General features: G+C 43.4%; 1 protein-coding gene across 1 annotated transcript; it reads left to right on the plus strand.

Annotated features, from left to right (window-relative positions):
• Window positions 1-40,233: 40,233 nt before the first annotated feature.
• Window positions 40,234-113,640, plus strand: LOC124545135 (protein yellow-like). The gene is made up of 6 exons (XM_047123960.1): window positions 40,234-40,291; window positions 60,025-60,315; window positions 85,349-85,542; window positions 92,534-92,709; window positions 107,044-107,389; window positions 111,569-113,640. Exons 1-6 carry the CDS (start codon window positions 40,276-40,278, stop codon window positions 111,824-111,826), a joined length of 1,281 nt encoding a protein of 426 aa, XP_046979916.1. The 5' UTR covers window positions 40,234-40,275; the 3' UTR covers window positions 111,827-113,640.
• The last annotated feature ends 30,539 nt before the right edge of the window (window positions 113,641-144,179 follow it).

The raw sequence follows: 144,179 nt of genomic DNA on the forward strand, positions 1-144,179 counted from the left end.
AGAGGGAAAAATGACTTACATATGTGTTTGTCTTTGTTATGTTTACATTAGACGCTATGTTAGCTAAATGATCTAGTTAGTTAATGAGTTAAAATAATTGGTTCAAATGGCTCTGAGCCCTACGCGACTTAACTTCTGAGGTCATCAGTCGCCTAGAACTTAGAACTAATTAAACTTAGAAACTTAGAACTCACACACATCCATGCCCGAGACAGGATTCGAACCTGCGACCGTAGCGGTCGCTCGGCTCCGGACTGTAGCGCCTAGAACCGCACGGCCACGCAGGCTGGCTAAAATAATTAATACACTGCGAGAATCATTCCGTCTAGAGGTTAACACAAATCTTCCGACAGAATCCGTCAATCTCTTCGACGATTATCCACAATCCCTAACATTGCAATGTTGAACTATTACATACAGGCACAGCTATCAAACAACATAGGCGAAAGCAAAGTTTTCAAGTTAAAACAACTGTTTAGTGTACACTCCAAAATTAAATGGAATCCCTCGACGGTTGGAGCACCGGTCAGAGTGCTCAAACTCTTGCTGCCATTATGCAGTAACAAATGTTGGAGTCTGAAATTCACGTGTGGCCAACCCGTCTGTGACCCACTTCTGCTCGTACAATGCCCACATTCAGCCCGCGGCTACCTGTGCAATCCCTTCCTCTCTCCACGGAAACGTCACACATTCCAATTACGAACTATATTCCACACATTTACCAGAGAACTACATTCCACACATTCACCTTAAGCCCTGTTTCCTCGGGCAACAAAACTTGCTCGTGAAAATGACACCGTCTTCCATGATCTGGCACTCGACCCGACGTTGGGAAAGCTGCAAGACAACGAAGCAATTGTGGGAGTTGTGGAACATGTCGACGATATGATGACCATCGAGAAGGGAAGTACCGAAAGTAAATTGGAAGAAGGCTGTAACGTAGTCTTTCAAAAGTTTCATCAGTGGTGTCCCTTACAGGGGAAAGAGAAAATTTATCTTGCCCTTGCCCTAAGGATCACGTAGATGTTGTTAAAAAGGAACCATTTAAGAGACTCAGTCATGAATTTAAGTAACAGGTCCATAAAGAGAAACTCTGTCACCAGGTACCTAGCTGTCTTCCTGGGCGAGAGAAATTGTAGTGCATATATTGGAGAAATGAGTGTGCAAGGCAGGAACATAGTGAATAAAATTATTAGTATAATCACGAATACTGAGCGAGGTGTCGCAGTGGTTACCACACTGGGCTCGCATTCGGGAGGACGACTATTCGAACCCACTTCCGGCCATCCAGATTCAGGTTTTCCGTGATTTCCCTAAAACGCCCAAGGCAAATGCCGGGATGGTTCCTTTGAAAGAGCAATGCCGATACACCGAGCTTGTGCTCCATATATATAATGACCTCGATATCGACGGGATATTAGACCCAATCTTTCTTCCTTGCTTCCCAGTCACGAATATAAACTACCAACGTAAACAACAAGAAACGTATCATAACGATATTCTACCTGTAATCATGGGATACTGTGCGAGTTCTTGGCCGTACAGAATTCTGCTCTCAACAGTAGCACTGGTAGTTAACAGGGTGCAACACGAAATACTTCTTCGGTTGATGGGAGCTGTTGACAATGTGTCGGTTGAGATGTTGCAGGTAATACCTAGAATGTGTCTTCTTTATTTCCAGTTACGAAAAAACAGCGATGTACTGGTTGAAAAAACAACATCATGAAATGCTAAATTTAGTAGCAATACGGGCCACCAGCAAGCAGAAAAGTCACAAACGGATCAAATGGCTCTGATCACTATGGGACTTAACATCTGAGGTTATTAGTCCCCTAGAACTCAGAACTACTTAAACCTAACTAATCTAAGGACAACACACACATCCATGTCCGAGGCAGGATTCGAACCTGCGACCGTAGCGGTCGCACGGTTCCAGACTGAAGCGCCTAGAACCGCTCGGCCACACCGGTTGGCCACAAACGGATCCTCCACCTGTGGAAGAAACGATGGGATGAGGCTTAAACAGCGAGGCGCACCTACAGTTTTCCCACAGATATTAAATAGAGACTGTCAATGAGGCACCTAAATCCCTCAAGAGGCCTGTTACACTTCCTGACTGGTCACAGGTCTTACGCACAGCTACTGGCATCGAACTGGTCGAAGACAAACCTCCGAATGTGCCTGTGGTGAAGAAGGCTTGCCGGAACGTGGTATCTGGGAACATACACTGTAGGCCTATGGCGATTTTGCTGCTACTGACCGGCAGCAAAGGAATCGGCGTAGAATACCCGAAGTCACGGAGATACTGCGTTGCGAGACTGAATGACAGATCCTCGACAGTACTGCTATTTCTGGGCAGAGCGTTAGCTTGCCAATACATCCCCGCCTACTGCACTACGTGAGTTTGCAACAGAAGATCGAGAAGCAACGCAGAGAGGACAGCTGACGTCGACAGTTGCGCATGCGCAGCAATCCTAATGACGCCAGAGTGGAAGCGCAGCCGTCACCAAAGGAACTGTGTCCGCCCCGATAGCTGAATGGTCAGCGTGACGGACTGCCGTCCTCAAGGGCCCGGGTTCGATTCCCGGCTGGGCCGGGGATTTTCTCCGCTCAGGGAGTGGGTGTTGTCTTCATCATCATTTCATCCCCATCCGGCGCCGACGCCAGCGTGGCGTCGAATGTAATAAGACCTTCACCAAGGCGGCCATAACCGCCCCGTAAGGGGCCTCTCGGTCAATGACGCCAAACGCTCATTTCCATAGGAACTGGAACAGGGGCTGCTGCGAGCCGGCATGTGGCTACTGGCTACAAATCTCACTGGCAGCAACGATGCACCCTCGGAACAAGGGAGTCGTCCCCTACGATCTGGGAGCCAGCAGACGGCGGAAGAGGCAGACACCACCACAACGCTCCCCGCAGAACTCAAGGAACCGGCAGGCTGTGGTTATGGATTTGGCAGAGTGTCGTGTGGAATGTGACAGCCAATAACTGGTATTGTTACTGTTTGTAATCTGTTTTAATTATGGTGTATACTAGTGACGGGAAGGAGGGAAACAAGTTAAAGGTGAAATACTGTAAAAAAAATGGCTCTGAACAGTATGGGACTTAACTGCAGTGGTCATCAGTCCCCTAGAACTCAGAACTACTTAAACCTAACTAACCTAAGGACATCACACACACCCATGCCCGAGGCAGGTTTCGAACCTGCGACCGTAGCGGTCGCGCGGTTCCAGACTGTAGCGCCTAGAACCGCTCGGCCACCCCGGCCGGCGAAATACGAGTGTAGGTTTATATTTGGAAGTACTAGTAGCTTTCTTTAATAATATAAAGTAATTAAAATTGGTGTCAGGCTGGGTTACAAGAAACAAAATCTTGAAATAGATTGTCTCGCTTTTGCACATGATCTTGCAGTTTTTTTCTGATTCCATGGAAACAGCTGAGAGACAGGTTAATGAGCTTAACGTACAAGCACAGAAGACTGGTCTCCAAATTTCATTTGAGAAATTCGAGTTTGTAACGAATGTAAATTCACCACCAAGGAAGCTTGTAGTGGGTCAAGGCAAAATTAAGCGAGTTGAAAAGTTTAAATATCTCAGAGAATGGATAACAGCTACCTTATCAGAGAAATAAGCCTTCATATCACGCATGAACAAAATGGAAATGGTATTCCATTTAACCAAAAATATCTACAACAGAAGATCAGTATCGTTCAATGCAAAGTTAAGGCGTTACTGCAGTGTTATCCATCCGGAGGTCTTGTAGGCTTCTGAATGAATAGTAATGAACAAAAAAGGCTTAATCGAAAAACTGGAGGCCAAGGAAAGGAAGATTATGAGAAACATCTTAGGTTCCATCAAAGAGAATGGGGAATTAGAAGACGTCATAATGATGAACTGTATTCCCACATAGAGAAGATACCGATACCTTTCGGAAAAGAAGGATTGTGTTTTATGGACATATGACCCGAATGAGCCCTGTAAGACTCACCAATCGTATGATCACCTACTTCCAGGGGAAAAAAACAAAATGGGCCTGGTTCACAGAAGTCGAGAAAGATTTTAAAGAAGTGGGGATCGCCCCCGATGACATCTTGGAGCGTGTCTCACTCAAAGAGGAACTTATGGCGAGGCAGGGTTTCCAAGAAGAGGCAAAACTGAAAAACGGAAAGGTTTGGACCCAGGAAAGGAGCAACACCGAGAACGAATACGGGGCACTGGGCAAACATCAGAACTCGTAAAGCAAGACAGTTGAAATAACGTGGTCCAAAGATGGCCTATACGAAATGAATGAATGAATGAATAAAGAGTTATGGTAATGGAAAGTAGTATTGTGATGGGTGTAATAACGCAAACTGTATCACTACTTGTCAATGCATATGAAAAAATAACTATTGACAGTAGTAATTTGTGTAAGGATGAATACAGCCTGTGTTTAAATGAGAGGTAATAGGTTACAGTGTAATAAATAAATAAACATGTATCCTCCATCTACGTTCCAACTAAGCAAGACGCCTGGAGAAGCATCCTACTAGCTTATTGCCTTGCCATTTGGCATAAGAAACAGAAAAGATAAAACTCGTTTAACTTACTGGTGTCATGCACCTCTCTCCCACCATCGTCTACGAGCTGCAGGTGTCACCAAGATGAAGAGCAGGTGACATTTTGCAATCCTGCAATCGATGGCACACGTCTCCAATCGTTTATTTGTATAGGTGAGCAGACAGTCTGATACAAAATGGTGGACATCGCCTTCTACTGAGTAAATAAATACTTTGTAAAGTGGAAAACTATTCTTAAACCTTGAGATAGGAATCTCATTTTAGCTTTCATCCTTACAATCACTTATATCTAATAAAGTATTACAGCAATCTAGGCGCTTCAGTCCGGAACCGCACTGCTGCTACGGTCGCAGGTTCGAACCTGCCTCGGGCATGGATATGTGTGATGTCCTTAGGTAAGTTAGGTTTCAGTAGTTCTAGGTCTAGGGGACTGATGACCTCAGATGTTAAGTCCTGTAGTGGTTAGAGTCATTTGAACCATCACATGAAATAACCAAAGCAATCCAAATATATTGTAATGAGGTTATGGACTTGCTGATGTTCATATTACTACAGAACGCTCAGTATTGTAAAGTTATTTTCGTGTCAGTGTAATGTTAATAAGTTTTTACTTTAGTTATCGAAGGTAAATATTAGAATTAAATGGAAATAGAAAATATATTTGTTCCGACAGAGACTAAAAAGCTACTTTTGGCCTAGTTAAAATCCCATGTAAATATAATAGTGTTTTTAAAGGCGCAATCACCGCACAATACAAAGTTGGATTATACACTTAGTAAAGAAACAGTTATTTTACAGTATCTGTGAGCAATTGAAATACTAAACAATTCTAAAAATAAGAACTAAACCAGAACGGCTTAGGTAAAAGCCTCTCTTTCTAACACACGTTTGGGGCATTATAAATAACGGCCAGAATTTCACACTCATATTTAAAGATTGCGCATTTAGCATTGCAGTAAGGGTACTACAACTATAATAAGGTGCCCACGTGTCAGGTACCCCAGAGTTCTACATCCACATACATACTCCGCCAGCCACCGTAAGGTGCGTGGTGGAGGGTACCCTGTATCACTACTAGTCATTTGCTTTCCTGTTCCACTCGCAAATAGAGCGAGGGAAAAGCTATTGTCTATATGCCTCCCTATGAGCCTTACTTTCTCGTATCTTATCTTAGTATCTTATCTTAGTGGTCCTTACGCGAAATTTGTGTTGGAGGCAGTAGAACCATTTTTCAACTATCTTAAAATTCCAGTTCTTTAAATTTTCTCAATAGAGTTTGTTGGGAAGGGGGTGAGACAGGGTTGTAGCCTCTCCCAGATGTTATTCAATCTGTATATTGAGCAAGCAGTAATGGAAACAAAAGAAAAATTCGGAATAGGTATTAAAACCCATGGAGAAGAAGCAAAAACTTTGAGGTTCGCCGATGACATCGTTAATTCTGTCAGAGACAGCAAAGGACTTGGAAGAGCAGTTGAACGGAATGGACAGTGTCTTGAAAGGAGGATATAGGATGGACATCAACAAAAACAAAACGGGGATAATGGAACGTAGTCGAATTAAGTCGGGTGATGCTGAGGGAGTTAGATTAGGAAATGAGACACTTAACGTAGTAAAGGAGTTTTGCTATTTGGGGAGCAAAATAACTGATGATGATCGAAGTAGAGAGGATATAAAATGTAGACTGGCAATGGCAAGGAAACCGTTTCTGAAGAAGAGAAATTTGTTAACATCGAGTATAGACTTAAGTGTCAGGAAGTCGTTTCTGAAAGTATTTGTATGGAGTATAGCCATGTATGGAAGTGAAACGTGGACGATAAATAGTTTAGAGAAGAAGAGAACAGAAGCTTTCGAAATGTGGTGCTACAGAAGAATGCTGAAGATTAGATGGGTAGATCACATAACTAATGAGGAGGTGGTGAATAGAATTGGGGAGAAGAGGAGCTTGTGGCACAAGTTGACTAGAAGAAGAGACCGGTTGGTAGGACATGTTCTGAGGCATCAAGGATCACCAATTTAGTAATGGAGGGCAGTGTAGAGGGTAAAAATCGTAAATGAATTCACAAAGGAAATTCAGAAGGATGTAGGTTGCAGTAGGTATTGGGAGATGAAGAAGTTTGCACAGGATAGAGTAGCATGGAGAGCTGCATCAAACCAGTCTCAGGACTGAAGACCACAACAACAACAACAACAACAGAGTTCCTCAATAAGGAGGTCGCAGCGGCTGGTGTATAAAGTGTGTCACGGAAACACGGAATCGGAGCAATTTATCTGACGTCCAAAAAGGGCATGATTATTGCTTTCGTGCAAAGGGTGGAAGCGTGTCTGAAATGGCTAAGTTTGTAATCTGTTGCCGTGCCGCTGTGGCTAAAGTATACTGTGATGGCAAGATGGCGCTATCCATAACTGGCGCTGAGGTAACTGTGGTGCACCGACGACCATAGATGACAGGGGTGAATGACGCCTGCAGAGAAGTGTACAGATGAATAGCAACCGACGGCCCAGGTGAACCTAGGGGCTACCAACACTGTCTCCTCAATGACCTTTGAGTAACTGTTGCTGCGTATGGGCCTACATCTACATCTACATACATACTCGGCAACCCACTGTACGATACGTGGCGGTGAGTAAGCTCTACCACTGCTAGTTTCCTCTTCCACTCGCAAATAGAGCGAGGGAAAAACGACTATCTATATACCTCCGCATGAGCCCTAATTGCTCGTATCTTACCTTCGTGGTCCTTACGCGCAATGTATGATGCCGGCAGTACAATCGTTTGGTAGTTACCTTCAAATGCCGTTTTCCTAAATTTTTTCAATAGTGTTTCCCGAAGAGAACGTTGGCTTCCCTCCAGGGATTCCCATTTGAGTTCCCGAAGCGTCTCGCTACTTGTTTACGTAGATATCGTCTTGCCTAACAGTAAGAAATCAGCTTGTACTATTGAAAATAGTTACCGATCTCGGAGGGATATATGTGCAAGTTTTGGCTGCTTATGCAAACGCGGCTTTAAGGCAAGGCTTAGAGGGTGAAGTGTTTCGATGGGTCGACTTGCCACTTCTGTAAACCGAGTGACGGCGGGGTCACAAGTAACAACAGATTGAACAGTCTATGTTATAAGTTTTCATTTCGTCTAACAGTTCTTGTCATGCTAAACTGTCATAATGATAAGTCTCTTAAAACTACCCGACTTAGTTCTGTGCTCCTGGCTGTCAACTGTAAATTATATAATCCTCTTATACGTATTTTGAAATATTCTATTATCATTAATTAAGCTGGAAGAAGGTATTGATAAGTAGACATAAACATGTCAGTTACTTGCTACAGAAAAGACTGCTCAAACATGCCACACTAACCACTAAATTACTTGTAGTAAGCTTTAACGCTGAGAGAAACGCATTCTTGATCTTCGCATTTGTTATTAATTAAATAGCGTACTCCAGACTACTGACAGTAAGAAAGTGGCTCAGCGTTGTACTCAGTACTGTTCTCAATACACTCTCTCCACGGTGTACACATGCACCCTACAACGTTGTAACTTGGTTAGTTGGGTGGTTGAGTTGAGGAATGGAACCAAACAGCGGGGTCTCCGGTTCCATTGGATTAAAGAATGATGGGGAAGGAAGTCGACTGTGCCCTTTCAAAGGAAGTTTCCCGAGTTTGCCCTGAAGCGATTTAGGGAAATCACGGGAAACCTAAATCAGAATAGCCGGACGCGGGTTTGAACCGTCGTCCTCCCGAACTCGAGTCCAGTGTGCTAACCACTGCGCCACCTCGCTCTGTTTGATAACTTTCCAAATAAAAATTCATTAGAGGGCAGTGTAGATCATTTATCTTTCTAATATAGTACTTTTTAATATTCATATTCCTTTCAAGCTGCAATGGATTTCTGACAAAAAATTTCATCGTTGAATAAATGCACTGTGAAAGTGTAGTTAATACTCCTAACTGATTAAATAGATGCCTGCAAAATGTACATAAGTGAACCCTCTATTATGATTTAATTATTAATACTTTATTTTGCGCAATGAATGCTTTCTGCCTGGGTGAAAAGTTGCCCCAGAATATTATTCAATAGGACATTATTGAATGAAAATGTACGTTACAGCTGAAAAGACTCCATCTGATCTCACAGGTAGAGAATACTCGATTGAATATCGTGTACTCGTACCTCATGGTACACGAGTTGTGTTGGGTCATTGAAGGTGTTAGTAGGTCCCACAAGCCACAAGTCTTCTCCATTGTACTGGTTTGGTGTACGCAGTACGTATTTAGTCAATAGGTCACTGTATGATAATTTTCGTAAGGATATCCTTTACCATTATGCAAAATTATGTGTCGAATCGAAATACTATAAAATGGGCAATGAAAGGCGTTACACTCTTTGGCAGGCAAAAAGTGCCTCTGTGGCATTACGCGATAAAAATACCAGCACAGAGTTGAAACGAGCTGTAACACGTACGAAGACATTACGAAAGCGATGATGTAGCGGCGAGCAGTTCGGATTTTTATTAGGAAATTCTGTATGAAATTTAAACTGTCAACAAAGTCTCATGCTTAGGTAGCACATCCTTGTCACATAGAAACTTAATGGACAGTGAAAGTTAGTGCAATCAGCACGCCTTCCGCCGCGTCGGAGAAGACAGTCTCCATTGTAAAATCACGAATAATAAATATGTTTCCAGACAACGCTGTGTAACTGAGGCCTTCGGACGTGTGATAACTGCTCTCACCTGCTATCAAACTTGGCCTCTCCTGCGCCTGTAACGCCATCGCCGTACCTTCTCAGCCGCCACGTCCACTAAAATTCCTGACCCAAGAGGTGACCGCTACAATGATCGCAAAGTGTCTGGGCTTCGATCTGTTTATTTATTTAGCGTAAGAACAAAACTTCTTAGCATTTTCTTTCTAGTCGGTGAATAGAATTTTACTTTCGAGTTTATTGAAAGTTCCGTGCATGGTTCTTCTACCGATGATTTTGAATTCCTTTAGTTTTTGTTCTCTATGTTTTGGCTAAGCTTAAATCTGAAGTGAAGCTCTATTTCCTGTCGTAGCAGCTTGTTACGACACCTGTTGAACCACGATGAGTCTTTTCTATCCCTTATAACTTTGTCCAGGACAGATCCGTGTAAGGCATGTTGTACAATACTCTTAACTTCATTTGTTGATGTTCAGCATTTTCGGTCCTGGAGACGAAAATTTTCATATCAGCATAATATTAGTTGCCAGTTTCAAGCGTTGTTTAACTCCTTTATAAAGTTCCCCGTGTATATGTACACCAAACTGTATTTTATTCGTCCACTCTTCCAAACATCAATGTATGTGACACCATTCACATGAAAAACTGTCGCGATAATTTTTCGACGCGATTGCAGTTGAACTAAATATTTTATGGTGATGCGGTATGACCCACGTTTTGCTTTGGATTCATAATAATGGCAGCCGGCCGGTGTGGCCGAGCAAATCTAGGCGCTTCAGTCTGGAACCACGCGACCGCTACGACCGCAGTTTCGAATCCTGCCTCGGGCATGGATGTGTGTGATGTCCTTAGGTTAGTTAGGTTTAAGTAGTTCTAAGTTCAGCTGTTAAGTCCCATAGTACTCAGAGCCATTTGAACCATAATAATGGCTCATATTTCAGAGGCAGTGACAGTTTTGCGATAAAATGCACTCCTTTCCATTATGTAATGAAACTATACTATGTAATCGAATGTAGTGGCGGAAAACCTCTCGACAGCCACAGAATGTGAAAATGATCGCTGTTCTGAAAATCCCAATCGGCAACTACTTTGTAGTTGAGTGGTGTGGCGTGTTGTCTCACAATACTACCGTATGTATGTTAAACTGTATCAGTACGCTGATTGCTGTAAACAGCTTCCATTTACCTGGAGATGTCCGGTGTAGCAACATTTGATGACGAAAACTCAATGACTGCATATTACTTGAGTCACAATGAGGAACTTCCATTATGTGGTTACTTTCTGCAGCATTAACCAAAGAACCGACCACTGTGATAGCTTTCTGTGAAAAGAGACCTGTCTTTTTTTATTTCATTTTTGTAACTGTTGGTGTGTCTTATTGAAGCAATTTACTTTTTTTTTCTCTTTTCTTGATTTGTAATGTATTACGAAAACACAGTAAGAACAGTAGGTCGCTACAGATCAGCAGAGTTTGAACAGTAGTTTGCGAGTTACTCTTAAACGTAAGTAATTTCGCATACTGACATTTCGAAATATACAGAAGATCGTAGACACGACGTTTGTTTCCTCGTCTCTATGGAAGAAAAGAAAAGTCTGTTAGAAAAATGTCTAGTGAACAAGGTATAAGGTTTGATTTTGAAAGTAATAGAGCAGAACTACTGTACTTACTGCGATATCGTCCGCTATCCGTTCGGCCCCATTTTCAATTTTTGTCCCAGTTGACATAGCCAGACATGCGTTCGTCTACAAATTTCTGCGGAAAATCATCAAACTTTTATGGCTTGCAAATATACTACATTATCAGATACCCATGGACGTGGAGCCTACAACATCATAGTTGCATCAAAAGTTCAAAAGTGGTTCAAATGGCTCTGAGCACTATGGGACTTAACTTCTATGGTCATCAGTCCCCTAGAACTTAGAACTACTTAAACCTAACTAACATAAGGACATCACACAACACCCAGCCATCACGAGGCAGAGAAAATCCCTGACCTCGCCGGGAATCGAACCCGGGAACCCGGGCGTGGGAAGCGAGAACGCTACCGCACGACCACGAGATGCGGACTGCATCAAAAGTAAGGAACAAAAACGCATTTTTAACTTTATAGATTTTAACGCGTTACAAGGGTCGAGTATGCAGCACTCTGCACCCAACAGCGATACCGTGTGGATAATCAGATCTGGAGCCTTCACGAACAAACCTACAGTGACTCACCAGCAACTCATGCGGCCCAGCTCAGCGGTTTTGAAGACGGTCGTGCTCTTAGGCATGTACCAGTGGTATATAACAAATGACAGATATCGTGAAGGTGGAAAACCAGGACCTAAATCAGCAACACAGCTTACAGCGAAGGAGGCAGTAATATACAATCCCGGAGGCAGTACTCAGGTGCCTCATCCAGCAGGTCAATGATGGTAGTTTGCAGCCAATTGGTACAGCCCGTTATCAGGGGAAGGTCAAACAGCAATGGTAGCTTGCAATGTGGAAGTCCCACTACAGCCGGCTGGCTCCAGTCTCAGAGGTGAAGTCTCCACTCAGGCAGCAGGCAGAACTTCACGATTCGCCAATCAAGTTATCTTGTAACTAGCGAAACTATTATTCCCTCCGCATCAGAGATGGAGATGGAATGACAAGACAGAGAGAGTGAGGCTTCTGAAACGAGGTTATTTAATTTGGACATAACGTCATCAGAGCCGGCTGTGCGGTCTGTCGTATCGGCCGCCGCACAGCAGCCGTCAACTCGGCGCGGCGTGCTATAACACGCGCGGCACACAGCGTGTACCGCTGGCGCCACACACGATGTCAACAACTGGCGCAAGTGAACGCGTCGTCGCGGGATTAGCGGCAGCGTACACACCACTATCGATACGGATTACCCTGGCGGAGCTGCCCTTGCCAGCAGAGTGAGCAACCGTATAAGGGCGCCATCTACCAACACTCTGATTGGCCGGACCTGCGGATTTAAGCGAGCTCCCTGAGCCCGTTTAACCAGTTCCATCTTCGCCGATGACTGTGTTATTACCCGCCTGCTGGATTCCCGACGACCGAACCGTACTGTGGCCTTCCTGGCTGGAAACTTGCGACGCGTCGGTATCGACTGGTTGGCAGTGGTTTGGACTTGTATTCTCTACTAGTAACTCTGATTTCTCCTTGGCGCTACAGCCAGCGAAGTGTTGTGTAGTCGAACTTAAGTTTTGTTTTGAGTGACAGAAGGTCGAATAAATTTGGTTATCACGGAATATTTGTTGTGCTATAGTGCGGACATAACACAACACGGTCCTTTGCCCTCATTATCTGAATGTGTCAGTTGACTTGTCCACACCATACTGTCTCAATTATTCACATTTCCCCTTGCCCACACACTTTCCACTAGTGCCAGGATCCAGTGGAGCGACATAGCTCGCATGTTATATGTTATTATGTTGTATTGCATGGTTCACAGAATGACGTATTGGGTGCTATTATACCGTACAGTTACCACTCCTTGGTTAGTGATCGGCTCGGTGTGGCAATGTCTTACGAATAGTTATACGTTCTGCAACAGTGGCATTCTTTGCATGCTCCAGATACTGACTGTGAGTATGGCATGAACTAGACCTGATTCACTGCCATCCGCACCTAGTAATAATTTTTAAAGTTTATATGCGCACCAGGGAATTGGATCTACTGTGCAACACCTCGGTGGAATTGAAAAGGATGACAAAAGGCCTAAGTGCTAAATCCATTTTCCAATATTAATTTTAAATTAACAACAGCCTCAGTTCCTTTTATTCTGAAGAAGGTTGGGTTATACCACCTGAAACGTAGGTAAATCTAGGTAAACATTGCAACTGAGGCTGTTGTTAATTTAAAATTAATATTTATACAGTTGCTGACAGGGCCGCGAAATGTTGAAAATATTAATTTTCCAATATTATTTCGCTGAGGAATACCCATCTGTGGTTTCTCCTTTTAATCGTCTCATGAATAACGAAATGCTAGATATCAAAATTAGTGACCATGGGATAGGAAAACAATTTCAATTGGTCAAGAGAGGAATGGCCACCGAACCTGATGAGATACCAACACGATTCTACGCAGAGTATGCAAAAGAACTTGCTCGTCTTTCGGCAGTAGTTTACCGTAGGTCTCTGCAAGAGCGAAGCGTTCCTCGTGATTGGTAAAAAACGCAAGTCATTCCCGTTTACAGGAAGCGTCGCCCAACAGATGAACAAAATTATAGACCAATATCTATGACATCTGGTGTAGAATTTTGGAAAGTTTTATGCTTGCATATTGTGACATTTCTTGAGAGCGAAAATCTTATGTGCGATTGCAGGCTTTCTCGGAGTATTTCAGCTATGAAATCTTCATGGGTTATCAGCCGAGTGGCGTCGTCTTCTAGTCGCAACGTTTCAATGGATTGCGTATCCATCATCTTGAGGCGAAGATGATGGATACGCAATCCATTGAAACGTTGCAACTAGAAGACGACGCCACTCGGCTGATAACCCGTGAAGATTTCATAGCGAAAATCTTCTCTATAGGAATCAACATAGAATCTGAAAACAGCGTTCATGTCGTTCGTCCACGAGGTTTACAAACGAACAGATACCGCTATCCGCGTTTGTGTCATGTTCTTTGACTTTCGGAAGACATTTGGTGGATTTCCACGCTGCCGCCTCGTGAACAAGATAAGCACATACGAAATACCAAACCAGCTGTGTGATTGGCTTGAAGTGTTCCTAGCAAACAAAACACAGCTTGTTATTCTCAAGGAATGGAAATGTTCAAACGTTAAACTGACTTCTGGAGTACCCCAAAAGAGTGTTATAGGAACGTTAATTTTCAAAATATATATAAATTAGGTAGTGGATAATGTTGGAAGTATCATTAGGCGTTTCACGGCTAATACTGTTAGCTAGGGAGAAGTCACAACGCGACAAAATTGTAGCGAAATACGGGAAGACCTGTTGATGATTGACGATTGGTGCAGGGATTGGCAACTGACCCTCAACATAAGCAAATATGTACTGTCCATTAATAGAAAGACACATCATCCATAAAGTATCTAGGAGTATGTATACGGAGTGATTTAAAATGGAATGACCACATAAAACTAATCGCAGGTCAGGCACATGACAGACTAAGACACACTGGAAGAATCCTCAGGAAGTGTAGTCTACCCACAAAGGATGTAGCTTAGAAATCGTCCTTCGACCAAAACTTGAAAGTTGCTCGTATGTCTGGGATCCAGACAGATCTGATGGAGGACATAGAGAAAGTCCAAACAAGAGCAGCACGTTCCATTTAGCAAGGTGCTGCAAGAGAGGCCTTCTGCATCGAGTTGTGGGTTATCTTTAAAGCTCCGAGAGCGTATTTTCCCTAGAAGCGGTTCTGGTCGTTAGAAGTCAGCGTCTCGTAGCGCAAATCAAGATAGCACTCTGCCAAAAACTGTGCAAATGAGCACAGCCAAGTAAATATGTGCGAACAACCGCAGAGATGGGACTTTATCAGTGTCTTTCGAGCACAGTTAGGTAGGCTACGAAAATCAGTGCCCTCAGCGCAGTTGGCCTCTATCCGAAACCCACGGAAAGAGCTCATCCTCACCGGGAGCCCCCCCCCCCCCCCCCCCGCACCTCACCGCTTTATTCTGCATACAGCTACAGTCTCCGCATGGTCTTAGCTTCTCGAGACTTACGAGCACCAGAAGGGCAAGTAATATATTGCCGGTTAGTCGGAGAAACAGTTAATGATCTTCCGGAATTACGATGGAAACTTGCAGTTGCGACTAACGAAACTCCCATCCTGGTGTCGAGGTAATCTGCCATCATCAGTATCCACCTCGCTCTCCCTCAGTATCTTCGTAGCGTTTTTATTTTGCATGTTGGTATTGTGATTACTACGGGTTTATTTATCGATTGTCACTTTTTATTTATTGTTCACTGTTGCTATTTGAATTTACATTTTGCCTTTTTGTTGTTTGGAGATAGTCAGTGGAGCTGTGGACGCTGGAAAATATGGTGCCAGGTGGAGAAATCGGAATATTTGCGACATATTTTTCTGTTTGAATTCAATAGATGGGTCACAGCAGCGGAGGCAGACAGAGACATTTGCGCTGTGTATGAGGATATCGCCATTGGACAGAACACAGCAAGAAAATGGCTTAATGTTTTAAGGAGGATCGTTTCGACATTTAGTGACTCTCCACGTTCAGTAAGAGCTGGATTTGATGAACAGTGCTGAAACGCATTAATCCACAATGATCCACGTCAGTGAACTCGAGAATTGCCAGATGTGATGAAGTGTGGTCATTTCACCATCGTGCGACATTTGCATGAAATGAGAAAGGTTCAAACATCGGGTGAGTGATCACCACATGCTCTAAGTCAAGATCAAAAAACTCAGCGGGTGGCCATATGTGCATCTTGTCTTGCTCGTCATTAATTGGCTCGTGAATGATACCGACCATTTCTATCCTGTATCACTACTGGTGACGAGACATGGAGACAAAAGGAAAAGAAAGTAATGGTTGAGCCTAAACAAAGCGGCAACTTTCCGTACAAAGACCTGAGCGCATCCACAAAAGATAATGCTGTGCATCTTGTGGAACAGTGACGGTGTGGTGCACTATGAATTGCTTCCTCGAGGTGTAACCATCACTGCTGACATTTACCGTCAACGACTGAGAAGTCTTGCAGACACAATCCAAGGAAAATGACCAGGAAGACTGCGTGAAATGATGCTACTCCATAGTAACGCCTGCTCGCATCCTGCTAGTCTGACAAAAAACGCTATACAGTAGCTGGGTTGGGAAACCATTCCGCAACCCAAATTATTCGCTTGATCTTGCGCCCTCAGATTTTCACCTTTTCCGATCTCTATCGAAAAACCTTCAAGGAACTTCCTTTCCGGGAGATAATGTGCTCCAAACATGACTCGACGAAATCTTCGCCTCAAAGCTGCGTGATTTTTACAGTTGCTAAATTTAAAAGTTACCGCAACTCTGGCGGACTGTCGTAAATAGTGAAGCAGAATACATTATTAGTGACTAAACTGTCTGTTATGCGTTCCGTTTATTAAACTTATCGTAAAAGGCTACGAACTTACACACCAACTTGATATATTTGTGGGTCTTTATGGAAATATACATTTATAATTGTGCCTATGTCGACTGTTATTTAAGTAGAATTGTGAAATCCTCTTCTGTCCTTAATCTATCCACTGTGATTGTGAAGAAAAAGTGGAATCACACCTGTAATAGGGGAAGAATCCGACGCTTAGGCACGGTCGGCGCTGGGAGTAAGGTAGTGGGTGTTCAAACCACACAGCAGGGAATGCCATTGCCACTTTTTATCAAGTCAGTGCGGTACCCTACCCTACACACTATAAGATGATTTGTGGAGTATAGCTGCATATGTATACGTGTTAGTGCAGAAGAACACCGTAATTCATATATTGTAAATATATAAATTGACTGGAATGTGAAATTATTATTCCACAGCTGCAACTGTTTTCTATATTTTAGTAATTTCCGTTTGATTTGTCCTCATTGACAAACATTGCCTGTACAGTGCGAATCTGTAAGAAATATGTAACTGGTACTTAGTTTACATCGTTTTACTAGTTGGATTAGCTTCTTTACATGACATTTACGGGGAACTATGTATCCTGTACGTTGTAAGGTACATCTTATTTGTAGATAAGAGCACATTTTGCTTTACTTCCAGTTTCGGTATTTCACACACGTGAAGTGAATGTGTGAGCCGTGCTATACGTATAGAGGAAGGAGCGAGCGGCAGGTTCCGACGCCAGATGGCAGAGGCGGTTGGCCGTCTGGCGCTTTCAGAGCTAGTGGAATGTGGTGCCATTGCAGAAATCGCTAGTGACAATAGCAAAGAGATATGTAGGGAAAATACTTTTATTATGGCGCGAATCAAGTGACTGTTTTTAATAAATGTTTGCTGATGAAATTTGCCTTTTGCCACTCAGACATTAGGAGAAGTCTATGGGTCATTATACTGTCAGTAATTTTATAATGCAAGGAGACGTTGATATTAATAAATAAATGAATAATTTTGGCATAACCTAAGATGTACGAACTTAATCGAACAATACCGACTGTACGGTCAAGTTATAGAAAGTGCACCGTAATTGGCAGTCGATAGGATGTCTTTCGATCTAATCATGCGATAGACTATGCTCTCGTACAGTTAGATTATAATCGGTGAGAACAAGTTCATTTTACGGTGTTTCTAAGATAAACGCACCATAATGGCGTCCCATGTAAAAATTACTTGCAAAAAAACTGCTTCCCTTACGTAACTCATAGACGGTGGTATTCCACTTTCAGAATCCGATGGCGCTGCTACAGCTCTGCAAGGGGACGTAAAACGACGAGAGCATCTCCACATAACAGATAGGAAGAATTCTTACGTGGCGGCTTACTCAGTTCAAGGACGGAGTGGCTTATTCGTCGCAAAACTCAGGTGGGAAAGCGAGGCCCCTTATGCTACCATCTAGGGACTCAACGGCTAAATTGAGACTTTTTTGGAGGGTTAGTTCGAGAGGGGGTTTCTTGCAACGTGTTTCCACAGATTTTCCGGCAGGTGTGGCTGAGCGGTTCTAGGCCCTTCAGTCTGGAACCGCGCTACTGCTACGGTCGCAGGTTCGAATCTTACCTCGGACATGGTTGTGTGTGTTGTCCTTAGGTTAGTTAGGTTTAAGTAGTTCTAAGTTTTAGGGGACTGATGACCTCAGATGTTAAGTCCCATAGTACTCAGAGCCATTTGAACCATTTCCACAGATTTGGCTAAACAAACAGACATCATCGTAAATGAATACAGGAAGCCGAGAAACAAATGATACATTAAGAATTTCGATCAAAATGTACCATATACCTGGAACATAACCACACACTCAAAATACTAAAAACCATAAAATGTCATATAATGCTCACATGCAGTTTTTATGCAAATATTGCCATTGATGTGTCATTCAGTACTAAGACTTGTTTGATGCAACTTTCCATGCTAGTCTACTGTATTCTGTGCAAGCCTCTTTATCTCTGCATTATTAGTGGAGGCTACATGCTTTCGATCCTGCTTGCTGTGCCGAAGCCCTGGTCTCCTCTACAGTAGACACTACTCTCACTTCCTGCCACTACCAAACTGACGAGTCCTTGATTCCTGAGGATGTGACCCGTCAACCGATCCTTCTTTTAGTCAAGCTGTGCCACAAATTCTATTTTTTATCGGTTTTGATTAAGTAATTCTTTATTAGTTATTCGATTCACCCATCTGATCATCAACGTTTTTATGTAGCACCACATTTCAAAAACTTCAGTTCTCTTTCATGTCTGAACTATTTACTTACTATTGCCAGTCTGTATTTTATATTCTCTCTACTTCGGCCAACGTCAGTTATTTTGCTGCTCAAATAACAAAATTAATCGACTACTTGTAGTATCGCATTTCGTAATCTAATTCTAATTTTTCGACTAAATTCCATTACTTTTGTTTTATTTATTTATTTATTTTGATATTCACCTTTGTTTTACTTTTGCTGACATTCAGCTTATAACCTCTTTTCAAGACATTGTCCATTATGTCCAATTGATCTTCCATGTCCTTTGCCGGCTCTGACAGAATTACAATGTCACCAACAAACCTCAAAATTTTTATTTCATCTACTTCAACTTTAAATCCACTTTCCCAATGCGTCATTGGTTTCTTTTACTGATAGTGTAAATTAGAGATTAAGTAACATGGAGGAGAGGCTACAACAATCTCACTGCCTTCCGATCGATTCTTATAACTGTCGTCTGGTTTTTGTCCAACTTGTAGACGACATTTCGATATTTTATCATTGCTATAGTATTTGAAAGAGTGTGGTCCACTCAACATTGTCAAAAGCTCTCTTTAAATCTACAAATATTATAAATGAGGGTTTTACCTTCCTTGAAGCTAAGACAAATCGTAGCCTCAGTATTGTCTCATGTGTTCTTACATTTCTTCGGAAGTCACACTGATCTTCCCCGAGGTCGGCTTCTGTCAGTTGTACCTTTCTTCTGTATATAATTCGAATCAGTGTTTTACAGTCATGACCTGTTAAACTGATGATTCAGTAACATTAGCACGTGTCAAATCCTGCCATCTTTGGAACAGGATCAGCTAGGTTCTCTTTTCTTTTTCATAAATCGTGAATACCAGATGGAATAGTTTCGCCATGGCTGGCTCGCCCAAGGATCTCATAATTATGAGCGAATGTTGTCTACGCCTTGTTTCGACTTTGGTCTTTCAATGCTGTGTCAAATTCTTCTCGCTGTATCATATAAAACTTTTTTCCATTTCGTAATGAAGTATGAAGAAACAAGCAGTCTTGGTCGCAGTTTTAAAATTAATTATTTCCCTAGGACGCGTTTCATCTTTATTTAGGCATCTTCGGATTGGGAAACGGAAGAAATACAAAATTTCATAGCAGTAGCGTGACCCCATTTAGTGAGATTGGATTACCAAGCTTATCTTAAACAACTTATTGATATTTGCTAGCGATGGGTACATAGGATACGACGCATAAAATATCCCAGCAGGTAAACGCCCCTTGTCATATCTTTAAAAACCCTGCGCTGTGACCTATGACCGAGAGATATTTTTTAGAAAAGTAAGTAAATGCGTCATTGGGAAATAATTAAAAAAATTAGCACTACAACCAAGACTGATTGTTTCTTCGCGCCGTAACATGCCTCCCATCTCATTTTCATCTGCTTCGTCCTCTCTTTCTATAGTGTCTTCTTCAAGTTTGATTCCCTTGTATGCAAATAAATAAAATTAAAAACTGTTCGTTGTACTAGCGGAATAAATCGATCCTCATCAAATGGTTAAAATGGCTCTAAGCGCTATGGGACTTATCATCTGAGGTCATCAGTCCCCTAGACTTAGAGCTACTTAAACCTAACTAACCTAAGATCACACACATCCATGTCCGAGGCAGGATTCGAACCTGAGACCGTAGCAGCTGCGTGGCTCCGGACTGAATGCTGACCGTTCTTCGCGGCACATCCTGTACCATCCAACTGAACGGGCAGTATTTGCAATATTTGTGATTTCTGTTGTATGGGCAGTAGGCCCCGTTGTTCAAGGCATAATGCTCTGCCTGAAGGTTTTGACTTCCGGTATGAAAGACATCGTCAGAGGCTATAACGTCTCAAAAAGCAGGTACAATCTGAGACAAGCTTTCTGAGTCGTTACAGCGTCTGATGGTGTCTTTGGTACTGGAAGACGAAACTAAGCACAGATTTATGCCTTGGATCACGGCCTAATGTTCAGAAAACAAAAATCACGAATATTGCGTTCCTGAATTTGTACTATATTTTAGGACTTATGTAATAAATCCAGATTTCGAATACTGAAACCAGTTTAATTCATCACCTCATAATTTGCTGCCATGAACTGAGGATCGATTACAACTAAATACCATGATAGGATAATAGGTGGCGAGAAGGATCTGCTCATTTGGCTAATTCCAAAATTATGTGACGTATTATCAAAGAAATCTAAAAATTACATTTGAGATGCCAGTCAGGGTTGTGGAAATAATAGTGACTTGAATATAGTTGCTACCACATACATTCAACTAATATAAAATGGAAACGAAAAATTCTTATAAGCAAATACTAATAAAAAATATATCATTAGTCTTCAAACAGCTTGATTTTAATGATCTCACGTTCCTTAAACTGGTGGAGAGGGATGTCTATAAATATATTTTAAAGAGACTCGATATAGCAGAGTGAATTGATGTTGTAGCAGGTCGCGTAGACCTGCAATACTTTCAATTCCTGTGAATACCATCCAGATGTGAAAACGCTTCCGACGTTTGTTGTTAACTATTCTCTCGTGAGTTATTTACGAACCAGATAGTGTGCTACAAAGAAATGTTTTGACTTATCAGTATATACATGGCAAACAGAGAAACATGATAGCACAAGTGAACTGTGGGATCAGAAACCTATGATTTTGCTACAGCCATTGAACTTCATCGCATGACATTGGTGAAATCCACAAGCTGGATTTGTGATACGAGTTAATGGGGACACAGCAATTATTTTTATCGATCCAAAGTGTAACAAATGTCACACGAAGTGAAGCAGAAGGCCAAACGTTGAACCCTCCGGGCCCATCAGAGTTCAACTTCAATCTGTCAGAGGCATCGCATTACAGTTCTTCCGCTAAATGATGCTTAGGTACTATTCCATCACGCAGTGTATACCAACTATGTCTTTTCACTTCCACAGCATCGGCTTCCACCGCGCATGATACTGTCTGCTGTGTACAAGACGTCGCAAGTGAATAGTACGACACTGGTTTACTAGTGGTAATTTATTTCAACCCTACTGTGGTGCCGATATATGTTATTTCGTATCAATAGCTGTATGTTTTATTGGGCGGTGCGAGTAGGGAAGAAGATTAGAGTTTAACGTCTTCGTAGTCACACATTTAGAGACACCAGGGGAAATCTCGATGGCAGGGTCAGGATTTGAACCCCGCTTCTGCCGAATATGTGCTCCAGCGCAGTAACTTCTGAACTTTGGAACGTTCCACCATGAAAAAAGAGGAAGGAACAAAACGTGGATCATTCTCACCCTACAGCGCAGCGAATAAACTAACGAATTTTACAGTGAAATTATTTTCGTTGCTTGTATTGTATCCAGCGGGAATACGGTTGTATATGTTTGTTGCTCAGCTGAAGCACGAGGAAACAATTTATGTGACACAAAAAAAGACAAGGCCACAAAATCAGTGTTTCAATCAAATACTGTTTTCAGTACATTGATCCAGCTTTTATAAGACGATTAATGCTTACTACGTAAATGAAACCAGAATAATGTACTTTGGTAATAAGTCCAGTAAATTACGCTGCCTCAATGCGACCAAATTTTATATCTGTGTACACAGTTGTTTCATAGATCAGAGGCGTAATTTTCGTTGGCATGTTTTGTGTTGCACCTAAGGGCTGAGGATGACACGGAGGCCGGTCGGTAACGTCGGGTCTTTAAGGTTGTTTGTTTTGATTTGGATAGTCCGCGCACCCGGGATCTGGGGCTAGCGACTTTGATTAATCTTTGGTCCCGGGTTCAAATCCCACCGCTGCTTAAATTTTGATTAATAAACAACATTGGCGGCCGAAGACTTCCGGCGTAAGAAATCCATCATTCTCCAAACGGCCTTCTCAAAGAGGGCGGAGGAGCGAACAGAGGTTCAGCGCACTCTCTTGTCCTAGGGGTGGGAAACTGCCCCTAAAGGCGGAAGAATAAGCACTGATCAACAGCACGAGAAACCACTGTATTAAATATACGTAACGAGTATCCACAGGACATATGGCCTGTAATAGGAGTGTCATCAGGATCTCTCTGTTGGCAAAAGATTTCGGAGTAGTCCCCCATTCGGATCTCCAGGAGGGGACTGCCAAGGAGGAGGTTACCATGAGAGAAAGACGGAATAATCAATGAAAGGATAAAGTTCTACAAGTCGGAGAGTGGAATGTCAGAAGCTTGAACGTTGTAGAGAAACTAAAAAATCTGGAAAGGGAAATGCAGAGGCTCAATCTAGATATAGTAGGGATCAGTGAAGTGAAGTGGAAAGAAGACAAGTATTTCTGGTCAGATGAGTATAGGGTAGTATCAACAGCGACAGAAAATGGTACAACGGGGATAGGAAGGTAGGGCAGAGAGTGTGAACAGTTCAGTGATACGTTTGCTCTTATCAGAATCGACAGCAAACCAACACCGACAACGATAGTTGAGGTATACATGGCGACTTCGCAAGCTGAGGATGAAGAAACAGAGAAAGTGTATGAGGATATTGAAATGGCAATACAGTATGTAAGGGGGGATGAAAATCTGTCGGCCGCTGTGAGCGAGCGGTTCTAGGAGCTTCAGTCTGGAACCGCGCGACCGCTACGGTCGCAGGTTCGAATCCTACCTCGGGCATGGATGTGTATGATGTCCTTAGGTCAGTGAGGTTTAAGTAGTTCTAAGTTCTAGGGGACTGATGATCCCAGACTCAGATGTTAAGTCACATAGTGCTCAGAGCCATTTGAACCATTTGATGAAAAACTATTGGTCATGGGGGACTGGGATGCAGTTGTGGGGGAAGGAGTAGAAGAAAAGGTTACAGGACAATATGCGCTTTGGACAAAAAATGTGAGAGGAGAAAGACTAATTGAGTTCTGTAACAAATTTCATCTAGTAATAGCAAATACTCTGTTCAAGAATCACAAGGGGAGGAGGTATACTTGGAAAAGGCCGAGTGATACAGGAAGATTTCAGTTAGATTACTTCATGGTCAGAGAGAGATTCCGAAATCAGATACTGAATTATAAGGCGTACCCAGGAGCAGATATAGACTCAGATCACAATACAGTAGTAATGAAGAGTAGGCTGAAGTTTAAGACATCAGTCAGGAAGAATCAATACGCAAAAAAGTGGGAGAAGCAAGTACAAAGGAATGACGGTTAAAGTTCTCTAATGCTATACATATAGCAATAAGGAACAGGTCAGTAGGCAGTACAGTTGAAGAGGAATGGACATCTCTAAAAAGGGCCGTTACAGAAGTTGGGAAGGAAAACATAGGTACAAAGAAGGTAGCTGCGAAGAAACCATGGGTAACAGAAGAAATACTTCATCTGATCGATGAAAGGAGGAAGTACAAAATTTTTTCGGGAAACTCAGGAATACAGAAATACAAATCGCTGAGGAATGAAATAAATTGGAAGTGCAAGGAAGCTATGACGAAATGGCTGCAGGAAAAATGTGAAGACATCAAAAAAGATATGATTATCGGAAGGACAGACTCAGCATACAGGAAAGTTAAAACAATCTTCGGTGACATTAAAGCAAGGGTGATAACACTAGGAGTGCAACGGGAATTCCACTGTGAATCCATAGGAGAGAGCAGGTACGTGGAAAGAATACATGGAAGGACTCTATGAGGCGAAGATTTGTCTGATGTAACAGAAGAAGAAACAGGCCGATTTAGAAGAGATAGAGGATCCCGTATTAGAATCAGAATTTAAAAGATCTTTGGAGGACGTAAGTTCTAAATTCATTTCTAAAATCAATGGGGAAAGTGGCAATAAAACGACTATTCACGTTGGTGTGTAGAATGCATGAGTCTGGCAACATAACATCTGACTTTTGGAAAAGCATCATCCACACAATTCCGAACACGGCAAGAGCTGACAAGTGCGAAAATTGTGGAACAATCAGTTTAACAGCTCATGCATCAAAGTTTGTTACAAGAATAATATACAGAAGAATGGAAAATAAAATTGAGGATGCGAGAGATGACGATCAGTTTGGCTTTAGGAAAGGTAAAGGCACGAGAGAGGCAATTCTGATGTTGGGATTAATAATGCAAGCAAAACTAAAGAAAAACCAAGACACGTTCATAAGATTTGTTGACCTGGGTAAAGTGTTCGATGATGTAAAATGGTGCAAGATATTCGAAATTCTGAAAAAAAGTAGGTGTAAGCTATAGACTGAGAAGGGTCATATGCAATATGTACAACAGTCAAGAGGGAATAATAAGAGTGGATGACCAAGAACGAAGTGCTCGTATTAAAAAGATAATAAGACAAGGATGTAGCCTTTCGCCCCTGCTGATCAGTCTGTACATCGAGGAAGCAATGAGGGAAATAAAAGAAAAGTTCAGGAGTGGACTTAAAATTCAAGGTGAAAGGATATCAATTATACGATTCGCTGATGACATTGCTGTCTTGAGTGAAAGTGAAGAAGAATTACATGATCTGCTGAACGGAATGAACAGTCTAATGAGTACAAAGTATGGATTGAGAGTAAATCGAAGAAGGACGAAGGTAATGAGAATAACGAGAAACTTCATCAGGATTAATGGTCACGAAATAGATGAAGTTAAGGAATTCTGCTACCTAGGCAGCAAAATAACCAATGAGAGACAAAGCAAGGAGGACATCAAAAGCAGACTAGCATGTCAAAAAGGGCATTCCTGTCCAAGAGAAGTCTACTAATATCAAACATCGGCCTTAATTTGAGGAAGAAATTTCTGAGAACGTACGTCTGGAGTACGGCATTGTAAGGTAGAGAAACATGGACTGTGGGAAAACCGGTACAGAAGAGAATCGAAGCATTTGAGATGTGGTGCTACAGAAGAATGTTGAAAATTAGGTGGACTGTTAAGGTAAGGAATGAGTAGGTTCTGCGCAGAATCGGTGAGGAAAGTAACATATGGAAAACAGTGATAAGGAGAAGGATGATAGGACATCTGTTATGACATGAGGGAATGACTTCCTTGGTACTAGAGGGAGCTGTAGAGGGCAAAAACTGTAGAGGAAGACAGAGTTTGGAATAAATCCAGCAAATAATTGAGGACGTAGGTTGCAAGTGCTACTCTGAGATGAAGAGGTTAGCACAGGAGAGAAATTCGTGGCGGGCCGCATCAAACCAGTAAGAAAAGGGGGGAAAAAAAGTGACGAACGTCACGGTCACACTTGATTATTGCTTACCTCTAGGGTATTTAAATTAAAGATTTCGGGCTGCTCACTAGCGTACTGATTAATCCTCAGTATACGAGTCGTTGGATTTTCAGAATGCTCCGCAAATAATTATCAATGTTTCCAGAATGAGATTTTCACTCTGCAGCGGAGTGTGCGCTGATATGAAACTTCTGGCAGATTAAAACTGTGTGCCGGACCGAGACTCGAACTCGGGACCTTTGCCTTTCGCGGGCAAGTGTTCTGCAAACAATTATCAATGTCTCTTAAAGGACGTTACAACCTTGCTTGTATGTTTTCCCAAGCCACTGTTGTTTTGTGATTCGTCCCTAATTTGTGGAAAAAATACCGTTTATTATTGCGATATGGTTACTAAATTACGTATAAGTAACTCTTAGTAGCAATAGTTTATTATTAAAGAAGAAATAATAAGGAATCATTCCTCGTTTCATTTATGTAGCATCTCCCACATGGACGTATAATTATGATGCCGACAGAGGCAATGCGTATAATCAGTCGTGGTACACTACACGAAAATTAAAGAAAAGTGAATATTACTAAAGAGCTGACGTAAAAACTCCATATTTGGACAGGCTCTGGTAAGGCAATAAAGGTAACAAAACAGCGAGCTGTGAACGTAGTAACCCACATGTACATTTTGCATGAAAACACTGTGTCCAAAACAACTGTATTTAACATTACAAATAGTGGTGTCTTATTTAGAGCAAAGTAATGGACTATAAAATATTGACGACGTGTCAGGAAGGCTTCTACGAGTCCAATTCATGCAGGCGATTAAAGTGTAGTCAAAGACTTTGTGTGGTTCAGTTTGCATGTTGATTTCCAAGAACAGACACAGATTTTTACTAAAACGGTCAAAGTTCGTACAAGATCTGCAGTGCATTCATCCCATGACGTGCTTGTGCTTCACCTCCAGACGTTGGCTTAACAGAATTATTTTAATTTTTTTTTTCGTTTATTGTTAATGTCAGTATCCCACGAGCGAGCCTGCAGGCAGTGGGGTGGAGATCGTTCTTCATCGTGTTACATGTTACAGTGGAGAGGGTGTGTTTTGTGGGGGGATGGTAGACTAGAGATAAGAGGAGAGTATACGGAGTGCTGAGACTGGGTTTACCGGTGTACAAACTGAATTGAAAATTGTTCTAACAGACAAAAACATATGAGAACCGCTTGGGTTGGTGTAAGAACAGAAAGTATGGCAGAATGTTCCCCTCTCGAGGATTTTAAGGGATCTGTAAAATTTTGAAGGGATAGAGATCCGGAAAATGTGGCCTATTAGTAGTTTTGGTCAGTTCACTACTTTCTGTTGGATGGTGATGGGGTGTATATTAGTTTCCTGTCAATGATTTGTCTTAAGCATATTACTGTGTTAATAAGAGGTTGGTTGAAGATGGTTAAATGGTCATGGAGAGAACGAAATAAGTGAGTGATGTGGCTAATTGCAGTGGCTGTCTTTTCTACGGGTTTATATAGAGTTATCATTTGTTTGCATTGTTTGCAGAAAATTCAGTTGACGTAGGCATGTCCGAGTTAGAGGGGATGCTAGGTAGCGAGGTAGGTAGTGTCGTCGGTATGGTGAAGCTGATAGGTAGAAGCTAACGACATTGTATTGCTGGAAAATTTTGAAGACGAACTACAAATCACTTCATTCCTTAAAGCCAATTGAAAATGATATTATTTTACGATAGAAGTAAATAAAATGAAGACAATGGCATTTCATGCCAAATAAGCTGTACTAAACAAAATTGTGTGTGAACATCTGATTTCCGGACAACTTCAGTACTTCAGTTGCCTAGGGAATCGCATTAATTTTGGTGTGTGGACGTCTAGAAGAAAAAGCATGTGCCTGGAAACAGAAAGATACCGGTGTCAATCCCGGTATCAGTAGCACAGATTTTGCAGTCTGAGTTTTAACCTCGCCCCCACTTCTCAACCACGTGAGGAGTCGCCAAAAACGACACATTGTTTGGATACCACGTTAAACTGTAGGTCCTCTTTTCGCGGTTGGTTAACTGTGGTAGGTTAGGGAGACGCAAGTTACCGAAGTGGCGACCAATAGAAAGACTTTCATCACGCCACTGAGCCACACTAAACGATTATAACGAAGATAGGAACGTAGATACGAAAGTACAGAGACACCTGAGTATATGTTGCTCTATAACAGGACATCAAAGACTACACGAAGAGGCACAAAAATGAAATTCTATAAAATGATTGCTCTGCCTGTTCTGCTATATGGCACTGAATCCTGGATCATGATGGGGAAGAATTCTAGCCATGCTCAGGAGGCTGAAATCAGATTTTTATGAACAGTCAAAGGTTGCATGCCTACTGGAAAAATAAGACAACAACTGAATATTTTTCCAGTAAATCACTAGTTAAAGAACATAAACAAAACCGGAAGGAACATCTGGAATGAATGGAAGAAGCAAGGATTCCAAAGATGGGCGTACAATAAAAACCCAAAGGAAAATAGGAAATAGAAGGGTCAGTTAAAAGACGGATATAAGGCCAGAACAGATCGATATGCCTAATCTGTGAAAGGTAGATGAAGAAGTAGAAGAAGAAGAAGAAGAAGAAGAGGTAGGGATTGCATAGTATACAAAGAACAGGAGAAGGAACGTCAGCTGATGCAGGGGCAGGTATGACTGACTGCAAGGTGCAGGACGATGTTGGAGGAATGATGCTACTCGACAGACAGAATGAACTGGGCGCATGTTCATCTGTCGTTTTAAGACTAGACCAGTGCGTCAACACCGTCAAACATTTTTTGGTGTCAGTGGAAACAAAAATGACAGATTTTCATTTATTAAATATGTTGGGTTGTGGGTTGGGTAAGGTGAAGGCGTTGGTCTCTGCATTTAGGACACAACTCACGTTTGGTTCGGTCGGTAGACCATGTTAATTACTAAAAATGTGTACCTTTATAATCTGTGAAGAAAGTCTCATTATTTTAGACCGCTGCATATTCATTTACAATTCACCACTGGGTTATTACTTACAGCTATTGAGTTGTACCTATTGAAGAACTGTCAAGGACAGTTCAGACAGACGGATACAGGGGTGGACAAAAATATGGAAACTCCAAAAATGCAACACATTACCATGCTTAATACGGAGCAGAAAAACAGCTAGCAATCAAAGCAATTTGCACTCGTCTCGGAATGGCCTGTACCATATTTGGCCCTGTTTGATTTTCAAGGGAATATAGTATAATTTTTAAATGAACACACCGCCATTTTACTCTGTTGTCGTTTATTTAATTATGACCCAGGTTTCGAATTTTATGTCATTTTCAAGCGATTGAGTTTATGTCATTAACATATATTGCAGGAAATCAAGCTCAGGATTTTAATTTTTAGCTTGATGTCCTGCAACATCGTATGTTAATGACGTTAACTCAATCACTTGAAAATGGCCTAAAAGGCCGAAACCTAGATCGTAATTAAATAATCAACAATACAGTCAAATGGCGGTGTGTTTGTTTAAAAATTATTGTATGACTCTTGGTCAGCAACGTCAAACACTGTTTTCTGATGCGCTGAAGAGCCAAAGAAACTGATACACCTGACCAGTAACGTGTAGGGCCCCCACGAGCATGCAGAACTGCCACAACACGACGTGGCATGGACTCAACTAATGTCTGAAGTAGTGTTGGAAGGAACTGACACCATGAATCCCGCAAGGCTGTTCATAAATCCGTAAGAGTACAAGGGGGTGGAGAACTCTTCTGAACAGCACCTTGCAAGGCATCCCACATATGCTCAATAATGTTCATGTTCGGGGAGTTTGGTGGCCAGCGGAAGTATTTATACCCGGAAGAGTGTTCCTGTAGCAATTCTGGAAGTGAGGTATGCCGCATTGTCATGCTAGAATTGTCCAAGTATGTCTGAATGCACAATGGACATGAATGGATGCAGGTGATCAGAAAGGATGTTTACGCAAGTGTCACCTGTCAGAGTCGTATGTAGACGTAACATGGGTCCCATATGACTTTAACTGCACACGCCCCCCCCCCCCCCCCCCCCCACTACCACCATTACAGAGCCTCCACCGGCTTCAAAAGCCATGGATTGATGAGGTTGTGCACGTACACCCGCTCGATATAATTTGAAACGAAAGTCATCTGACCGGGCAACATGTTTCCAGCCAATGTCAGTGTTGACTGGACCAGGCGACGTGTAAAGCTTTGTGCCGTGCAGTCATCAAGGGTACACGAGTGGGCCTTCGGCTCTGAAAGCTCATATCGATGATGTTTTGTTGAGTGGTTCGCATGCTCACACTTGTTGATGCCCAGAATTTAAATCTGTAGCAATTTGGGGAAGGGTTGTACTTCTATCACGTTGAACGATTCTCTTTATTAGTCGCTGGTTCCATTCTTGCAGGATCTTTTTCCGGCCGCTGCGATGTCGGAGATTTGATGTTTTAGCGGATTCCTGATACTCACGGTCCTCTCGCGAAATGGTCGTTCGGGAAAATCTCCACTTCATCGATACCCCGGAGATGCTGTGTGCCATCGCTCGTGCGCGGACTAAAACACGACGTTCAAACTCACTTAAATCTTGATAACCCGCCATTCTAGTAGCAGTAACCGATATAATAACTGCACCAGACATTTTTTGTCTTATATAGACGTCACCGAGCACAGCGCCGTATTCGGTCTGTTTTCATATCTCGTTATTTGAATATTCATGCCTGTACCAGTTTTTTTGGCGCTTCAGAGTGTCATTCTTCATCCAAACTGGTTGCAAGTACAAGTAACGATGGTGGCGGTGGTTAGCGATCGCGCACCCTTCTGTAATATAGACCATAAAAGGCTGAATGATACTGAGAGCTGGTGACTGTAACGACAACGGAACATGCTTACAAAACCAGCCCTGGATGGTGCGAGCTTTGTGAACAAAGGCTCTGTCGTCTTTAAACACAGCGTAACCATTGGGGAACAAACACTGTACCGCTGGATGGACCTGACCAGTTAAAATGATCGCATAATCCTTTGCAGTAATCCGACCTTGCAGAGTACCCATGGAGCCCATGAAATTTCACGATATGACTGCCCAAATTTCCCCCAAATTTCCGCCATGTTTCGCTCTTGGGATGTAAACTCGGCCAAAAGTTGGAAACAGTACGAAACAAGACTCATCCGACCAAATGATATTCTTCGATGCTCCATAGTCCAGGTTCTATGGCTTCGGCACCACGTTTTCCTGTTAAGGATATTCGCATCATTGATGACTGGTTTTGGAATTCCAATTAGCCCTGCAGTATCCTCCTTATGGAGATCCCTTCGTGTTTTGTTAGTGCTGACAGGGTTAGCGGCTATGACATTCAATTCTGCAGCGACTTTTGTAGCTGTCGTCCTCACATTTTTCGTCACAGTCCTCTTGAATGACCGTCGGTCACGACCGCTCAATACACACTTTTGTCCGTCTATTACCTCTTTTCCTGTATGCGGTGTAAATTTTAGATTAGTTATCTCTTGAGATTCAAACATCTTGGTTACGGAAGCACCCGATGTACAAGCTCCAATAATTCGTCCACTGAAACCTGGCAGTCAAGGGAAGGCAAGATTCGGTTACGATTGTGGACGGGGCAGTAATCAGTTGCTATTGGTTGCCTTTTACAGTTACACACAATTTATTTTAAACCAGTAATTCCTGCTCTACAATAAATAAAAATACCACATGTTATTAATGAAGGAATAGACAACTGTATAAATAATAGTGTTTTCAGTGAGTTACAATTTAGCAAATCACCATTAAATACAGATACAGGAGATGACGTTTTAAAAGCAAGCCACTGTGATCTGGGCAGAGTGCCTTACACACCAGGAATGGCAATAAACTTAGAATGGTTTAAAACTCGATGTAACTTACAAATTATGTATTGAAATATTAAAGGCAACCAGAATCACGGCTGAGGGCCACACACGCCAAGAATGGTAATAAACTAAGAGTTGTTTAAAACTCGTTGCAAATTACAAATTAGGTATTGAAATATTAAAGGCATGTCGCCACAAACGCAGCAGAAGGCATCAGACTCCAGGAATGGCAGCAAATAAGGTTTTAAGGCTTACTGCTAAATTACAAATACCAAATTAGAATTTTAAGGCAAGTGACCACAAACACGAATGATGGACTTACACGCCACGAACGGCAATAGTATAAAAATTTAAAAACCTGTTGTAAAACAGCAAATACGGTAGCAAAGGTTAATTAAAAAACATGAAATTGATCACCAAACGAGTGAAATAAGATAATGGTAAACTTTGTAACAGAACCCTTAACATCCACTGGACACTACACTGCTAGATTTATTCCAGAAGGCGACCAAAACTAGACTTATATAACCGTTAATGTAGGCATTAAAAGATATTGTAATAAATAATACAATAATAAAAAAACAAGGACCAGTACAGAAGTTCCTTAAAGGGATACTGGGGCTGATTATACCCGCAGAAGGCGTGGACTGAAGGAGCGTTACACTGAACTACTGCCCATCAGGCCTCCTTTTAGAACACTCATGTCTTACAAGAACCAAGGGCCACAGACGGTGTTCCAGGAATCGACCTCTGAGAAGGTCTGGCAACAAACACTTTCGCGAGCAATGAGACACGCAGCCAAGAGTTGCGTTCACTTCACAAGATGGTAACTCAGACTAGTGGCAGTCTAACTAACGAATGACTAATGATAATCTTGTTGAAGCTACCTGACGTCCGATAAACCAAATGCAACGATGGAACAATACGCCAAAGCCGGAACCGGCGGTCTGCACTACGTCCCCAGAATATTGTGGTTAGAGTGCCCGGAACGAGAAAGGAATCACTACCACCAGAGTAGAAGAATCACGAACCAGCCTACAATCAAGAAAGCTGTCAAAACTATACGCCATACCGGATAGCAGTGGCAAGGCGAGGAAACATACACTGCCGTTACATACACTTACAGAGAAACTCTGGGAAACTCTCCAACAAACCCCCTAGTTAAGAGGCCTGCTGGGAAGAAAGATGGGCGAGATCAAGTTCACTAACCTTAGCATCAACAGCCAGAATTCCCGAACCTCGATGCACCTTACGTTAAGTACTCTCACAGAACCCAAATTTCTGACCAGAAGCATCAACAGCCGGCATTCCCGAACCTCGATGCACCTTTCGTTTAGTACTCTCACAGAACCCAAATTTCTGACCAGAAGCGAAAGATGTACTCAGAATAATCCAAGACAAGACAAGTTTTACCGATAAAATCACATCCCAATATCAAATCGACCGGCAGCTCCTTAACCAAGGCCAAAGACAAGAACCACGAGAAATCCCCAACCAAGATACTCCCTCGAACCCAACCATGCAGGGGCAATACCTGCCCGTTAGCAATCCGACATCTCTGCACAATAGAAGGCACCGGCCTAAGTCTCGCAAGATGACAAAATTCAAGAAGCCATTCCAAGCTCAGCAATGAAAAGGAGCTACCAGAATCCAAAAGGGTACAAATAGGTTCACCACCTACTCGAGAACAAATATAAGGCAGTGAGGTTGATGATCGAGCAGCGACACGGGCACACCAGGGTTTAAAGGCTCGATCCCGGGGTCGCTGCCCAGCTGGGCATCCTTTACTGACTGTGGATGTCGGGGGCTGAATGCAATTACGAACTAAATGCCCTGTTCGACCGCACGTGAAACAACGCTGCGATTCCCCTTTAGCAGACTCAGCTGATGTTGGTAATCCGGAGCTCCCTTTGGTGATGCGTCAACGGCAACGCGGATATCGCTACAAGTTCTTCCCAAATGGAGGGACGACCACGAAAAACAAGATGTGACTACTTGCATTCCCCTCAGGACAATTGAAACTAACTCTCGTTGTGGCAACTCGACTAACAGGGCCAAACAGGCCATTTAATTCTTTCCACGTATTGATGAAACTCCTTCGTATCTTGCTGCATCTGCAAAATATAGCGACAATCGAGCTGTTTACGAATTCCCGTGGTCAATCTTTAGCTGATCACAAGCTCCCTCAACTGCTGCAATGAAAACACTTCTACCATGGCCCTGGATATCAGAGTCCACAATTCGCCTCTAGTTAAAGAATACAATAGAGACAAAATAACCTAATGCGAAACACCAAACGCATCAGGGTGTTGCTCAGAGCGAACCAACAACCATAACAACCTTTCAATTTGCTCGAGTCGGTCTACAGATAATCCTGTGATGTCTCGATACAGATGCACCAGGGGATTAGGGAATTTAGCAAACGGCCCGGCTAACCTCTCGGAGGACATACGGGCGTCATTCCCGGGCTCGCTAGCTCACCGCCCGGAAGATAACAAATCCTGCTCCCCCGTTCTCTTTCCATCAAGCTTTAAACATTGCAATTTATTAACCAAGGACCCCAATTCAGCGGTTGAGTCCTTATCACGATCCTCTAACTTTAATGCACTTAAATCAGATATCCGGTAGGTTAAATGTATCAACTGTGCCCGCACCCTGTCAAATTGACTGCCTCTAGGTTGAGTGCCCTCTAAAAAGCCGATGTTGTCCTCAAGACTCCTAATAGCTTTAAACAAAAACTCAATGGCTGCCTTTGTCTCAGCCACAACATCCGGCGTGACGTCAACTGCTAAAGAATGGTAGCACGCAAGCGGGCTGCTAAGTCCGGAACACTACCCTCAATAGGTTGGAGTCTTATCGCCACCTCATAAGTGACGTGGTCCTTCCTCAATAGGACGATGCTCGGGCACTGCCTGACCGCCATTACAGAGTTGATCACCTGAAATAGAACACAATATCAAATGCAGAAATCGTTCGAGGTGCATTCAAGTTCTAAGGCCTCCGATTTTTTTTCTAATTAACTACTCACCCGAAATCGATGAAACTGGCGTTACTTCTCGACGTAATCGCCCTGCAGACGTACACATTTTTCACAACGCTGACGCCATGATTCCATGGCAGCAGCGAAGGCTTCTTTAGGAGTCTGTTTTGACCACTGGAAGATCGCTGAGGCAACAGCAGCACGGCTGGTGAATGTGCGGGCACGGAGAGTGTCTTTCATTGTTGGAAAAAGCCAAAAGTCACTAGGAGCCAGGTCAGGTGAGTAGGGAGCATGAGGAATCAATTCAAAGTTGTTATCACGAAGAAACTGTAGCGTAACGTTAGCTCGATGTGCGGGTGCGTTGTCTTGGTGAAACAGCACACGCGCAGCCCTTCCCGGACGTTTTTGTTGCAGTGCAGGAAGGAATTTGTTCTTCAAAACATTTTCGTAGGATGCACCTGTTACCGTAGTGCCCTTTGGAACGTAATGGGTAAGGATTACGCCCTCGCTGTCCCAGAACATGGACACCATAATTTTTTCAGTACTGGCGGTTACCCGAAATTTTTTTGGTGGCGGTGAATCTGTGTGCTTCAATTGACCTGACTGGCGCTTTGTTTCTGGATTGAATAATGGCATCCATGTCTCATCCATTGTCACAACCGACGAAAAGAAAGTCCCATTCATGCTGTCGTTGCGCATCAACATTGCTTGGCAACATGCCACACGGGCAGCCGTGTGGTCGTCCGTCAGCATTCGTGGCAGCCACCTGGATGACACTTTTCGCATTTTCAGGTCATCATGCAGGATTGTGTGCACAGAACCCACAGAAATGCCAACTCTGGAGGCGATCCTCCAAAACAATTCTCTCCACTTTCTCGATCATGTCGTCAGACAGGCTTGTGCGAGCCCGAGGTTGTTTCGGTTTGTTGTCACACGATGTTTTGCCTTCATTAAACTGTCGCACCCACGAACGCACTTTCGACACATCCATAACTCCATCACCACATGTCTCCTTCAACTGCCGATGAATTTCAATTGGTTTCACACCACGCAAATTCAGAAAACGAATGATTGCACGCTGTTCAAGTAAGGAAAACGTCGCCATTTTAAGTATTTAAAATAGTTCTCATTCTCGCCTCTGGCGGTAAAATTCCATCTGCCGTACGGTGCTGCCATCTCTGGGACGCATTGACAATGAACGCAGCCTCATTTTAAAACAATGCACATGTTTCTATCTCTTTCCAGTCCGGAGAAAAAAAAATCGGAGGCCTTAGAACTTGAATGCACCTCGTACAACACTAACAGACTCCAACAAATCAAATCAACAGTAACTGAAATGGCGATATTACAACCGTAACCACGCTCTGGAAGCGTGCTGGGCCCATAATCCAGAGGTCTCTGAATCGAAACCACGCTCTGTACCAGATGAAGCCTGGTAGTCTAGGAAAGGCAGGATTCGGTTACGATTGTGGACGGGGCCGTAATCAGTTACTATTGGTTGCCTTTAACAGTTACACATAATTTATTTTGAACCAGTAATTCCTGACTCAACAATAAATAAAAATACCACACGTTATTGATGAAGGAATAAACAACTGTGTAAATAATAGTGTTTTCAGTGAGTTTTAGCAAATCATCATTAAATACAGATACAGCAGATAATGTCTTAAAAACAAGCCACTGTAATCTGGCCAGAAGGCCTTACACGCCAGGAATGGCAATAAATTAAGAATTGTTTAAAACTCGCTGCAACTTACAAACTAGGTACTGAAATATTAAAGGCAAGTCGCCACAAACGCAGCAGAAGCCATCAGACTCCAGGAATGGCAGCAAATGAGGTTTTAAGGCTTACTGCTAACTTACAAATACCAAATTAGAATTTTAAGGCAAATGACCACAATCACAGCTGAAGGCCTTACACGCTAGGAACGGCAATAACATAAAAAATTAGAAACCTACCGTAAATCAGCAAATACTGTAGCAAAGGTTAATAAAAAAAAACATTATTGAGCTCCAAACGGATGAAATAAGACGATGGTAAACTTTGTAACACAACTCTTAACACCCACTGAACACTACACTGCTTGATTTATTCCAGAAGACGATCAGAACTATTAACTAGACATATATAACCCCTAATGTAGGCATTACAAGGTACTGTAATAACTAAACTTCGTGTTCTGCCTTACGGCAGGTCTGGTCATGGGGAAGCCTCGTCAGAGTGGTCCACTGCATGAGCGTCTAGGGAAGTGATTCCAGGGGTGGTTTCCCGTTGCCTTCCACTAATGATGATGAAGTGATAATGAAGACAACACAACACCCTGTTCCTGAACCGAGAAAATCTCCGCCCAGGCCGGGAATCGAACCCGGGCCACTTGGCGTGACAGACCGCCGCTCAGCTATCTGGGCGGACTTGTAATAAATAATACAATAGTAAAACTCAAGGACCAGTTCAAAAGTTCCTTAAAGGGGTAATGAGGCAGATTATACTCGCAGAAAGCGTAGACTGAAGGAGCGTTACACTGAACTATTGCCCATCAGGCCTCCTTTTAGAACACACATGTCTTACAAGAATCAAGGGCCACAGACGGTGCTCCAGGAATCGACCTCTGAGAAGGTCTGGCAACAAACACTTTCGCGAGCAATGAGACACGCAGCCAAGAGTTGCGTTCACTTCACAAGATGGTAACTCAGACTAGTGGCAGTCTAACGAATGACTAATGATAATCGTGTTGAAGCTACCTGACGTCCGATAAACCAAATGCAACGATGGAACAATACGCCAAAGCCGGAACCGGCGGTCTGCATTACGTCCCCAGAATACTGTGGTTAGAGTGCCCGGAACGAGAAAGGAATCACTACCACCAGAGTAGAAGTATCACGAACCGGCCAACAATCAAGAAAGCTGTCAAAACTACACGCCTTACCGGACAGCAGTGGCAAGGCGAAGAAACGTACACTGCCGTTACATACACCTACTCCCAGGGCAGGTAACTGGGGCATTAGCGGCCACCAGACAAGAAACATTACCGCTCTTTGAACTTAACAAATTGTAACAAGTTGAACGCAGTAAATAGTAATAAGCAGTCGAGGAAAGCTTATCAGATCCGCCTTCCCCAACCACTCCACTCGCTGCTCTTCGCCTCAGCAACACGAACCCAAGTCACTGGAGAATCGCGGGATACCACAATGGTGGAGGTTTCTCTACTTGGATTGAAATGCACTCATGTTAAAGCTTGCTGGATCCGGTTTACGAGGAGGTCGTGCACCCTCGTGACTACAGTCCTTCCATCCGGCAGTCCGTGCGTGCCGCCAGCGGTCCCGGCGTGTTCTGGCACTGCGCGGACCTGGCTCCTCCCCAGTCCCCAACCGAACTCGCACACTCACACGATCCGGGAAAACAACGACGTCGCCGCAAAGATAGGCCAACAATTACCACATACCGATAACCGCCGCTGCTGCCACTAGCGCATAGGGAACAGTCGTGAAACCGAGTGCCGCCAGTCAACACACGAGAAGAAAACAAACAACCGCAGTCATGCCAACTAATCGTTACTGTCTGGCCTCCAAGAGAGGGCGGAAACCTACAAACAGCACCAACGGGAACCGCAGCACGTCTCAACCTCGTCGGAAGTACCTTAGATCCGACACAATATACTCACAAACTACACAGAACACTGTTCTGACCACGAACATACTTGTAACGTTGGTTGGTTGGTTGATTTGGTGGAGGGGACCAAACAGTGAGGTCATCGGTCCCATCGGATGAGGGAAGGATGGGGAAGGAAATCGGCCCTGCCCATTCAATGGAACCATCCCAGCATTTGCGTGAAGCGATTTAGGGAAATTACAGCAAACCTAAATCATTATGGCCGTATGCGGGTTTAAACCGTCGTCCTCCCGAATGCGAGTCCAGTGTGCTAACCAATGCACCATCACGTTCTGTCACTTGGAACGTATTGAGGATATTGCACAGGTGGCGTTGGTGATCAAATACAACGACGCAACGTGCAGGCTTGGCTACTATCTGCATCTACACTATTGGCCATTAAAATTGCTACACCACGAAGATGACGTGCTACAGACGCGAAATTTAACCGACAGGAAGAAGATGCTGTGATATGCAAATGATTAGCTTTTCAGAGCATTCTCACAAAGTTGGCGCCGGTGGCGACACCTACAACCTGCTGACATGAGGAATGTTTCCAACCGATTTCTCATACACAAACAGTAGTTGACCGGCGTTGCCTGGTGAAACGTTGTTGTGATGTATCGTGTAAGGAGGAGAAATGCGTACCATCACGTTTCCGACTTTGATAAAGGTCGGATTCTAACCTATAGCGATTGCGGGTTATCGTATCGCGAGATTGCTGCTAGCGTTGGTCGAGATCCAATGCCTCTCAGCAGACTATGGAATCGGTGGGTTCAGGAGGGTAATACGGAACACCGTGCTGGATCCCAACGGCCTCGTATCACTAGCAGTCGAGATGACAGGCACCTTATCCGCATGGCTGTAACGGATCGTGCAGCCACGTCTCGATCCATGAGTCAACAGATGGGGACGTTTGCAAGACAACAACCATCTGCACGAACAGTTCGACGACGTTTGCAGCAGCATGGACTATCAGCTCGGAGACCATGGCTGCGGTTACCCTTGACGCTGCATCACAGACAGGAGCGCCTGTGATGGTATACTCAACGACGAACCTGGGTGCACGAATGGCAAAACGTTATTTTTTCGGATGAATCCAGGTTCTGTTTACAGCATCATGATGGTCGCATCCGTGTTTGGCGACATCGCGGTGAACGCACGTTGGAAGCGTGTATTCGTCATCGCCATACTGGCGTATCATCCGGCTTGATGATATGGGGTGCCATTGGTTACACATCTCGGTCACCTCTTGTTCGCATTGACGGCACTTTGAACAATTGACGTTACGTTTCAGATGTGTTACGACCCGTGGCTCTACCCTTCATTCGATCCCTGCGAAACCCATTTCAGCAGGATAATGCACGACCGCATGTTGCAGGTCCTGTACTGGCCTCTCTGGATACAGAAAATGTTCGGCTGCTGCCCTGGCCAGCACATTCTCCAGATCTCTCACCAACTGAAAACGCCTGGTCAATGGTGGCCGAGCAACTGGCTCGTCATAATACGTCAGTCACTACTCTCGATGAATTGTGGTATCGTGTCGAAGCTGCATGGGCAGCTGTGCCTGTACACGCCATCCAAGTTCTGACTGACTCAATGCCCAGGCGTATGAAGGCCGTTATTACCACAGAGGTGGTTGTTCTGGGTACTGATTTCTTAGGATCTATGCACCCAAATTGCGTGAAAGTGTAATCACGTGTCGGTTCTAGTATAATAAATTTGTCCAAGGAATACCCGTTTATCATCTGCATTTCTTCTTGGTGTAGCAATTTTAATGGCCAGTAGTGTATGTTCAAGTATGCATTTTTTGCGGTATCTCCACACTTTTGTCGCCCCCCCGTACACCTGTGCCAACACGGAGGTGAAGGTAGTGTCCCGGAAAGCCGCGAGCAGAATTCGCAGCGGTGCGAGCTGCGGGACTGTGCTGGCCAATCAGCGGTGTGCGGCGCGGTGCTGCGGACGCTGGAGGGGCAGACGGCCGCAGAGCTACAAAAGCCGGCCGCCGCCGCCAGGCGCACTCACGCCGCGGTCCTCGCCATGGCGCCTTCTCCAGGTGAGTTCCAGCGCGTCTCAGCACGTCCTCTGCACTCCGGAGACTGGCCTCACACAGCTCTGTCCTGTCCGAGGCTCTTCATCTTACTTTCATTAAGCTCTGGTTTCCCTCTACAATTTTTAACCGTGTCACCCCTTACCTCTCCACCAATAAACTTCCCTTCCTTATCAGACTAACGATTCTTTTAAAGAGTAAACCGCCATTTGACTGTTATATTTATCTTTTGTACTATCCAGATTTCGGATTTTATGCCATTACAAAGTAGAATGCAAAAGGATTTAGACCATTATTAAGTGGGCCCGCCGTTGTGGCCGAGCGGTTCTTGGCGCTTCAGTCTGGAACCGCGCGACCGCTACGGTCGCAGGTTCGAATCCTGCCTCGCGCATGAGTGTCTGATGTCCTTAGGTTAGTTAGATTTCAATAGTTCTAAGTTCTACGGGAGTGATGTCCTCAGATGTTAAGTACCATAGTGCTCAGAGCTATTTGAACCATTATTAAGTCATGTCTGTTAAGACGATCCAAAGCAGGTAAAAAACGCTGGCACGAGTTACATCTTATAGACATATGCTGGCCTTGTTACCTGCTTCAGACTGCCTTAATAGATATTGTAATTTTTGCTCCTATCTATGAAATTATGTAGTTATGTAGTTCTCAATTCGTTCGAGCAATCAATCATTCATAATAGGAAACACAGTCATAACTCAGTCACTCAAGATGATTCAGAAATTTTACTTGTTAGAATGAAATCAGGCGATAATTCTTCTTCTCTGCAGGCTCGTGCTTTGCGGCAGTCTGCTAATCTGTACAAAAAAAATGCCTCCTATTTTTGGGAGCGTTGTATAATCAGTCGGGAGACCTCAGATCAAGCGGATATTTGGCTTTGATGAAGTTTAACCTTCCGAAGAAGTAATGGAGCTCTTGGATTATTGAATGCAGGTTCGTATCCAGTCTTTCGGAAGTTCCCTTCTGATTAACAACTACGCAATACATCGATGAATATCATTAATTCTCAAATGTCAAATAATGTAAATTGTTACACACCTTTTGTATGAAGGATCAATATATATATATATATATATATATATATATATATATATATATATATATATATATCCTTTTTAATCGTACAATTTCGTATCATCTTTTGTCATAAATCTCAATATTCAGATTACAATTCTTCAAACAATGCTCAGGCTAATCGGCACGAAGACAATCTCGGAAGCTTTTTTCTAACAACCACCAGAGAGAGTACTACAAAGAATAATTATGCGCTCATGGCATAGCTATTGTATGAAAGTACTTTGCGCATGGCTTCTGCGAGTATGAAGATAGAAAATTAGTAAACGTCATTCAATGGTAGATCAGAATAATTCATCGAATATAAAGAGATATTACAATATAATTTAATAATGCCCTAACAACTTGTAAGATTGTACTTGATAATGGCATAAAAGCCGAAATCTGGATAATACAAAAGATAAATATAATAGCCGGCCGAAGTGGCCGTGCGGTTAAAGGCGCTGCAGTCTGGAACCGCAAGACCGCTACGGTCGCAGGTTCGAATCCTGCCTCGGGCATGGATGTTTGTGAAGTCCTTAGGTTAGTTAGGTTTAACTAGTTCTAAGTTCTAGGGGACTAATGACCTCAGCAGTTGAGTCCCATAGTGCTCAGAGCCATTTGAACCATAAATATAATAATACGCAGTCAAATGGCGGTTTACTCCTTTAGAAAGTATTGTATGATTGTGGCTTAACGCCATCGAAAACTTTTCCACGATTTTTTGATGCCTCATGATATCTCCTATCAGCTGAACGCTTCTTACAGTCAAGTTGTGCCATAAGTTACTTTTCTCCTCAGTTTGACCCAGTGCTTCCTCGTTACTTGCCGGCCGCTGTGGCCGAGCGGTTCTAGGCGCTTCAGTCTGGAACCGCGCTATCGCTACGGTCGCAGGTTCGAATCCTGCCTCGGGCATGGATGTGTGTGATGTCCTTAGGTTAGTTAGGTTTAAGTAGTTCTAAGTTATAGGGGACGGATGACCTCAGATGTTAAGTCCCATAGTGCTCGGAACCATTTGAGCCATTTTGAACCTCATTACTTATCCGATCTAACCATCTAATCTTTAGGACAAAACTTTCTCTTATTGTCCGAACTGTTTATCGTCCACCTTTAATTTCCATACAAGCCTACACTCCAAACGGATAACTTCAGAACGAAAAACCCTAACATTTACGCATACATCCGATGTTAACAAGTGTCTCTTAAAAAACGATTTGGTTGCTATTCCCAGTTTGCATTTTAAATCTGCTCTACCTCGGCGATCGTCACTTTCATTTTGGAGCCCAAAGAGCAAAACTTATCTGCTACCTTGAGCGTCTCATTTCTCTATCAAAATCGCTCGTTTCCCCTGATTTAGAATAACTGCACTCCATTACGCTGGTATTACTTTTTTGCATTAGTTTTATAATCTCTTTTCAAGGCACTGTACAGTGCGTTCAGCTGCTTTTCCAAGTACTTTGAAGTCTTTGTGAGAAGTGCAATGTCACTGCCAAACCGCAAAGTTTTTATTTATTTTCCGTGATCTTTAATTCCCTTTCTCAATTTGTCCTCGGTCTCCCACACAATGTCCATATCGAATAACATCAGGGATAACCCTTAACTGTGTCTCACTCCCTACTCAACTACTGCTACATGATCTTCGGCTGTTATAACTTCGATTACGTTCCTGTATATGTTGCAGATAATCTTCCGTTCCCTGTATTTTATACCTGTGAAGTCCGCTCTACTTTGTGCATTTGTATCCCCTTCTTAATGTAACCAATATGCTCAAAGTAATAGTGTCAATAAGAATTTGAATACAGTGTCTTACTATGTATTATCCTATTGGTAGTGATGTGCCCTTGCCTTTTTCTGACCGTTGATAGGCTTACCCAGTTATTCATGGCGGAACCGATATTTTTTCTCGAATAACTAAATTTTCCACATTCTCACAGCATTATTAGAGGTGAAAGTCACGATGACTGAACAGAAAATCTGCTTACCAAGCAGGAATCGAACCCTACTTGTTTAGACTAGTCTGACAGTCAAAACGCCACCAAGTAATATTTTGCGTTAATCCATTCATCTCCTCATCCTTCGTTCATCTCTACATCCTTAGTAACCTTTTTCAGATGTTTTAATCTTCACCTCCTCTACAATGTTCCCCACCTACTTCTACTTTCAGTCCTCTAATGTTCTTTTCACCGAAAAGTACTTTCATAGTCCTCGTTTCGCGACTCTTTATTTACTACCTCTCGCACATTGTGTAGGCGTTAGCACACTTTTGATATATTAATGACATATTAGTTCTCATTCTGCTTGGAATAATCGTTCACGAAGCAGCTTTTAACCTGCCTGCACACTAATCACTATGTGATAAAGACAAATATTTGAAAAACTATCAACTTACACTTGGCAAGCGCAATTGAGTATTTTCTTTATAACATTGGATGCCGCACAATCATCTATTGACAGACAGAAAGAGTACGCAGAGGGGTATTATTATGTGCCTTCTTCTTTGACAGATATGAATCATGTTTTTCTATGAGATGTTGTAGTCCAAACAAATGTAAGCTGGACGCAATGCTTGTGAAGGTAAAGGAGGATGATTAACGTCTTAACATTGCTTTGACAACGAGATCATGAAAACAAGCTCCTACTGCATGAGGAGGGAGCGCAGAAAATAGGTAGTAGCTTTTCTAAGGAAACATTCCAGTATTCTTAAGTGATTTAGGGAAACCTCGTGGAAGTTAAACCCCATTCTTCCCATCTGCGGAACAAGTTCCTGAACCATTGCTCTATCTATCTCAGTAAAGTGCTTAGTGTCTGCTGCTACCTTTATGTATCTGGTTCAAAAAATGGTTCAAAAGGCTCTGAGCACTATGGGACTTAACATCTATGGTCATCAGTCCCCTATAACTTAGAACTACTTAAACCTAACTAACCTAAGGATATCACACAACACCCAGTCATCACGAGGCAGGGAAAATCCCTGACCCCGCCGGGAATCGAACCCGGGAACACGGGCGTGGGAAGCGAGAACGCTACCGCACGACCACGAGCTGCGGACGTATGTATCTGGTTTTCATTAACACGTAGCCCAGTACCACGACTGGTTGGTCATGTAAGCACTCCGATTACGATTCTGGAAAGTCGACTGTAGTTGTCCGAGCTCTTCTTACACAGTCGATAATCGCTCCTCATACAAACATTCTACCGTAATTGAAACTTGCTTGAGGGGTGGCCGAGCGGTTCTAGGCGCTACAGTCTGGAACCGCGCGACCGCTACGGTCGCAGGTTCGAATCCTGCCTCGGGCATGGATGTGTGTGATGTCCTTAGGTTAGTTAGGTTTAAGTAGTTCTAATTTCTAGGGGACTGATGACGTCAGCAGTTAAGTCCCATAGTGCTCAGAGTCATTTTTTTGAAACTTGCTTGGGTATCCAGCGTTCTACTTCCTTTTAAAATCGTTAATTACCGTGGACGAAGCGATTTTACTTGGAGTGAAGGTGTTAAGTGAGAAGAAAATTATACATTTCTTTTTATTTGTCATTTGTTCACTATGATATATTTTCTGCATTAATTGAACTGATTGGCAATAATCGTGAACTGAACACCTGGCTAATTTGTAACTCATATATCCACTATCTCTGTTAATGACATTTACTCTCGTACAGTGAACCATTCGCTAATTTTGGGCGCAGGAATATGGGTGCGCTTTTACTGATTCAGGAGTTTTCTAGCCATTCTAAATCCCCAAAACCTGGGGTACAACAATCTTCGATCATTGATCAATCCATCCTTTTTTCCTGCAACGCACGTAATTTAGTCAGGTTAATAAAACAGTTTCGAACGCATTAATTGCTGTATTACGATTTTTAAACATGTCTTCTTGCACAGTGTGTTCCTTCGCTTTCTCCTCCTTACGCGTTCACTGACTTCATAAAGACACCATACTCTCTGCTTAATTAAAATATTGCGCTGACGAAACGGGCAGTTGATTTACATGCATCACTAACATAGAACAACAGGCGTTCCGGAAACCGGCGTTTCATCGAGCTAGCGAAATCGATTCCGGCCTCACATTTAAACCTGACAGCTAAAATCGGTTCACGAAATTCGGATTCTGTCTTCCGCTTGTGTCATATTGAAAGAAGGCCTGTGTAACATGATGCGTGTGCTAGGGAATGAACGCAGTGGAATGGTAGTTAAAGCCACCTTGTGTGATATTACACACAGCGGTCATAATGTTGTATCACTTTGAAAAAAAATAAAGCCTTGACCTTGAAACTTGGTGATCGTGTTAGAAATATTCCATGTGTGCAATGTTCCTTCAGTGCGACAAACTTTTCCCATCGATGGATAACTTGGCGGAGATCTAGGTTGTAGAAATCTGCATTTTGGGTGTGCAGGAAACGCTCCTCCACGAAACTGATCTCGTCGGCATTTCGAAAAGGCCTTTGAAGGAAGCTTTTTTCGTCTGTGGAAAAAGGAAGAATACATAGGACGCAATAGCAGGAGAAAGTGGGTATTGTACCAAAATTTGATAACCATTGCATAATGTATTGGGGGTGTGCGCACTGGCGGACCCCAATGAGAGGCAATCTTTCTCACGTGAAGTAGGCTGAAAACTAATTCGTTACTGATTTTAATATTTGGTCACGTCGACTGTGATACCTGGGCCTCAGTCTCTCTTTTTATTCATGGCTCTTCACCGACAAAGGGTCTGACACTTCGTTCTTCGTCATTCAGACATGTATTACCACGCGGGATGCTCCTGCGTCACCTAAACCACAGTGATATTTGTTGGTGCATTGTTGCATATTTTCACCAACACAAAATGTATTTCAAAATGCATAGGTTTCTGCGGTCAGTGTCATTCTCACTAAAATCCTCTTGAGTGTACTATTCCGTCCTCTTATAAAACACGTAAAATGCTGAAAATGCTAAAATAACTGACGTTTCGGCTTCGTTGGAGCGTCATAGTCCAGACCCTGATGAAGGCAACATGACCGAAACGTCAGTTATTTTTATAGTATTTTTAGCAATTTAAGTATTTTTAAAATGACGCTGCAGTACGTCCAGAAAAAATTTTAATAAGTTCAGCATAGATTGTTGCGGCATTTAATTTTGGCTGCTCTAGCGGCGATATGTCACTGAGGCGCGAAGATTTCAATGTATAGCGAGACTGCAGATATTTACTTGCAAAACAATTTAAAAAAACCAACAAAAAACAAAAAAAATACGTAACTTATTTTTTTCAGATGATAATTAAAAGTTTATGGCTTACTTGCGGTTCCTAGATACACTACCTGATAAAAAGTATCAGTATTTCGCTGTGTATTGCAGAACTGATCACCAGATGTCACGAGAAGCGGACCCGCCGGTGTGAAAGGAGACGGGAAGTACTCCGTCGTCAGTAGAGAAGCTGTGACAGCGGAATGGGTCGCTCAGGAGAGCTCAATGATTTCCAATGTGGACTAGTCATTAGATGTCACCTCAGTAACAGATACACCGTTGACATTTAAACGCTTCAAAAGCTGCCCAAGTCCACTATTGGTGATGTGACTGTGAAGCGGAAACGCAAAGGAACAACCAAAGATAAACCACGACAAGACATACATATTGTGAGGGACAGGGACCATCGAACATTGCGAAGGGCGGTAGTAAAAAATTGCATAAAATCAGAGGGAGGAATCACTCGTGATTCACAAAGTGGTATCAGCAGTCCGACTAGTACAGTGACTGTGCGTAGGGATTTAAAAACACTGGTGTGAAACGGTCGAGCAGCTTCTCGTAAGTCACGCATTTCTGTAGTCAATGCTAAACAACACTTGATGTGGCGCAAAGAGCGCTGGAAACGAGTGATTTGGAGTGAAGCACCGCTCTACACTCTGTGGAAATGACGGGAGTGTTTGGCTTTTGAGAACGCCCAGAGAGCGTTACCTGTCACCATGTGTAGTACCAACGGTGAAGTGTTTTTCGAGGTAAGAATGTGGACCCTTCATTGCTCTTGAGAGAACGCTAAATTTGTAAAGCTGTGAACATAGTTGACAGCATTGTGTAATGCCTACAGTTTGGAGGAGACGACTGTTTGCATCTGCTTAACAACGCACCCTGTCATAAAGCAGCATCTGTGAAGCATTAGTTTGTGGGGCATAACAATAATTAAAAGGACTGGCATGCCCAGAGTTCCGTTTTGAGTCCAGTGGAACAGCTTTAGGATGAGTTTGAACGCCGACTTCACTCCAGACTCCAGCCTCCGACACCAATGCCATCTCTGATTTCGGGTCATGAGGAAGAACTGTCTGCCATCCCCCCCCCCCCTTCCCCCCATAGACATTCAGACACCTAATAGAAAGTGTAACCAGGAGCGTTCGAATCGTCATAGAGAAGAAATGCGGTAGAATTACTAATAGATGTAAGGATACTTTTGATTACATAGTGTGGTAGAATTGATCCACTTCGTCCGTTTTGATGTTAAACAAGTCTTTATTCTGCTTTTACAACTCTTCATTCCTCTCATGACTTTGCCTTTGTTTTGTTTACCCTTAAGTCATATTCTGTGCTATGTATCTTGCCCAGTCCTTAAAACATATATTTTAAGTCATTCTTAAACTGATCAGGAAGACAATGTCTGCGTACCTCAGGTTTAGTATCTGCTCCTTTTCAGTTTTATTCATCTTTCAAAACTATTTTTAAGTTCCTGTATTGTTTCGTCAATGTACAAGAAACGGGATAACGACGGAGAACCTACATCTAGATGGGCGGACGGAGATCTGGACTCCTCTCTCGAATGTGTGTCGTGCCCTAACAATTACAGCCTGTGAACACACTGCTCAGGGTAGGTGAGTATCTTGGCTGATCAAAAGTATCCGGACATACATATGTGGGCATTGTTTGGGGTGTGTGAACCCTTCGTCTTTATGATGGCTTGAACTCTGCTGGGGAGACAGCCAATGAGGTGTTTGTAGAATGTTTGTAGAGGAACGGTAGCCCAGGGGTCGAAACCAGAGCAAGTAGTGATGTTGGACGCTGGGGTCTAGAGCTCTGACAACGTTCTAAATCATCTCAAAGGTTCTCTGTTGGGTTCAGGTCGTGACTCTGGCAGCTCAGTCCCTTACAGACCAAACCTTTGCCTCACAGACGTTGCTTAGAGTGCGCTGTCACGCTGATACAAACGGTAATCGTCTCCAAACTGTTCACATCCGTCCGCATTTAGCGTTTTGTTCAGCACAATAACAGAAATCACACCTCAAACACGTAAAACACCTCCCATAACGTAACACCACTTCCTCCGTACTTCACTGTTGGCAATACACGTGACGACAGGTAACGTTCTCCAGGTATTCACCAAACTCAAGCCCTTCCACCGGATTGCTGCAGGCTATAGTATGATTCATCATTCCAAAGCAGTCGTTTTCAATTGTCCAGTGGCGTTTTTTAACACTGACAACAGAAATATGTAGCTTATGAGGAGCTGTTCGACCATTCTACGCCAAGTCTTTTAACTCCCTATGCACAGTCATTGTGGTACCTGAACTGCTGGTACCGCTTTGCAACTCAGGAGTGATTTCTTGTGCTTATCTCATGCGATTTTTTACAACTACCATCCGCAATGCTCGACGATCCCAATATGTAAGCATATGAGGTCTGCCTGGTCTCCGCTTATATGTGGGTGTTCCTTCGTGTTCCACCAACACTCACGATGGGCAGCTTTAGAATAATTGAAATGTCAGTGATGGATCTGTTTCTCAGGTGACATCGAATGGCTAGTCCACGTTCGAAATCACTGACTTCTTCTGACCGACCTATTATACTGTTACTATTTCTCTGCTTATAACACAAAACTGCCCGTCTTTTATATCGGCCTGTCTGCACCTAGTGATATCTGGCTGTCAATGCCACAACACAGAGGGGTGTCCAGATACCTTCTACGAGGTAGTGCAGACCTGCAGCAGACCAGTATGATACATTATTTTAATGAATGGTCAACACAGGAACCATTTTACGAGAACTGAGCCGGCCTCTGTGGCCGAGCGGTTCTAGGCGTTTAGGTCTGGAACCGCACTGCTGCTGCAGTCGCAGGTTAGAATCCTGCCTCGGGCATGGATGTGTGCGATGTCCTTAGGTTAGTTAGGTTTAAGTAGTTCTAAGTCCAGGGGACTGATGACCTCAGATGTTAAGTCCCATAGTACTTAGAGCCATTTGAACCATTTGAACGAGAACTGAAAGGCTCTACTCCACTGCAGAAATTAATAAACGAACAACAAAATAATGGACTTACAGATCCGTGTCTTACTCACGGCAGTGTTTTGGCTTCCATAAATCCATTTAAGTTATTGTCGCAGGCGCTACGCTGTTAAACGAAATACTTTAGACTATAAAATTTTAGCATCTGTTAATTACGGACTTCAACATATGAGACCCGTACAAGTTTCATCATGCACTTACGAGGAGCGACAGTGCGCGGGAAAAAGGTATGATTATGCAACGACAGTTGCAGTGAAAGCGTAGAGTACCGTTTTGGGAATACTACGAGAAATTACAGCTCATCTGCGAAAGAAACCGCTAATAAAACTTCACGTGCTACTTTTTCTAAACATTGCTAGGTGGCGTAGGATTGTTACGGACGGTAATTAACATGCACAGTTGGGGGTTCTCCCGTCACAGATCGTGAGAGTAACTAAATTGTAAATTTCTTATGGTGACCGATTTTTGCAGCAGCTATGTATTAACTGTAATCATCAGTTTTCCGCTAAATGAGCAGGTACTTTGTGTCTGCATTTCCTGCCATCCTTTGCTTCCTTCTTAATGCCACTCTATGCGCTGCCGTCCGTCACATCATCCGGGATATAAAATCTCTTCCTCCCTCACCTCCCCTTCCATATATCTCTCTGTCTTTATAAGGCCCTCCTTTCTTTTATTTGCCTCATCCACATTCTTTCCCTCATTTTCATCAAATCCAGTAATTTGTTTGCTCTCCCACTCTTCTGAGTGCCTCTTCGTTTTTCACTCTTTCTATCGAACTTATTCCTACTATCGTCCGCCGTGTCCACATTTCAAAAGTCTGCAGCGATCCTTGTCTTTCTTCCTCAGTGCCCACATTTCAGCACCATACTGTAGGACACTCCATACAAGATATTTAATTAGTCGTTTTGTCAAAGCATTGTCCATATTGGTAGAGATAAAAAACTGTAATAATTAGCAAGAAAACATCTTTTCACACGTTGCACATGAATTTTCTATTTGCACACTGAGACCTGTTTTACGTTTCGAACAAGGCATCCAGAACATACTGACGTCAAAGGAGACTTTTGACATTCTGAATGCTTACAGCGCCATATTTTTTTGACTTCATGACATGAAGTGGACCGAGCGGTCTAGGGCGCTGCAGTCATGGACTGTGCGGCTGGTCCCGGCGGATGTTCGAGTCCTCCCTCGGACATGTGTGTGTGTGTGTGTGTGTGTGTGTGTGTGTGTGTGTGTGTGTGTTTGTCCTTAGGATAATTTAGCTTAAGTAGTGTGTAAGCTTAGGGACTGATGACCTTAGCAGTTAAGTCCCATAAGATTTCACACACACATAAAGTGGAGCTATTATTTTTTCCGGCATACTCCGCAATAACACCGATTAATGAATATTCATAATTTTGCAATGTATACAGCCCGCACTACAGTAATCGAAACACCGTCAGTTCAATTATGTCAACCTGCTACATCTCTTTTCAGCAAAGCTTTACTTGCTGTTGCCTATTTACATTTTATATCCTGTTCCCTACGGCACTAGTCAGTTATTTTAATATTCTGCAAGAAAAACTTGCAAACAAATTAATTGCCTTACTTCCTAACCTAATTCCCTCAACATCGTCTCAGTTGATTTGACTTCACTATCATTTTCTTTATTTTTATTGATGTTTATTTTATCTTTTTTGAAGACACTATCCACTCCATTGATGTGATTGCCCAAATCATTTGTCATCTCTGACGGAACTATAATGCATTCATTAAACGAATTTTTATTTCTTCTCCCTAAACTTTAGTGTTTATACAGTTAAGTTGATTATTTTAGACTCTCGCTGTTGCTTCTCAACAGCTCAATGTTTGAGTAAAGAAATGGCGAATAACGACGCTGCTTCTCGTAACAACGCTGAAGAGGAGCACCACAAATACTGAAGCAGATGTTTACAGTGGCTGTAGGAACTCAACCATGTTACTAAAGTAGCGTAACGTTATTGGGAAAGCGTAGCAGTTGTTTTTGACTTAGAATGCTGTTAAACCTGACCGTGGGGTGACATTCTTTCCTGTGCGTGGCTATAATTACGACCTTGAATGTACATTTAGATTCGCCGGGCGCTTATTTCATGTCGATCAAGCTAAAGCGAAAGGGAGAGCGGACGGCGAATTCTCAAGGACGCTCCCGCCACACCTTGGTCACGTTCAGAGGCGCACGCCAGGCGCTCGCAGATGGCTGCGCCCGATAGCTCTTTACGGCAAACACCGGCAACTAATGAATGTCCTACTACAACACTCATTAATTACTCTAAGGGACAGACTTGTGGGAGCCTCGTTTAGATACAGCAAACCACTATGGTCGGAGTGGCATTGTCAGTGAAGTGAATTTACTGAAAGTTATTAGAAGCAATGCCAATCGTTAAAAACTTTGTCTCCTGAAAGCAGTCATCTCGAACTTACAAGCACCGGTACATTATTTGAAACCGACTACTGGAGGATACACGGCATGTCTTGTTACTAAAGGTCGTTCACGAACACTTCCAAGGCAGACGAATCCACTTATGGAGACTATGAAGAATGCTGATGAATATTTTTTATCGCTTTTGGAAAGGGAAATGGAAATAAATCACACGGTGAAAGATCTGCACTTTCCGTGGTTGCTGTAATTCGGAAACAACGTGGTGGTGTCGCGTTGCGTTCAAGATTGCAGTTTACTACCATTCAAGCTATCCCGACCGCGCCGATTAAGATTATGTCACAATTATGTTTGATAGCCGGTGTCTTCTGCGTGTTGGCGATACTTGTGGCACCGCTTCCATCACTGGTAAGAAATTGTTTTCCACTTTCTCTGCTATTGAGACTGACACACTCATCCGTCTATGAAGTCGTTGCCTTTATTTTTCTTTCTTTTACTCCTTCCTCTTACGCATTTACAATTGGGCTTTGGACCATAACGGCATTTTGGGAAAGATAACCAATGGCGGGCGAGGGGCCAGGCAAGAAAGAAAATATTAGACGTCTATGGAGATAACTATGTCAAAATTTTCCAGAAATAAAGAGAATAGCACGAAATAGAGAAAAGTGTTTTCAGCGACCAGGCATGTCCTTTAAAATATGATGAATGATAGTCATAGATGTACGCTACAAGAGTTGAAGCGGTACTTGGGCTACAAAACAAGTACCTGTATTTTGGATGTATTTTGTCTGAAGCAGTAAGATCCCTTGCAGTACGTCTTTCATGCTATTACTTTAGGTTTTAGAAAAGAACAAGAGGGCGTACACCAGTCTACCAGTTTTCTCTCAACATCCAAGTGAAAGTGTAACCATAACGATGTGATCACTGCAACATACAATGCACAGCATTCATTTGTCCATATGCAATGTCCTCATCACAACTCAATTGGCTATCGCTTCGTTTCAGATGAAACTGCTCTACTCAAGCTTCTTAGATGTTGACGTGCGAAAATAACATCTATCAAGTGTCTGTGATGTCCACCCCGTTAGCTGAGTGATGCCGACACGATAGCTCAGCGTGTTCGGTCAGAGAGCTGGTTGGCATCTGTAATAAAAAACTGAGTGAAAGAATCAACAACGAACATGAACGGATGTCATGTGACGCCCGCAACGACCAAACACAACGATAAACAACGAAAAAAAAGAAGTGGTCAGCGTGGCGGAATGTCACGCCAAGGGGCCCGGGTTCGATTCCCGGCTGGGTCGGAGATTTTTTCCTCTCAGGGTCTGGGTGTTGTGTTGTGTTGTCCTCATCATCGTTTCATCATCATCAGTGGAAGGCAACGGGAAACTACCGCTGGAATCTCTTTCCAAGACCCTCATGCGGCGGACCTCTCTGATGAGGATTCCCCCATGTCAAGACTCGCCGTAAGTGTCTGTGATAGAAGTATAAAATTACAACCTTCTGTTTCTCGCTTAGATTATGGATTCGCTGTGAACTTCGAGAGAGTTGATGCTGGATGCGTCCTCTTCCAAGCATTCTTTGGCAACAGCCGTTGTTAGACGCCCCAATTGACACCCAACTTAAAAAAATCGGATCTTAAATCGCTGGAGCGACGAAAATGTATCAAAAAGAAGCCACCAGAAATGACGAATGGAAGTTTCTTAAGCTATTTACAATTACATTCACTTTGAAATTACATAAAGTCATCATCTGGAAATGCTCCATGCAAATACCAACACGAAACTGTATACGGCGTACTGGTTCTGCGGAGACAGTTTGATATAGCTGATCGACCAGTCTTTTAATGTACCCCGTGTTGTAACTGTCACCAGTACTACTCCATGTCTGTCAACAGTTTAATGCCATAAAGTGGAAGCCTTCTTACCTATTTTAATAATCGCACATTGTCGAAGTGTAATCGATTAGAGAAGATAGTGATAACGTTTATCTAAAATTTACATCAGCAGCCTGTGAATTATTGCAATGTGCATGGCATGCCTTTTGTTACTGAAAGAGCTAGCTAGACTAGCGGTTCTCACAATTTTTAAAGTGATTTAAGCGTTCCAGCCAAACACCACAGTTGTTCTCATGCTTGATACCTAGGAGCTATTGATATGAAGAATAAGAAATGTCACAGCAACAACCATTTTTTGAACGTATTGTACTGATTGGTGGAGCAGTGAGTTGTCAGCGCAATTTCCAAATACCATGTCTCTCTCAAGAATATTATTTTCTGACGAATGTGCAACATATCCCAGTCCACGCAGAGAGTATAAGGTTTTCTGGTCCACAGAAAAGTCTCCATTACACACAAAAGTTGAATAGGAACGCACTTCATGTTATGATACGGGCTGCAATGTCATCACGATACCACGCCAGACAACTCACTAAGGGGAATAATCAAGGCAATTTACTTCAACGCTGCCAAAATACTAAGGATGAATTGAGCAGTAAAATTGAGGAAGCCGGAGAAGCTCTACGGCATGTCAAGGAGGACATGGAGATCTGTGTATCTCTGTGTAAATCAAAATAGAGCACAAGCAGATCCTCTCGGTACATGGTTTTTTATATGTAAGTACTCCAACACATCACAAATTGTTTTAAACTGTGGGTCAGGTACTTCTTGGACAGATGTTCTTCTATTAGTCCTACCTGGTAAAGGTGTCACACTAACGAATGGTAAACATTGACGTATTGCGGTTGAGCCAAAGGAATGGATACATAACCCAAAAATGTCAAATAAAAGTAAAATATAACAAGAAAGTGTACTGGTGCAGAAGCGACCTTTTTCAGGACAGGCAGGGTGAAGGCATTCTTCGGGGATCGTTGAATTTTAAGCTATGAACTTTCATGAACAAAAAAGAAAATTTCAGAATACAAATGCGCTCGGCCAGATCGGTTTGTGAAATCATTAGCCAGTCAAGGCGCTCAGAAGATGTTGCTTTACAGCATCGGAACGAAGTCCGGGAAAGAGTAGGAACGGAATCACGTCACTGATAGCTGAAACTCAGGGCCAGAGAACTCGCCGTGCCTGGAACCCGCGTTCCAAGCGGTAACCAGAGGTTAACACACAATTCCTCTCTCACCCTCCTTACTGGTTAACCACAGCAGGTGTACAGTGGTTATGTTGTCATTAGTTCTAATTCAACATGGACAAATAACCTTTGCTGACCATACAATGTAGGCTTTGACGGCCGGTAAGTTGGTCGCAGGTTGTGTTCCAAAACTGAACAGAAGTAATGACACATTGACAATGCTCAAGCACATACAGTGCAAGATGTTACTGATTTGTTTGACTGACGGGGCTGCTAAGTGCTATACCATCTACTGCATTCCCCTGACTTAAGCCCTCGTGAGTTCAACTCGATTTTTAAAGTGAAGGAAACACTTCAAGGCATTCGTTTCAGAGCTGGTACAAATTCGTCGAGCAATAGACCGCGCTGCTCGAACACAACTGGCACTGCTAAGAGTATAATTCCACATCACTGGCAACGGGTTATACACAATGCTGGTGTCTACTTTGAAGGTTAATAAAACTTTGAAATACATATCTACTTTGTACGAGCTATAAATAAATAGTTTCCACTATTAAAGTTCCAACCCTCGTATATAAACGATCTTCCGATTAGTATACAACAAGCAGAATTAGTTATTTTTGCAGATGACACTAGTATTGTAATGAATCCAACCGTACATGCAGAAACAGAAGAAATGGCAAACAAAGTTCTTAAAAGTATAATTGACTGTTTTTTTTTTTGCAAATGGTCTTACCCTCAATTTTAAATATTCAGTTCTGCGCATCTAGAGGCATTACACCAATGATAAGAGTAACATATGGTGAGGAAATAGTAAGTAGGGTGGAAACTTCAAAATTCTTAGGTTCCATATTGGTGGGAATTTAAACTGGAGAAACCTAAATCAAGTTAGGTCAGCCCATTTGTGCTTACAATCATTGCAAATCGTGGGGAGAGGCAAATCAGTATATTTTACACATTTTAATTGAATAATGTCAGATGGTATAATGTTCTGGAGTAACTCATCTTTAGGAAAGAAAGTATCGATTGAGCAAAAACGTTCTGTGAGAATAATATGCGGTGCTCTCCCATGATCATCTTGTAGATATCTGTTAAGGAGTTGGGCGTTCTGACTACTGTTTCACAGTATATTTATTCCCTGATTAAGTTTGTTGTAAATAATGCAGTACAGTTCAAGAGGAACAATGAGGTGCATAATTACAATACCAAACGACAAAATGACATTCATTAAGCCACATTAAGGTTGTCTTAAGCATAAAAAGTGGTACATAATGCTGCAGCAAACATTTTTGATCATTTAGCGAGTGTTATAAAATGTCTAATAGACAGAAAAGTAACATTTGGTAAGAAATTGAGAACGTTTTTCCTTGACAAGTCCTTCTACCCCGTGAAGAATTTCTATTATTCTAATGTGTGAAAGGTGGTGGCTAGGAATTACGAAGTCTCATCTGTATATCTATTTTCTTTTTGTAAATAAAAAATTAGAAATGTTCAGAATGTAACAGGATGTAAAAATTAATTTGCGACGTGAATGTATCATGACTCGTTCCACATCATTGCGAACTATCGTGCAAAATGATCCATTGTACATGTAACTAACTAACTTCGCAATGTCGTCAATACGTTGGAAGAGTCATTCGCGGTCAGAACAGTCTCCTGCGTAGTTGTGAGTACATTATGTAAGAGCTACGTGCATTCAAAGCTGGGCTAGTGGTTGGTGCTCGTATGATGAGATCTTCCGTAAGCAAGGAAGCCGAAAGGATTGGTGTTTCAAGCGGCGTCTATCGAAGGTTTACATCGCATACAAGGAAAGCGGCAAAACATCATTGCGCTAAGCCAGAACGCCCACGAAAGCGTGCTTTGAGTGATCGTGACAGACGGTCTTTGAAGCGGGTTGTGACGAAAAATAAGGGGACGACAGCTCCAAAAGTCACTGCCGAAATTAACGTCGCACTCACGATCCATGTCGGCACCAATGCAACGCGAAGGGAGGTCCATGAGCAGAAACTGCAAGGCGAGCTGGAATTCCAAAACCACTCATCAGTGGTACAAATGCCCGTGACGGCAGAAAGTGATGCAGAGGCCATAAAAGCTGGACAGTGAAGCATTGGAAGATGTTATGTAGTCGGATGAGTCTTGATTGATACTGTTTCCAATTTTTGACCGAGATGTCATTGGGCTGGATCAGTCTTGTTCCACATTATTTCGAATTTGTGGCCACGATTACGTACCAAGAGTGGATTATGGCGTGTGTCCGGTGATATTTAGGTCAGCCATATCATACACACATCAAAAAAAGTTTTGCATCATCACGGTTTCCAGAATTCCTGAAGATAGACGTTGACTGTGGATGTTGTACCACAGACACAGTCCCTTTGACTGTTCGGAGATGTAACTAAACGCTCCGAAAGATGTAAACAACCATGCATGAGTAGCGCCTATTAGACGGAGGGGGTGCGACAGCCGATCTGTTCCAGTCATTCCACCAGGAAGGAGGTACACGGTTCGTGTTGTCTGTAGTTCAACCATGCATAGGTCGATACCGCTGTTCGATCACGTCCGCACTGTTACTTTGTGCCAGGAACGGCTCTCAACAAGGGAAGTGTCCAGGCGTCTCGGAGTGAACCAAAGCGATGTTAGAAGGGAAGTCAGCGTTGGCCGAGCGTTGGCTGAGCTTCCTTCTAATTTTATTTACCCAATGGTGGTTGTGCACACAGCACTCCATGGAGTCGCCAATCAACAAAGCGATGTTGTTTGGACACAGAGGAGATATAGAGAGACGGGAACTATAAATGACATGACTCGCTGAGGGCGCCCAAGGGCTACTACTGCAGTGGATGACCGCCACCTACAGATTATGGCTCTGAGGAGCCCTGACAGCAACGCTACCATGTTGAATAATGCTTTTCGTACAGCCACAGGACGTCGTCTTACAACTAAAACTGTGCACAATAGGCTGCATGATGCGCAACCACTACCGACGTCCATGGCAGGCTCCATCTTTCCAACCACAACACCATGCAGCGGGGTACATATGGGCCCAACAACATGCTCAGAATTGGCATCACATTCTCTTCACCGATGAGTGTCGCATATGCCTTAAACCAGACAATCGTCGGAGACGTGTTTGGAGGCAACCGGGACTGGCTGAACGTCTTACACACCCTGTCCAGTGAGTTCACTGGCGTTTTGGGATGGCATTATGTTGGGCTGACGTACACCACTGGTTATCATGGAATGTGCGTAACGGGTGTATGATACGTGAATACCATCCGATAGTGTAACCATACCGGCAGCATATTGGCGAGGCATTCGTCTTCATGGACGACCATTCGCGTCCCCATGGTGCATATCTTATGAATGACTTCCTTCAGGATAACGACATCACTCGATTAGAGTGGCCAGCGTGTTCTCCAGACATGAACTCTATCGAACATGCCTGGGACAGATTGAAAAGGGCTGTTTATGGACGACATGACCCACCAACCACTTTCAGGAATCTACGCCGAATCGCCGTTGAGGAGTGGGACAGTCTAGACTAACAGTGCCTTGATGAAGTTGTGGATAGTATGCCACGACGAATACAGGCATGCATCAATGCAAGAAGACGTGCTACTGGGTGTTAAAGGTATCGGTGGGTACAGAAATCTGGACCACCACCTCTGAAGGTCTCGCTGTATGGAGGTACAACATGCAGTGTGTGGTTATCATGAGCAATAAAAAGGGCGGAAATGATGTTTATGTTGATCTCAATTCCAATTTTCTGGAAAGGTTTCGGAACTGTCGGAACAGAGGTGATGCAAAACTTTTTTGATGTGTGTAGCATTCCATAGGTCCAATGGTTACTCTGCTAGGTCACATTACTGACAAGGATTATGTGACCATTTGGTTGATCAGGTCCATGCCATGGTACGATGCTCCCGAATGGCGATGCTGCATATCAAGACGACAGATCCTTACACAGGTCGCATCGTCCGGGTCTGGTTTTGTGAAGCTGCGGACGAATTGTCGCATCCCTTCTGACCACCACATTCACCAGATCTCTTTGCGGTCTACTTCCGAGAGAAGCGTGCTTGATCTCTATCCACCTCCATCGTCCTGCCACTATTTCTCAGGAAGAATGGTGTACTTAAAAATCATGTAGAACATACATTTATCCATTCCGAGAGTGGAAGATATACCCGGGTGATCAAAAAGTCAGTATAAATTTGAAAACTTAATAAACCGCGCAATAATGTAGATAGAGAGGTAAAAATTGACACACATGCTTAGAATGACATGGGGTTTTATTAGAAAAAAAAGACGCCCCATATTGCTAGACGCGTGAAAGATCTCTTGCGCGCGTCGTTTGGTGATGATCGTGCGCTCAGCCGCCACTTTCGTCATGCTTGCCTCCCAGGTCCACAGACCTCGGTCCGTGCGATTATTGGCTTTGTGGTTACCTGAAGTTGCAAGTGTATCGTGATATCGACATCTCTAGGGATGCTGAAAGACAACATCCGACGCCAATGCCTCATCATAACTCCGGACACGCTTTACAGTGCTGTTCATAACATTATTCCTCGACCACAGCTATTGTTGAGGAATTATGGTGGACATATTGAGCATTTCCTGTAAAGAACATCATCATTGCTTTGTCTTACTTTGTTATGCCAATTATTGCTATTCTGGTCAGATGAAGCGTCATCTGTCGGACATTTTTTGAACTTTTGTATTTTTTTGGCTCTGATAAAACCCCATGTCATTCCAAGCATGTGTGTCAATTTGTACCTCTCTATCTACATTATTCCGCGATTTATTCAGTTTTCAAATTTATACTGACTTTACGATCACCCGGTATTTATTGGCAATGGTAATGAGTTGTGGTCTTGTTGCTTCCATATTTTTGTGAAGGCTGTATGTACTTTAGTACCTCAGGACTCTAGTGCCACTGTGGGAATCGGACGTAACGTATAGGTGATGCGTCCGTTTGCAGTGGTGGTGCTGCTGTGCGTGGTGCTGGTGGGGGCGGCGACCGCCGCAGACGCAGACGCCGGAGGCAGCGGCGCGATGCGCGAGGAGTTCGCGTGGAAGGAGTCCGCCTTCGCGTGGCCGGACGAAGCGTCCCAGCAGCGGGCGGTGGAGGCGGGCCGCTACGTGGTGGGCAACAACCTGCCCCTGGGGCTGGCCCGCTGGGGCGACAAGATGTTCGTGACGGTGCCGCGCTGGAGGCACGGCGTCGCCGCCACGCTCAACTACTTCAATCTCACCGAGGCCCGCCAACAAGGTACGTAGAGAACCGCTGCGCCGTCCTACACAGATGTGAAAAAGTCATGGAGGGCGGCAATATGGCATACACAAGGTATAAAAGGATAGTGGCTTGGCGAAGCTGTCATTAAGGTCGCGCGACGGGAATTAACAGACTTTGAACTCGGAAAGGTAGTTGGAACTAGACGTATGGAACGTTCCATTTTGGAAATAGTTAGGAAATTCGACATTCCAAGATTCACAGAGTCAAGAGTGCATCGACGAAACGAAGTTTCTGGCATTGCCTCTCACTATGAACAATGCAGAGGCCGACGGTCTTTTTCGGCCTAGAGCAGAGGCGTTTGCGTAAGAGTTGACTGTTAACAGAAAAGCAATACTGCGTGAAATAACCGCAGAAATCAATGTGGGACGCACGACGAGTAGATCCGTTGGGACAGTGTGGCGAAATATGGCGTTAATGGACTTTGTCACCGGCCGCTGTGGCCGAGTAGTTCTAGGCGCTTCAGTCGGGAACCGCGCTGCTGCTGCGATCGCAGGTTCGAAACCTGCCTCGGGCATGGATGTTTGAGATGTCCTTAGGTTAGTCAGGCTTAAGTAGTTCTAAGTTCATGCGACTCATGACCTCAGATGTTAAGTCGCATAGTGCTCAGAGCTCAGAGCCATTTGAACCACTTTTTTTTTTTTTTTGGTCTATGGCAGATGACGGCCGACACGGGTGCCTTTGCTAACATCACGACATCGCCTGCAGCGTTTCTCCCGGGCCTGTGACCATATCGGTTGGACCCTAGATGATTGAAAAATCATCTTGGTCAGATCAGTCTGGATTTTAGATGGTAAGAACTGATTCTGAGGTTAGCTACAGGGAGACGCGAATAATATGCTACATGCACAAGGGCGCGAGGAAATAATAGGAGTTGAAGACCAAGAACGAAGTAATGACGGAAATAAAGGAAAGGTTCAGGAGAGGAACTAAAATTCAAGGCAAAAGGACATCAATGATGATACTGCTGTCCTCAAGGAAACTGAAGAAGAATTACATTATTTGCTGAACCGAATGAACAGTCTGTTGGGTACAGAATATGGACTGAGAGTAGAGAGAAAGTAATGAGAAGTAGAAGTAATGAGAACATCGAGACAACATCAGGATTGATGGTCATGAAGCACATGAAGTTAAAGACTTCTGCTACCTAGGCAGCAGAATAACCCATGACTGAGGGAGCAAAGAGGACATCAAAAGCAGACTAGCACTTGCACAATGAGCATTCCTGGCCAGGAGAAGTCTACTGGTATCAAATACAGCCCTTATTTGAGGAAGAAGTTCCTGGGAATGTAGGTTCGGTGCACAGCATCTTGTGGTAGTGAAACATGGACTGTGGAAAAACCAGAACAGAAGTCAATCGAAGCGTTTGAGATGTGGTGCTACAGATGAATGTTGAAAATTAGGTGCACTGATGAGGTAAAAAAAAAAAAAAAAAGAGAGCTGATGGAGCTGATGGAGCTGATGGCAGGGTTTGAGTTGGGGCAGACCTCATGAAGCCGTGGACCCAAGTTATCAAGAAGGCTCTGTGCAAGCTGGTTGTTGCTCCATAATGGTGTGGGCTGTGTTTACATTGAATGGACTGGGCGCCTGGTGATCTACTTTAATTCGCAGGATGCTACTCAAAAACAGTTACTTAACTTGAGTTTGATCACAATAATGGCGGTAGAGTACCGTGATAGTGCGAAAGCACGCCGCAATAGCTAATTGCTGTATTTCTCCAAGTGATGTATTTAATAACTCGCGTCAACGCTGTAGATAGTCCAAGCGACAAATTATTAAGTTTTGATAATAACTGCCGTGTTGGCTCATGGAGGTCTGCACCATCAGTCGACGATGGACACAAACTGCCACCACTGATGCATCCGTATCACACCGCTTCGCATTACCCAAAGGACAAGTGGCACTGTACTTACATCCTGGTTTCATGCTTCACTTTCGGTTTCAGCAGTCATCTTTCACTACAGAAATTTATCTCAGTCACTCAAATAATGTTTTCTCAGATGAAATTTGGAGGAAAGGCCAAAGTTTGTGTATTCGTGGCGTAGACATCCATCTCAAGGGCTGATCGTTGTTCACCCATTGAAAGCACAGATCAAGCTGGCCATTGTTGGTACCAGCCACCCTTGGTATTTTCCGCAAATGTGCAATCTTCAAGGAGAGGAAGAGGGATTTCCTTATAGCGAAGAAAAGTATTGTTAATAGCAGTTCAGGTTACGAACTATCATCTACAGTGGAACGAGACTTAAGGCTGAAGACTACCGCCTTCTGGGATTGGTCGACGGCACGTCGTGCAGGCGCAGATAGTGGTCGGCGTGACGACGAGTGACTCAACAGCGGCGGCCGGGGCTGAGCGTGGCTCTCCCATCCTTGACCAGGTGCCGCGAAACTCGGACCATCGTGCTGACCCCCAGTGTCGTCAGCAACGGAAAGGTCGACAAGGCAGTAGTGGCTGGCATTGGCAAGGCTACTCTCTCAGCTCGGCATTGACTAGTGAAGTATCTTGACTCGTTTGATAGAATAGGCTTCCGTCTCCGGTAGTCTTCTCTGAGGCTCCAACTGGACAGAACTCTCTCGTAAAGTGTTGTCCTTACATCTCTTCTCAATCCCATGATTTGACCATTGCACTGTTCATAGTACATTTTCCAGCCAATAATGTTTTCGGAGCTACAAACGAGTGGCTTTCACCACGTCTTCTCGCTGCAGTGTGCTCATCCGCCAATCGAATCCTCCCAGAAACACATTAAAATTGGTATTCCCGTATTCCGGAGCCGCTTGATTTTTGCAGTGCGGAGACTTCCTTCTAGGATAACCAGGTTCCCATCTACGCGCTGTTTTCTAGCAGAATCTTTCGTGTACTTACATCACCCTGTTCTAGCCGTTTTCCCGAGATGAAAAGCGCCATGCCAGATTAAAAAATGGCTCTGAGCACTTTGGGACTTAACATCTGAGGTCATTAGTCCCCTAAACTTAGAATTACTTAAACCTAACTAACCTAAGGATGTCACACACATCCATGCCCGAAAGAGGACTCGAAACTGCGACCATAGCGGGCGCGCGGTTCCAGACTGAAGCGCCTAGAACCCCTCGGCCACTTCGGCCGGCTGCACCATGCCAGCAACGGAAAGTTTCAGGAAGACCTGTTCACGTCGTAGCGATATGCCTTTCTCTCCAACGAATTGTTGTTGTCGTACAAAGTAACATGCCATTGATTGAAATCAAATCATACACAAATAGAATCACACTCATTACCACTATATACACGTATTTCTTGTCCAGCAATGAATATGCTGATGCAGGTTACGCAATTGTAGCATCAATTTTGAATAAAATGCCAGCATCAGTTGCGCTTTTGAGTTAAATAGTACTGAAGTTACACAATCGGGCCATTGCGCGTCCAAATTCAAACGGCCCGCCAAGATACAGTTAGTGTCAATTGTTCTCATAGCGTAGATGAAAGCGTACGAGACTGCTCAGCCTTTAGCTCGGATTCGATCCTCACTACCGTCCCAGTTTTTGTATCGCTCTCCTGTTCGATTAGGCGACACTGTCCCTGCCGAGCAGCTTGTACACACAACAAAAAAGGTTTTGCATCAACTCGGTTCCCAGAACCCCTGAAGATAGCCGTTGACTGTGGATATTGTATCACAGACACACTCCCTTTGGCTGTTGAGAGATGTCACTAAACCCGCCCAGAGATGCAAACAATCATGCATGAGCAGCGCCTATTAGACGGAGGGGGTCCGACAGCCGATCAGTTCTAGTACGAAAGAGGTACACGGCTCGTGTTGCCTGTAATTCAACCATGCCTAGGCGGTCAATACCGCGGTTCGATCGTGTCCGCATTGTTACTTTGTGCCAGGAAGGGCCCTCAACAAGGGAAGTGTCGAGGTGTCTCAGAGTGATGTTGTTCGGTCAGGGAGGAGATACAGAGAGACAGGAACTGTCGATGACATGCCTCGCTCAGGCCGCCCAATGGTTACTACTGCAGTGGATGACCGCTACCTGCAGATTATGGCTCGGTAGAACTCTGACAGAAACGCCACCATGTTGAATAATGCTTTTCGTTCAGCCACAGGACGTCGTGTTACGACTCAACTGTGAGAAATAGGCTACATGATGTGCAACTTCACTCCCGACGTCCGTGGCGAGGTCCATCTTTGCAACCACGACACCATGCAACGCGGTACAGATGAGCCCAACAACGTGCCGAATGGACCGCTCAAGGTTGCCATCACGTTCTCTGAACCGATGAGTGTCGCATACGCCTTCTACCAGACAATCATTGAAGACCTGTTTGGAGGCACCCAGGTCAGGCTGATCGTCTTACACACACTGTTCAGAGAGTGCAGCAAGGTGGAGGTTCCCTGCTGTTTTGTGGCGGCCTTATGTGGGGCCGACGAACGCAACTGCTGGTAGTGGGTGGCGCCGTAACGGCTGTACGATACGTGAATGCCATTCTCCGACCGATAGTGCACCTATATTGGCGAGGTATTCGTCCTCATGGACGACAGTCATGCAAATCTTATGAATGACTTCATTCAGGATAACGACATCACTCGACTAGGGTGGCCAACATATTCTCCAGAAATGAACCCAATCGAACATGCATGGGATAGATTGAAAAGGTCTGTTTATGGACGACGTGACCCACCAAACACTTTCAGGGATCTACGCCGAATCGCCGTTGAGGAGTGGTACAATCTGGACCAACAGTGCCTTGATGAACTTGTGGATAGTATGACACGACGAATACAGGCAGCATCAATGCAAAAGGACGTGCTACTGGGTATTAGAAGTACCGATGTGTACAATAATCTGGACCACCACCTCTGAAGGTCTCGCTGTATGGCGGTACAACATGCAATGTATGGTTTTCATGAGCAATAGAAAGGGCGGAAATAATGTTTATGTTGATCTCTATTCCAGTTTTCTGTACTGGTTCCGGAACTCTCGGAACCGAGAAACTTTTTTTGATGTGTGTATTTGAGCACGCAGCGGCCTCATTGGCTAACTTCAGTGCTAATTATCACGGACACGGCGAAACATATCGAATTCTTTTCTTAACAATTGATTCTCAGCATAACCTATTTTGCAAAGCCCTTATAAGCTTCTCAGTCTGTTTCTGACAACCCTGTATAGCTGGATAATGGCCTTTGGATCTGAAACCAATCGTGGATTTGAAAAAAGGAATGCAACTTACGTTGTCATTTTTATTCAGAAACATGTAAACGTTTCTGTCAAGGGATACAAAATTGCTTCATCATGAAATAAGAAAATTACTATTGTGTCCCTCCCAAGCTCACTACCCATAACTTTTCTTATATCCTAATTACAGGGAGAAACAGGATGCAACTGTTGTAAGAGGTGTCAAAACTGGAGGGTGTTAGGTCATAGGTATGACAGTGAGAAACACAGAAGTGTTTAATAATGTAGGAGAGCATAGTATGTAGCACTGATGAACAGTTGATTTGCTGATACGCCTGTATTTAACGTAAAAACATATTCCTGATTCCTGTTCGCTGTGTATTCGCTCGTGTGAACCGCATGATCACGATGCTCCAAGGGGTTTCTTTATCACAAGCGGCCGACGTGTTGTAGCGGACATGAAAATTGACAGGCTGAGTCTTCGAGAAGGGTCTGTCAGCAAATCAGTTTCCGCTCCGTTTCATAAAAGCGTGTGCGCCCGTTTATCGTCAGCATCAAGTGGCTATGAGTCCACTGTCGAAGGTAACTAAGGCCCAGGACAACAGCAATGGTAAACGCAATTTGCGGCGTTTTTACACTTAGGAATTTGGAGTGTTGATGCTGGGAGCAGAATGGTCGACAGTTGCTATTCTGTTTCCTCAGGAAGAAACCTTTATGCAAAAATTCTTATCAATTTCCAACATTCTGTTCACTAAATTTCCTCTACGTGTCAAATATTTTATACAGACGACGAAGGCACAAATACCAAAGCACGAGTGACACGAAGACATTGTCCTCTTAAGAGGTTCAAAATAGTTCAAATGGATGTAAGCACTATGGGACTTAACATCTGAGGTCATCAGTCCGCTAGAGTTAGAACTACTTAAACCGAACTAACCTAAAGGCATAACACACATCCATGCTCGAGGCAGGATTCGAACCTGAGACCGTAGCAGCAGCGCGGTTCTGCACTGAAGCACCTAGAACCGCTCGGCTACAGCAGCCGTCTTCTTAAAGAGGAACGATTGATTATACATTAACGCACTTCATAGTGAGCAGTGCTTGAGAATGGCGTAACAGGCAGAAATTGTGATTGTGGTGAGTAAACGCATTTGTTGGCATTTATGAAAAAACGTTACATTTTAGGAACGGTAAAGGGCGTCAAGAATTTTTGAGAATATTAGCTCCTGTAGAAGAAAAGAATTGTAGCAAATGAGGTCTACAGCGCGGCGGAAGTTGATTTCTCATGATAAACTGATGGAGTTCCCTAAGGTGCCAATTTACTTTTATTTTATAGGGCGTTATCCAACAACTGATGTTTTCGAACAGATTGTAAAAATTTGATCATATTCAGCTAACATTACAATTCTTATGAGTCACAGAGAACAATGCGGAGAATGTTCCTACAACATTTTTGTATGTCCATCCTTATGACTGGAAATTTGAGCGATTTCTGATGTTCATTTATGCAACAAAATGGAACACTTATAGCTGTCCTTACGATGCTATTTATTATATGGCTACCAGATTCGGTGCTTCACTACAACACCTTCAGGCCTTAACGGACGCTGAAGGAGTTAACACCGAATAATATACTCGATTCCCTCAGTGGCCAACATCCATGAACTGATTTTCGCAGACTGTTAGTAACAACGATGTTGTGTCTCCCGCCATCACCTCAGTTGGTAGTTACAGGTAGTCTGCGAAAACCAGTTCATAGTTGGCCAATGACGCAATCGTGTATATGATTGGAGTTAACTCCTTCAACATCAGTTAACGCTAAAAGATGGAGTACTCAGGCACCGAAACTGGTAGCCGTGTAGTAAACAAATCGTAAGGACGACTGTAGGTATTCCATTTTATTACGCTCCTATAACGTGCCTAGCATTGGAAGCAAGGTAGAAGACGGTTCCTGGCATATTAAAATTGTGCGCCAGACCAGGACTTCAACCGTGGACTACTGGCTAAGCTACTCAAGCAAAACTGTTGACCTTTCCCCACAACGTTATTTCCGTCAGTACCTCATCTCTTACCTTCCAGACTTCACGGAAGTTCTCCTGCATACCTTGCAGAACTGGCACTCCCGGAAGCAAGGAAATGAGCGCACAATGCGCTGCAGAGAAAAAATTCTTTCTGTGAGCAGTCCCTCAGACTACGTCTGCGCAGTTTCCTTTATTCCGCAAAGTATGCGGGAGAACTTAATGAAGTTTGGAAGTTAGATGAGGTACTGGAGGAAGTAGAACTGTCAGGGCGAGATTTGAGTCGAGCTCAGGTAGCTCAGTCGGTGCTGCCAGGGCAACCCAACGTTTTCGGTCAGGCTCATGAGACATCTGCCCAGAACCACCGACGAAGAAACAGATCGAAGGAAATAAAAGTCGGTAGCGCATTTGCTCGCGAAAGGCAAAGGTTCCGGGTTCGAGTCCTGGTTTAGCACACAATTTTAATCTGCCAGCGAGTGTCATATCACTATATATTCCGTTGCAGAGTGAAAATACATTTTGGAAGATTCAAGAAGTTTCTTTCTTTATGTATCTATATACGGAAATCTCTGACTGAGTGGAGATCGAGAAGTGACACTAGTGGAATTTTGCAGTACTAATAGTGTACATTACTGAATATGACGATTGTATGACCGTACTCCAGTGCTGGGAAATCTCTCTCAGATTTGTAGAATATTCGTTTCTGAGGTGCTTTTCTCCTATTAACGTCTAATGATCACGTTTTCAAATGTGAATACTGACAAGACAGTGAACACTCTTTTATATGCAGCTATAATGTTTCTCCTCTACTGTCCTTTCCGAGAACATTACCAGGTGCCGCTGTAAATGTGGAGAAAAGATTGACTGTAGTCCTTCTCTCACCTGTTTAACAAGACCGGTTGGCGGAATGATTTAAAAACCATGCACAGACCGACGTAATTGAAATGCACGAATAACGCTTTGTTAGGAGTGTAGATTACATTACAATACCTTGACATTACCTGCGTTCTCGGGTATCAGAAATCTCTGGGTTCCAACTGAGTGAATGTTGTTACTAGAGAAAACCTGTTAGGCGTTCGCCATTGTCTTGAACTGCTCGTCGAGGTGCAAAGATAAGTAGCAGAAAGGAGAAGGCAACAGATGCTTGCAGCATTTGTGTTCGCGCATATGAATGGAGAGTATCCCGAAGTATCGTCATTAACTTAGCCCTGGTGTTGGCAAACAGCAACGAGATATCCTCTTTGTCTAGCGTAAGACTGAAAGTAGAATCATAAGACACGAGAAAATCTAGTTTCGTCTTACGAAAAGGCACGTCACAACTCATGCGTTAGATGAGTATGTGCCAAGCAAGGTCGTAAGAGATGGAAAAGAGCCACCATGGTACAACAACCGAGTTAGAAAACTGCTGCGGAAGCAAAGGGAACTTCACAGCAAACATAAACATAGCCAAAGCCTTGCAGACAAACAAAAATTACGCGAAGCGAAATGTAGTGTGAGGAGGGCTATGCGAGAGGCGTTCAATGAATTCGAAAGTAAAGTTCCATGTACTGACTTGGCAGAAAATCCTAAGAAATTTGGGTCTTATGTCAAAGCGGTAGGTGGATCAAAACAAAATGTCCAGACACTCTGTGGCCACAATGGTACTGAAACAGAGGATGACAGACTAAAGGCCGAAATACTAAATGTCTTTTTCCAAAGCTGTTTCACAGAGGAAGACTGCATTGTTGTTCCTTCTCTAGATTGTCGCACAGATGACAAAATGGTAGATATCGAAATAGACGACAGAGGGATAGAGAAACAATTAAAATCGCTCAAAAAAGGAAAGGCCGCTGGTCCTGATGGGATACCAGTTCGATTTTACACAGAGTACGCGAAGGAACTTGCCCCCCCTTCTTGCAGCGGTGTACCGTAGATCTCTAGAAGAGCGTAGCGTTCCAAAGGACTGGAAAAGGGCACAGGTCATCCCCGTTTTCAAGAAGGGACGTCGAACAGATGTGCACAACTATAGACCTATATCTCTAACGTCGATCAGTTGTAGAATTTTGGAACACATATTATGTTCGAGTATAATGACTTTTCTGGAGACTAGAAATCTACTCTGTAGGAATCAGCATGGGTTTCGAAAAAGACGGTCGTGCTATTCGTCCACGAGACTCAGAGGGCCATAGACACGGGTTCACAGGTAGATGCCGTGTTTGTTGACTTCCGCAAGGCGTTCGATATAGTTCCCCACAGTCGTTTAATGAACAAAGTAAGAGCATATGGACTATCAGACAAATTGTGTGATTGGATTGAAGAGTTCCTAGATAACAGAATGCAGCATGTCATTCTCAATGGAGAGAAGTCTTCCGAAATAAGAGCGATTTCAGGTGTGCCGCAGGGGAGTGTCATAGGACCGTTGCTATTCACAATATACATAAATGACTTTGTGGATGACATCGGAAGTTCACTGAGGCTTTTTGCGGATGATGCTGTGGTGTATCGAGAGGTTGTAACAATGGAAAATTGTACTGAAATGCATGAGGATCTGCAGCGAATTGATGCATGGTGCAGGGAATGGCAATTGAATGTCAATGTAGACAAGTGTAATGCGCTGCGAATACATGGAAAGAAAGATCCCTAATCATTTAGCTACAATATAGCAGGTCAGCAACTGGAAGCAGTTAATGCCATAAATTATCTGGGAGTACGCATTGGGAGTGATTTAAAATGGAATGATCATATAAAGTCTATCGTTGGTAAAGCAGATGCCAGACTGAGATTCATTGGAAGAATCCTAAGGAAATGCAATCCGAAAACAAAGGAAGTAGGTTACAGTACGCTTGTTCGCCCGCTGCTTGAATACTGCTCAGCAGCGTGGGATCCGGACCAGATAGGGATGATAGAAGAGATAGAGAAGATCCAACGGAGAGCAGCGCGCTTCTTTACAGGATCATTTAGTGATCGCGAAAGCGTTACGGACTTGATAGATAAACGCCAGTGGAAGACTCTGCAGGAGAGACGCTCAGTAGCTCGGTACAGGCTTTTGTTGAAGTTTCGAGAGCATACCTTCTTTCCAAGAACATTACGAGACTGGAATAGAAGGGAGAAGCGATAGAGGTACTCAAGGTACCCTCCGCCACACACCGTCAGGTGGCTTGCAGAGTATAGATGTAGATGTAGATGTAGATCTGCTGAAACAAATATTTTTATGTCTCCCTGCTCGTCGTCAAATATGAGGTGTCTAGGAAACCCGCTTTTTCGAATCGCTAGACAACATTCAAACAAATCGTATAATTGAGTTTTATTACAAAATGAAAAGCAACAATACTTAACTTTGACAATTACACAGAATTGTTGCATACAAACGGCGACATATGAAATAAAAAATCTGAAGTCTGTATACACAGAATGGACAAGCGAAGTAACGAGCGTTGACGCTTCTGTCCAAGTGACTAATCTTGAAGCTACTATTGAACTGGGGCGTCGCCAACCGGTCGCAGCACTTACGTCCTCTTCGCGTAGGGGTCGCTGCTGTCGTATTGTCCTGGAGAGGTTGGTCAGTGTTTAACACTACACGTCGCTTGTGCTACTAATTACCAAATATGGTTTAAAACGCACAGTATTACCCTCTGTGAGGATTTTTGAACTTTGACCGAGTTTACCTAACGGAAAGATTGGTATCGAACCTTAATTTCGTAGTAATCGCTGTAGGTAGGCAACACAAAGAAACAATTTTGCAAGAAGTAACAGCAACTGATTACTGTTAAATGAAATAGTTACACGGTCGCCTTCCTAATTAGGCATAATAAAGTAAAACATTATTTATAATGAACTTATTTTTACTAATTCAAAACGAACTTTCATTAGATACCGTTCTGTGAAGTGCAATGAACATACCTACATGGACAAATTACACAGTGAATAGCACTAGTTGTCACTTTAGCAGTAAAGTAATCACAAGATTTGCAAATGAGCCCTTTCTCTTGTTTACTTTAATCATTTCTTTTGCCTTTAACTAATATAGTCTAAACTACCTATTCACAACCCACACAAGATCAGATAGCACATGATAATAGTCAAGTACAATTAATGCACACATTTCCTTTACAAAAGCAATAAGGAGACACAGCATACAAACCTTCTCCCTTTGCTTCTCAGTAATCACTTCAAGATTCAATAGCTAGAAACTTACTAATCTATCCTTTTTGTTATGATGCAATAGAAATATGGTTCCACGTACTCTCCCTTTCATTGTAGCGACAAAACTCTACACAGTTCCAGAATTATGTAGCTTTAAGGTAGAATTTGGTTTGTCTTTCATCTGAGATCATTAAGTATGTACTAATTTAACACTCTTTGCCCTCACAATAACCTCTACAAATCAGAGATAATCTCCAGTAAAATTTTACTTCAGACAACCTCAAGACGAAGTGTTATGATACATCTTGTGAAGCAAGTAGTTTTGAAAACAACTTTAAAGCAACAAACATTAGAACACTTTTGTTTTCCAAGTAATACTCTTTCCTAAACTAATATTCAAGTTCATTTTCTAATTAAGTTTCAAATTACTCAAACATAAACAGTCTCTTTTATGTGTATGAAAAACAAGTAAATTTTACCCTGCACATTAAGAGTATTGGCAACATTACTGGGTCGTACAGTAATCCAGATCTGACCTTTCGTATGTGTGACTAAGTGGTAGCGCAATCGTGGTAGCGGGGATGTGGGGGCTAGGTGGTCTTTCCATTGGCAATAATTAGCTCTATTTACCTCTTCTTGGCGTTGTTAACATCATCTTTAGAGTTTTTCCCAAATCGAGAGCACCATTTTACAGCCATATATTAAATCCGAGCCCATTCCATACCACTTGAGAGCCTCACTCGGCACCTGCGCTGTTTACTCGTCAGTTACTCGCTACCGACTGACTGAGCTCTCTCACTTCAGCCCAGACTGAGCGCCACATCCACCTTTTCCCAGCGCGCCAGCGCACTTGCGTTGCAGAGGGGAACTGCTTTGGGTTCTCTTCATACAATACAAAGTCCCTACGTATGAAACAGTTATTACATAGCTGCCAGAAAACATATTTTAAAAAACCTCATTATTAAAACTCGTTAAGAAGTCAACACAAATATACATAGTTAAATACCACTTCCCTCCAAATAATACAAAGAACTTAACTTGCAAAGAGTAAACATGTCACACTACCTTTTCATTACTTTACAGTAGATCAAAGACATCATATAATAATGAATATACACTTGACATTATGCAGCATTATTCAGTACAGTTTATAAACAATACTGATTGTAGTGTTATAAGTGCGCGATTGGCTGACGTCTTCTCATAGCCATCTCATCTCTATCGTTCCGACTAGCGTGCCTGCGCTTGACTTTATGCCGTAACAGTAACAAATATAACATTATCCTCATTAGTTATGATCGAGAGCCTTGCACGATGATTCATTTGGCAGACTCATTGTGGACTCTTCGCTGCAAACTCATTGTTACCCTTCTTTGCAAAGAATCATGTTCATATCTCGAGTTGATGCAAGGTCTTCATCTTTCCTGGAAGTGGTGAAAAGATATAACGTCAAGCGTGTCAAACGATTTACAGTGTCACATGGAATGAAAACGCTAATCCTCAGAAGAAAGACATCAGGTCGATAGTGTGAGAATGCAACGATGGCGACAACTTGCAGTTAATTATTTAAATAGGAGTGAGGAAACTCGGCTCCTAGATATGAAGTTTGAAGTGAACCATTGGTTCAAATGGTTCAAATGGCTCTGAGCACTATGGGACTCAACTGCTGTGGTCATTAGTCCCCTAGAACTTAGAACTACTTAAACCCAACTAAACTAAGGACATCACACACAGCCATGCCCGAGGCAGGATTCGAACCTGCGACCGTAGTGAACCATTGGTGTTCTATATATTTAAAACACGTCATATATCGAACAGCTACATCCAGCGTCAGCGTATGGCATTCTCCATATCACTGAACTAAGTCAGCCTTATAACTTCATGGTGCGTTAGATACTTTGATACTAAACTCCCCCCAACAGTGTCTCAGATTCCAGCATTTATCACAATCCCAAATCTGCACTCTGTACACGTCATAACAAAATGAAAGAAAAACTCATTGGCAAAATAAGCGAAGGTTGAGCGTGAAATTATAATTATCGTTGTGAAAAAAATCAAGATGTAACCCTGAAACTTAGTAGTAGTTTCAGTCCTTATCTACACATTCACATTTCAGTGTGGCACATTTTCCCCAACGAGAGATGACTTGGCGAGCACCTTGGTTGCATAAGTCGGGATTTTGGTTGTTTAGGAAATGTCACACCTTGGAAATCACCTCGTACACATTAGGAGCGTAATGTGTTTGCATCACACCACGACAGTCAAAAAACAACACCACCTTGCCCTATGATGGTTGATTTGCTCTGCTCCTTTATCGTGGGGTCTTATGATACAATCAGCATTCGTCTATGGTGATTAAGCGACTAAAGAAACCCTCTGGATATGCTTGATACAGCTGCTACATTCCTGCTGATGCCTCGGTTCCGTGGAAGTTTTGAGTGGGTGTGAGTAATCGAGGAATCCAGCGGGCAGCAGTCTTAGTCATGTTCAAAATGTCTTGCAAGGTGTTGAAACTTAATTGACTTTCTTTGTGATGCGCCGATCTTGGAGCAACAGGGCCGCCCGTTCTGTTGGGATTCCCGGTACTTCATAGACAGACGGTCTGCCACTGCGTTCTTCGTCTTTCAGAGGTGGTTCAAATGGCTCTGAGCACTATGGGACTTAACATCTCAGGTCATCAGTCCCCTAGAACTTAGAACTACTTAAACCTAACTAACCTAAGGACATCACACACATCCATGCCCGAGGCAGGATTCGAAGCTGCGACCGTAGCAGCAGCGCGGTTCCGGACTGAAGCGCCTAGAACCGCTCGGCCACCAGCGGACGGCTTTCAGAGTTGTTTGACCACACTGGAACGCGTTTGCGAAACGTAACGACTGTGCCAGATGATTGAGCATCGTTCCCATACACTGGTAACAGCTGTGCTTGGATGTTGCAGCTTCTTTCCTTTGAAACGCAGACAACTAATTACCGCACGATCCACCACTGTATCAATGGACAGCGCTATTTTGCCGGTCGGGGTTGGTCGAGCGCTTCTAGGCGCTACAGCCTGAAACCGCGCGACCGCCACAGTCGCAGGTTCGAATCCTGCCTCGGGCATGGGTGTGTGTGATGCCCTTAGGTTAGTTAGGTTTAAGTAGCCCTAGCGGCGAGCTATGATACTGAGGCGCGGAGATTACACTGTGTACCAGGACTGCAGACATGCACCTACAACAAAAAATTATTTATTACGGAATTTTATAATTTCGAAGTGATAATTAAAACCTAAACCAATACTCGTACATACACAGTGTGGCACATTTTCCCCAACGATAGATGACTTGGCGAGCACCTTGGTTGCATAAGTCGGGATTTTGGTTGTTCAGGAAATGTCACACCTTGGAAATGCCTCTATCCAAGGCCTTCAAAAACAATCCGCGATATTTTCATCTTCCCTCGCTCACTAAGTGCAAAGTACATAGATGACAAAAGTCATGGAATAGCTTCTAATATTTTGTCAAACTTCCTTTTGCCTAGCGTAGGGCAGGAACTTGACGCGGCAAGGACTCAACAAGTTGTTTTGACGTACACTCCAGAAATACAGAGCCGCACTTCCTCTATAACGTCCATAACTGTGAAAGTGTTACCAGTGCACTATGTTGCAGCGAAATTGCCTCTCGACTCTGTCCCGTAAATGTCCGACGAGATTTGCGAGAATTGTCCAGAATGTTCTTCAGAAGAATCACAAACAGTTGTAACCCGGTGACATGACATCGTTGTCTGAGAACATGAAGTCCATGAATGGCTGCAGATGATCTCCAAGTAGCCGAACATAACCATTTACTGTCAATGATCGGTTCTGTTGGACCACACAACCGAGTACATGCCATGTAACCAGCGCACACACCATTATGGAGTCACCACCAGCATCCACAGTGCATTCTTGATAAGCTGGAATCGGCCGCAATGGCCGAGCAGTTCTAGGCGCTTTAGTCCGGCACCGCGCTGTTGCTACGGTGGCAGGTTCGAATCCTGCCTCGGGCATGGATGTGTGTGATGTGCTTAGGTTAGTTAGGTTTGAGTAGTTCTAAGTTCTAGGGGACTAATGACCTCGGATGTTGAGTCCCATAGTGCTCAGAGTCATTTGAACCATTTCATAAGCTGCATCCACAGCTTCGTGGCGTCTGCAGGTCACTCGGATCCTACCGTCAGCTCTTACCGTATGAAATCTGGATTCACTTGACCAGACAACGGTTTTCCAGTCGTCTAGCGTACAACTGATATGGTCGCGAGCCTAGGAGAGGTGATGCGCTGTTAGCAGAGGCACTCATGTAGGTCGTCTGCCCATTACCCCCAAACTTCGCCGCATTGTCCTAGAGGATGCACTCGCCGTGCCTCCCACACTGATTTCTGCGGTTATTTTACGCAGTATTGCTTGTCTATTAACACTGTCTGCGCTATGTAAAGGTCGCTGCTCTCGGTCGTTAAGTGAAGGCCGTCGGCCACTGCGTTATCCGTGGTGAGAGGTAATACCTGAAATTTGGTATTCTGATCACATTCCTGACAATGTGGATATCGGAATATTGAATTCGGTAACGACATCCATAATGAAATATCACATTCCTCTAGCTCCAACTACCATTCCACGTTCAGAGTCAGTTAATTCCCTCGGAAACCTTTTCTCATGAATCATCTGACTACAAATGAGAGCTCCACCGATGCACTATACTTTTATACCTTGTGTCACCTCCGTGTGTTAGTTCTACATGAAAATGAACAGGACTTTATTGTAGCACATTTAATGTAGTTCAATTTTGCAGCTCAGAATTATTCAAGAAAAATGTACAAAAGTGCCCTTCAAACCAGTTTTTATTGACTAACTCGAGAACTGTGGTCTTCAGTGAAAACGGATCCCAGTACAAAATTTAACTACATTAAATTTCCTAGGAAAACGTTCTATTCATTTTTTCCCGTAGGACTAACAGTTTACGTATAGTGAGCGAGAGAATTTGAAAATCTTGCACGTGGTTTTTGAACGCGTTACAAGTTTCATAAAATCTATCGGTATGGGCAACTGAATTACCATGTGTATTGTTGTGAACCGCCAATGGAGCACCAACCAAAGACCGTGATAGTGATTTCGGTGGTTCTGGTGGCTAGTCTCTTACTTATCGCGTTAGATCCTGTCGGTATTTGCTGTTGTTCTATAAAATTATTGCCCTTGTACGATGTGATATCGAACATAGTTTCCGAATCTGGTACTTTCGAAAATTCTATCTTTGGTTAGAGGAAAAAGTGTAGCCAAAAAAATAAAATGTTTTCTTTCTTATATTTTGTAAATTATTAAATGGAACGTAAAGAATGATTAATTATGTTATTTTCTTTTCTTGCGCTTATTAAAGTAGCTGCTGCCCACAGTTAGCTGTGAAGACGATTCTTTTGGTAATTCTTTCCCTTCGGCAAACATTGGTTAGGAATAACATCGGGCTCCGTAAAATTAAAGTAACTGCACGTTCTAACAGATGTGCGAGTTATAACAACCGAATTACAATCGCACACCAAATGGCGCTTAAAATGATTGCGAACGAAACGAAAAACGTTTGTATTTAAATAATTCACTTTGGCCGAAAATAAAAACTATTACTTTGACTTTCAGTGAAAGGGATTAAAAATATCCTAGTCTATACCCAGGAAAACATTGTTTTTTTTTTTGTTTTTTTTTTCATGGAACAATTAACACAAATTCACATTAGCAGATTAGACAGTCTGGAAACAGTCACCAACAGCAATAGCAACAGTAATAATATTTTTTCATATCTACTGATAATAGGATTTTCCCAGAATAAAATTTTCACTCTACTGCGGAGAGCGTGCTGAAAAAATGACTCTATGTCAATGGGACTCAACATTTGTGGTCATCTGTCCCCTAGACCTAGAACTACTTAAACCTAAACAACCTAAGGACGTCACAGAAATCCAAGCCCGAGGGAGGATTCGGACCTGCGACCGTAGCAGCCGCGTGGTTCCAGACTGAAGCGCCCAGAACCGCTCGGCCACAGCGGCCAGAGCGTACCGATATGAAACTTCCTGGCACATTGAAACTGTAAGCTGGACTAAGGCTCGAACTCGAGATCTTTGCATTTCGCTGACAAGTGCTCTTGTCAAAAGTCCTGAGTTCGAGTCTCGGTCCGGCAAAGAGTTTTAATCTGCCAGGAGGTTTAACAGCATCTCTGTACTGAGTTTTTATGTTGTTATAGACGATCGCAGCATTTCACAGATAATGACACAAAATAAAATTAAATGCTATTTTATTTATGCGTGTTATACGCGCTCATTTGATATATATTGTTCATGAAACGAAGGGAAAATTTTCGAATTCCGGTTGTGACGCTACAGTTCATTTTCGGAGGCAAATTCGTCAGGCGTGAATGTGCTGGGATGGCTTTGAAGGGAAACAGTGAGAAGAATGCTTAGAGCCGGTTTTTTCAAGGTATCTGGGAACATGTTAGTACCGTGCCCTTGTATCGAGGACACACCGTTTAGGCTCCTTTAGGACACGACGCGTCAAGGCAAGACCTTCGTCAAATACGCAAGCGGTCGCAGCGATGACGTTTCTCTCGTACGACAACAAGACGACAGGATTGTTCCTATGTCATAAGAAGAATTAGTGAGCAGAGGACTACCGACCAGCAGCGTGAAATTCAGCTCGCTGAATCTCGGGTAATTAATTTCAATTTCTATTTCAAAGCACTACATCTTGCTCCATATACTGTGGATACACAGTTATTTGTGATTGGTGATAAGCAGGCACGTAACCTGTTACGGTGAAGAGGGGAAACTGATATGCTAACAAGCAGACCATTCAGAAATCTCAGTCGCCCAATTTTAATATCCGTTGCAGTACATTGGTTGCTTACGACAAGGAACTCCTCGAAAAATCGTGACTGTTTGAACCAGGAACTGATGCGTGCGAATGTGCAGCTGACGGTTTTCGGGAATGTGTTTATGCCGAGAAGTGCTGCGTCTGTTACCAAACACAAGACACCGGATGGATACAGTCAATTTATTTCTTTTGTCCCTTTCCTTATGGATTTTTCCCGCTTTCATTGCAGGATCCTGATCATGGTTCTACCATGGCAAATTACAAAAAAGCCTAAATCTGGATAGTCGGATAGCTATTTGAACCCTGTTTCTTTCGAACGATTCTCGTGCCTTACCTCTCTCCTTCTTTCTGCGTTAGACCATCTAGATTTAGGTACTCCATATTTCCCCATAATTTCTTAACACAACGCCATGGGCCCAGGTTGTCAACAAGGCACTGCGCAAGATGGTGGTGCCTCTATAGTGGTGTGGGGTGTCTTTACATGGAATTGAATGGGTGCTCTTTATGTTCTGCTACTTTGAGATCACTTGCAGCCATTCATGTTCTCAAACAACGATGAAATTTTAGTGCGTGATAATATGCCAAGTCACCGGGCCACAATTGTTCGCGATTAATTTGACGAACATTCTGAACATTTCAAGCGAATGATTCGGCCACCCAGATCTCATCTCATCAATCGCATGGGAGAATTATTTTACATAATCGAGAGGTCAGGTTGTGCACAAGATCGTGCACCGGCATCACCTTACAATTATGGACGGCTGTAGAGGCAGCATGGTTCAATATTTCTGCAGGCGACTACCAACGACTTGTTGCGTCCCTGCTACGTCGAGTTGCTGCAGTAGGGATGTTGCTGCAGAACGAGGTTCGACACGACATTAGGCGGTATCCCGTGCCACTTGGTGCAGATGTAGCTATGATGTTGCTGATATCTGTCCAGGCTACTCAAGCGTGACGGTGACATTTCTGAACCCGAGGACAGTACGATGGCCAGGCGAGAGCGTGGTTGCGTTGCCTTGGCATTCCGCGGCAAGAGAGACCCTTCGCAACCTCCCACCCACCAGCATCACCTCACCTCGAGTTCCAGTCACGACAGCCGGTTTACGACTCTCCATTCACTTCTCTCTCTACTGTCCACGCCTTGGAAACTCCAGCACTGGCTGGAGATGGTCGCTGGTAGATTAAAATCGCTCCTTTGCGATTTCCTCATTACGATCATTTTGTTAGCGTAGCACAAAGCAACGTGCCAGAGTTACCCGGGAGCAGAATTCTAAAAGGGAACACCACGGAAGAGGCATGAAATTTACCTACACTTACATCTGAAAACCACTGGAAAGTGCATGGGAGAGGGTAATTTCCGTTGTAACAGGTATTTGATCTTTTTCTTGATGCAGTCACATATGGAGCACGGAAAGAATGATTGCTTAAAGTCTCTGCGCACGCGCGCTTTAATTAGTCCAATCTTATCTACGTGATCCCTACGGTAGTTACACGTAGGGGACTGTAGTAGTACTCCTTGAATCATCATTTAAAGCTAGCTCTTGAAACTTAATGAGTAGCCTTTTATGGAACAATTTGTGTCTGTCTTCAAGCGTTTGCAAATTCAATTTTATCAGCATCACCGTCACACTCTGTCATGTGTCAAACGAACTTGTGATCATTCGTGCTGCTCTTATCTGTACACCTTCAACATTCTCTGTTAGTCTTATTTGCTACAGATTCCGCACAGCTGAGCAATATTCCAAGGTGGGTGGCTCGAGTAAGAAACCACCTTTATAGAATTATTGAATTTTCCTAGCATTCTACCAATGAATCGAAGTCTACCACCTAATTTACTTACGATGGTCCCCAAGTGATTGTTCAATTTCATATCGCTACAAGTTTTTATTCCCATATATTTGTGTGAGGTGACTAGTTGTGGCTTACTGGTATTGCAGCCACAGGCTACTACGTCTTTTCGTCTTCTCAAGTGCAAAATTTGACATTCATAACATTTAAAGCAAGTTACCAACTTCGCACCACTTTGGAAATATCGCGAAGATCTAACTGAATATTTGTGCAGCTTTCTTCAAGCTGTATTTCGATACAGATAATTAGATCACCAGCAAAAAGTCTGAAATTACTATTGATGTTGTTTGTAATGTTATTTATGTATACCATATGAACAGCAAGGATCCAAACACACATCCCTGTGGCACACCTGAAGTTACTTCTACATAATTTCGGCTTTACACAGTACGACGGGACTCTAAACACTAATCTACCTTCCTTTAAGAGATAGTTCACTAAGTAGTCATCGTAGCGCTAATATTTATTTGTTAAGGCATATAATCGCCCGGTCCCTTTATTGTTTCTCGATAAATGCCATTATGAGCCACTTTTACCACTTACGTCATAACAAACAACTTATTGGAAAACACATTCACCATTTGTTAGAGGAGTAACCATTCCGAATAGTAAACAGCAGTATGTTTACGATAAAGACCACTTAGAATCCCCAGAAAGATTCATGGATTGGACAAACATACGGAAACAGCAAGAAACACGCATGTTGGACATAAACGCTAGCCAGGCCTGCAGGTTGCCCTGTTGTATTTGACGACGAACGGCAACTGCGCCACGTCCTCAACAGTTTGTAAGTATCGGTCGTGGTTAGAACGGCGTTCTGTGTAGTTGTGAGTACATTAAGTCGTAGCTAAGTAAATTCAGACATGTGGAAATTGTTGGCAATCATAGTACGGGTGCTTCCGCAATCAAGGTAGTCTAAGTGTTTGTTGTTTCAAAAGGCACCATGCTGAAGATTTACATCGCATGTAGGGAAAGTGGAAAAACTTCATCCGCTAAGTCACAACGCGGACGAGAGTATGTGCTGAGTGATCATGACGGACGGTCATTGAAGAGAACTATGACGAAGAGAATGACAGGTGCAAAAGTCACTGCAGAACTGAATGTCGAACTCGTAAACCCCGAGACAACACGAATAGAGGTCCATAATGCGAAAATTGCAGGGCGAACTGTGTTTCCAAAACCACTCGCCAGTGACACAAAGATCTTAACAAGAAAGCGTTGTGCCGAAGCCATAAAACCTGGTCTATGGATCAATGGAAGAATGTCATTTGGGTCTTGTTTCACACTGTTTCCAAGGTATGGGCAAGTCTGCGTCCCAAAAGTGTTCGGTGACAAATTTGGGTAGCGACATAGTGTGGTATTCCCTGGGCCCCATAGTCACTCTACAAGGTCGTATTACTGCATTAACTATGTGGCCATTTTGGCTGATCATGTCCATATGCCATGGCACCATGGTCGTTACCCCATGGTGACGCTTGTTCCAAACCGACGTGGCCTCGTTTCACACAGATCGCATCGCCCAGTTCTGGTTTTCAGAACACGAGAATGATTTATCTCATGTCCTATGACCACAACAGTTGCCTTGATCTCAATATTATTGACGCCTTGTTGTCTACTTCGGAGAGAATGGGTGCTGGTTGCTGCCCACCTCCATCATTGTTACGTGAACTGGCACTATTTTGCAGGAATTATTGTATGAGATTACACTAAAAACCTTACAGACCCTATATTTGTCCATTTCAAGACAATTGGAAGCTGTCTTGAAGGCCAACGGGTTTCCTACACCGTATTAGTATTTATGGTGTTCCCATATTTTTGTATAAACTCTATTTTCTTAATATTTTAATTTTTTTCATTAAAATTAAATAATTACAGAGTGTTGTAGAATGAACACCCATCTGTTAAAGAACAACAACAATAGAACGAATCAATAAAAACGAAATTTTTTTATTACTAAATAGGACATATATTTTTTCCAACTAATGGGCTGAGAAATTGTTCCCTAAAGTTTTGGCTCCGACTGCGGTAGACATCTTCCGAAGTATTACAGCAACCGCATCAAGGCCTCCAAGGGCTATGTAGAGGGCACAGCCTCATAATGCCAAATGCGTGATTATTTCTTGCTGGAGCCATAGTTCTCTATTAAAAGTAGTCGACTGTAAATCTGTTGGCGCAAATTCGGAGTATATATTTCGTCTAAATTAACTTTCTCTTCTTCTCTGGTAAAGTTTTTATGGTGTTAGCAACTCTCTATGGCCTCTCTATACATGATGAAGCTCTGTATTTGCCGAAACGTTGCGCTCAGTGAATTCTAATTCGTGGTATACATTTCGAAAAGCATGTTCCTCTGCGGCAGTTCCTTTTGTGGTGGGCTAAGCAGTTGTTAACTATTATTTCGTGGTCCCGTTGTATGCTTATCCACAACTACAAGGAATTTTATATGCCCCAGGTGTCACTAGCGGATGCCGTACATCTTGTGCCCCTCTGAAGCGTTCTTTTATTTTCCCAGTTGGCGGCCGATGTTCCTTATTAACCCTGGTGTCTCTCTCTTCTTGGACGAAGTGTTCGATCCACCTTCTTACTGGAGCAACCTTTTTTTTAATTTTTTGTTTTAAAAAAAGAATAAAAGCCGATCGCAGGCGATTCAGCTCATCTTGTAAACAAACCGACTCGCCAATTTTACTTACCCTGTCTACCTCTTTTTTTGTCCTGTCTGATGGCTGGATTCCCTAAGGAAGAGTCGATCAGTGTGGGCAACTTTCCTGCTCGCCTTATTGTCGTAAGTTCCTTCCACCAATTTGATTATTGATAAATCCAGAAAATTAAGTTTCTCGTCGCTCTCTTTCACCATGTGTTACGCTGTTGCGATGTATCAAGAAAGCATCCGACTCGTCTTCACTATGTGTCCATACTAAAAAGGTATCCACATGCGCTGGCCTCAGTGAATTTTAATTTGCGGCATTCATTTCGATAAGCAAGTTCCGCTACAGCAGTTCCTTTTGTGCTCAGCTAAGCGGGTGTGGACTTTGCTTCTTGTGGTTCCGCTGTAAGAAATTTTATATGCTCGATGTGTCGCTAATGTCGCTTTTGCTGTTCTGAAAACTTCTTTCATTTTCTTCATGGCTCTAAAGATCACTTACTGCGACAGGAAATTTCGCCATCTGTCACACAACTGCGACGATACTTCATAGACACGCAATTTGATCAGAAGCCGATTGTGAATTATTTCATAATGGTAAAACGCCGAATATGTTCCAGAATCCTACTACAATATGATGTCAGCGATGTGCAGCTATAAGTCAGCAGATTGCTTCCATTTACTTTCTTGCGTAATGATGTGACCTTCATAACTACCCATTGCATAAGTACGGATATTTCATCGTGCGAGCTGTTACATATGACTGCTGAAAACGAAACTGTTACATTAGCATAGTCCGAAAGGAACGTTATTGATGTACAACCTGGATCGGAAGAATTACCTTTATAAAGTGACTTAAGCTCGTTCGCTACACCGAGAATGTCTACTTCTACACTACTGGCCATTAAAATTGCTACACCAAGAAGAAATGCAGATGATAAACGGATATTCATTGACAAATATATTATACTAGAACTGACATGTGATTACATTTTCACGCAATTTGGGTGCATAGATGCTGAGAAATCAGTACCCAGAACAACCACCTCTGGCCGTAATAACGGCCCTGATACGCCTCGGCATTAAGTCAAACAGAGGTTGGATGGTGTGTACAGGTACAGCTGCCCATGCAGCTTCAACACGATACCACAGCTCATCACGAGTAGTGACTGGCGTATTGTGACGAACCAGTTGCTCGGCCACCATTGACCAGACGTTTCCAATTGGTGAGAGATCTGGAGAATGTGTTGGCCAGGGCAGCAGTCGAACATTTTCTGTATTCAGAAAGGCCCGTACAGGATCTGCAACATGCGGTCGTGCATTATCCCGCTGAAATGTAGAATTTCGGAGGGATCGAATGAAGGGTAGAACCACGGGTCGTAACACATCTGAAATGTAACGTCCACTGTTCAAAGTGCCGTCAATGCGAACAAGAGGTAACCAATGGCACCCAATACCATCACGCCGGGTGATACGGCAGTATGGCGATGACGAATACACGCTTCCAATGTTCGTTAACCGCGATGTCGCCAAACGCGGGTGCGACCATCATGATGCTGTAAACAGAACCTGGATTCATCCGAAAAATGACGTTTTGCCATTCGTGCACCCAGGTTCGTCGTTGAGTACACCATCGCAGTGTCCAGGGTAACCGCAGCCACGGTCTCCGAGCTGATAGTCCATGCTGCTGCAAACGTCGTCGAACTGTTCGTGCAGATGGTTGTTGTCTCGCAAACGTCCGCATCTGTTGACTCAGGGATCGAGACGTGGCTGCTCGTTACAGCCATGCGGATAAGATGCCTGTCATCTCGACTGCGAGTGATATGAGGCCGTTGGGATCCAGCGCGGCGTTCCGTAGTACCCTCCTGAACCCGCCGATTCCATATTCCGCTAACAGTCATTGGATCTCGACCAACGCGAGCAGCAATGTCACGATACGATAAACGGCAATCGTTATAGGCTACAATCCGACTTTTATCAAAGTCGGAAACGTGATGGTACGCATTTCTCCTCCTTACACGAGGCATCACAACAACGCTTCACCAGGCAACACCGGTCAACTACTGTTTGTGTATGAGAAATCGGTTGGAAACTTTCCTCATGTCAGCACGTTGTAGGCGCCTCCGGTGCCAACCTTGTGTGAATGCTCTGTAAAGCTAATCATTTGCATTTCACAGCACCTTCTTCCTGTCGGTTTAATTTCGCGTCCGTAGCACGTCATCTTCGTGGTGTAGCAATTTTAATGGCCAGTAGTGTAAGTTACTTATGTTGACAGCTGTTCTTGATTCGAATTATGGAATATTTACTGCAGCTTCTTTGTCGGAGATGGACTGTACGAGACGTCCCTGACACACTTAACTATCAGCCTTTTCTTTGCAGGCATCAAAGCACCTGTGCTGCACCCGTACCCTGACTGGGAGTCGAACCTGCTGCCCGAGGGTCGGACAGACGACGGCAAGCAGCGCGTGGTGTCGGTGTTCCGCGTGAGCGTCGACGCGTGCGACCGCCTCTGGGTCATGGACACCGGGGTCGACGACATCCTGGGCAACACCAGCCATGTCACGCCGCCCAAGGTCAGCCCGCGCTGCGCGCAGCACCGCCGGCTCGTCCGCGAACAACCGGTTTCACAGTTCGTCCGGTCGCCGCCCACACTCACTTGTTGTTGCTATTGATGAGCCGCGGACTTCCCACGACTGCCCTCAGCTACTGAATGGAGCCCATTTGGTTTGCAGCGTCAGCAATTTCTTTCTTCCCTAGCATTGCCCCACTTGGTAAGGGGTGCTCATTGCCAGTCTCCTGAAAGCCACGATTCTAGACAGACTTGTGGGTGCAGTATTTCTTGACTTCAGAAAATCATGTGACAGTGTAACACATCAACCATGTCGACATTATGATAATAAAAAAAGCACTCCGTCTTGAGGCCACAAGTGGCCCATCGGGACCATCCGACCGCCGTGTCATCCTCATGTTGAGGATGAGGATAGGAGGGGCGTGTGGTCAGCACACCGCTCTCCCGGTCGTTATGACGGTTTTCTTTGACCGGAGCCGCTACTATTCGGTCGAGTAGCTCCTCATTTGGCATCACGAGGCTGAGTGCACCACGAACAATATGGTAATAGATAAATCCAAATTTGTTACTGGACTGAGGATATATTAGTACGGAGGAGCCAGCATCTTATTTTGGATGGAGAGTCATCGGCAGATGTAGAACTAACCTCTGACATTATGCAAGTGATGGCGCTACCTATGATGAAGTATCGTAAACCGGGTATACTTTGTCCGATTTTCAGATTCAAATGTGATTATCGTGACTGTTTTTTAACTTTTGTGATATTTGTGTTGGTGAGTGTAGGGGCTCGTATGAAATGATTACATACTAATACATTTTCTAAAATGCAGAAGAAGTAATGGAAAGAAATGTAGGTGGTCAAAGTTAACATGGATTTGGGGATACATTGACCGGCCTATGCTTCCACCTTAACTGTTAGCTATTATTCAGTTTGTGGTCAATATTTCAAAAATTCAATGAAACTTTGACCACCTATAAATAATACATTGACCTAAAGTTTCTTAAGTGGTTAATTAAGCCTCATAAAAGGGAAAAGCCTAGTCCAGTATATAAACAAATTATAAATATAATGAAAAGTTTGGTATTTTATCGGTTTCAGCATCAGTAGTTGTATATAATTAAAAACAAACAGCCAGTAGCGTAAAAAGAAATTTAAGTTCTTTACCGGTTTCGGGCACTTAGTGCCCTTCTTCGGAAGGTTATACCTATCGCATTATCTATGAGTGTCAATAATACATACAGCAAAATTCCATAAACCAGAAACATGTTGCATCTAAGAGGTCTTATTGCATTAATGGATTCAGTATTGTGTTACTTATTGCTCCTGCAATTTTTTAGGACCATGGCATTTTGCCGTATGCTCTTTGTTACTGACACTCGCAAGTAATGCGATAGGTACAACCTTGCGAAAAAGAGCATTAAGTGACCGGAAACGGAAAAGAAATTAAATTTCTTTCATGCAACTGGCTGCTTGTTATTTCATTATATAATGAAAAGTACTAAGATGGAGTATCACGAACATAGCTCCAAATTTAGCTGAGCATAATACCATCAGTTTCATTCATCTTAAACGTAAATCCTCGTTTCAAAATATCTATTGCAGTCAGAATTAAGGTATGTGGTATTTTATCGAAGCAATATCTGGAACTTGTGGCCAAACAAACTCCGTTACTTTTTTCGGAGATATATGACATTATGTGTTATACCTAAATCACTGCCTAAACCGCAACAGCTTGCAGTTCGACCAATATATGACTGACGTTTGTTTTTCTTAGTTGTAGGCAGTTTAACAGTTACGAATGAGCCTTATTTTATATACTGGTGGTTAACGTATGTATTCCTTAGTTCCTCACTGTTATTGACATCAACACCGTTTAATGAATTGTTTATCTGTAATCCTGGGGTAACAATAATCAGTGGCTAAAGTATCCCCAAAACAGAGAAATATGCGTGTGACATCAGAAATCGTAATATACAAAAAACTAATCAGTAGTCTATTTTGGGAATTAATCGATTAACATACATCATTTAGTTGAAAACAGCGACCGTTTTGCAGTTAAATTATATCGGTGGATATTGCACAGCATGATTTTAAAACACTTTTTCATACACAGTTATAAATCACAACAGGTTCAACAACTATTCCGCAAGAAAACTGACGCTACATTGTGCCATTTAGCGTACATTGATGGAGCTTTACCATCAAACGGTGTGTACTAAACAATCAACGCAGAGCCACCAGAGAGCTCTAACGAGTGGTCAATGTAACCACGGTGGTCAAAGGATTTCCGTTGACCGTATGTAATATGCCTATTCAGTGCTACATATTCAATGACTTGTCTTTCATACCAGACGTTAGCAATTGTCTTTAAGTGAGTTGAATTGATAGAAAGATGAAATTTCATTAAGTTGATTATCTTGATGATGGCTTCGTTGAATTGTTTAGAAGCGATTCCTTCTACTACGGAGGAAATTAACTGATGAAATGATTTCGAAACTCGAGTAATTCTCCACATATTGAATGAAGTAAAGTATTTGAACTTTTAAACGTTTGCATTCTGCAACATTTCACATAATATGACGACACAATTAGAACAAACACAACTAATAATTCATTTGCTTTCTGTGGCCTCACAAAAGACTCTACTTCCATTTAGAACCACATCTCGTCAAGTCCGTAGACAACAGATAAGAACGGAGATGCTATACAAATCAAAGAATTTACATCTTCGTCAGAGAAAATTGCCGGTACATACACTCCTGGAAATGGAAAAAAGAACACATTGACACCGGTGTGTCAGACCCACCATACTTGCTCCGGACACTGCGAGAGGGCTGTACAAGCAATGATCACACGCACGACACAGCGGACACACCAGGAACCGCGGTGTTGGCCGTCGAATGGCGCTAGCTGCGCAGCATTTGTGCACCGCCGCCGTCAGTGTCAGCCAGTTTTCCGTGGCATACGGAGCTCCATCGCAGTCTTTAACACTGGTAGCATGCCGCGACAGCGTGGACGTGAACCGTATGTGCAGTTGACGGACTTTGAGCGAGGGCGTATAGTGGGCATGCGGGAGGCCGGGTGGACGTACCGCCGAATTGCTCAACACGTGGGGCGTGAGGTCTCCACAGTACATCGATGTTGTCGCCAGTGGTCGGCGGAAGGTGCACGTGCCCGTCGACCTGGGACCGGACCGCAGCGACGCACGGATGCACGCCAAGACCGTAGGATCCTACGCAGTGCCGTAGGGGACCGCACCGCCACTTCCCAGCAAATTAGGGACACTGTTGCTCCTGGGGTACCGGCGAGGACCATTCGCAACCGTCTCCATGAAACTGGGCTACGGTCCCGCACACCGTTAGGCCGTCTTCCGCTCACGCCCCAACATCGTGCAGCCCGCCTCCAGTGGTGTCGCGACAGGCGTGAATGGAGGGACGAATGGAGACGTGTCGTCTTCAGCGATGAGAGTCGCTTCTGCCTTGGTGCCAATGATGGTCGTATGCGTGTTTGGCGCCGTGCAGGTGAGCGCCACAATCAGGACTGCATACGACCGAGGCACACAGGGCCAACACCCGGCATCATGGTGTGGGGAGCGATCTCCTACACTGGCCGTACACCACTGGTGATCGTCGAGGGGACACTGAATAGTGCACGGTACATCCAAACCGTCATCGAACCCATCGTTCTACCATTCCTAGACCGGCAAGGGAGCTTGTTGTTCCAACAGGACAATGCACGTCCGCATGTATCCCGTGCCACCCAACGTGCTCTAGAAGGTGTAAGTCAACTACCCTGTCCAGCAAGATCTCCGGATCTGTCCCCCATTGAGCATGTTTGGGACTGGATGAAGCGTCGTCTCACGCGGTCTGCGCGTCCAGCACGAATGCTGGTCCAACTGAGGCGCCAGGTGGAAATGGCATGGCAAGCCGTTCCACAGGACTACATCCAGCATCCTTACGATCGTCTCCATGGGAGAATAGCAGCCTGCATTGCTGCGAAAGGTGGATATACACTGTACTAGTGCCGACATTGTGCATGCTCTGTTGCCTGTGTCTATGTGCCTGTGGTTCTGTCAGTGTGATCATGTGATGTATCTGACCCCAGGAGTGTGTCAATAAAGTTTCCCCTTCCTGGGACAATGAATTCACGGTGTTCTTATTTCAATTTCCAGGAGTGTATTTAGTCAAGTTAATAGAAATGAATTTATGAAATTTCGTGTAAAATGCTTCAATATTGTTTTAAATACGTGGAATATAAAGATTTAACCATTGAATAATTAATATTTATGAACATGAATTTAAATGAATTTATTTTTATGTGAATGAAGATTCTAATACCCGCTGGTACCGTAGGATTCCTGGTTATCATTGGCTTGATTACATCAAAATTACTGTCGGAATGCTGCATAAATATCCAGGCAGACTTTGATAAGATTTCAAAGTGGTGCCGAGATTGGTAAGTTGCTTTAAATGTTCAGAAATGTAAAATTGGACTCCTTATAAAATCCTAAAACGTGACGTAAATATCAGTGAGTCATAAATGAAATATTCATGCAAATAAATGCCTATAATAATTTATGAGGATATGGAATATGAACTGAATGATAACATGCACTCGATCGCTGGTAAAGTAGGTGCCAGGTTCAGGGGTAGAATACTGGGAAAATGTAGTCACTCTGTTATAGAGATTGTTTAATAAACATTTGTGCTACCCATCCTAGAATATAGCACAATTATGGGACTCATATCCAGTAGGACTAACAATAGATACTGAATGTGTACAAACAAGGGCAGCACGAATGAGTAAAGAAAGAGCGTCCCTGAAGTTGTGAATAACATGAACTGATAGACTCTTGAAGAAAGATTTAACTATCCTGCCAAAGTCTAATTTTTCAGGAACCAGCGTTAAGTGAGGGATCTACGGACATACGGCAGTCCCCTATGTATCGGTCACGTAGGGACCGCGAAGACAAAAGTGACGGATTGCATCTCGCATAGAGGCTTTTAAGCATCCTTCCTCAACTCCCTGCACGGGTGAAACCGGAAGACATCGTAATATATGGTGCAATGGTAACACTAAAAGTATCCTTCGGCATGCACTTCACAGTGACTTACGCAATACGTATGTAGATGAGAGTGTACATTTTTTTCTGTGAACAGATGTCTTGCCTTGCGCAGCAAAGTCATTTTAGTCGGAGTGGAATTGCGTCGCCCCGTCATCTGTCTGGAAACTGTATAATCAGTCGCTGTACGTTTTTGTGTCAAAAAACCCTCGAACTGGCGCAGAAGTTTCTCTTTATTAACTGATGAGTAGTTTCGGCCAGTTTAAGTCCATTTTGAAAGCCTCCACATAAGCCATACAACAACATCCGTTACATTTGAACGATGGCCACATAGCGTGTGTGTGTATGACTGACTGGAACATACTGCTTACAAAACTACCGTATAGTCCGTGTGTTGTGTTGAGTCAGAGGCGGAGTGCTCAATAGAGTGTGGAAAGCCGCTGAAAAAACCACACTTAAATTGACAGCAGTGCTAGACCAGAAGTGTCTTATCTCTATTTTACGATGGTGTTTAGAATTCCACTCTGCAGAGAGTGCGCTGAGACATATCTTCGTGGCAGATTAAAAATGTATGACAATCCGGGATGCAGCCTGGATGGAGCCTTTGCCTTTTGTGGGTGTGTGCTCCACCGACTGAGGTATCCAAGCAACACTCATGAGCCCCCCTCACAGCTCTACGTCCACCAATCCCCTATCTCCTGCCTTCCTTGTAGGGGCCGCCCACATGTTGCCAACATTGATTCAAATACGCTGCAAAAGCTTCGCTGGGAAGCCCTTACACATCTTCCAGACCCGATCTCTGCCCAAGCGGTTTCTGCATCAACGCGCAATTCGCCGAAGTGGCATGATTTAGAAAGACTTGCACTAGGCGCTCGAACTCTCTCTGACAGGGTCTCGTGGCCAATAATGTCTTACGATAATTTCATTTCTGCGTAACTACTGTAACCTATATCTACTTGTATGTGCTTACTCTAGTGAAGTCTTAACCTTGCTCTACGATTCCGCTCCTCCGTCCCTACACTTACCTCTGTTACAATTCACAGGATGTATCCTGTTAAGGTATGCATTCTTCTAGTCAAGCTTTAACATAAAACACTTTTCTACTCGATTCGTTTCAGTACTTATTCATTATTGACTTGCTGGAGCCATCTAATCTTCAGCATTCCTCTGTAACGCCAGACTGATTGAGCTCCTTAAATGCCTACGTTTCTCTTTCACATAAGGCTACAGTCCACACAAATACTATCAGAAAATGCTTTCTAATGTTTAAATTGTATGTGAGATTGACATATTTTTTTATTTTACGGAGTATGTTTCCTTGCTAGTGCTAGTCCGCAGCTTGCATGGTCTTCAGTCAGCCGGTGTCAGTTTCGTGTTTGCCTGTACATCAAACTCGTCTACTACTTTTAGCGTATTTCTTAATAAATCCCCTCAGCATCGCCTGATTTAACTCGGCTACCCTCCATTACCGCAGTTTTACTTTCGTTTTTGTATATCCAACCATCTGTCTTCATAACACTACCTAGTCTATCATTAATGGAGACTGTGTTTACGCAGTAATTGCATTTATTACAGTACAATGTCCTTCAGACATGCTTGGACCGGCGATAGGAAAGTGTTCGGATAGACCGTTCATGACAGGCAGGATATCCGTTCCGACACAGTAGCTGACGCTAATAAATATGCACAATTTGTGAATCCATTTCACTACCTATTCTCTTCATCTAAACCAAGTCCTTTTGCCGTCGTGCCCAAACTACAATGTCATCGACAAATATTTAAGTTTGAAGCGTGGTTTATAAGAATAATAAACACACAACAAATCTCTTAGATGTCTAGGGATAGACGTCCTCCTGTTTTCTAACACTTAACTCGTATAATAACTTAAATCGTGGTGATAATACGTACATAATAAGGAACCTTTTTTTTCAGCTGATGGTGTTTGATCTGAAGACAGACAAGCTGCTGCGAGAGTTCCGGTTCAAACAAGAGCTGTACAAGGACTCGTCCTTCTTCGCCAACGTCGTCGCAGACGTGGAGCCGGACCAGTGTGACAAGGCGTACGCCTACCTGCCGGACCTCGGCTCCTACGCCCTCATCGTCTACAGGTGGGTCACCAGGCTCAGCCTTCACTTGGGTGCAACATTAAAAAAGTACAGATGAAGTAACGTTCGGTTGCCGACTGGATATGCCTTTCAAGTGGTGTAACGTTTTATGATAATTAACTCAGCGAGACAAAAGTATCCTAAATAAAGGCATGTGACCGGGCCACTAATACTACTGCAGCTGCAGCTACTGCTACTTCTACCGTCTCCTACGACTGCCTCTAATAGACATAAACATCCACGCAAAAAAAAAAAAAAAAAAAAATTTCGCCTCTCTTGAGAAATACTGATGAGAATCGGCAAAGTACTACCACTTACATGAAAAGAAAAATAAATGTAAGTGGAAGTGAAAATTAGTCCTTTATGAGTATTAAATACTGGTTAAAAGACGCAGAAAAAAAAATTGAGGAATGTGGTTCAGAACGGAGGGACGCATGGAACGGTAGAAAATGAATGGGCACGTCCTCTCTACGGAATTATTAGAGTCGAAACACAAGGTCGACTTGGGAGCGATTGAGACATTTGAGAGGAACCATCCGAACATTCCCTTCAAATGGAATGCAGTTGATCGGACAAGGGTTAAAATCACACTCTTCTCAAATGTGAGTCAAAGTTTTCGTTACCTATTCAGAATTTGACTACATATCCCTTTTTTAATATTACTTATAATCCGTCTTGATTGCATAAAACATTTATTCACATGACCGGTTTCGGTTCTTCTAGAACCATCTTCAGATCTGCAACTTCGGTTACAGGAGTAACCAGTCCACACACAGCAACCTTCACACGCTGCGTCACATATGTAATGTGAGGCAGCATGTGAAGGTTGCTGTGTGTGGACGAGTTACTCCTGTAACCGAAATTGCAGATCTGAAGATGGTTCTAGAGGGACCGAAACCGGTCTTATCCCATCAGACATTATATCTGTTTTTGAAAAATATATCCCTTTATTTAGTGCTTCTATCTTGTCTTCTTGATTTTGATTACGGCAGTCTATAGAGACAAGTATTTTGTAGCTGTCGTGGATAAATAATGTGCGGTGAAGACATTTCATTCAATGAATAGACGTATATAAGGCACCTTTCATAATATGCAACAGAATTCTTTAAGAGTATTACGTGGGCGAGCTAAAAAGTAGTACCTCCGAATTCTTTAAGTGAAAACTTTTAAAACTTTCCAAATAAAACAAATGTTACTAACAATCTGTATCTTTGTTCTTCATTTCTATCTGTTCACACTGTCCCGCCACATTAATGTGAGACGTGCTAGGAGAGGTTGTGGAAGGCAACGAAAGGAATCTGGAGTCAGGCCGACTCCAATACCGCGGCCAGCTACGCTAGCTTTTTCGGCTGAGCATTCGTGGCGCCAGTAGCCCGATCGAGATGGTCTCGCAGTTTCTCGATTGGCTTTACATCCGAGGAGTTTGACAGCCATGGGAGTACGGTAAACGTATCCTGGTGCTCTGCAAGCTGTGTGACACTTTGTATGGTCCTGCTAGTGATGCCAGTGTGCCGAGGGGAAAAAACTGCATGTAGGGACGCATGTGGTCCCCAAAGACAGATCCATACTTGTTCAGATCCATTGGGTCCTCCAGAATGACGAGATCACCCAGGGAACGCCAGGGAAACATTCCCCAGACAATAACACTCCCTCATAGCGCGGAAATTGTTGTATTGTGTTTGCTTTCAGACGCTACATGCCGTACATGCCAAAGGCCATCTACCCGATGCAGCATGAAACGTGATTCATCCGAAAAGGCCACCTGTCACCATTCAGTGGATGTCCAGTTGCGCTACTGGCGAGCAAATTCCAGCCATTGTCGCTGATGAACAGCGGTCAGCATGGGTACAAGGACCAGGCTTTTGCTACAGAGGCCCTTACGAAGCAGCATTCGCTGAACAGTCGTTTAGGAGACACTGTCGGTATCCCCTTGGTTCATCTGCACGGTCAGTCGCTCAACAGTTGCACATCTATTCGCACGTACACATCTATGCAGCAGTCGTTCACCCCTATGATCTGTGGCGCATGGTGCGCCGCGGTTGCCTCGGCGTCTGTTTTGAATAGCACCATCTTGCCTTGTACGGTGGTACGGTGTACTTGAACCACGGCGGCACGCCAACCGTTTACAAATTTAGCTGTTGCAGAAATGCTTCCGCCCTTCACCCGAAAGGCAATGTATGCCCTTTTCGACTTCAAATGAGTCGACCAGTTTCCGCGTTACGATAACGATTGCACTCTTTTCTGTGTCCCCCCACCCCCTTCAAAAAAATGGTTCAAATGGCTCTGAGCACTATGGGACTTAACTTCTAAGGTCATCAGTGCCCTAGAACTTAGAACTACTTAAACATAACTAACCTAAGGACATCACACACATCCATGCCCGAGGCAGGATTCGAGCCTGCGACCGTAGCGGCCGCGCGGCCACCCCCTTCCCTGAGACACTTTAAATACTGTCCACTATTAGTGCCGCCACTTGCTGTCTGTCACTTGTTACTGCATGATGACGTCGAATATACGCGGTGTTCAAATTAATGTGACTGGGCCTTGTATTCGTCAACATCGTCACCCTTGCGACGAACACATTTCTCCCAACGAGAAACCAATTTGTTTATACCGTCACGCATGAATGTATGACGTTGTTGAGGGACCCACTGTGATATCAGCGTTAGATACACACTTGTTAGAGGTTGAGATCGACCGCGATCCGTAATATACACTCCTGGAAATGGAAAAAAGAACACATTGACACCGGTGTGTCAGACCCACCATACTTGCTCCGGACACTGCGAGAGGGCTGTACAAGCAATGATCACACGCGCGGCACAGCGGACACACCAGGAACCGCGGTGTTGGCCGTCGAATGGCGCTAGCTGCGCAGCATTTGTGCACCGCCGCCGTCAGTGTCAGCCAGTTTGCCGTGGCATACGGAGCTCCATCGCAGTCTTTAACACTGGTAGCATGCCGCGACAGCGTGGACGTGAACCGTATGTGCAGTTGACGGACTTTGAGTGAGGGCGTATAGTGGGCATGCGGGAGGCCGGGTGGACGTACCGCCGAATTGCTCAACACGTGGGGCGTGAGGCCTCCACAGTACATCGATGTTGTCGCCAGTGGTCGGCGGAAGGTGCACGTGCCCGTCGACCTGGGACCAGACCGCAGCGACGCACGGATGCACGCCAAGACCGAGGGTTTCCTACGCAGTGCCGTAGGGGACCGCACCGCCACTTCCCAGCAAATTAGGGACACTGTTGCTCCTGGGGTATCGGCGAGGACCATTCGCAACCGTCTCCATGAAGCTGGGCTACGGTCCCGCGCACCGTTAGGCCGTCTTCCGCTCACGCCCCAACATCGTGCAGCCCGCCTCCAGTGGTGTCGCGACAGGCGTGAATGGAGGGACGAATGGAGACGTGTCGTCTTCAGCGATGAGAGTCGCTTCTGCCTTGGTGCCAATGATGGTCGTATGCGTGTTTGGCGCCGTGCAGGTGAGCGCCACAATCAGGACTGCATACGACCGAGGCACACAGGGCCAACACCCGGCATCATGGTGTGGGGAGCGATCTCCTACACTGGCTGTACACCACTGGTGATCGTCGAGGGGACACTGAATAGTGCACGGTACATCCAAACCGTCATCGAACCCATCGTTCTACCATTCCTAGACCGGCAAGGGAGCTTGTTGTTCCAACAGGACAATGCACGTCCGCATGTATCCCGTGCCACCCAACGTGCTCTAGAAGGTGTAAGTCAACTACCCTGTCCAGCAAGATCTCCGGATCTGTCCCCCATTGAGCATGTTTGGGACTGGATGAAGCGTCGTCTCACGCGGTCTGCACGTCCGGCACGAACGCTGGTCCAACTGAGGCGCCAGGTGGAAATGGCGTGGCAAGCCGTTCCACAGGACTACATCCAGCATCTCGACGATCGTCTCCATGGGAGAATAGCAGCCTGCATTGCTGCGAAAGGTGGATATGCACTGTACTAGTGCCGACATTGTGCATGCTCTGTTGCCTGTGTCTATGTGCCTGTGGTTCTGTCAGTGTGATCATGTGATGTATCTGACCCCAGGAATGTGTCAATAAAGTTTCCCCTTCCTAGGACAATGAATTCACGGTGTTCTTATTTCAATTTCCAGGAGTGTATATCGCTGGACCCGCGAGTCGCGACTAGCGCCGCTCCGCGGCTTGTGACAAGTATCTAGCGAGCTCTCGTTCACTCTAGCTTGGGACTTCAACTAGGAATATAGGATAGCCTTCAGCTGATACGAAGCAACCTCTAACAAGGCGCTTAGTCAAGTATGGCATAAGTAATGCCTCTCTAGTTATGTTTGTAATTATATGTATGCAGCATATGAAGAAGCCTGTAACACAGGTTAAGTACAATATATATTATTTTTTACAAACGACTACTAATTATCTCAGACTGTGCAGCCAGCTCCTTACCGAATTCACGGCCATACCTGCAATACATATTTCTACTTAGCATTGTCCACCTGTCATAATAACAACTGACAACGAGAATCATAACACCCGCGACCTCACATCTTCTTGCGCCGCTCCATCACTACCAAGGTGAAGTCTTCGAAGTTGTTTGATGTGTTGGAAACAGATAAAAACGGATGTTGTCAAGTCGGGACTGTATGGAAGACGATCGGCGACGGTTAACCCGAGGCGACGGATTGTTGCAGGCGTTCCAGGGCTCGTGTGTGGTCTGGCATTGTCGTGCTGAAGAAGAGGGTACCCCATGTGTGGACGAACTCTTCAAATTCGAAACACGATCACAGTACGCTGTTTGTCACGCAGTGAGGTAGTTACACGCTACAATTCGGAACCCTTGTAAGGTCGGCATTATGGGTGCCAAAACGTGGTAAACTGAATTAGAATAATAAGAGATCGGTCCACATTGAGTGTAAAAAATATAATAAATGAATTCCATTGATTGAGGGACTGATACGTAAATAAGGTCAAAAATGTAGCGAATTAAATTCAAAAGTGGCAAATACTTCAAAATACCTCCGTTTATTATTATTAATCACAGATAAACAGTAGAAGTAATATTTCATGGCTATTTTGACTGAGCACAGACACGAACTTAGTAACTGGGAAAGCATGAAGAGTGAATAACGTCTTTTCATCACTTGCAGGCTTAGGCAACCGATATGATGCCGGTACGATGTGGTGATCACCTCTGGTCGTGGTTGCAGCTGTGAATGTTATTGTTCTCATGTATGACATCTTCTGTCTATGTTGATTTCCTTCCGGAGGCGGTGACAGTATGAAATTTGGTGACTGACATCAGGCAAGGAAAATGTAGTCGAGCGCATAAAAATTCAAGCATCGGATTGCTTGTCCACGTAACGTGGGATTGGAAATGAGTATATCACAAGGTGACGATATACGACGGAATGAATGCATGCATCTGACTCAAAGGCCGAAAATAGGTTTACACGCTTCTAGAACGCAAAAATAAAATATTTCATGTGAAACTGCTTCCCGGGCTCATCAGCGTCCACAGAAAAATCACTTCTTCTCCGGCTCTTCTGTGTCCTCCTCTCACTCATCGATGGATCGCTATCTTCCCGCACTGACTGTCCAATCTCTCGATTACTGTCTGACCTCTCCTCTATCTCTGATCTTCTCTGTTCCTGTCTGCCTCCGTGCTAGAGTGTGCTTCATTTTCCATAGTATCGCCCTAGTCACTGCGAGCGCAATTTACATTCTGACCCAGTGAACGGTCAAGATTACATCCTGACGCCTCCCAGTCTTTATATAGGGTGATTGAATTTCCGATCTTGTGAGTCGAAAGCTCCCTGGCGGCGACTGGCGGATAACATGCGAACTGCCGCCTTGTTCTCACGCAGGCTCCTTGTTATGTCACTTCCGTGACTTGGGTGAAGTCTCCCCAGAGGATTCCAGCTCGGACTTTCTCGTGGACACATCTAAGAATTACTTCAAGTGTTTGCATTCAGCTATCACGAAGGCAGCAACCCAACAACAAATTTACTTGTTTTTAAGTAGAATGCTTCACTCACTTTGTAAGTAGAAAGCTTTACTCAACTTCACAGCGTCCATCTGTTGTCAGTCAGCGTTAAAAGCAGGAAAACGCTTTGAGAGCAAAGCAAACGCTTTAGTTAAAGTGTACCTGTCTGGCTTTCGGCAAAATGTCACGTACAGATGCAGCCCAAGTGGGCCACCTTCTCCTGAGCTCATTGTGGAGAGGCACACTATGTGATCAAAAATATCGGGACACCTGGCTGAAAATGACTTACAAGTTCGTGGCGCCCCCCATTGGCAATGCTGGAGTTCAATATGGTATTGGCCCACCTTAGCCTTACTGACAGCTTCCACTCTCGCAGGCATATGTTGGAAGGTTTCTTGGGGAATGGCAGTCCGTTCTTCACGGAGTGCTCCACTGGCGAGAGGTATGGATCTCGGTCAGTGAGTAACGGCACGAAGTCGGCTTTCCAAAACATTCCAATGAGATTCAGGTCAGGACTCTGTGCAGGCCAATCCATTACAGATATGTTGGTGTCGTGTAACCACTCCGCCAGAGGCCGTGCATTACGAACAGGTGCTAGATCGTGTTGAAAGATGCAATCGCCATTCCCGAATTGCTCTTCAACAATGGGAAGCAAGAAGATGCTTAAAACATCAATGTGTGCTATGATAGTGCCACGCAAAACATCGCGATCACACGATAACCCCACCGTCTCCGAATTTTACTGTTGTCAATACAAGCGCTGGCAGATGAAGTCGGCCTTACGCTTTTGTGCTGTGCATGTCCCTTCACGTTTCCACTTCACCATCACTTTGGAAATAGTGGACCTAGGGATGTTTAGGAGTGTCGAAAACTCGCGTACAAACGTGTGACACAAGTGACACCCAATCACCTGACCACGTTCAAAGTCTGTGAGTTCCACAGAGCGCCCCATTCTGCTCTCTCGTGATGTCTAATGGCTACTGAGGTCGCTGTTATGGAGTACCTGGAAGTAGGTGGCAACACAATACACCTAATACGAAAACTTTATGTTGTTGGGGGTGTCCGAATACTTTTGATCACATAGTGTATTACAATGTTATTGTTGTGATCTTTAGTCTGAAGACTGGTCTGATGCAACTCTCCACGGTAGTCTATCCTGCGCAAGCCTCTTTATTTCTGCATTTACTTGAACCTGCGGACTGTATTCGAACCTTGCACGCCCTCTCAATTCCTACCTCCTACCAAGCCATCTCGCACAGTCCGGGATTTCAGAGAATCGTTGATATACACTATATCACAGGGACAAATGGTGATAGCAAGTGCAGCATACTCGTGTCTAAAGAACGAAACTTCAACGACTGCTGTGAGTGATTGCTTCTGCGAGCCATTTGTACTAAATAGGAAGTATAGTGTATTCAATAGAGAATTTAAAGGCATCTGAGCATTTACTGTCTTAAGGGGGACATTAAAGGTAGGCTAACTACAACTGTGACAGCGACGTCGCAAGACAAGCAATGGCAGAGGCGAAGCACGTGGGATTGGTTAAGCTCTGGCCAAAGGGGATGCGGAACTGATTACGAACCAATCACTAACTCATTTGACATGACATGAAGAGCCATGGCCAATAAATTAGTGTTACTGTGAGGACACCACAGCCATACCGCGTGTAGTGTCTGTTCAGCTGTGTGAGCAGTTGCTTGAGAACATTCGCTGACCGCACAGATCGGTACAGAGAAATCTGTGACCTTTGAGAAGCTGTTTCGACACCGAGCGTGACGCTTAGAAAATTTCCACTTGACGGAGCGACTGCCAAGCGATGACCACAGCAGCAGACGTAATCCGTAAACACACAGCCTGTTGCCAGGCTTGCCTGGCAGTCTGCGGTCATCCTGGTCTGCATATCGTGAATGACGTTTCGTCTGCAACGCCGACTGGATTCTACAGAGGTATTATTCTGGGGTTGAGAGAATATCTGATGTTATTTCAGTGATCACAAAATCGAGTGAGATTTACAGCTGACTTGGCAATTGGAGGCCACTTATCAGTTTTGATGTTGCACTCCTTCTGGTCTGGATGCCTGCTCTGATTCGGTTAGGAAATGTGCCATAAATCTGTTGTATTTTCTCCTGGGAGAAGCTGTCCCACAACCGTCGTTACAGGGTATGCTGCATAGTGGTACAGAGACGGAGTTGACGTTTAAGCAGGCCCCACACATGTTCTATCAGACACAGGTTTTGGGATCTTACTGTTCACAGGAGTACTTCAACATCATGTAGACAATTGATAGAGACAGGTGCCAACTGTGGACGAGCATTGTCCTGTTGAAATATGGCACCTTGATAGTGTCACATGAGAGCTAACACACAAGGACTTGACGTACTGTTGTGGCGTCACGTTTTCTTCAGTCCCCACCTCAGGAAAAGCAGTCCGTCAACAAAGGAGGTAGCTTGCAAAACACTCATTCGACGGATTCTCGAATGTTGTTCGTCATAAGGGATCCCCACCAGTTAGGATTGCTGCACGGAATAAAGAAGATCCGAAGAAGAGCTGCCCGTTTCGTTATAGGTTTATTCAGTAAGCACGAAAGCTTTCCTGTGCAGGTTAACCAACTCCTGTGGCAGATGTTGCAAGAGAGGTGTTCTGTACCACGGCATAGTCTATTGCTAAAAATTGCAAGAGGCTACGTTCCTCCTACGTCTATCTCGGTAAAAGAACTTGAACATAAAATTAGAGAAGCTTACCAGCAACCATTCTTCGCACGCGCCATTCGTGAGTGGAGCAGGGAATGGCCGGGGGGGGGGGGGGGGGCGGAGGGGGGAATTACAGTGGAACACAATCACTCTCTGCCACACAGCCCAAGGTGGCTTGCGGAGTATAGCTGTAGATGTAAAAATGGTCACGAGAAAATGAGAGGATTTTAATGTTACAAGGAGCTTTATCGACAATCATTCTTCCCACGCTATATTCGTGAGTTGAACTGGGAATGGGCCAAATGGTAGAGCATCATAACGCTAATGTTCTTTTAAGTATTTTTAACGAGCGCATACGTTTTGGCCAGTATGTCACTGTTATTTTTTCTATGCTCCTTTTCGTCAGCTCCTTCAAGATTTCCGACAAAGGATTGGTGATACTGTATTTCTTTCAGATATTTTTTGTTTAACGATGTTACAAATCAGCTTCATTGGATTTCGGTCACCATGGTGATCATAGAACAGAAAATTTCTTTTAAAGCCTGTCCACGGTGTACACATAAACCCATTTTAGTCATGTCAAACTAGATTACAGATTTGAGTTTCTAGGACATAACGCAAAATAAGTGCCTTTCTGCAGTGTTACACGCAACGCTCGAAGAAACTCCCTGTAACCTATCGTAGCTCCACCTGAGTTCAAAAGCAAAATGTACAAACAGAAACCAGCACCAGGGTGGAAGTCCCGTTGACAACAAGGTCATTATACACTGATGAGCCAGAACATGATGACCATTGCCACCGCGACATTAGATGCCTCCTGGTGGCGTTGCGAGCACGTGACTCGCTATGAAATGTATGTAAGCACTGCAGACACGGACAGGTCACCCTAGTGAAGCTATGGGCTGCAAATGGGAAAATCTATTGACATAAACGACTTTGAAAAATGGCAGCTTATTATTACGCAGAATCTGTGAACGAGTATCTCGAGAACGGCGAAGCTGGTCGAATGTTCACGTGCTACTGTCGTGAGCATCTACGGAAAGAGGCAGAAGGACAGTGAAACCAACACTAGGTGCTAAATGGTTGAACGTCCACGATTCTTCACAGAACGTGGATTTCGCAGGGTTGTCTGCTCTGTAAAATAGGGTAGATGGTTGTCTTTGGCATTTCTGCAGAAAGAGCACAATGCTGGCGCATGTACAAGTGTTTAGGAGAACACACCGTTCATGGTAAATTGTTGAACATGGAGCTCCGCAGCAGACCACCCTTGACCTCTACACATGTTGACCCAACGACGTCGTCAATTACAATCGCAGTGGGCATGGAACCATGGGGATTCGACCGTCGCTCAATGGAAACACGTCGGCTCTTCGGGTGAATCACATTTTTGCTACACTAGGTCGCTGATCGTCTCCGCAAACGCTGTCATCAAGGTGACCAGCGGCTCGAAACGTGCAGCGCGCCACCGACGCAGGCAAGTGGTAGCAGTATTATGCTATGCGAGATATTCTCCCGCACTTTCATGGGACCTCTTGTAGTAATCGAAGACACGCAGACAGCTGTGAAACACCTGCATCCCTTCATAGTTGCTGCCTTCCCCTACGGCGATGTCATCTTTCAGCAGTATATGTTTCGGAATCAGAGACGTGCTAACTGAGCTACGGATTTGATATAATTAAATTTTCCTCGAGACAGTTGAGTCTCATCTTTATCTACGGTAATAATGGAATTTGAAGAAATGAATTAAAAGGGGTACTATTCCAATATCGGAGAGCCTTGGCAGTAGCGACGATCTGAGATGAGGAAAATAAGCTGAAGATTTGAACTGAAGTTCGTGTTAGGGACGGCATTTGACTGAGGTAGTCCGTGCAGCGATGATGCTGTGGTGGTGTAATGGCTAGCGTACCTGCCTACTAAGAAATGAGACCTGGTTTCAAGTCTCGGCTCCACTACAAACTTTAAATCGTTTCTTCAGCTTCCATCAGTATAATGATACAGTGGTTTGAGGAGCATTATAGCGAACTTACGTTCGTGTCTCAGCGACCAAACTCGCCCGGTGTAAACCCTGTGGAGTCCATCTGAGTCGCTATCGGGCGCCATCACCGCTTACGCAAATCGGCCGCCCGTTATTTACACGAATTACATGACGTGTCTGTAGACATCTAATGCCACATACCTCCACAAACATACCACCAAACTGTCGGATCCCTGATACACAGAATGATGTTTCGTTCCAAAGACGGACAAACAAGCTATTAAGCAGGAGGTCGTAATGTTTTGGCTCATCAGTGTAGATGGAGTAAAAACTCGAATTGAAATGAATGGAGAAGGAAAGCGACTTGGGCACTGTAAAGTTAGTCTGCATACCCTTGCATTTAATATAGAAACGTGGTGTGTTTATTAGCACGCTACGCGAAGCTATCCTCATGTTCCTAATTGGTTTCTAGAAACAATTGTGGGGTACTAAGTAAGATTTGCGCTAGCAAAAAAGAGGAAAATCAACAAAAAACATAGACCGATTCAGGAAATGAAGGATTCGTCCGTGCGGAGATAATGATGAAGAAGGAAACTTTTTTTCATAATTTTATCGTTTCAAAACACTAACGTCAACATATTGAGATGATTAGACGTGGCGGATACAACTTTTAGCACTCAGGAAGGGCAGTGTACTGAAAAACTCGACTTAAGCTAGATAAAGATATTTGCATTAAATTACATGTTGGTTTCTGTACTGACGCTGCATAGTTCTGTTTTACGGCAATGCAACAACACACTGCGAAGAAGAAAAAAAATAGTACTTCGCTGAGGAGAACTATAGAATTCTTGACAGGAACAAGAAGTGGGCTTAGAGAGAGAACACAACAGTAGGTTTTCTTGCAACGATTTAATATTCATATCGTCAGAGTAAATTTTGTTTGCTGATGCTGTTAAATAAATCTATAGGTAAACAGCGTAGTTTGTATTCACATCTGCCACTGTTGCTATGGCAATGCTCTAAGAAAGAAACCCGGCATTTTGAGTACTCTGCCATTTTTCTTGTGAACCGAATTCAAGTGAGTTTCACGGTGTATTTTACCATAGTAGAGTGTTTTATTGATTAATTAAACAGAAACGTAGACAAATTTTCACAGTTTAACGAGTAGTCGACAGCGAAATACTTTGAGATGCAGAAAGATGGGCAATGAAATCAGCCGAGACCTTTCCAAACTTATCATTTAAGATAATCACGAATAATCTAAATCTGGATGGTCGGACAGGAATTTGAACATCGTTCTTACTGAATTCAAGACGTTTGACGCCGTCCCTGGCAAGCGGCTTCTGATCAAATAGTGTGACCATACAGAATCGTCTCAGTTGTGCAACTGGAATCGTGATTTTCTGTCAGAAAAGGCATGGTTGCTAGTATTTTACGGGAAGTTATCCAGGTGAAAGTCTCGCCGTGTGCGGGTGGGCGTTATCTTGCTAAAATGTAAGCTCAGGATAACTTGCCTCGAAGGGCAACAAAACGAGGCGTAGAATGTCGATGACATAACGCTGTACTGTAGGAGCACCGCGGATGACAGCGGAAGGGTTCTGGGGCGCCTCCGGACACGATTTCGCTGGTCATTAGGGCTTATTTCGAAGCGGGAATCATCACTGAGTGCATTTATACTCCATTCAGTTCAGGCCGAAGATGTGTCTGGAAATGTCCCGAACAGCAGTGAGATACGAACTCGACTGTTCCCCGCCATACGGCTTGACAACCAGTAGTGATGATCAGGGATATCGTTTCATTTCATAGCAGGACCACTTTGGTTGTCATCCGCGGCAACCTTACAGCACAGCGGTACGTCATCGAAACTCTACACTCCACTTTGTTGCCCTTCATGGTATGCAATCTTGGGCTTGTATTTCAGCAAGATAGCGTCCGTCCGCACACGGTGAGAGTTTCTAGTGTTTTTCCCTGTGCTTGCCAACCCTAAGCTAGCCTTGCAGGCACGATCTCTCCCCAATTGAGAACGTTTGGAGCATTATGCTCAGCACCCCGAAACCAGCTCGGGATTTAGACTCTCTAATGTGTCAACTGGACAGTCACTGTCAGTTAGTGCCAAGCTGAGTCACTGCTTGCATAAGGGTTAGAGGTGAACCAACGCGCTATTGACTTACGCATTTTATGGACCTCTTTCTCTTGCATAAGTCATCCAATTTTTTTGAAACTGTAAGCGTTTGTTTTTCTGTACATGTACATCACATTTACCGATTTCCGTCCCCTTTGGACAATTCCTTCTTGGTGTGTCATATATATATATATATATATATATATATATATATATATATATATATATAGCGATGTAAGATAGAATCCGATGAGCCGTTTTACGCTGTTGAAAAACATCAGTTACACGATAGATCAGACAAATTTAATGGCTCTCCTTTCAACTAGATACCTAGGGATTATCATCATGAACACCTTAAATTGGAATGGGAGTAAGATGAATCAAATATTGCCTTTATTGGAAGAAAGCATAGAAGACACAATGAAGTAACTAGACTGCCTATAGTATCCAGAATGATATTATCACTCTATAGTGGAGTGTGCGCTGATATGAAACTTCCTGGTAGATTAATACTGTGTGCCGGACCGAGTCTCGAACTCGGGACCTGTGCCTTCGCGGCAAGTGCTTTACCAACTGAGCTACCCCAGCACGACTCACGACCCGTCCTCACAGCTTCAGTTCCGCCAGTACCTCGTCTCCTACCTTCACAGAAGCTCTTCTGCGAACCTCCCGAGTTCGAGCCTCGGTCCGGCACACAGTTTTAATCTGCCAGGAAGTTTCATGCCTATACTACGCTGGTCTTCTTCTTATGTAGTGTTACTGCGCGGATTCTTATCGGATGGGGTTATCGGAAGACATCGAAGGAGTTCAGAGAACGGTAGCTCGTTTTGTATAGGTTTGTTACAATAAAGAGGTGTTTCGTTGTGGCGAGATGTTTTCACTGGATTTCGATCCAGAACTTTCTCCATAGAATGCGGCAGAGTTTTGTTGAATCCCATCTCACTGACCATCGCGATAAAATGAGAGGAACTAGAGCTTGTACATGAGGATTTAGATGTTCAATTTTCGACTGCCGGAGTGACCGAGCGGTCCTAGGCGCTACAGTCTGGAGCTGCGCGACCGCTACGCTCGCAGGTTCGAATCCTACCTCTGGCATGGATGTTTGTGATGTCCTTAGGTTAGTTAGGTTTAAGTAGTTCTACGCTCTAGGGGTCTGGTGACCTCAGAAGTTAAGTTCCGTAGTGCTCAGAGCCATTTGAACCATTTGTTCAATTTTCCCATGTGTTATTCGAGAGTGGTGCAATCGAGAAATAGTTGGGGTTGGGTTGTTTGTGGGAAGAGACCAAACAGCGAGGTCATCGGTCTCGTCGGATTAGGAAAGGACGGGGAAGGAATTCGGCCGTGCCCTTTCAAAGAAACCATCCCGGCATTTGCCTGGATCGATTTATCGAAATCACGGAAAACCTAAATCAGGGTGGCCGGACGTGTGATTGAACCGTCGTCCTCCCTAATGCGAGTCCAATGTGCGAGAAATAGTCTGAAAGGGATCCTACGAATCCTCCTTTGCACAGCAGTCATGTGGCCACAGCTGTAGACGCCGCCTGACCTGCAGATTTGGCGGACCCTTTTTGCAGCTGGGAGGCGGACGAGGCGTGGCGCGTGACGCACCACTACTTCCACTTCGACCCGCTGCACGGCAACCACCGCGTGGAGGACGTCAACTTCCAGTGGACGGACGGCGTGTTCGGCGTGGCGCTGTCGCGGCCCGACGCGCAGGGCGAGCGCACCGTCTTCTTCCACGCGCTGTCCAGCCTGCGCGAGTTCTCGGTGCCGGCCGGCGTGCTGCGCAACCGCACGGCCGCGCTCGCCACCGGCCCCGACTCCTACTACCACTACCGGGACCTCGGCTTCAAGGGCAACGACACGCAGGCCACCGCCTCCTACCTCGACCTCGACACCGGCGTGCTCTTCTTCACGCAGGTGCGTATCACCGTTCTGACACCAAAAAGGTAAACTGTGCCATTGCCCGCCTGCACCTTTGCGTTCCTCCTGTGGCTATCGTGGATGCCACAGGCGGTATCCGAGGAAAGGACACTTGTTGGAATGGTCACCCCCAGTTGCACTACGTTTTGCAGTAAGCGGGTTTGCTGACTTCGAAAAAAATGCAGCAAAACAGCATCTTCTATCTACTGACGGTCACGTAAAGGGTTACCCTTGATGCCTGTGGTGTGCGTACTGTAAGACCTACAGTACACACACCATCAGATTATTCGACTTGTCGCTCCAACGAAGCAGGCGAGTGTCAGCAATATGTCTCGTGGTCTTATCGTGGCGTGTTTATCTTCTGCCATTAGGTCAGACGATAGAAATGCCACTTGCACGCTTAGAGTAGCAGATTGACGGTGACCAACTTTAAACAGAACTTGATTAATTTTCACACACATTTATTAAAATAATAACAAGCATAAAAATAACTTAACTTGGTTCGGGATGCTATTTACAATCGACAATCTGAAATTCCTTTGGTCTCGGTACATTAATCTTATTCTCATATCTCTGATACTTGACAAAGTGTCTATTCATTTATCTTCATGGCTATGTACAGGAATATGATAATCTTATTAGGCCCAGACTGAAACTTGACTACAGACTAATGCAGACTAATGCAGATTGACTAATCTAAGGTCTGTACACTTGTTATAATACCTCGAGCGTTCAGGTATCACTGCGCGAGTGTGATCCGCGAGCAGAAAAGGTTCTACGTTAGCAGCAATCTCATTGGTTGCATTACATATTAATACGCGGATCGGCGGAAGCAGAATTTGGTCCGTCTGTAAGACAGCGCCATCTCGTAGTGCGGAGACGGACGAGCGCTGCGCCTGCGCTGTTGTGCTTAGCAGGGCGCGCTCTATTGGGAAAGTTGTGTACGCGCTGATTACACAACAATGCCTATCGGATGTAAATGGGAAGGGGTTGAACCCCGTCAAATATTTGTTGTAAGTTCTATGGGACCATACTGCTGAGGTCATCGGTCCCTAAGCTTACACTATCTAATCTAACTTAAAGCAACTTACGCTAAGGACAACACAAACACACACCCATGCCCAAGGGAGGACGAGAACCTCAGACGGGGCGAGCCGCGTGAACTGTGACAAGGAGCCCCTGACCTCACGGCTACCCCGCGCAGTGAACTACCGTCGCCGGCCGCTGTGACCGAGCGGTTTTAGGCGCTTCAGTCGGGATCTGCGCTGCTCCTACGGTCGCAGGTTCGAATCCTGCCTCCGGAATCAATGTGTGTGATGTTCTTTGGTTAGTCAGGTTTGAGTTCTAAGTCTTAGGTTCAAATGGTTCAAATGGCTCTGAGCACTATGCGACTTAACTTCTAAGGTCATCAGTCACCTAGAACTTAGAACTAATTAAACCTAACTAACCTAAGGACATCACACACATCTATGCCCGAGGCAGGATTCGAACCTGCGACCTTAGCGGTCGCTCGGTTCCAGACTGCAGCGCCTAGAACCGCACGGCCACTCCGGCCGGTCTCTTAGTTTTAGTTCTAAGTCTAGGGGACTGATGACCTCAGATGTCAAGTCCCGTGGTGTTTAGAGTCATTTGAACCATTTGAACCACCATCAATTCGCATTCGTGCAGTACGAGAGAAATCGGCGGCAGAATGGAAACGAAATACAGACACTCTGTAACGAGCCACTGTAGACCATGGCTCCATCTGACAATGTTTGTGAGGGTGAAAAACGACGAGTTGCACCATGGTATAAAGTCCACCTTACAGACGGTCCAGTAACATTAAAGAGACCGTCGTCTAGTTTCGACATCAATGTACAGTAACCACTCTCAGACACCATATGGCAGCATTAGCAGTGGAGGGTATATAACGTGTGTTAGGGGTATGCAGAAACGGAGCAATTTATTTGACGTCCAAAAGGGGCTTGATTATTGGCTTTCGGTCTAAGGGTGGAGGCATGTCGAAATGGTTAAGTTTGTAACCTGTTGGAGTGCCGCCTTGGTTAAAGTATATTCTGACTGCAAAAGTAGCTGGCCGTTGTGGCAGAGCGGTTCTAGGCGCTTCAGTCCGGAACCGCGCTGCTGCTATGGTCGCAGGTTCGAATCCTGCCTCGGGGATGGATGTGTGTGATGTCCTTAGATTAGTTAGGTTTAAGTAGTTCTAAGTCTAGGGGACTGATGACCTCGGATGGTAAGTCCCATAGTGCTTGCAGCCATTTTTTTTTTTTTTTGACGGCAAAAGTCACAATCCAAAATGGTCCTGAGGCAACTGTAGTGCACGAAGTGCCATAGATGACAGAAGTGAATGACGGCTACAGAGATGTGTACAGACGAATAGCCACTGACCGCCCAGATGAACCAAGGGCTTACAAACAGTGTCTCCTCAATGACCGTTCAGTAAATGTTGCTGCGTGTGGGCCTCCACAGGAGATATCTGGTTCATGCATCCATGGCGACTGCTGCTCATTGGCGAAGAAGGCCGGAATTTGCAGGCCAATAGCGCAACTGGACGTTCATGAGAGGCGACAGGTGGCCTTTCCAGATGAATCACGCTCTGTGCTTCATCAGACAGAAGGCCGTTGGCATGAATGTCGTGAAACCTCTGATAACAAACACCCTGCAACAAGCGTCAGAAGGGTCCAGACCAGAGGCATTTCCTCAGTACGCTATCATCCTGGATGGAACAGAGGATCAGCAAAAGTATTCCTCTATTCTTGTGGACCATGTCCACGCCGACGAGCAGTTTCTTTTTCGTTAGTACGATGGCATCTACCAGCAGGGCAATGCAATGTGTCACACAGCTCACTGCGTGTGTGGTTCGAAGAGCACCAGGATGAGCTTACTGTACATCAAAGTCGCTGGACCTAAACCCAATGGAGAATCTACAGGACCACAGCGATCGGGCTATACGTGCCATGGATGCTCAACAGAGAAACCTAGTGCGGCTGGTCACAGCATGGCTTGACAGCCCTGTTGGTACCTTCCAGAACCTCACTGAGTCTCCTGCACATCTTCAGCGGTCTGTGCAAGAGGTGGTTATTCAGGTTTTGGCAGGTAGTTACAGTAATGTGACTGCACCAAGTGTAACTGGGTAAATAGCTTCAAAGGTGGGAGGAACGCAACAGCGTTGGAAGAGGGAAAGGGATCAACGGAAATATTACCTTGAATGGAGAACGCCTGAAAGTGGTAGAAAGTTTCACTTCCTTAGGGAGTGAAATATCTAGTGATGGAAGAATAACCAACGAAATTAAAACGAGGTTACAGAAGGGAGGCAATTTCTACCAAACAATAAAACACCTGATTTGGATTAAGGAAGTTTTAGAAAAAACGAAACTCCTTTTCTATAAAGATTATAACTTCCTTATTGTCACCTATGGTGGAGAAACATGGACAATGGCAGAAAGGGACTGCAAGCAGGGGAAATGACATTTCTCAGAGCAGTTAAGGGAAAAATGAGAATGGACAGAGTAAGGAATTTAGAGATTAGAAAGGACCTTAAACAAGAAAGTATGAGAGAAGAAATTGAAAAAAAGAGATTTATGTGGTATGGGCATGGTAAGAGGATGCATCGCCAGACTCTCCCCAAAATTATGGAAGAACTATGATGGATGGAAAAAGACCTAGAGGGCGCCCAAGAACACAGTGGAAAATGGGAGTGGGAATATCTGTGGAAAGGTGTGACCTGGCAGCAAGTGGAGGAAGAAAAGTGGTGGGAGGACCGAGCCAAATGGAGAGGACTCGTCAGCGCCTAGACCTGGCAGTAGCTGGAGCGGGATCCGGATATAGATAGATTATTCATAAAATTTCGCGGGAACTACCAGATGTCTGCAGCTTGTTGCCATGATATTTCGACGCCGAATCTTCTGGCCTCTTCAGGTGAATATTGATAGGAAACGCACTAAGCTCACGTAATTAAGAGCCCGCCGGCACATGCGTGGTGTGTCCAGCTGGCGTTGCGCATGCGGCGTTTGTCTTAAATATTTGAGCGCAGTGCCGTTGCTGTCAGTATTCACCTAAAGATGGTCAGAAGACTCTGCGCCGAAATATCATGGCAGAAAGTTGTCCGACAGTTCTCCTGACATTTCATGGAATATTTGTCAGAATGTTTGTCACATTGTGTTGTTGTTTGCGTTCCAGCTGAACCGCAACGGCGTGGCGTGCTGGAACACGCAGAAGCCCCTGGAGCCGGCCAACGTGCACTTGCTGGTCAGCGACGGCGAGCGCTTCTCCTTCCCCAACGACCTCAAGGTGGACGCCGAGGGCACCCTCTGGGTGCTCACCGACCGGCTGCCCGTCTACGTGTACAAGGGCGGCCTCGACCCCAACACGGTCAACTACCGCATCTTCTCCGCGGCCGTCAAAGACCTCATCAAGGGCACCGTCTGCGAGGCGTAGTTGGTCGCCGAGGCTCGACGATGACGCCGCAGAACTGTCCAGCGCAGCACTTCTATTCAGCTCCCCTCCTCGCTCTTTTGTTATGCTAACAACTCTGTGAAGGCGTATAGTCATCTGAGGACCTGAACTTTTCATCAATTATGTTTTTTTATTCAACACCCTCGTCTCCGCTCGTCGAAATCTCTTAGTCGGCGAAACTCTAATACTTTTTTTTCTGCTCGTGGAGCAACGATTAGTCAAAATAGCACTTGGAACTCGCCTTATTAAAGGACTAGACGCTTTATCACACCGCAACCAATCTATCAAAGCATCAGTATTGTTGTATCAAATTATAATGTGGGTTTAGGTCCATCAAGACCTGACTTTTGGCAGAAAAAACTCTTACGGTGATCAGTGAGGTGTGTTTGGATAAACGTAGCTTAAGGTAAAGTCTGGGTTCCAATCTTTTAATCTCCGTGAGGGGCAGAATATTCCTCTGGTGAACAGACTGTTTTATTCATGAGCTACAAAAACATTTGTTCTGCGGTTCGTTATCATCAAATTAAAATGTTTTCGTTAATAGCTCATAATAAAAGGACGTCCATTAAAATGGAAAAAAGTAATCTTGCATGCGAAATACAAGATAATAAGTGCCAAAATATACGCACATATCTTTAAAAAATTTTATGTAAGCTCATTTTCTTCCATTTAGAGATATACTGTCACTTTTTAACATGAAAAAGAAGTACGAAAAAGCTACGGCACAGTTACAGCGTGAAAACTGCGAATGAGAACGCAGCGTTATTCTTTCCCCGTAGTATTTGAGGAACTCAGCACTCCTTTAAAATGACCCGGAGTATTTGAGGAACTTAGCACTCCTTTAAAATGAAATACGTACCTGTCCTTTATTTCTGGAGGCAACAACTGCAACATATTACACTTATGTCCAATACGTGTTTGCTATCTGCCACTTTTTGCTATAATGCTATATGTATCGATACAAGAAATGTGCTATAGTTTGAGCAAGTGCAGAAAAAGTAAATACTTAAGACACATACGACATATTTTATAAATGCCTTTTGTTTCAGTGACCTTATGTTTGATAATGGGCGTATCCAGTATTAAATCACCAAGTCGTTTGTCTGTGTGCTCTAATTTTATCGATAAAATTTAGACACCGAATTTCCCATTAACAGTGCAGTCACTGCCGTGTGAGTTCATGCTAATCTATCATTCCTCTGACGAATGTAACAGTTCAGTAGTTCAGGGAAATGATGTACTAATAGCTATTGAGTCACAGCCACATACAAGTGGGAAATAAACAGAGATGTGGCGTTAAGACACACTCTTACAGATACACAGGAAACGAGAGCAAATGTGGTGCTGAACACAAACCGATAGAGGTGGACTTAAATTTTATATTATGTTTTCTGAAGTGTATTATATTTCGAGAAAGGAAGGTATTGAATATCAGCTGTCCAAATTACGTTGTGAGTAAATACTTCGTTTCTACGTGTCTACATATATGAAAACACTTGGACTTTGTATCTGAGTAATCGATTCCCGTGCAATTGCCATACTTCATTTAAACATTTTCTGTCTGCCCTTATCGTCTCTTTTCTGACATTCTGTCATTCAAGTACTGCAGACAGTTCACTAGACCCATTTGTACCAACCAGATATAAAGAAAACTATGGGCAGGTGCTCCCACGTTACATAGGAATATTATATTTCTTTTGTTGTTAAAGTATAAATTGATACTTTTCATGATGAGAAAGTGAACTGTAATTCATACACAAAAGACGACATAAAAGTAATAAAATTTTTGTACATTTTTTTTGTGTTTTCGATTTGTCGTTATCCGTTCACCTTATGCTCCTTCCTGTTTTTCACTCTCTAGCAAATACACTGACGGAAAGAAATCACAACACCAAAAAATACTTAATGTAGAGTAATGAAATTTGCCGGCCGTTGTGGCCGAGCGGTTCTAGGCGCTACAGCCTGGAACCGCGCTACCGCTACGGTCGCAGGTTCGAATCCTGCCTCGGACATGGATGTGTGTGATGTCCTTAGGTTAGTTAGGTTTAGGCAGTTCTAAGTTCTAGGGGACTGATGACCTTAGAAGTTAAGTCCCATAGTGCTCAGAGCCATTTGAACCATTTAGTAATGAAATTTCGTGAATAGATTTGTCTAGGTAACATATTTAAGTGATTAACACTGCAAGATCACAGAGTAATGTAAGTGAAAGATATGTCATTGCAAATGTGAAATGGTGGTGTATTAATAACCGCTGTAACCACCAGAAGGTTGGATGCAAGCATGGAAATGGGCATGCTTTGTACTCTATCGGTGCCGGATATTAGCTTTTGGGATGGAATTCCATTGGTCGGTCAGTACAGGGCGGTTAATGCTGGTTGTCAGTGATGCTGGAGTTGCCGTCTGGTGATGTCCCATACGTGCTCGATTGGAGACAGGTCAGGTGATCAAGTAAGCCAGGCAACATGTCGACACGCTGTAGAGCATGTTGAGTTACAACAACGGTATGTGGACGAGTGTTATCCTGATGGAAAACAATCCCTGAAATGCTGTTCATGAATAGTAGCTGGACAGGTCGAATCATCAGACTGACGTACAGATTTGCCGTCAGGGTGCGTTGAGTAACCCCGAGAGTACTCCTGCTGTCATACGAAATCGCACCCCAGACCATAACTCGAGGTGTAGGTCCAGTGTGTGTCCAGCACCAGGCAGGTTGGTTGGAGGCCCTCAGCTGGCCTTCATCTAACCAACACTCGGCCATCGCTGCCACCGAAACAGAACCAGATTTCATCAGGAAACACAACAGACCTCCACCCTGCCCTACAATGAAATCTCGCTTGAAACCACTGAAGTCGTCAATGGCTGTGGTTTGGAGTCGGTGGAATGCACGCTACAGGACGTCTTGCTCAGATCTGTCTGTGAAGTGCCCGATTTTTAACCGTTCATTTTATCACTGTGGAGCCAACTGCTGCCTAGATTGCTGCTGCGGATGCAATACGATGCACCAGAACCATATGCCGAAAACGGTGGTCTTCCCTCTCGATAGTGCCACGTGGCTGACTGGGGCCCGGTCTTCTTGCGGCTGTACTTTCTCGTGACAACCGCCGCCACTAATCATCTACAGTAGCTACTTTCATGCCAAGTCTTTCTGCATTGTCGCAGAAGGAACATCAAGCTTCTCGTAGCCCTATTATACGACCTCGTTCAAAGTCACTGAGGTGTGGATAAAAGCGTCTTCGTCGGCTGAAAGGCGTTCTTGACTAACATCAGCTCACCACGTCCAGCCTCAAAAGTAACTAAAGCACAGCGTGTATTTAGAGCAAACCTGATTTGCATACACATAGTGGTGCTACTAGCGTGGCTCGAAATCTGAATAGATATAATTTTTCGGATGTAGAAACAGGCCTACCAAATTTCGCTTATGTCGTACAACTTCTCCTTGGTGTTGTCATTTTTTCTTGTATAAACAAACAATATATGAAAAATAATGATTTGTCTGGCGTTGCTGGATGAGAGACCTCAACGGATTGTTCAGCCGGAAAGGGTTGTCTTCGTCCACGTACAACGGCCCATTTTCACACGATGTGTAAGAATTATTGTTAAGTGTACCTAGGAGTGTTCGTGACTGTAATGGGGGTTTGTATATTGTGGTGTCAGATTTGTGTTGAGAAGGGGTGAGGTCAGGTTCAGACAAGTGGCCTGCTCAACTCCAATAACAGCAAGGAGCCCTCCGGGTTTACGTCCCCGTCTGATGTATTGATCACCATCAGGTGTGTCACATGCTCTCACTCCACGAGACAGAAACGGGAATTTTAGAATTTTATCCATGTCGTTAGGGCGAAGTCTTTTGACATGGAACTTTATACCCCTTGTTAGTCGAATAATGGCGGTGAAAATTTCTTCCAACACGGCTTCCTCTGAGTCGAGCACAGCTTCGGCTGTGGAGGTGGTTAAAAAGAAAAAAAAACCGCTTGCACTCCAAACACAACGTTAATCAATTTCTTTCACTTATCATTACTAATGAAACGACGCATCGTTCATAATACGATGCGAAACACGCAGTCATATTATAGCACCTGTACGTACTTTGTGCCAAATATGACGTTAACATACAGTAAGTGTTACCCTCTGGAAGGAATTTTGAAGTTTGACCGTGTGTTTACCTAATGGACAGAGGGCATCGAACATGAATTTCTTATAAATGGCAATCAGTAGGAAAACTTTAGTTTTGGAAATAATGGAAGTAGTGAAAGTTTTCGTGAATGAAATAATAAACGGTCGCCAGCATAATTAGGCATAATAACTTTGAAACGTTAAGTTCAAAGAATTTAAATATAATTTTGCGAAAAGGACTTCCATTCTTTTTCTCTTTGTAAAGTACAATGAACACACACGACTACCAGACGAAATGAACAGTTTATAGCAGTAGTTATCATTTGCATAAATTGGCAATCACAGAAAGAAAAATGGAATTTTACCCCTATTGATAATAATTACTCAATCATTAATTAAATCAGCACCAGAATGTTATCAAACACATCACGAGACTAAGTGAAGCGTGACACGAGTCTTGGTTTAACACACAAACATCACAAATGCTATAAAATAACACTGTACAAACCCTTTTTTATACTTTTTCTTTTGTGGAAATACTTCAGATCCATTTAGCAAAAGCAATATTTAGTTTAACTTTCTCTTTGTAGAGAAGGATATAGTGGGGCGCATAAACTATCATTTACTCTAGAAGCAAATTCTATAACTATTACAGAGACAAACTGCATTACACTAATGTGAATTTCTAACCCCACTTGAATTTGTTTATATTTCAATACTATATAGCAATTTACACAAATGTTATTCTCAAATAAAACTTGAGAAATTAGTTTATGGTAAAAGTCAAGGCCAAATCAAATTTCCTGTAAGTCAAATTATGTACCTTTTCTATTACTCGTGAAGCAGGTGGTTTAACTAGCATCATTTATACTCTACAGCACTGAAACTTTGGCACGTTCAAACTCGAAACAAATCACTGATTATTCCGAAACAAGACACTTGGTCTTGCGCGCGTTAAGGATAGGACCCTGTATAGGTTTCATGATCAGGGCAATTTCAAAGTTCAAACACGTATTTGTATCACTGAAATTATTATTGTATAACACACACAAATGTACTGGTCCATACTAAAATACATATCTGATTTCCTGAAGTTAGTGGAGCAGTGGCGCCGCGCAGGATTAGCCGAGCGGTCTAGGCGCTGCAGTCATGGACTGTGCGGCTGATCCCGGCGGAAGTTCGAGTCCTCCCTCGGGCATGGGTGTGTGTGTTTGTCCTTAGGATAATTTAGGTTAAATAGTGTGTAAGCTTAAGGACTGATGACCTTAGCAGTTAAGTCCCATAAGATTTCACACACATTTGAACATTTGATTTGGAGCAGTGGCGGAATAGTGGTGGCAAGCATGTGGCGGCTATCTGATCTCACCTCTTGCTGTTTAAGGCTCCTTTCAAATTTCTTCTTGGCGACGTATTGATCATTTTACAGCCATTCCATAATACAAGAGCACCATATTATAGCCGAAACCACATCCGAGGCAATTTCAACATAAATTGGCTTCCGAATGCCTCACTTGGCACCTACGATGTTGACTGTATAACTGCTGGCCACTGACTGCGTAATGTGCTCTCTCTCTCTTGCCGCCCTGATTGACCGTCAATCCATATTTTATCGCGCGCCAAGACCTTTCCGTAGCGAAGGGGGTTCCCTACACCTTTTCCTTAATATATTATTCAACTTACCTAAGTATGAACCAGTATTCAAAGTACAAATTCTCTTTTACGAGCAAACATATTTCATGAAGTTTCATTATTTTTAAACATTATTACATCTTTACAATATATACATCATAAACTCCCATTTCCCCTTTGACAATTCAAAGATCTTAACTAGTACAGAACCGACTCGTTGTTTGGATTTTTCACTAAACTATAGCTCTTCTTTTCTCAGTTTGATAATGAGGGTAGATGAAGGACACGTAGGTCGCCGAAGTGGCGTCCAGTTGAAAGACTTGCACCAGGGATTAATAATAACAATAATAATAAACTTATTATTATTATTATTATTATCAACATCATTTTAGTGTGTCCTATGGTCATGGAGTCATACTCTTCCACAGTTCGCCATTTCCTTTGGAAATGGAGTGAAGATTATAAAAAGTTAAATGTGAAATTCGAAATTCGAGAGCTCATAATTCGTTCACTAAATGATACGTAGAGAACGATTTGTTTTATGTTTAAGGATAACGAGAGGTTAACTTATTGTCAGTTTGCCATCGTTAAGGACCGAAATCGAGAAAATACTGTAGTGTACGCAATAAGCATTGCATGTTTTTTTTTCTTCTTCTGATTATTGTTGTTCTATGAACAGTACTTCAACTTCTTGAAGAACTATTTAATTTTTCTCCTGGAGTGCGTAGGTCGATACATGATACACGTACGAGTATATGCTAATGGATGAAAAGCAGTTGCTCAGCAAAGTAGCGAGCCTTAAAAAATGGAGCAACTTTCTCTATTCTACAAAATTACTGACGTATTTGTAACTAGTTGCACATTCCTCAAGGTGGAATCTACGGTTCCCGATTTGTGGGCGGGAAGGGTGACGATCACGTTATTTTTCACCTGGTGTTTGGGTATCTATGCCACCAGAGGTATTTCCATTTCATCACATTCCAGTGACGACGAAATAGAACCGTTGCTTTATTGATTGTGGCAGTCACTGAAAGCCAAAAGTTTGTTACGTGAATTTCGAGACTCCATACCAACAGAAGCTATTTAAATGTGCAGTACAGTTCACACCTTTGAATGTCCAAAGGCCTTTGACGTGGGTGCCTGCCGTTTGTGTTGCTGTCGGGGGCTACGATTTGCAGTACTTTTTTTTCGTAGCCACTATGTCTCCATCACTCGTTTCACGCTAAAAGAATTTCACATTGAATTTATAACGAGCTTGAACAAACCCCAGAAAAATTGCCATTACATACTGTTGAGCCAAAATAGCATGTTGCGGTAGTCCACTTCTGGATCGCAATACAGTTGCGAGTCCTCGTGGCCTGGATTCGAGAAGACCTTGACAGGTTTCCCAAGTTATTTGGCAACAGATACCTATTCACAGCTCACTCAACTCCCGTAACTTCGGGGCCGACTTTTTTGATGGCGCGTGTCTGGTGCCCGATAATGTTCCACATGTGTTCCATAGGATTCAAATCGGGTGAATTTGGTGGCCTAGACATCAACGTGAGTTAGCTATTGTTGTTGTTGTTGTTGTTGTTGTGGTCTTCAGTCCTGAGACTGGTTTGATGCAGCTCTCCATGTTACTCTATCCTGTGCAAGCTTTTTCATCTCCCAGTACTTACTGCAACCTACATCCTTCTGAATCTGCTTAGTGTATTCATCTCTTGGTCTCCCCCTACGATTTTTACCCTCCACGCTGCCCTCCAATACTAAATTGGTGATCCCTTGATGCCTCAGAACATGTCCTACCAACCGATCCCTTCTTCTGGTCAAGTTGTGCCACAAACTTCTCTTCTCCCCAATCCTATTCAATACTTCCTCTTTAGTTATGTGATCTACCCATCTAATCTTCAGCATTCTTCTGTAGCACCACATTTCAAAAGCTTCTATTCTCTTCTTGTCCAAACTATTTATCGTCCATGTTTCACTTCCATACATGGCTACACTTCATACGAATACTTTCAGAAATGACTTCCTGACACTTAAATCAATACTGGACGTTAACAAATTTCTCTTCTTCAGAAACGCTTTCCTCGCCATTGCCAGCCTACATTTCATATCCTCTCTACTTCGACCATCATCAGTTATTTTGCTCCCCAAATAGCAAAACTCCTTTACTACTTTAAGTGCCTCATTTCCTAATCTAATTCCCTCAGCATCACCCGAATTAATTAGACTACATTCCATTATCCTTGTTTTGCTTTTGTTGATGTTAATCTTATATCCTCCTTTCAAGACACTGTCCATTCCATTCAACTGCTCTTCCAAGTCCTTTGCTGTCTCTGACAGAATTACAATGTCATCGGCGAACCTCAAAGTTTTTATTTCTTCTCCATGAATTTTAATACCCACTCCGAATTTTTCTTTTGTTTCCTTTACTGCTTGCTCAATATACAGATTGAACAACATCGGGGACAGGCTACAACCCTGTATTACTCCCTTCCCAACCACTGCTTCCCTTTCATGTCCCTCGACTCTTATAACTGCCATATGGTTTCTGTACAAATTGTAAATAGCCTTTCGCTCCCTGTATTTTACCCCTGCCACCTTTAGAATTTGAAAGAGAGTATTCCAGTCAACATTGTCAAAAGCTTTCTCTAAGTCTACAAATGCTAGAAACGTAGGTTTGCCTTTCCTTAATCTTTCTTCTAAGATAAGTCGTAAGGTCAGTATTGCCGCACGTGTTCCAGTATTTCTACGGAATCCAAACTGATCTTCCCCGAGGTTGGCTTCTACTAGTTTTTCCATTCGTCTGTAAAGAATTCGTGTTAGTATTTTGCAGCTGTGACTTATTAAGCTGATAGTTCGGTAATTTTCACATCTGTCAACACCTGCTTTCTTTGGGATTGGAATTATTATATTCTTCTTGAAGTCTGAGGGTATTTCGCCTATTTCATACATCTTGCTCACCAGATGGTAGAGTTTTGTCAGGACTGGCTCTCCCACGGCCGTCAGTAGTTCCAATGGAATATTGTCTACTCCGGGGGCCTTGTTTCGACTCAGGTCTTTCAGTGCTCTGTCAAACTCTTCACGCAGTATTGTATCTCCCATTTCATCTTCATCTACATCCTCTTCCATTTCCATAATATTGTCCTCAAGTACATCGCCCTTGTATAGACCCTCTATATACTCCTTCCACCTTTCTGCTTTCCCTTCTTTGCTTAGAACTTGGTTTCCATCTGAGCTCTTGATATTCATACAAGTCGTTCTCTTATCTCCAAAGGTCTCTTTAATTTTCCTGTAGGCGGTATCTATCTTACCCCTAGTGAGATAGGCCTCTACATCCTTACATTTGTCCTCTAGCCATCCCTGCTTAGCCATTTTGCACTTCCTGTCGATATCATTTTTGAGACGTTTGTATTCCTTTTTGCCTGTTTCACTTACTGCATTTTTATATTTTCTTCTTTCATCAATTAAATTCAATTTTTCTTCTGTTACCCAAGGATTTCTACTAGCCCTCGTCTTTTTACCTACTTGATCCTCTGCTGCCTTCACTACTTCATCCCTCAAAGCTACCCATTCTTCTTCTACTGTATTTATTTCCCCCATTCCTGTCAATTGCTCCCTTATGCTCTCCCTGAATCTCTGTACAACCTCTGGTTTAGTCAGTTTGTCCAGGTCCCATCTCCTTAAATTCCCACCTTTTTGCAGTTTCTTCAGTTTTAATCTACAGGTCATAACCAATAGATTGTGGTCAGAGTCCACATCTGCCCCTGGAAATGTCTTACAATTTAAAACCTGGTTCCTAAATCTCTGTCTTACCATTATATAATCTATCTGAAACCTTTTAGTATCTCCAGGGTTCTTCCATGTATACAACCTTCTTTCATGATTCTTAAACCAAGTGTTAGTTATGATTACGTTGTGCTCTGTGCAAAATTCTACCAGGCAGCTTGCTCTTTCATTTCTGTCCCCCAATCCATATTCACCTACTGTGTTTCCTTCTCTCCCTTTTCCTACACTCGAATTCCAGTCACCCATGACTATTAAATTTTCGTCTCCCTTCACAATCTGAATAATTTCTTTTATTTCATCATACATTTCTTCAATTTCTTCGTCATCTGCAGAGCTAGTTGGCATATAAACTTGTACTATTGTAGTAGGTGTGGGCTTCGTATCTATCTTGGCCACAATAATGCGTTCACTATGCTGTTTGTAGTAGCTTACCCGCATTCCTATTTTCCTATTCATTATTAAACCTACTCCTGCATTACCCCTATTTGATTTTGTGTTTATAACCCTGTAGTCACCTGACCAGAAGTCTTGTTCCTCCTGCCACCGAACTTCACTAATTCCCACTATATCTAACTTCAACCTATCCATTTCCCTTTTTAAATTTTCTAACCTACCTGCCCGATTAAGGGATCTGACATTCCACGCTCCGATCCGTAGAACGCCAGTTTTCTTTCTCCTGATAACGACATGCTCTTGAGTAGTCCCCGCCCGGAGATCCGAATGGGGGACTATTTTACCTCCGGAATATTTTACCCAAGAGGACGCCATCATCATGTAATCATACAGTAAAGCTGCATGCCCTCGGGAAAAATTACGGCTGTAGTTTCCCCTTGCTTTCAGCCGTTCGCAGTACCAGCACAGCAAGGCCGTTTTGGTTATTGTTACAAGGCCAGATCAGTCAATCATCCAGACTGTTGCCCTTGCAACTACTGAAAAGGCTGCTGCCCCTCTTCAGGAACCACACGTTTGTCTGGCCTCTCAACAGATACCCCTCCGTTGTGGTTGCACCTACGGTACGGCTATCTGTATCGCTGAGGCACGCAAGCCTCCCCACCAACGGCAAGGTCCATGGTTCATGGGGGGGAGTTAGCTATTACGCTCCTCAAATGACCGTAGCACGGTGGTCGGCATAATGTTCTCGTAGGCCACAGCCGTTTACGTTAACTTAAATGTACAAAATATTCACATTATCGGTTTTGGGAAGTAGTTACCATCTTCAGGTGTGACTAATCCCCTAATAAACTTCGTAAAAATATGCAAGAAAAACAATTAGGCAGTGTAAGTATCATGAAGTCGTCTGAAGCATTTCAATGGATTTACATCAGATCCTCACTTCTAAAAAAGAGTATGGCCACGCCGCACAAAAAAAAAAAAAAAAAAAAAAATCGCAGATGCACCTACGGTCTGAGTTACACAATTCACACACTGTGAGTCCTTACGGTTGTCGTGGGCTTCAGTCCGAAGACTAGCTTAATGCAGGTCTCCATGCTACTATGTCCTAGCTTCTTCATCTCTGAAAAACTGCATCCATTTGCAACTGCTTACTGTATACATGCCTAAGTCTTCTTCTACAATTCTGTATACATGCCTAAGTCTTCCCCACACACACACACATACACACATACAGTGTCCTCTATTTGCAAATAGATTGTTCCCTGATATCTAACGATATGATTAACCGATCCCTTCTTTTAGTCAATTTCTACCATAAATTTATTTTTGCCAACACTACTCAGTACCTATTCGTTAGTTGTTCGATCCACCCGTAGTATGGTGCTAAGTGAAAGTAAAAATTGTGATATAAATTTATTTTTCCCAATACTTTTAGTACCTTCTCATTAGTTATCGATCTACGCGCCTAATCTTCAGCATTCTTACGTAGCACCACTAAACTGGTATGGTACTAGGATCTGGGAGTAGTAAGGCGCTGAGTGAAAATAAAAAAATGGCCAAAAGAAAATTACTTATTTATTTCTATATCAGTGAGTCTTTAATTTACAAAACCATGTATTAGTTGTCCATTCTCAAATTTTGTCAAAAACTTTTCCCTAACAGCAGTGGCTGCTGTACACATCATCAGATAGCTGACACTGGAAATAATACTCACATCAAGAAAAGTTTTGCATCTCCCCGGTTCCGAGAATCCCTGAAGATACACGTTGACTGTGGATATTGTATCACAGACACAGTCCATTTGACTGTTCAGAGATGTCACTAAACCCGTCCAAAGATGTAAACAACCATGTATCAGCAGTGCCTATTAGACAGAGGGGGGCCGACAGCCGATCATTTCCAATCATTCCACCAGGAAGTACACAGCTCGTGTTGTCTGGAGTTCAGCCATGCCTAGACGGTCAACACCGCGGTTCGATCGCGTCCGCATTGTTACTTTGTTCCAGGAAGAGATCTCAACAAAGGAAATGTCCAGGCGTCTCGGCGTGAACCAAAGCGATGTTGTTCGGACATGGAGGAGGTACAGAAAGACAGGAACTGTCGATGACACCCCTCGCTCAGGCAGCCGAAGGGCTATTACTGCAGTGAATGACCGCTACCTATGGATTATGCCTCGGAGCAACCATGACAGCAACGCCACCATGTTGAATAATGCTTTTCGTGCAGCCACAGGATGTCGTGTTACGACTCAAACTGTGCGGAATAGGCTGCATGATGCGCAACTTACTCCCGAAATCCATGGCGAGGTCCATCTTTGCAACCACGACACCATGCAGCGTGGTACAGATGGGCCCAACAACTTGCCGAATGGACTGGAATCACGTTCTCGTCGCTGACGAGTGTCGCACATGCCTTCAACCAGACGATCGTCGGAGACGTGTTTGGAGGCAACCCGGTCAGGCTGAACACCTTAGACACATTGTCCAGCGAGTGCTTCAAGGTGGAGGTTTCGTGATATTTTGGGGTGGCATCATGTGGAGCCGACGAACGCCGCTGGTGATCGTGGAAAGGACCGTAAGGGCTGTACGATACGTGACTGCCATCATCCGACCGATAGTGCGCCCATATCGGCAGCATATTGGCTTCTACGTCTCCATGGACGACGATTCGCGCCACCTGCGTGCACATCTTGAGAATTACTTCCTTTCGTATAATGACATCGGTCGACTAGAGTGGCCAGCATGTTCTCCAGACATGAACCCTATCGAATATACCTGGGATAGATTGAAAAGGACTGTTTATGGACGACGTGACCCACCAACCACTCTTAAGGATCTACGCCGAGTCCCCGTTGAGGAGTGGGACAATCTGGTCCAACAGTGCCTTGGTGAACTTGTGGATACTACGCCATGACGAATACAGGCATGCATCAGTGCAAGAAGAAGTGCTACTGGATATTAGAGGTACCGGTGTGTACAGCAATCTGGACCACCTCCTCTGAAGGTCTCGCTGTATGGTGGTACAACGTGCAGTGTTTGTTTTTCATGAGCAATAAAAAGTGCGGAAATGATGTTTATGTTGATCTCTATTCCAGGTTTCTGTACAGGTTCTGGAACTCTCGGAACCAAGGTGTCGCAAAAATTTGTTTGATGTGTGTAGATACGTCTACGACAGACAGAATAGGCTGTAGTGCCAATAAATACCGGAACACATGGGTGAAAGAATTAACAGTAGAAGATTTATATAGAAGGGAGTAAAGCAGCCAGAGGAATATTATCTCGCTGATACGTACAGTAGAAAATTTAAAGAAATTATTTATTTCTAACAACAATTCACATGTGTTAACAGGTGCCCGAAACTTAAAATAATATGCCCATCTGTGAAGCATACAGGACAGACTGAAACATCAATAATTACCGAAACACGTACACCGAAATATGAATAAAAAATTAAAAAGATGCATGCATGATCCATTACATTTGTGTTAATAATACAATAATATAATTATTAGTTATATTATATCTAATTAATCCTTATCTTCTGCCTGACTCGGATAACTTTGTACCAGCTAACCCAAAGTAATCAGAGGGGATTGTAGTCTCAGTAGTTTGTAAAATCAGGGAAGACAGAAAATTTGCAATGTCTAAATCTACGAAGCACACTTTTTCATCAACGTACTTCAGTTCCACAGATTAGGAAATTAGTTTTAAAAAAATTTAATACTTTACATACACCTCTATGAAGCAGCCAAAAACAATTTCTATTTCACTGCTATGCGCACTCATAGAAAACGAAAAAATTAAAATAATATACACATCTGTGAAGCAGACTGAGGGCAATAGCAAACACTTTTATGAACAATAAAATCCCAGGCAACCGAGGACAAGAATTAGGAAATTACAATAACGGCACAATTTCGGCCGACCTTCCAGACAGTTACTCGACGAATTCTAAAACATACAAATTAAATTTACGCAGCAAGTGAATGGTAGCCAATACGTGAACGCCAACCACAAGAGAAACGAGACGCCTTACAAATCCGACCATTTGGCTCCCTAGTGCCAAAAATAAGAAAATATTTACAAAAATGGTTCAAATGGCTCTGCGCACTATGGGACTCAACTGCTGAGGTCATTAGTCCCCTAGAACTTAGAACTAGTTAAACCTAACTAACCTAAGGACATCACAAACATCCATGCCCGAGGCAGGATTCGAACCTGCGACCGTAGCGGTCTTGCGGTTCCAGACTGCGGTGCCTTTAACCGCACGGCCACTTCGGCCGGCGAAAATATTTACAAAGACACTTAAATACGGCAATGGCAAACGTTGAAACTATAGTTCAGAAGACACGTACACCCTCTGAAATTGATGTCCTTCTGCAATTAAGTAATTATTTAAACAGGTTCTTATCGCCAGGATACTGATCCACATAAAGGGAATGGCCGAACACGGCCAGCAGAACGATCCGAATCAGTTTGCTGTCAAATAACAAACGACACTCAGAAGTAACAGTGCATAGCAGAGGGGGTTGTGACGACGGAGGTAGGGGTAGGGGTAGGATAGTATAGGGTAGGGCAGATGAGGAGCGGGTCGTTCTCTCGCGAATCATGAGCAACACTCAACGCCCACAAGAACTGGTGCTCACTACCGCTCTGTATCACGTACAAGCGAATTATCATAGATGGTGTATGTGGCCACCTCCACCAGCCAAGCAGCAAGAACATGCCCGAAGCCTAATTCCAGAATATGACCCATCAACGCACAGAGAGTGCAGAGTTTCAACACCCCAGCAGATGAAGGTGATGTGCACGTTAACCGCACAGACACGACGAGCGACCACCACAGCTCTCAGGTATAAGCCCAATGCCACGCAAGACTTCACGAAAACTGTAAAACACTAGCAGTGTGAGAGCTACACTCGCAATTAAATCCCTTGCTGAGCAGCCGAAGCCCCACCACTCTAGACAGGAAGGAAATAGTAGCTGGGCAACGGTAGGTAAAGAGTTTCCCCAACACAGAAATCTTTATAACCCCATACATGGCTCAACCACATTTCAAAAGCTTCTCTCCTCTTCTTATCTGAGCTGCTTATTGTCCACATTTCACTTCCGTGGAGGGCTCTACTTCAGACAGCTATCTTTAGACTTCTTGACACTTAAATTTTGTATTAGATGTAAATACCTTTTTCCAGAGATGACTATTGTGCTATTACGAGTTTGCATTTGTTGCCCAAGTAGGAGAACTAGCCTACCACTTACACTGTATGTTTTCTTGATCGGATTTAATTCATCTACATTCCATTACTCTTGTTTTATTATTACTCACGTTCGTTTTATAAACCCTTCTCAAGAGAGTATTCATTCCGTTAATTGCTCTTCCGAGTCTTTTTCCATCTCTGAATGAGTTACGTCATCGGCAAATCTCAAATTTTACTTCGTCTGCCTGAATTCCCTTTCGAAATTTCTCCTTGGGTTTCTTTAGTGCTCCTGCAACGAACGGATAGAATAACATCGGAGACGGGCTACAGCTCTGTCTCACCCCCTGCTGAACTACTACTTCTCAGTCATATCATTTGACTCATAATGCGGTCTGTTTTCTGGGTAAGTTATAAACAACCTTCCAAACCCTGTATTTTATCCCTGCCGCCTTCAAAGCTTCAAAGAGTGTGGTCCAGCCAACATTGTCAGAAGCTTTCTCTAAATCTATACACGATTTAAACATGCGAGTTATGTACATTAATACCTTATTTTGCGATTGTAATAAAAATCTTATTGGAGACCATACGCGTTCCGCTTTATTTTAATCTTCGGTGGTCAGGTTTTTTTATTTCTTACACCCAAGCCTCCACGTGTCAGACTCACCGATCGGTACCAAAAGTTGTGTGTCGATCGAGTATCAATCAATACTGTGGTCTAGTCCGTACTATACGCTGTCATCTAGCAGAACGAGCGTAAACGTAAATTAAAAGTAACACCAGATTTACGGGGCACAAAAAAAGCATAACCGTGAGGTACGGGTAGGTGTGCATCCCGTGGAGAAGTTGATAGTACGTTGGATCAACGTAAAAATAGTCCTGGGCTCAAACTCCAATGACGACGTCTCTTTTTTTTTTCTTTTTTCCGAACTATGCGTGGAAGTGTTATATGCAACAACGTTTTTAGCACATGTAAAAGGTTTGTTTTGAGTTTACACCAATCTTCTCTTGACAGTTTCCTTTCGCTTCCTTTCTAAAAAATGATTCAAATGGCTCTGAGCACTATCGGACTTAACATCAGAGGTCATCAGTCCCGTAGAACTTAGAACTACTTAAGCCTAACTAACCCAAGGACATCACACACATCCATACCCGAGACAGGATTCGAACCTGCGACCGAAGCGGTCTCGCGGTTCGAGACTGAAGCACCTAGAACCGCTCGGCCACGGCGGCCGGCGCTTCGTTTCTCTGAGAGCAGTAAATCTACAATGAAAATTTTTAGTTTTACAGAATATACAATCACAATATAAAAATAAAGAAACAGCTGCCTCACACGTGCTGAAATAATAATAATACTAGTAATAAATAAAATACATAACGATCAACTAACGAAGCGAAAGCAGATTATCAAAAGAACATTACTACAAACTAAGAAAAATCGTTTTACATGTGAGGAAAATGTGCCCTCTTATGGGTATTACGCATGAGCAGTTAAAAAAAATTGTCACCCTTGGGTTTGAACACAAGACCTTGGTGCGACGACCCCAGGCACTACGAACTTTTAATTTTTCCGTCATTTTGTTCTCTATTGTCCGTTGCATTTGATCGTGGCGGACGCTACATGACACCCGTTGAAGTTCATTGTTGATCCCTTTACTCAGTTCCTACTGAGCTACCGTGCCGGCATGAGCTCAGCCGACAGCCACGCGAGTTTTACACAACATTGACCGACAGATACGTTTTTCTGTGATCCCTAGTTCTGGTGTTACTTTTTATTACGGTTTATGCATGTTCTACTAGACGACAGCACACAGCACGAACTAAGTCGGTGTTTTGTTTGATGCTCTATCTACTTGCAACGTTTGGTACCGATCTGAGTGTGTGACATCTGGGGGTTTGTGTGTTACTTCATTCTTAAAGTTCTTCTAAACATACGCGTTACATTCTTGTACACATCTCTTTCACTGACACGAAATGTATTTACGGTTTTATGTTGTGTGGGTCAGCTGCAATCTCTTCATTTCGTGTATCTTGTTTCGATACCATTGTCCTGTCGCAAGATGTCTGCACGACAGTCGCATGAGGGATAACACATGGCGATGCAGGAGGTCCATGACCTAACACCGCAGTGTTTTTCCAAAACAGGAAGAACGGGACTTCTTTCCAGGTCTCCGCAATACTTGCTGACTGTGGTCATAGGGTAGCACTCATCTCACGCTAGGTGAGGAGAGTCCTACGTCATAGTGACGTAGGCACGCGTCATTATGTTTCATGAGTTGTCCCATAGACTGTCGTGTGAATTCTGTTGTGTGCGTCTTCAATCTTGTTCATAGTTCTTAGTTGATTTGCAACATCAAGTCAAAATTAAATTTAACCAGATGGTTTAATATTTCCAGCAACATTCGGAATTATCTTCGGAACTACTTCAATTTCTCAATTTAACGTTTCTACCTACATTAATTACGTACAATTCATTGGCTTTTATGAAAATACGATACACTTTAATTTCCCCCTATTTCACGTTTTTATCCACATGATGTATGTACGATTAATCGGATTAAAAAAATTACTAGATACTATTTTATCTTTCGTTATGGTTATGATTCCTTCATTCAGATATTCGTTATGTTCAGGAAACACACTTAACGTTTATGTCCACACGATTTATGCACAATTCATCAGATTAAAAAAAATGACTACAAGCTTTTTTTTTACTTTCGTTATGGTTTCTTCGTTCAGACATTCATTATGTCCTAGAAACACACAATAACATCCCAAATTGTTGGGATTACTGCTTAATAAATAATTCAACTGGGATGAGCATACCACAAACTCCTGACACTCCGTTTGTGTACATGTATTTACGTTTAGCTTTGATATTACTGATACAACTGCAAATATCGATACACATATTCCTGTACTCGATTTAGGTTATTTACGTCACTTAGTGTTACGTCACTGTGACGTAGGGTTCTCCTCACCTAGCGTGAGGAGAATGCTACGGGGTAGCACAGAATCGCGATTCATCGCTGAACACGACGCGACGTCATTCTCCAGCAGCCAATGCTTCACTGTCAGGGCACCAGTGGAATCGCAGCCTAAGTGTAGGATGGTAACTCCCTAGCCCAACCAGTGATGTGGGTTGACACAAAATGCAGCAAGGAGTCTATTACTTGTTCTCGGATAGCAGGGACAGATGTGAAGGGGTTACCTGTGCTTGAAGCACAATGTAACGATACTTGTATGGACAGATGTGGTCCTCCGGAACCCTCATGACGAGTACCCTCCCCTTACGTTCCCATACAGTCCAACCACGGGGCGTGAATGCTGCAGAAGTGTGGACATTGCACTATCCGACCAGCCAGCCAAATGGACGTCCACAATGAGGCCCCTTCCAGTCAAGTGCTGATAACACTGTGTCAGACAAGTACATGGTATCTCTGTGTCCTTCACAGCGATCACTCAATATTTAACACTGTTAACCGCCCCACCCCCCACCCATATACTCTAGCAGGACGCCTAAAAACACTAAACACGAAAAACGCTAACGCATCCTGGTGGCAGTTCTACATGTCACAGAGAACTGCAACTCTATAATAATTCATGTAACTGCCGATGGTGTGTACATGTACAAAGTTACATCGACATCCGACAATATCTTTTGCGTGTTACATGTTTTTTTGTCAGGTAGTGTATTTACAGGATAACTTATGTGCTAATGTTTCTTTCACAGATAATAAGTGAAATTATCCACAAGAATGTGGAATATGTAAGATTTATTTCATATTCTTTCTTTGACACGTCAATACAAAAGCCACTACGAATTTAAAACCGTATACACACTAAAGTGCAGGAGGATGGTGGAAAACAATTTACAATGATTTTATACAGATGAGGTACACAGACGTCGCACATTACATTACATTCACGTTATGTGATATTTGTAATAATATGTAAGTCATTTACTTCTTCTAAGAAACTTGTCAACTAGATACAAGGAGATGGGAACCAGAAACTCCTCTAGGCTCGTCTTAAACAGTAATTTGACTACACTACAAGCTGGTTACAGCATTCCCTACAGCGTAATTTATGAAAACAGCTGCCGTGTTCTCCAAGCAAAATGGCTAAAACAGGTACTAGGTTGTAGAAAAGATTTTTTTATGGTTGCTTATAACGTATAAGTATTCCTGAATAACGAACACATTTTTGGGCTACAGACAGCGACTTTTAAGTCTTTACATGATTTCGTAGTATTTGGTTTGATACAAAGATATACGTTGCTTATTATAGTTTTGACTAAGGAATACGTATACTGAGTAGCAGTATAGTCTACCGAGTTGTTTGGAGAGGCTTCTGCTAGATTTTATGGAATTCACATAATAAATAATCAGTATTAAACAGCCTGGGATCAGGAAAGCAGTTTCGCTTGAAATACTATCGCAGAATATGATAATGTATAGTACTGTGGAGTGAAATTGAGCAAAGTCTACCAGCATTTTTATTTTTGGTTCTCATAAGTCTAAGAACATTCAATTCTTCATTTGTGTGGCCATAGTGTCCTTAGTTGCTTTATAATTCTTGAGGATATTTTTGGTCCGTTTTTGCAATTACAAAAAGCGTGATTTTTTTTACCAGACGCGTTTCATTTTATTGAGGTAAAGCATCATCAGTGATCTGGAATTATTTACATTTTGATTTGCTTTTTTAGATCTAAAACAGTTAGTTAAGAATAGGTTGATTTGTACTTACTATAAGTACAACAAGTGCATACAAGAACCGATCAACAATCTTGTTTCAGCGTCAAGTGAGCTGCAATGAACAAAGTGGCCAGCTCTGGTGTACTTTCTGTTTTGTTTTAATGTCCAGCAAAATACTTGGCTGTCAATGGAAGATCTAAATGTGTGTCTCTCTGATTGGCCTTTTTCCACGAAAGTAAGAGAGATAAAGGGAGGGTAGGGGAGTGGAGGGGGAATGAAGACAGGTATGGAGCAAGATGATATGCCTTTTCCCGCCACAAGGTAATCAAACTGAAGGTTCAAGGTCATTTTGTATACAAAGTCGCCATTGCATTTCAGCTGGGTTCATTGGTTAATAATTTGTTGTATTTGGGTCAGGAAGATGGACAAAGATCTTTAGTTATTTGGTGCAGTATTACCTGTGGTGTGTGGATTACGCAGTGTGCAATCCGGCAGATGTTGTATGCTGGGCAATCATCGCAAACGGTGGTTGTAAGAAGACCTGTGCCTGCATATCACTGACAAGATGACTTCTGATGATTTTCAGACAGTTTGATACATTTCAGTGGATGAAGACTGCTAATTCAGTTTTGTTGCCCTGTGCTGTAATGTAATGTGCTGAGGCGAGAATTTTTGATGATTCGTGGACAGCCGAGAAAGACATGATGCTGGATATATTTTAGTGGGGGTAAAACTGTTGATGTCGTTCCATTGGACTGAATCTGAAGATGGGAGCTTGTTCTCTCGAAACACAAAGTTCAAAAGTAATACACAATCATGTGGGTGAATGTTAATAATTCAAGGTAAATTATTAAGTATCTGACAAACCCTCATTGCCCACCAGATTTCAATTAGAAACGAAAACAAAATAATTAATTGTGTTTATAACGTAACATCGGAAAATTTCATTTCTGTGTGTTATTGAAAACACCTTTGAAATTATGAAATAGTTTCTGAACGCTGGATGCAGCTACTTCGCGTGTCTGCAACGCGATTTTGTAAACGACTCTACGGCAAAGCCTCATCATTGCTCTATAGATGTCCATTGTTTTTGCCTACAGCCATTTGCGATTCCAAGTTTAAAGCTGTGAAAAGCGCTGCGAAGTGTCACGGATTTCCTTCAGCTGACTCGAATGTAGGAATGTCTCAATAGTTAAGACTATATGTATTAAAACTTGACGCATGATAATGCATTTTTTCACGCATGTCAGCGTTTATGACATCATATCTATTGAACTATGAGTCGTAGAATGATATATTTGTGTAGGTACATTCAGCAGCGTGCGTGGATACTGTCTGCCAAATACGTTGCAAATAATGTTAGTGCAAAGAGGTACTATATTTAAACGTCCTGCATGATGTGACAGTTTTTCATGCATCTCAGTGTTTATGACGTCATATCTCTGAACTATGTATGGTACAATGATATAATTCTGTAGGTGCATTTAGCGGCATATGTGGGTACCGTCTGTGAAATTTATTACGAATAGAGTTACTAGGACACACGTAATAAATTTAAATGTCATGCAATATGCAGCAGTTTTTCACACATTTCATTGTTTATGACGTCATATCTTCTTAACCATGATAGGAAGATGGTTTTTACCCCACAGAGATTGTTATCTGACAGTATATGTATACATAGTCTGCTTGAAATCGGTCAACCTGTTTAGGAGGAGATGTGGAATATACGTACTTACGCATATCCGTTTTTATAATATGCATGGATAATAATCTAAATACTGTCTTAGTTGCATTGTACGTCAAAACAAGTAGAACAAGGTTCACAGCTTCTGACACTAGCATAATGTTTCTGGATCCAAGGGGACTTGACGTGGCTAAAGAGATAAAATATCCTAATATTTACATTTGCTTAACAGTTTCCACTGATCTGCAATACGTTCTCACAGTGACATACAGCCTCCAGTTGTGATGTCTTCTCAGTGGCCCCAATAACAACATAACGCTGCACCATGGTGATCATCCAGAACAGACGTTATAACTTCTGGAACTCTGCAATGCCTATGGCTCCACAATATGGACTTCAACACATCTCTACGCCCTCATCTTTACTTGTATTTATTTATATAACAGGTTTCTTCATTTTGTCTTTTTTATTTGAATGTAAGTATTCAGTTGTCTCTCCGATATCTTTTATGAATTTAGGAACCATACTGCATAGGGTTCTATCCCTTATTTGAACTCCTGCATTCCGAAAAATCTCTAAAATGTTTACAATGACAGAGAACGTTGACGGGAGTTCCAGTTTTTCCTCAGTCACAGTTACCGAGACATATTTCTCTCAATATGGGGAAGAATGCATATACAACTCGTCCTGTCGTACCTGTATCTCCATCCTCCTGCATTACGAGACAAAGTAACTCATCATTTGAGTTTGGCCTTTGCCTTATTAATATCAGTACTTTTTTCTGAGTTTCCGCTCTGTATTCAGTATTGCGATCCCTTCATTATGATTACCAAACCTAAGGAGCATAATCCTAATAATATAAGGCAGAGCTTCTACTTCTAAATTTGCATTTACATCTATTTTCTGATAAATGCAGTACTGTGCCTTGCAGAGAAAACTTCCAATTTACCATGTATTTGGGTTCCTTCCTGTTCTGTTTGCGCATGGCGCATAGGGAACATGGCTGGTTGAATGTCTCTATGTGCACTTGAAAAGCCTCTGTTGGATTCCTTTCATGTTAATTTCTTAAATCTGTTATCATTTACGGCTTAAATTCCTCTTCTACATCTACTGTGGCGTTTCTTACTATCTGGGAGGAGACTGAGTAGTGGAACGTGTTACTTTTACACATAAACAAGAACGATCTGTCACACTACTACACTTTAAAACGCAGTATATATGTAATTCATGTCACACAGTCTCATACGGAACCTACATCCGCTTTCTTTTATATACTGTATATGATAAGATACTGTCATCCCCCTTCCCTTCTGTGTGAGAGGATGAATGAGCAAATGTATTTCTAGTTGCATGCTTGAGGGTAGCAGACAAACGTGTCTGCTAGAGAACAGCAGGACCAACGTCGGAACAGGTAGCTACGCTTTCTGAAAGCAGAGAGATTTCTATTCTTAGTATGGTCCTGTCCGTCCCTTGTCATGTTAGTATAGGAAGCTGCCTCTCTGGTCACTTCTGTTTGTTCTGTTAGCACGCTCGGTAGGAGCAGGTCAGTCTGTCCCCGGCGAGCGTCTGAAGTGGTAAGATCTCCGGCTAAGCGCGTGTCTGCTAAGTACGCAGGACAATGGATTTCTTAAGTTCAGCCTAACTGAAAATTTAATCACCTTTATTTCAGGTTTAGATCTAAAATATCTTATGTTATCTTAAATTGCAACGCAGTGTAATTCGAGTGTGAAGTTCAGAATATATTCCGGTTGTTGCTTTGTCACTACTTTGTGAGTAAAGTGGAACCATGTGTTGATCAGTAACTCCAACTAAGTTCATCAATCTTAAGGGGATACGGAATCGGATTTTGGGTTAAAAAATCGAATTTTTTTTATTGGCGTATTATATTCTGCCATGTTTCCTCTTTAAAATGACGTATCATACATAGCTCTACTACAATTATAACTATTTTATTTTTATATATTTGTGAGATCGGGTATTGCGCTTTAGTTATACACGTCTCTCGTGGCTGACCATGAACTTTTTGGCAGTACCTTTAAAGTGACATGAATTCAAATATCCCGGTTTCCAGCGACTATTTATACACTAGTTGCCCGAAAATGTTTCTCTCTGGTTTCCTCAAGTTACTCTTTGACTTTGTGGCGGGACTGTTTTGTAAACAGTGTGATATAAGAAAGTAGTTGTTGTTGAGTTATTTCGTATTTAGTGCTTCATTTTTCGCAGTGAAAATGCCTAGAGCTAAAGCAAAAGTATTTAAAAAGCGTGTGAACTGGCAAAAGAAAAGAAATAATGATTCATTAGCAAAGCAAAGCAGTTCATCATCATCACTGTTGGAAAATGTGAATCCACTTATTACTGATTTGCCGAACGAACTTACACCAAATGAAAACAGTGCTTCTCATAAAAAACTAAGAGATTTGGAAGAGAAATATAATTTACTTGATAGAGGGAATGAAGTTTTTGAACTCATTGATACGAATATATTGTGTGAAGCTCTTGAAAACAGTTTGTGCTGCAAAAAATGTCATGGAAACGTTTCTCTGAAAGTAGAATCCCATGTTGGCCTGGCTGCCCAGTTTAATTTAATATGCAGTGTTTGTAAATACAGCTGTAAGTTTCCAAGTTCGGTTTCAGTAACTGTAAATAATGGATACAAGAAAACTGAACTTTATAGTGTAAATATTAGGTTAGTTTATGGATTGCGAGCAATTGGTAAGGGCAAAGCAGCTGGTGATATGCTGTGTGGTGTTCTAAATCTTCCAAGTGCACCTTCAAAGTTTGAAGCTTACAATTATGTACTAGGATCTGCAGTTGAAGATGTAGCACAGAAGTCAATGCAGGTTGCTGTGGAAGAAGCAGTGGAAGAAAATGACGGCAGTCGTGACCTCACAGTGCCGTTTGATGGCACGTGGCAGAAAAGGGGCCACACCTCCAACAATGGTGTTGTAACAGCAACTAGTGTTGATACTGGCAAGGTTATTGATGTTGCAATAATGTCTAAATACTGTAGGTGCACAGGCAGGCTGAAAAATGAACACAGTGATGACTGTATTGCTAATTATTATGGTAGTAGTGGTGGCATGGAGGTTGCTGGGGTGAAGAAAATTTTTCATCGCTCTTCACAGTGGTATAATGTTCGCTATGTCAAATATCTGGGAGATGGTGACTCTAAAGCATTCAAAGAAGTTTTGGAAAGCAAACCATATGGGAACAGTGTAAATATAAGCAAACTTGAATGTATAGGACATGTGCAGAAGAGAATGGGTGCCAGGCTGAGAAGGTTAAAATCAGTTATGAAAGGGAAAAAACTAGATGATGGGAAAACCTTGGATGGCAGAGGAAGATTGACTGATTCCATAATAGACCACATTCAGAACTGCTATGGCCTTGCAATCAGGCAAAATACAGGCAATCTTGAAGAAATGAGGAGAGCTATATGGGCTTTATATTTCCACACCGCATCCACGGATGAGCATCCACAACATGGTTTGTGCCCCAAAGGTGAAAACAGCTGGTGTAAATACAATAGGGGACTAACAACAGGAGAGAAATACATTCACCACCACAGTCTACCATCAGCCATCATGGCAGAAATAAAGCCCATTTTCAGAGATCTGGCTGACAGAAGTCTTCTGATGAAATGTCTTCACGGAAAAACGCAGAACCCCAACGAGTGCTTGAATAGTGTGATATGGCATCGTCTCCCAAAAACAGTGTTTGTCGGAATTAATACACTACATTTTGGTGTGTATGATGCTGTGGCAACCTTCAATCTTGGAAATATAACTAAATGCCAGGTCCTTCAAAAGTTGGGTATGTGTGTTGGTTCCCGTACGGTACGTGCTATGTTCTTTTTAGATCAGCACAGACTAAGGCATGCTGATAATATAATCAAGACATTAGTGAAAAAAGCAAGACAGGTGCAGAGGGGTGCCAAAAGAAGACTTGAAGATGATTATGAAGACTGTGAAGGGGGTATTAGCTACGGATCAGGAATGTTTTAATCTTCTTTCTCCGTTTCCCGTAAGTTTACTTTTTACTTCATCTAGGAACATTATCTCAGGTACTGGTCAACCTAGAAGTCTGAAATTTTTGTGACGTAGTGACATAGGTCCCTATTACATACTGAAATAACGATTTTTTAATTACTTGATTTACAAAAGACTTAGGGGTGATAGTCTAGTAAAAAGCGATGGAAAAAATTTACTTAAAAATAAATGTACAATATCTCTGTAAGAAAATACTTTGACAATAAACTGTTGTTTCAGTATTGTTGTAACATATGAATGCACATACAGTAAAATTTTTACCTCTCTGTCTCCAGTAGTTTGTGAGAAAATGTTCCCTATAGTAGGCATATATTAACATTGCGGGGATAGGTGATTCCGTATCCCCTTAAATGGGAATATGCGTGAGATTATAAGGTCTCGTCTCGACAATATTTTTCAACATAGCAACTTTTCTTTATGTTCAACCCACGTGGGGTGTACTTTGTGAGACCAGTACCACGTGCTTATACAACTGTTTGACCCATCAGGTTAATAGTAAGACGATAGTAACCAGTTTGAGGTTTTCCTTTTGTAAATTACTTTTAGATCTAATTTATTTTAATTATCAAAATTATTGTGGAGTTACACTCTTTGTGTAAACCAAGTTGACCACGTGAAGCATGTGGTGTAATCATCAAAGTAGCCCTCAGATAATCTTTTCGGGAAGATTTCACAGAGAGTTAGTATGAATTTAGTATACCAGTGTGTGGTACTTACATGATGGACAGGATTGCGCTACGAACGTAACTTCTTTGGGTGAAAATTGAATCGGTTGTTTGTGGTTAATTTCCTCTTGCATATGTTTCAACGTTCTTTGTGTGTTATTTTATTGAATGCAGTGTTGTATGCAGTCTCCCAATCTTGGCTTCATATTTGATCTGTTCCGTAAGATTAGAAACTCACATTTTCACAATCCTAAATAAGGCACCAGATTAATTATGAATCAAGTTTAATATGCTGAAATTTCTATGATCAATGTTGAAATAAATTTCCAAATATAAACTGATTTATTTCCTTTTATTTAAATTCTCTTTTTTATATATATATATATATATATCACTGGTTGTCGTTTGACTATTAAAAGATTATAATTAATGTTAGTCTGGTTGAGAATTTGGTAAGTTAGACTGGGTACCTGGTGGAACACTTGCGCAGTAGTGCAAGGTTAACTTCCCCAGACAGCTCACAGCTTTAACCCGCTTTTATTGTCTATCAGTAGCGCTTACACCACAAATAATGCAACAACATTTCACATGGCGACCCTGTTCTGTGATTCCTCTAGACTCTGGAATCTCTGAAACGTTAGATTGCGAGCGTTGTATAATCTTAATTTTTTTTCCCTGCAGCGCTCAAACAACTTCCGCGTTGTTTCTGAGCAGACTTTCAAAAGATTCACGGCGTTGTTGAGCGGCGTGTGTTGTTTGTCTTGTTTTGTTTTCTATATTTGTGTGTTTTACATGTATGTGTTTTTCTTCTCGTTTGTAAACTGCACTGACTTCGATCAAAGATATAAATTTGTTTTGCATGTGAAAAAGTGCGTACTAGGTTGGGTACCTTTCGTGTGAGTGTCGTAATTTTTGGGGGATACATTTATTCTGATTAGTGTGTTGCGTACTGAGTATAAATTGAACTAATGCAGACACGTAACCAAGCTAAAAGTAGGCGGTCCAACAACTTAAGCATCATGGAGCAAGAGGATAATTTGATTTCGAATATTAACGCGTCGGACAGTTCCGAAAATGCATTGGGGAATACTTCAGAGGAAATGCAAAACAGGTCGAACGGGGTCACATCAGAGCCAGATATTAATTTGCCTCTAACTAACCAAATTGATATGGCAGAACTCATGAAAGCCTTATTGCAACAAAATAAAGAAAACGCAGAGAAATCTGAAAAATCGATCTGCGAGCTAGGCGAACAAATAGACGAAAAACTAATCCAGCAGACAAATAAAGTCGACAACTCGATGCAGAGAGTGTCCGATGATATCTCACAAAGAATAAACAATCTGGCAAGTGAAATAAAAAGTGATATTATGAAAGCATTAGGCCGTACATTTTAACAAATCGATGATCGTCTGCAAGCCTTAGAACAGGGCAAGTGGAGTCACGATGCGGAATCGAAAGAGCGCGAAGAACAGCTAGTTAGGAATTTCCAAGCGCTGAGAGAAGAATGCTGAAGCGAACGCCAGCAGGTACTATCGAGGATCCAAGAGGCGGAAACGCATTGTCCCACGTCCGTTAGCAATACAGTAGCGGACAACAGTCAAGCGGTTCACGCACTCGAACAGCAAGTAGAACAATTGAAGCAGACTGGGGCGGAGGACAACAGACAAATACATGATAAGATTGCGGCATTAGCGGACATCGTAGGCACGATGAAGGTGACGGAAAGCGAGAACAATACTACACCGGTAGTGGTCACAGAGACCGAAGAAGTGTGTTCACTTCTTAGATTTCAGAAGGGACAGTTCGAAGCTAACAGGCGGCACAAAGCTGTAACAGGCGAATTACAAGAACGCGTGGCGCATCTGGAAAACCGCATGGCGTGTGATTCCGAACTCGCCAATAGCACTAAAAATAGGCGTACGAACAGTGCAGAGAGGGACTTCGGCCACGAGGGAGATTTTGACGACAGGGAAGAATGTAATTTGAGGGGCAGGCATGAGAAAAATAGAAACATTCAAGGGTGTCGCTGGGAGGAAATGCGGGGATTTGATTTCAAACATTTCCTTACGGTGAGAAAGTTTGAGATATTTCGAAATTCGCAAAAAGGAATACATCCACGAGCATGGCTCGAGCAATTTGAGTTTTGTCTTCCCCCCGACTGGGCAAATTCACATAAGATAGAATATATGTGTTGCTATTTGGAAGGCGAACCGGCGATTCGCATGAGGTCGGAAGCGCGTCACTGCAACTCCACTCGGGAGTTTCGACAAGCCTTTCTCTCCGCCTGTTGGTCGGAAGCGGCACAAGCTAGGGTCAAACATGGCATAATTATGCTGCCAAATTTGAACCAGTCTGGTTTCGGCAGCCCAGCACGCCTATTCGACCACATGCTGCAGGCAAATCAATTTTTATATGACCCATACTGGCCTGCGGAACTAATTAGGATATGAATCACCAAATTGCCGATGCACTTGCGCCACGTCATTCTTGCGGGACGATGCAAAGAGGACGTGGAAACGTTTAAGACACTTTTCCAAGAGTTGGAATACAATACAGGAGAATGCCCGCCTAATCAGGCACAAAGTTATTACGGGGCACAGCAGCGCGATCGCAGTCGTGGCCGTAGTACTAATCAACGGCGTGACTGGTCGTCGCGACGCGAACGGAACAATAATCGGGACAGGCCGTATAGAAACTGGGGTAACAGTCGCGAACGCAGGTGGAACAACGGAAATGATCGAGGACGTGGACAGGATCGTGAACGCAACAGTTACGGCAACCAGAATCGATACTACGGTGAACACGGTGGGAATAGGACTGTAGGCGGAGCATCTCATGATGTTGAAATTCGGCCGGCTAACCCTAGACATAATCCAGCAAATGGAAATGAACAAAACCGGCAATGACAAACGATCAGCGCGGAAGGCGCCCAATCGGAACAAATGAGCATCATACGGTATATAGAGAGGAAAGATATTAGAGAGGATTTGTTGCAAGAATCTACGAGTGCTAAAATTTCGGGCATAAATCCAGTCGTGACAGTTGCAGTAAACGAAATATGTTTTAAGTGTGTCATTGATACTGGAAGCCCTTTCTCGATAGTGAGCGAGGCAGTATTTCAAAAATGCGAAGGGACTGGGACTTGGCCCGTTTTTCAAGTGCGAGGAATAAAGGTGAAGGGCGCAATCTACGGTAAGAGCGTAGAAATCCGAAGGCAGACTCGGCTTAATTTTACCTGCCAGGGAAGAGAGTTTGAGTACAACTTCTTTGTGCTCCCAATGCTGAATGTGGCAATGATTTTAGGAAATGACTTCATGAATGCCCACCATGCAGTAATTGACATGGGTGGAGGAGTAATGACAGTTCAAGCTGGGGATCAGCCAATTAATTTAGTATTTGATGAATGCATATTATGTGCAGTGTCAGAAATTAGTTGCCTAAAATTCCAAGCTCAAACCTAGTCGCAACCCAGACTGGAGCTACTCGTGAACTATGTAAGTGAGTCGTGCTCTACGTCTGGTGAGCAGGGGAAAGATGTCGTTTTTGCTGCTGCACTGAGAAAGAGCATCGCGGGTGTCAGAACCACGGACAGGGAAAAGGAGAAATTGTATTGCCTACTTAGGAATCATGAACGGGTATTTTCTGAGACTCCGGGGGCGATTAAAGGTTTTACTTACCAATTCAGAGTACGTGACCATCAGAAGTTTTCTGTTAGACCATACCCTATTCCCGTGGTGTATAAAGCCCAGGTGGAGAAGGAAATAAACAAGATGTTAGAACAAGGAATAATTGAGCGGGCAGTAAGCTCGTACAACTCACCCTTGCTTGTCGTACCAAAACGCGACAACTCGGTTCGTTTGGTACTAGACTCGAGACAGATAAACACAATTATTATGTCGGAAACGGATAGGCCTGAGAGCCTTGAGGAGCTCTCACAACGTTTCCACGGGGTAAAGGTACTATCGTCTGTCGACCTCCGTTCGAGTTTTTGGCAAATCGTGCTACACCCATCTTGCATACAGCGTTGCTGTGTTACGGAAATTGTTTCCAATTCCGGCGTCTCCCGTTCGGACTAAACGTCTCATCAGCTGCTTTTATAAGGGGATTAAATAGCATTTTACCTGATGATTTGGAACAGCGAGTGACAATTTACGTGGATGACATATTAATTGCGGAAAAGTCGTGGGAGGACCATAATGACGTTCTGAACAGACTGCTGGATGTTTTTGAGAAGGCAGGTGTAACAGTCGACTTAGATAAGTCACAGTTCGGACGAGAGAACATAAAATTCTTAGGCCATATTGTCTCACCAAATGGAATACAACCTGACCGGGAGAAAATTGCGGCGATAGCGGAGTGTGCAATGCCGACAAATAAAAAACAGTTGCGAGCATTCTTAGGCCTGTGTAATTTTTATAAGCGATTTATAAATTTTAGTGCACTTGGTACACCCCGTCTATGTGGACTAACAGGGAAGAACGCTTTGTGGGTCTGGGATCAAGAGGCACAGGATGAATTTTATAAATTGAAAAAGGCGTTGGTAGAGGCTCCCATCCTCGTCCATCCCGACCTGACACCAGAATTCTGTTTAATGACGGACAGTTCCTTGTCAGGATTAGGTGCGGTACTGTTTCAATCGGAAGGAAATGATGATATTACAACTTGGAAAACAATCTCGTTTGGGAGCAGGGTGCTCTCTCGATGTGAAAAAAAATTATTCCGTGACGTAACTCGAAGCACTCGCGATAGTTTGGGCATTCTCAAAATTTAGGTGTTTCTTATTTGGGAGGACCACCAGGGTGTACACTGACCATCGTGCACTCCAATTTCTTATGAGCACAAAAATCACGCATGGGAGACTACGACGCTGGGCACTATACCTACAGGAATATAATTTCACTGTAGAATACATTCCTGGACAGAAAAATGTAATTGCTGACGCTTTATCGCGCATTCCTATAGGTTTGGTTCACACAGAAGAAGGGGAACTCGGTGAAAATAATTTTAGCATACTATACTTACAGAATGTAGCGTTCGAGAATTTTGTTACCACCTCTTTAGGGAGTATAACGGACGAACAAGATAAGGACGCAGTATTGAAAGATATAAAGAAGAAGTGGGAGGACAAGGAGAATGTAGGAATACGCCAGTACTACTCAGTGCGCAATAGAATACTATTCAAGAAACGAGCCCCGGACGACTCCAGATGGGTGTTGGTGATTCCGGAGGAACTCGTAAACAAAATTATATGGTACATACTTTGAGTTATGGTCACTTCGGAGCACAGAAATGTTGCGAAAAACTGAAAGAGACATGCTATTTTAATAACATGCTACGGCGTATTCGTTGTGTACTTAGTGTGTGCGGATCTTGTCAGCGAGCAAAGGCGGCCACAGTGACTTATGCTGCATGATTGCACCCGATAACACCAAACAAACTTTGTGACCTCGCGGCCGTGGATCTATTTGGGCCACTAATACGATCTAAAGCAGGTTTTGCATATGTTTTCGTAGCGGTGGAGCTAACCTCCAAGTTTGTGTGTCTGACTCCGTCGAAGCGAGCCACAGGAAGGGCAGTGGCAACTGCATTTGCAAAGCACTTACTGCATGAAGTTGGGAGCGTGAAAAGGGTTATCTCGGATAATGGACCACAATTTAGATCGCAATACTGGCAGCGGATGCTTCGAAGGAGAAGAATTAAACATATATATATATATATATATATATATATATATATATATATATATATATATATATATATATATTTCACCCCAGCTCGAACCCCAGTGAGCGTATTATTCGTGAATTAGGAAAATTATGTAGGTTATACTGCAGTCGTGATCACCGATCTTGGGACATACACCTAAAAGGATTTCAGACCATAATTAATGAGTTGCTTAACGTGACTTCTTTGGGTGAAAATTGAATCGGTTGTTTGTGGTTAATTTCCTCTTGCATATGTTTCAACGTTCTTTGTGTGTTATTTTATTGAATGCAGTGTTGTATGCAGTCTCCCAATCTTGGCTTCATATTTGATCTGTTCTATAAGATTAGAAACTCACATTTTCACAATCCTAAATAAGGCACCAGATTAATCATGAATCAAGTTTAATATGCTGAAATTTCTATGATCAA

The sequence above is a fragment of the Schistocerca americana genome, chromosome 8, assembly GCF_021461395.2.
Source record: "Schistocerca americana isolate TAMUIC-IGC-003095 chromosome 8, iqSchAmer2.1, whole genome shotgun sequence".
Lineage (NCBI taxonomy): Eukaryota > Metazoa > Arthropoda > Insecta > Orthoptera > Acrididae > Schistocerca > Schistocerca americana.

What these genes read in the sequence shown, in the direction of transcription:
- LOC124545135 (XM_047123960.1), top strand. An exon ending in TACGCCCTCATCGTCTACAG is followed by an intron (nt 92,710 to 107,043) that starts GTGGGTCACCAG and finishes CCCTTTTTGCAG; the next exon opens with CTGGGAGGCGGACGAGGCGT. An exon ending in GCGTGCTCTTCTTCACGCAG is followed by an intron (nt 107,390 to 111,568) that starts GTGCGTATCACC and finishes TTTGCGTTCCAG; the next exon opens with CTGAACCGCAACGGCGTGGC.